This window comes from Pseudonaja textilis, chromosome 1 (genome assembly GCF_049901715.1).
Source record: "Pseudonaja textilis isolate UNSWEBS1 chromosome 1, rPseTex1.2, whole genome shotgun sequence".
In the NCBI taxonomy this organism is placed as follows: Eukaryota; Metazoa; Chordata; class Lepidosauria; order Squamata; family Elapidae; genus Pseudonaja; species Pseudonaja textilis.
The window spans coordinates 4,888,363-5,002,670 of record NC_141990.1 but is presented as its reverse complement, the minus strand read 5'-3'; the positions used below and the strand labels follow the sequence as shown (position 1 = coordinate 5,002,670).

The 114,308-nt window shown below is 45.8% G+C and overlaps 2 protein-coding genes and 3 non-coding genes across 5 annotated transcripts in view; 4 read left to right on the top strand and 1 right to left on the bottom strand.

Moving 5' to 3' along the window:
• The first annotated feature begins 3,368 nt into the window (after nt 1–3,368).
• Nucleotides 3,369–86,064, top strand: TEX14 (testis expressed 14, intercellular bridge forming factor). The gene is made up of 29 exons (XM_087923399.1): nt 3,369–3,498; nt 12,965–13,079; nt 15,779–15,944; nt 17,480–17,616; nt 19,032–19,113; nt 19,980–20,110; nt 20,419–20,532; nt 22,029–22,152; nt 24,308–24,486; nt 25,943–26,094; nt 26,709–26,899; nt 28,161–28,308; nt 31,892–32,053; nt 32,102–32,940; nt 35,894–35,985; nt 38,225–38,307; nt 42,158–42,483; nt 44,170–44,535; nt 46,826–46,948; nt 52,389–52,521; nt 54,869–54,950; nt 57,513–57,575; nt 59,403–59,524; nt 60,799–60,995; nt 75,888–75,975; nt 81,559–81,685; nt 83,306–83,398; nt 84,638–84,698; nt 85,916–86,064. Exons 1-29 carry the CDS (start codon nt 3,369–3,371, stop codon nt 86,021–86,023), a joined length of 4,734 nt encoding a protein of 1,577 aa, XP_087779525.1. The 3' UTR covers nt 86,024–86,064.
• Nucleotides 4,692–4,908, top strand: LOC113442626 (small nucleolar RNA U3). Its single transcript, XR_003375006.2, has one exon. It is a non-coding gene; the product is annotated as a small nucleolar RNA U3 (small nucleolar RNA).
• LOC113454206 (small nucleolar RNA U3) lies at nt 6,243–6,459 on the top strand. Its single transcript, XR_003376376.2, has one exon. It is a non-coding gene; the product is annotated as a small nucleolar RNA U3 (small nucleolar RNA).
• LOC113442624 (small nucleolar RNA U3) lies at nt 10,035–10,251 on the top strand. The gene has a single exon (XR_003375005.1). It is a non-coding gene; the product is annotated as a small nucleolar RNA U3 (small nucleolar RNA).
• Nucleotides 86,065–108,969: 22,905 nt separating the features above from the next.
• The window catches only part of DOC2B (double C2 domain beta), a 138,335-nt gene continuing 132,996 nt past the window's right edge, over nt 108,970–114,308 (bottom strand). Inside the window, exons 9-10 of the mRNA XM_087924972.1 lie at nt 111,009–111,105; nt 108,970–109,464 (exon numbers count right to left, since the gene is read on the bottom strand). Coding sequence (XP_087781098.1) covers nt 109,328–109,464; nt 111,009–111,105 — 234 coding nt within the window. The 3' untranslated portion in view covers nt 108,970–109,327. The remainder of the gene's footprint in view (nt 109,465–111,008; nt 111,106–114,308) is intronic.

The window sequence follows — 114,308 nt, the reverse complement described above, 5'->3', positions numbered from 1 at the left end:
AGACGTTGGCTAGCAAGATTAGCGTACAGACTTTATAAAAATGTGATAATTGATTATCGAACTATTCTCATCGGGTCCTTTTTTTATTATTTTATTGTTCAAAGGTTTCACCTCATTTTTCTATTCAAAAAATTAAAACTCCAAAATCCAAAGGTGAAAAAAAAATCATATTTTTTCTTTCTTTTTCATGTTCTTGGCTAATTTCATTCCTATTATTTTTACTTCCATTTTGTTTTGTCTATGAGATTCTTTTTTCAAAAGGCAACTGGACTTCCTTGGTTTTTCTTTTGAAGACGTTTCCCTTCTCAATCCGAGAAGCTTCATCGGCTCTGACTGGATTCCTCACCCTCCAGCTAGAGCTGAAGAAGCTTCTGGGATGAGGGAAGGGAAACGTCTTCAAAAGAAAAAAACCAAGAAAGTCCAGTTGCCTTTTGTAAAAAAATAAAATAAAAAGAGCATCTTTGGGACTTTTCCGTTTACGTTCTCATTTTCCTTCTTTTTTTAATGATTGTCAGCCTCCTAGAGTAGTCCCGGGGCGTGACAGGCGGCGAATAAATTTAACAATTCATGAATTAATAAAATATTTTTCTTAAAGAATCCCCCAAATCGTGGAAACAGGTAGGGCTTCCTAATGCAACCGGCTTCTAGACGGTTTTGCAAAAAAAGCCTCCTCCCGCCTTGCGCATTTTAGTGCAACGCCCCCCAAAAAAAAACCCGCTTTCCCCGTGCAAACGCAACCCGGGCGCGTCCCGGGGATGCGATCTTTGCACACACCCTACGGAGGGTGTGTGGGGGGGGTGCGCGTGGAAGCGCCCCCTCCCCGATTTTGCACTCTTCCTTCCACTTTCCCGCCTCACCTTCTTCCCCCCGCTGCAAGCTACGCAAGTGGGGAAGAACGCGGTGACGGCATCCGCCGGCCTCAACTGAATTCCTCGGCAGTTGAAAAAGCAAAAGTCGGCCGCCGAGGTGAGTCGGGCGACCGTGAGAAGGGAGGAGCGGGGCGAATGGAGGTTTCTTTTTGCGGGAAGGGATGGCGTGGAGAGGGGGGGCGGGGGCGGGCGGCGCAGACAGAGAATAGAATAAGAGTTGGAAGGGACCTTGGAGGTCTTCTAGTCCAACCCCACCCCGCTTAGGCAGGAAACCCGGAGATCGGAGATCTAAGGTGGGCTGCCTGGGGCGAGGGGAAGGAGAGAGAGGGCGGTGACTTTCAGCCCAAGCCTTTAACCAAAGTCGGAGAAGTGAACAGCCTTAGAGAAGGAAAAACCCGAAATTATGAAGTTGGGGAAGGGAGCGACAATCCCTTCATAAACTTCCCAAATAGAACTTTTTTCGCGGGATAACTGGGGCCAGAGTCGTTTTGGATAGTGAGATGGGCGGATATAAACGTGATCGGTTGATTAATTGATTGGGAAAGGAGGGGGGATAGATAGATAGAGATGATAGATAGATATAGATAGATAGGATAGATTAGATAGATAGATTAGATAGGTAGGTAGGTAGGTAGGTAGATATATAGGTAGATAGATATAGAGATGATAGGTAGGTAGGTATAGAGATGATAGATCGATATAGAGATGATAGACAGACAGACAGATATATAGATATAGATAACTATAGATACCGTAGATATGTAAGTAGGTAGATAGATGATAGATACCATAGATAGACAGATGATATCTCTACATCCACATCTCTATCATCTATCTATCTACTGTATCTATCTACCTACCTCTCTGTCATCTGTCTATGATGTCTGTCTGTCTGTCTGTCTGTCTATCTATCTATCTATCTATCTATCTATCTATCTATCTATCTATCTATCTATCTATCTAGATACTGTAGACAGATGACAGAGAGGTAGGTAGGTAGATACTGTAGATAGATGATAAGAGATGTGGATGGAGAGATATAGAGATGAGAGATGGAGAAATGGAGAGATTTGGGTGATAGAAGATAATCATGGAGATATGAGGATGGTGAGATGGATAAAGATATGTGGATGGATAGATAGATGGATGTAAGACATGGAGAAATGGCAAGAGATGTGGATGGAGAGATGGAGAGAGAGACACGGATGAATTGATATGGAGAGATAAATGACATATAAACAGTTGTGATGAGATTGGATGGATAGATAGAATTCTTTATTGGCCAAGTGTGATTGGACGCACAAGGAATTTGTCTTGGTGTAAATACTCTCAGTATACACAAAAGAAAAGATAACATTTGTCAAGAATCATCAAGCACAACACTTAATTGTAGTCATAGGGTACAATAAGCAATCAAATATACTAGGAAACAGTCAGTATAAATAGTAAGGATACGAGTGGGAGGGGATGGATGATAAGGAGTGAAGAGAAGATTAATAGTAGTTGCAGTAGTGCAGACTTTGTAGATGATAAACATATTTGTAGTGAGAGAGATGTGGATGAAGAGAGATGTGATAGATGTAGGCATGATTGGAGATATAGATGTAATATACCTATCTTTTATCAAAAGGCTAAATGTTCCTAATTTATTAAATTGCATGCTGTTATTAAAAGAGGTAAGATCTTTTCATGAAGTAGATGTCAGCTGTCACTCTGGATGTTTTATAAGGATGTACTGGGATATAATCTCATTCATCCAGCGATTGCATATCAAACCCCTCATTTTAGGCTGCATTCTAGCAATTCATTTTATTAGAATTCTTTTATTGGCCAAGTGTGGTTGGACACACAAGGAATTTGTCTTGGTGCAAATGCTCTCAGTGTACCTAAAAGAAAAGATACAAGTCAAGAGTCAAGAACCATAAGGTACAACATTTAATGATAGTCATAGGATACAATAAGCAATCAAATCATACTAGGAGTCAATGATTTAAGAAGTTTATGATTTAAGAAGAGACTGGACAGCCACTTGTCTGTAATGGTATAAGTTCTCCTGATTGAGCAGGGGGCTGGACTAGAAGACCTCTAAGGTCCCTTCCAACTCTATTCTGATTGATTTGACTTCTGCTCATTTACTTTCTCGGTCTTTGAGAAGGATAGCTTGAGTCCCTCCCCCCCAGCCCCCTTTTCCCTTTGTGCGTCTACACGTGTTAAAGCCTTCCCGAGGAAACACCGGTGCATCCAAACGACACGAGAGACCCCGACACGTCCCGGGAAACTCCCCACTCTTGAGGTTCCCCCTCAATTTAAGGTCTGAACGGGTGGTCGCGCGTGTGTGCAGACACGGGTTAGGTGGGTTCACACGATCCAGAGGTCCGTGGCACCGTGGGAGCTTGCCAAAGGGATGGTCTCGTCTCCCCGCAGGGCCGTGGGGAGGAGTCGGGGGTGGGGTGGGGGAGAAACCCCTTCTGAACGTCTCTTTCCCCACCACCAGGAAGCATGGCCCATACCCTTCCCGTTCCCTGCCCGGTCAAACTCGGGACGGTGAAACTCGAGAGCCCCGAGGCTCGTCTGCATGACTACGTCAAGCAAGGCAACTACGTCAAAGTGAAGAAGCTGCTGAAGAAAGGTAATTCGAGGGTGGGTGTGAGCGGGAGAGGCGGGTGTGTCTCGGCGCTGTTTCTTTTGCTTTCGTGTTGCAAACACGGGTCTGTTTCTTCCAAAGGCGTTTTGTCTAGCAAAAGATGCGTGCAATGCACTTTTAGATACGGGTGCCTCGTTGTTGCTCCCCCTCCCATCCCGGGCTCGTGCAAGCGAAGAGGGCCTTGCACGCGGAGCTTGCACGCTTTTGCGCTGCAAAATTGCAAAGTGGGATTTCGGCAGAGCTTTTCGGCTCGGGCTTGATTCGGGGCCGGTGCAAACATTTTGCACGAGTGCGTCGTTTCCCCTTTCCCACCTGCCAAATCCGGTGCTGGATGCACCCTCCTGCCCTCCTATCCTCCGCCTTTGCCCGGGGCCCCAAATAGAATCTTTGCTGGAGCATTTTTCATTTCATTTCATTTTATTTGCATTTTGCACGCGTGTGATCCCGAGTTACGTTGGACGGGTAGAAGAAAAAAGCGTACAGGAGGATTGTTTTTAAGGACGTGGAATAATCCGCAGACTTGTAAAACGGGCACCGTCCTGGGCCGAGGTTTACACACGCGTCGTCGGTTCATCTAGGATGCACCCCAGGGGCGATCAAACGTGTGAACGAAGGGTGGCGAAATGTCGATAGCGTCCAACTATAATTTGTGATGCTATACTTTGCTATATTTTTTTCCTTTTTAATATGTGGGGATAGTTACCCAACTGAGATCAGAAGTATGAATTTTGTGTGAATCCAGGTGCAATAAAAGATGTTAGGAAAGGTTGGCTTCCCTGATCCCAATGCAAATCCGAATTGCACCAAATTCGGCCCGTTTGAGTGCAAAACTTTGCAAATAGCTATACAATTTCGAGGCGTTCGTTGCAATAGACGCGCACATGGGCGGAATGAAGCGAGCAACGAAGCTCCACCTCTAGGTGGAACCTGATTGGTTGTCCCGGTTTCCCGATGCAAATCAAATCTAAATCCAGCGGGCTTATGGGTTCCCTTGTTTGGCCTAAAATATACGCTCTGGAAAAAGTATTTTCGTAAATAAATTAATCGTGATCGAAGTTTATTCCTGGCTGTGGAGGGAACGAAGACCACGAGGCCGTATTTGTGGTTAGGGAGGCGGTCGCTATGACCTGAAGAGCGGTGGCTGAGGGTGAGGTCATGGAAGCGCAGTAAAATTCGTTAAGACTATACTTTCAGGGATCATTTCTATAGTATCCAACTAGAGAAATGCACTCGAAAGTGATCGGCTGAGCAAACCACGAGGAGGAGGCGTAGTGTTCTCTCCTGAGCGCGAAGCCGGCAGGCGGTGCTACTTCGTGTGGCTGCCGCCTGCCTTTGATGACCGTTCCGCTTTCTCTTTACGGGGAGGTTGGAGGGAGAGAACGCAGTCTGAGTGGTTTGTTCTCCACCCCACCCATTTTCTTTGCTTAGTGAAACGAAAGGAGAATGTTTTGTAGTTAGTATTCTTGCGCAGGGTTATTCTGCGTAAGCGGCGTTCCCACGCTCTTCGAGTTCCCTTGTTCTGAATGAAATCAAGTGGTTGCAAGAGTTCCTTGGCTTCTCTGCGCAGATTACCGTGGCTTCTTAAGTGCTAAAAATGGTGAGGTGGCGCTCTCGCCTCACAATCGGGTTGCTGTCAGTTTGATCCTATTGCAGTACTTCTCTGGCCACAATGAGAATGTTATCTGCTGAACAAAACTCGGCATTGGGACAGGAAGGGCATCCGGCCATTAAACACACTGCTAGCTCCATTCAGTTGCTCAGACTCCACCCCACGAGGGAGTATGGAGTCATTTTATTGTATTAAACCTGCACAGACCTGTGTAATCCTTCAGGAGAAACTCACTTTTTCAACGGGATATTTTTAACCTCTGCAATTTTTAAGACGTCAGGACTTCCATATCTGGTATGCTGACTTAGAGGATTCTGGGAGTTGAAGTCCACGAAGCCCGAGAAACTTACCTGTCCTTCCAGGTTCTGCTAATGGGTACCTCAATCCCATATTCATTGTCCAGGTCTTAAGAATTTTAAGAATTCTTAAAATGATTTAAGAATTTAATTCACGGTCCAGGACTAAGAAAGATTTAAGAATTTACATTTCTAAAGAATTTTCTATGAGGATCATCGTTCCTTTTCTCTTTCAAGCAATTCTTTTATTTTATTGTGTAAATCCGCACAGACCAGTGCATTCATTCAGTGGAAGCAAAGTTTCGTAGGAGATTTTGAACCTCTGCAACTTTGAAGATATTGGAACTTCCACTCCCAGAATTCCTTGGCCCCAGGATGCTGACTGAGTTCTGGGAGTTGAAGTCCACAGCTTCATTAAGGTCTGATGTGCCCTTCACACATTCACAGTACAGGTCAGCAACAGATTCAAATCACCTACACACAGTGTTTGACATCCATCATATTGGTTCTTTATATCAAGCAGCTGTCCTGTTCCCTGATGCAAATTGAAGGACATCACAGGGGCTTATTAAAAATGGGTATTTCGTGTCTGGCAAAACCCTAACCAACCACTATTATATAGTCTCTGTTTGAAAGCTGTCTGTTCCCTGATGCAAATGTGGCAACCATATTGCTCTGAGGATTTTTCACAAAATTCCAAATTTATTCCGGGCTGTGGAGGAAATGAAGGCCTTGAAAGCAGAATTTGTGGTTAGGGAAGCGGTCGCTGTGACTTGGAGAGCAGTGGTTGTGGTTCTGGCTGTGGAGGTGAGATATGATCTGTTAAGACTATACTTTCAGGGATCATTTCTATAGTATCCAACTAGAGAAATGCACTCGAAAGTGATCGGCTGAGCAAACCACCAGGAGGAGGTGTAGTGTTCTCTCCTGAGCATGAAGCCGGCAGGCGGTGCTACTTCGTGTGGCTGCCATCTGCCTTTGATGACCGTTCCACCTTCTCTTTACGGGGAGGCTGGAGGGAGAGGACGCAGTCTGAGTGGTTTGCTTGCTTCCACAACCCATTTTTTAATCATAGTGAAGTGAGAGAAAGTTTGTTTTTTATTTTCTTGGGTGCTTGAAGAATTGTGTGGTGTTTGTCATTCCTTTTTTTTAAAAAAAACAATACCTTGTTTTTATTTACTCTATCTAGCACAGGAGTGTCCAAGAATTCTGCTTTTCAGCCATTTTCTGCCCATTTTTTGCCCCGTTTTGAGTATGTTTTTCAGCCATTTTGGGCCCATTTTCGTCTGTTTTGGGCCCATTTTTCTACCCGTTTTGACCTGGTTTTTTGGCTTCTTTTTGGCCTGTTTTTTGGTCATTTTTGGCCTATTTTTGTCCTTTGTTTTGAGCCCATTTTTGTCCTGTTTTGGGCCCGTTTTTCAACCCATTTTTGACCCTTTTTTGGCCGCTTTTTCACTGTTTTCAACCCATTTTGGGCCTGTTTTTCAACCTATTTTGAGCCAGTTTATGACCCATTTTTTGGCTTTTTGGCCAAGTTTTTTGGCCATTTTCGGCCTGTTTTGGGCCCACTTTTTGGTTTGTTTTGGGCCCACTTTTTGGTTTGTTTTGGGGCCATTTTTCAACCCATTTTTACTTGCTTTTTTGGGTTTTTTTGGCTTGTTTTGGACCTGTTTTTCAGCCCATTTTTGACCCATTTTCCGGCTTCTTTTTGGCTTGTTTTGGGCTCATTTTTCAGCCCGGTTTCACACTGTGGCAGGAGGCCATGGTGGGTGAAAATGAGGCGTGGTGGGAGCGCACACATTTTAGTCGTCAGAGGCACCACGGGCTGTTCCTTTGATATTTCCAGGCCGACCCTGCGGGCCGGATTTAAGCACCCCGCAGGCTGTATGCAGCCTGAAGGCTTTGAGTTTGATACCCCTTATCTAGCAGCTGGTTTAGTCCAACAGAAAGGGCCCTGCCTTTTAATACTGGTAGTCCTTGACTATGACCACAATTGAGTCCAAAATTTCTGTAGCTAAGCAAGACAGTTAAGTGAGTTTTTTCCCCATTTAATGACCTTTCCTGCAGCAGTTTTTAAGGGAATCACTGCCGTTGTTAAGTTAGTAACCCTGTTGTTAAGTGAATCTGGCTTCCCCATCCATTTTGCTGGTCAGAAGGTCACAAAAGTTGATTATGTAAACCTGGGAAAGTGCAACCACCATAAATACAAGCCCCTTGCCAAGAATTTTGATCCTGTGACCATGGGGACGCTGCAATGGCCGTAAGGGTGAAAAACGGTCACAAGTCATATTGTTAAGTGCTGTTGTAATCCCCCCCCCCCACAAGTTTATTTTATTGCATATAAAACTTCCATTTCTAAGTAAACTGTTGTCTGGGTGCAAATCATTTTAAGAAATAATAACCATAATGTTTACAATAATATTCATTACATTAACTTTGCAATAATAATATAATAATAATAATAATAAATCAGCTTGGGAAGTGTTCGACTAGTGATTTGTGATATGAAACGCAGCATAGTTATCTCGGCTGTGTACACTCGTTTTTTGTGTATAATAGTAATAATCATAGCAGCATATCTATTTTAACAACCCTTCTTTATAGCAGTAGTTCTCCCCATATTTCCATGTTTCTAACTTCTGTTTTTGTTGCTAAACCACTGATAAAATGAATCCCATGTTAGAAAAATATTCAGTTTCTCCCTTTTCCTTGGTTTTAGGTTATATAATCCATCCATTTCTGCACGTTCTAATATTTTTTAAATCCAATTTTCATCTGTGGGGATCTCGTCACTTTCCCATTGTTGTGCAAATGCAATTCTAGTGCTGTTGTAATTTCAAATGGTCCCTTAACAAAATGGTTGTAAGTTGAGGTCTACTTGTGGTATTTGTTAGCTGGAGAAAGTGCTACAAGATTCTTGATTATTATTTTTTTGCTGCAAGAAACCTGCGCAGACCTATGCATTAATTCATCAGGAGTCCGATTCCATAGGGTCGCTAGCTCCATTTTCGCAATCAAGGCAACATCACTCTTAAGATGTATAGACTTCAGTCCTCGCTGGCTGGGGAATTCTGGGAATTGAAGGCCACATGTCTTAAAGTTGTGGAGATTGACAAACTGTGGTAGATGGGCAGCTGTATATTAGCGAATGGTCGTGATGTGGAAGTAATATGGTGTCCTTAAAAAAAAAATCTCTGCACCTTTTTTGGAGTCTTATTGGACAACCAATTAAATATGAGCCAACGGTGTGCAGCGGCAGCGAAAAAAGCCAATGCAATCCTAAATTGCATTAACAGAGGGATACAATCAAGATCAAGTGAGGTACTAATACCACTCTATAAAGCCTTAGTAAGGCCACACCTAGAGTACTGCATCCAGTTTTGGTCACCACAGTATAAAAAAAGATGTTGAGACTCTAGAAAAAGTGCAGAGAGGAGCAACAAAGATTATTTTAGGGGTCTGAAACATATGAAGAATGGATGCAGGAACTGGGCATGGCTGGTCTAGAGAAGAGAAGGACCAGGGGAGACAGGATAGCAGTGCTCCAATATTTGAGGGGCTGCCACAGAGAGGAGGAAGGGGTCAAGCTATTTTCCAAAGCCCCCAACGACCCACACAAGGAATAATGGGTGGAAACTGAACATGGAGATAATTCAACTTGGAAATAAGGAGAAATTTTCTGACAGTAGAATAGTTCCCTTCAGAAGTTGTGGGAGTTTCATCACTAGAAGCTTTGACTGGACTGCCATCTGTTTGAAATGATGTAGGGTCTCCTGCTGGGCGGGGGGGTTGGACTAGATGACCTACAAGGTCCCTTCCAACTCTGTTATTCTGATTTGAAGAAGCCACAATTAGCACATTAAGCTACACACTATTTACAATCCATGATGTTGAAGATCAAATCCGGTGAGGGTTTTAAGCAGTTTAGGAATTAAAATGTAGTATGTTTGCAAAAACAGTTGGCTTTGCAATCATAAGATACACATCGATTTACTTATTAAATGTACAAACACAGCCCATCTCACTATCCAACAATTCTTACAATATAAAAGAAAATGATAGATTTAAAAAAAATTAACACAACTTAGATCGAAATTGTACCACGTTCTTCCCTCTTTCCAGTGGTTGGAAGCGGTTTGCAGCCCTGGGTCACAAGTTAAGGAGCATTTATTCCAAAAAACACGTGAACATTTAGCAACTCAAACTGCAGTCAAATTTGAAAGAAATTATCTTGTCACCAGCAGCTCTTCGGCAGTGAAATAGTTAACGCAGCGCTAGTTTCAAGAGATTGATGCTTGCAGGACCCGCCTCTTCCGGTCCCTGTATCTTTAAGCCTTCCCAGTTTTTTAAAAAAAAAACTAAGTGAAGTGTGATTGGTTGTCCCATTCCCCGATGCAAATCGAAAACCAGGGGGCTTATGGGTTCCCTCGTTTGGCTTAAAATATACGCTCTGGAAAAAAACTATTTTCGTAAATAAATTAATCGCGATCGAAGTTCATTCCTGGCTGTGGAGGGAACGAAGACAGCGAATCCATATTTGTGGTTAGGGAGGCGGTCGCTATGACCTGAAGAGCGGTGTTTGAGGGTGAGGTCGTGGAAGCGCGTGAGAATCCGTTAAGACTATACTTTCAGGGATCATTTCTATAGTATCCAACTAGAGAAATGCACTCGAAAGTGATCGGCTGAGCAAACCACGAGGAGGAGGCGTAGTGTTCTCTCCTGAGCGCGAAGCCGGCAGGCGGTGCTACTTCGTGTGGCTGCCGCCTGCCTTTGATGACCGTTCCGCTTTCTCTTTACGGGGAGGCTGGAGGGAGAGGACGCAGTCTGAGTGGTTTGTTCTCCACCCCACCCATTTTTAATGAGTTAAATGATGGAGAGTCACTTAAACTCTATGTTGTAACTAATGGGTAATCTATTTACCTCGGTGATTCTTGTCTGAGTCTCTTGAGTAACTTTGGGCCAATCACCGGGACTTTGTACTGTAAGTTTTACTCCTGGTTTGTCTGTGTAATGAGCTGATTGGACCATCACCAGGAGATACAATACTTCTAGTCCCTCCTTCCCCATGAAAGCTGTTTGATGATTTTGAGCCAATCAGCAGCAGATTGGTTTTAAGGTCAGCTGGGTAACTGAGCCAATCACCAGGAGTCTGTGAGTTCTAATCCCTCCTAGACATGAAACGCAACTGGGTGACTTTGGGCCAATCACTAGGGAGACTGAGTTCTAATTCTGCCTTAGACATGAAAGACAGCTGGATAATTTTGGCCCAATCACTAGGAGACTGAGTTGTTAGTCCCTCCTTAGGCATGAAAGCCTATTGGGTTACTCGGGGGCCAGTTCCTCCTCCTCAGCCCAACCCACCTCACAGGGTTGTTGTGTTGGGTATATTCTTGAGTTATTTATAAACAATAATAAATTGCAGGATGGAAATAAATTCAGCCCAGCATGTTGTATTCACAGAATGCTGAGCTTCGAGTAGGGTTAGATTTGTGTTCTTTGTTGTTCTTGCAAAGTGTTCGGCTGTAATTTATTATTTTAATAATAAATTATAGCAAATTTATTATTTCTCCCTTGTGAAATGCCAATTCTGACCAACTACCGGTAAGCTATATTTCTAATTCCTAATTTTGGGCCTGGTTTCTTGATTGCTTTCCTCCTATTGTTTGGCTTAGTTCATTGGAAAGGATGCAGATTAGCTTATTTCCATTCCTGGGGGCTTCAATCTATTTGTTTTATTTATTAAATTATTCACCCTGTCACAGACACGCTCCAGAAGACAACTATCCAAGGTGTCTTGGCTATTGTAGTTGACTTTTCAATTCCTTTTCTTTGTAACTCATAAGAGAGATCTCATCTCCAGGGTGGGTAGATGAGTCTGCCTACTGAGATGAAGTGGACCAACGGTTGCTTTCGTGGTGTGGAGACAATAACTTGGTCCTCAACACCAATAAGACCAGGGAGCTTACAGTGGACTATGGAAGGAACTGATCGGACATCCAGCCCTTGCTTATCAATGGGGAGACTGAGGGGAGCAAGTGGCCAGTTTTAAGTTTCTGGGTGTTACCCTAAAAGAGGACCTGACCTGGGGTGCTCACATTGCAGCCCTGGTCAAAAGGGCCCAGCAGAGATTAGACTACCTGAGGCTTCTCAGAAAACAACAACTGGATGGAAAACTGCTGGTGACCTTCTACCGCTGCACCATAGAGAGTATTTTAACTTCCTGCACCTCTGTATGGTTTGCCATTTGCACCGAGGCAGATAGGACAGCCCTCCAGAGGGTTAATGCCATTGCCCAGAGGATCCTGGGTTGCCCTCTCCCCTCTTTGGGAGAGCTTTAGAGCTCCTGCTGCCTTAAGAAAGTTCAAAACATTCTCAAAGATCCATCTCACCCTGGGCACGCCCTTTTTTTTTTTTGAACTATTACCATCTGGCAGACAGTACAGGATAATAATAAAAAACAAGGACAAATAGGCTGAAAAACAGCTTCTATCCCAGGGCAGCAACTCTGTCGAATTCTACTGTGTATGGCAATATTAATGCAATATCAGGGGTTTTCCATTCTATGTGCAGAATGTGAAGGATGTGTGTTTGTGTTTATTTTCATAGCCATGATGTGCACTGAAGATGGTGTTTGATTTCATGGTACGAGGTGCAATGACAATGAACTAAACTAAAAACTAAACTAAACACTAAAGTAAAAATGAAACTAAACTGAACTAAAAGCTAAATTAAACTAAAAACTAAACTGAACTAAAAACTAAATTAAGGACTAGAACTCACAGTCTCCTGATGATTGGCCCAAAGGCCCCTAGCTGGCTTCCATGCCTAAGACGGAACTGGAACTCACGGTCTTGGCTTTCTAGCTTGGTTCCTTAACCCCAGAGCTGGATCAAACTGGATCAGATGTATAAGAGGGTAAAAAAAAATACATCAGACGCATAATAAATCATGTTCCCATGAGCGCAGGATGGCCTTAGATGCTGAGCACTCCAAATGAAATTATGCGACCATGGGAGAGGGATGCTGGCTGGATCCTAAATACAAGTCTGGATCCTAAATACATTTTTTGTGGGATCTTTCAGAACTTTGGTCACTAAACAAGTTGCCGTAAGTCAGGGAATAACCTGTATACTTCCCTTGGTATTCCCATCCGGGAGAGACATGAATGGCTGGGTGGCTAGTGGGTTATGGAGAGACGAAGACCAAAGGTTTATTAGAAAATCTTGATGAAAGGGTACAGGTTTTCCTGCTTAATTGGGGTCGGACTAGAGGACCTTCAAGGTCCCTCCCAACTCTTTTATTTTTCTTTTATTTTTCTTATATGTACTCATTTCATGTATTCATAATTATGTATACACTTTTACTTATTATCTCGTAAACAATTGACAAATAAATAAAATAAAATAAATAAATAAAATAAATATTCTGCATTTCCCTAGCAAGACTCGGAGATGCCCGTCTCCCTTTGTAAAGAAGACGGGAAGCAGAACCTTTAATGAACAAATAAAATAAATAAGTCGAAGTTTTCCCTCTCCTCGTTCTGTAGGAATCTCCACCCAGTCGGTCAACTCCTTAGGACAAACTCCGCTCTTCACCGCCGCCTTGCTCGGACTGGGGAAACTGGTGGACATCCTCCTGGATTATGGGTCGGACCCAAACCAGTAAGTGCGAGGCATAAATGGGCGAGAAGCAGGATTCAGATCAAGTTAGGTTTATTTGATTTCTTTTTGAACAAAACTATTTTGCTGTTCTGAGGAAGGCGTGAGGAAAACCCCCTCTTTGCTCCTCCGTCGGGGCTCATGGGAACCAGAGGGGGGGGGGCATCTCCAAAAGGAGAATTTGCAGTATCCCAAGGGGGGGGTCCCCGCTGCGGGATCGGAGCCCTGACAAGTCAGCAGGTGCTGATGCGCTCATGGCCGCCCCCTCCAGATTTTCAAAAATTAATTATGTTTTGCTAAACGTATTTATAAGGCTGCCCAACTCACACATGATTGGCTGTGTGTGGCTTATCACATTTAAAAATCTACTGCATAATAAAAAAAACCCTACCCCATTCTTGTTAACTTCCTTCTGAAGATTCTTCCAGCTTTTGTTTTTTACTTTTATTTTTACTTCTACTTTTACTTCTATTACTTTGACTTCTGTTACTACTACTATTTTTATTTTTACTTCTACTTTTACCTCTACTACTACTATTACTTTTACTCTTACTTCTACTTCTACTTTTACTTCTATTATTTTTACTTTTACTTCTACTATTACTGCTATTTTTACTTTTACTTCTACTACTATTACTTTTCTACTATTTTTACTTTTACTTCTATTTCTACTACTTTTCTATTTTTACTTTTACTTCTACTACTTTTACTTCTACTTCTACTGTTATTTTTACTTTTACTTCTACTACTATTACTTTTACTTCTACTACTATTATTTTTACTTTTACTTCTACTACTACTGTTATTTTTACTTTTACTTTTACTTCTACTATTACTTTTACTTCTATTATTTTTACTTTTACTTCTATTTCTACTACTTTTACTTCTATTATTTTTACTTTTACTTTTACTTCTACTACTTTTACTTCTACTACTACTGGTATTTTTACTTTTACTTCTACTACTATTACTCTTACTTCTACTACTATTATTTTTATTTTTACTTTTACTTCTACTTTTACTTCTATTATTTTTACTTTTACTTTTACTTCTACTATTTTTACTTCTACTTCTACTATTATTTTTACTTTACTACTACTACTATTACATTTACTTCTACTATTATTTTTACTTTTACTTCTATTTCTACTACTTTTACTTTTATTATTTTTACTTTTGCTTTTACTTCTACTACTATTACTACTGTTATTTTTACTTTTACTTCTACTACTATTTTACTTCTACTATTTTTATTTTTACTTTTATTTCTACTACTACTTTTACTTCTATTATTTTTACTTTTACTTCTACTACTTCTACTACTTCTACTTCTGCTACTTTTACTTCTATTATTTTTACTTTTACTTCTACTGTTATTTTTACTTTTACTTCTACTACTACTTCTACTTTTACTTCTACTACTACCTCTATTTTTACTACTACTTTTATTTGTACTATTTCTATTTCAGTTACTTCTATTTCAACGTCTACTATTTCTACTTCTACTACTTCTACTTTTATTCACTTGTAAGTCGCAACTTACAAATAAAGACACTTTGCAACTGACTCATATTTATGACGGTTGCAGAATCCCGGGCTCACATGATCCCCTTTTGCAACCTCCCGTCAACTAAGGTCCAAAGGGACGCTGGAATCACTTTAAAACCATGTCTCTAGCTTAACAACTGCGGTGATTCACTTAACAACCGTGGCCAGAAAGGTCATAAAATACAGCATAAAAGTCACGTAACAGTGAGTCTTAGCAATGGAAATATTGGGGGTCGATGGTGGTCGTAAGTCGAGGGCTATCTCTAAAAGAATTCGCTTTAGAGAGTTAGAGGAAGTAGCGAAATCATGCGTGAAGCAGTGGTGGGATTCTACTGATTCATCCTGGCTCAGGCGAGCTGGAAGTAAAAAATGCTACTGTTCAGCTGAACCAGTAGTAAAAAAAAACAGCTACCGGTTGGGCCAAATTGGTATTTCTTTTTTTCCCCTCCCGACGATCAGCTGTTCTGATGATCAGCTGTTCCGGCATCCTCCTTGCTGTCTTACTGCTTTGCCCAGGAGGCAAAAAAAATGGAGCTGGGGGGGTAAGGGGCTGCAGACACAAAAAAGCCACGCCCACCAGTCACATGGCACGCCCACCTAGCCACGCCCACGGTTGTAAAAATATTTGCATCCCACCCCTGGCGTGAAGGTCATGGCTCTGTTGTTCTTTTTATTTCTATTTATTTATTTATGTCCAGATAATAGGTATAAGTAAAAAACATAGTTATGAATACATGGATACATATAAGAAAAATAAAAGAAACAATAGGACAGGGATGGTAGGCACGTTGGTGCGCTTATGCACGCCCGCTGCAGACCTCTTAAGAAAGGGGTGAGGTCAATAGTAGACAGTCTAAGGTTAAAGTTGCTGGGGTTTGGGGAAGAAACCCCAGAGTCAGGTAGAGTATTCCAGACATTGACCATTCTGTTACTGAAGTCGTATTTCCTGCAATCAAGTTTAGTGTGGTTAACCTTGAGTTTGTATCCATTGTGTGCTCTTGTGTTGTTGTGGTTGAAGCTGAACTATTCATTGACAGGTAAGTCATTGCAATGTATGATTTTATATACCATATACTTAGATCGGACGGAAGGCGGCGTAGTTCTAGGTTTTCTAGGTCTAGAATGTCGTTTCAGTCGCTTCATTGTCATTTCAGCCGCTGTTACGACGGGAGCACCCCTGTCCACGCAGCGGCCTTCTCAGGAAGCCAGGTCATCCTTAGCAGACTGCTGGACGCAGGCGGGGACCTGCGACTCCACGACAAGGATGGGAGGACGCCGCAAAGCTGGGCTGTGACCGCAGGGAAGGAAAGCAGCGCGCAGGTGTGTGGTGGCGGGCGTTTAGCCATGTTGCTCTCGGGAAGCTTGTGGGTGACGTTTTGTGGCACCTGGAAGGAAGTGAGCAAACATGGAGACCCAGTCGGGTATGGTGGTTTGAAAAACCCCTCCAATTGGTTAGAAACTGGGAGATGGATATTTGGGTAGCCTTGTTTTCCTCTTCCCTCCTCAGCCCTTTATTCCTTTCGTGTTATGCCATTTCGCTCCCCCGCCCCCATGCCATCCCTCTGCTAAACAACTAATTCCCTCAACATTATCAAACTATTTATAGTAAGGCAGCATTACTATTCTTCTTCTCATCCTTCTTATTTCCTATCTCCTTTTCTACTTAATGGCTATCACGTTGCTGCTTATATCTTTAGTTTATATTGTTTTATTTAGTTTCCTAGTATGACTTATGTTGATTGCTTACTTAATATCCCATGACTATCACTAAGTGTTGTATCTTACTATTTATGATTAATGTATTTTTATGAGGACTGTGATTATGATTTATCACTTACAGCTTTTATGCACACTGAGAGCTTATGCACTGAAGACAAATTCCTTGTGTGTCCAATCACACTTGGCCAATAAAGAATTCTATATTCTATTCTATTCTATTCTATTCTATTCTATTCTATTCTATTCTATTCTATTCTATTCTATTCCTATTCTATTCCTTTCTATTCTATTCCATTCCATTCTATTCTATTCTATTCTATTCCTTTCTTATTCTATTCTTTTCTATTCTATTCTATTCCATTCCATTCCATTCCATTCCATTCCATTCCATCCATTCTCCCTAATTACCTGTTTAAAGACCATTCGCTATATTATTTATGTTGTATTGCATTTTTGTTATGGATAGCATCAGCAGGAGCAAAAATCAATTCCATTGTATATATGTACAATGTCGATAAAGGTTGTTATTATTCCATTCTTTTTTTTAATAAGTTTTCATTCATAAACTTTTTTGAATAACAGTGCATTGAAAGAGCATTATTTAAAAATAGAACATGACCAACATATGTTTGTGATAAATCTCAACATACAAACTATTAGCAATAGTAAAGGTATAATAATACTAATAATATAACCAGAAATGTTCTGTTCTTAATTGCTATTCTATTCTGTTCTATTCTTTATTCTATTCCATTCCATTCTTATTTCTATTCTATCCCATTTCATTCTTTATTCTATTTTATTCTGTTTTTTAGTTTTAAGAAACCTGACACAGACAATTTTTATTAATAATTTAGGCGCTCTGCGAACTCTCTAGCTAATCAGCAGTGCGCCAAATATTTTGAGTTTATGCTGGCTGGGGAATTCTGGGAGTTGAAGTCCCCAACTCTTAAAAGTTACCAAGCTTGGATATCCTTGCTTTAAAACAATTCCACCACACAGAGCGTTCCACCCCCTTTCCATGGTTTTCAAATGGGATCTTTCCCTCCTGCCCGCTTTTCCCTGGGAAAAATTAATTTCGGCTTTGTACAGAACCTTCCAAGCGTGACCTGTTGGGCCGCGGGTTTGCTTTTCAGATGCTTGAGTTTATCCAGCGCTGCACCACTCACATGCAGGTCGTCCTGCAGAATCAGTCCTTGGATTTATTGAGGAAAGTGGACTCCCCCCGGGCCCTGGTCCACAGCCCTTCCAAGTTCGGTGGGTTTACTCAAGGGTAAGTCAAAGGAACTTTGCGCTTTCGCTATCCCACAGCAAGCCAGCAGTCCTGGGGGAAGAAGATTTCCAAGGCAAGGCTCAGCCTTCCTGTAGACTGCTCCTCTGGCAGGGGAAAATGCCAACAAATGCTCATGCAGACTGGGGGATTCTGGGAATGGAAGCCCACCCTTCTTAAAGGATGCTGGATGGGGGATTCTGGGAGTGGAAGCCCACCCCTCTTAAAGGATGCTCACTGGGGGATTCTGGGAGTGGAAGTCCACCCATCTTAAAGGAAGCCAGCTGGGGAATTCTGGGAGTAGAAGTCCCTCATCTTAAAGGATGCTGGCTGGGGGATTCTGGGAGTGGAAGTCCACCCATCTTAAAGAATGATGGATGAGGAATTCTGGGAGTGGAAGTCCACCCTCTTAAAGCAGGCTGGCTGGGAATTCTGCGAGTGGAAGTCCTCCTCTAAAGGATGCTGGCTGGGAGTGGAAGCCCTCCCTCTTAAAGGATGCTGGCTGGGGGATTCTGGGAGTGGAAGTCCACCCCTCTTAAAGCATCCTGGCTGGGGGATTCTGGGAGTGGAAGTCCACCCATCTTAAAGGATCCCTGGCTGGGGGATCCTGGGAGTGGAAGTCCACCCACCTTAAAGCACGATGGATGGGGGATTCTGGGAGTGGAAGTCCACCCTCTTAAAGGATGCTGGCTGGGGATTCTGGGGTGGAAGTCCACCCTCTTAAAGGATGCTGGATGGGGATTCTGGGAGTGGAAGTCCACCCTCTTAAAGGATGCTGGATGGGGATTCTGGGAGTGGAAGTCCACCCTCTTAAAGGATGCTGGCTGGGGATTCTGGGAGTGAAGCCCTCCTCTTAAAGCATGCCGGCTGGGGATTCTGGGAGTGGAAGTCCACCCCTCTTAAAGGATGTTGGCTGGGGATTCTGGGGTGGAAGCCCACCCTCTTAAAGGATGCCGGCTGGGGATTCTGGGAGTGGAAGTCCACCCTCTTAAAGCATGCCGCCTGGGGGATTCTGGGAGTGGAAGTCCACCCTCTTAAAGCATGCCGGCTGGGGATTGTGGGAGTTGAAGTCCACCCATCTTAAAGAATGATGGATGAGGAATTCTGGGAGTGGAAGTCCACCCCTCTTAAAGGAGGCTGGCTGGGGGATTCTGGGAGTTGAAGTCCACCCATCTTAAAGAATGATGGATGAGGAATTCTGGGAGTGGAAGTCCATCTTAGAATGGGTCTAGACATAGATGTTAGCGTAGATACAGCGTAAGATATCGTAGGGTTAGTAATGAGTAGGAAATAGATATGTTTGTCGGTTTTAAAAAATAATAAGCTTTGCTAGGGAAACACAAAACGGTCTTGTTTGTTGCTGCTCCATCTCATTTCCCAAAATCCCCCCCCTCACAGTTCTCCCCCTTGTGCCTCAGGGGAGCCGACAGCCCTCTTGGGAGGTTCATGAAACGTGCGAGCAGCATATCGCAAAGCATCTTCTCTTTCGGCTTTGGGAAGGTAAGAGGACGCATGCACAGGGTCAGGGGTCCCACGAAGGGCCCAGGACGGTGTGAAAAATCCAAGGAAGTGGGTTTTAGTGGCCCTCAAAGAGAATCTTCTGAAATTGAGAGCGGTGGAACAGACTGCCCCATGATGTGAAGCAGCACTTTTGGGTTTTGGAGGTCTTCAAAGAGAGGCTATCGGATGGCATCGTGGGATGTTGCCAGTTCTTCTCAATTCTTCCTTCCTTCTCTCCTTCCTTTCCTTTTCTTTCCTTCCTTCCTTCTCTCCCTCCCTTAACTTGGCTTCCTTCTCTCATTTTCTTTCTTTCCTTCTTCTTTCTTTCTTTCTTTCTCGCTCTTTCTCTCTCATCTTCCATGTTCTGTCCCTCTCTCATCCCTCCCTTTTCTCTCTCCTTCCTCCCCTCTGTTTTTTTCCTTTCTTTCCTTCCTTTCACCCCTCAACCCTCCTTCCTACCTTTCTCCATTCTCCTTCCTTTTTGTTTGCTTCATTCGTTCATTCTTCCTTTCCTTCCTTCCCTCCCTCTTTTATCCTTTTTCTCTTTTCCCCCTTTCTCCTTCCTTCCCCCTCTCTCCCTTCTTTTTGCTTTCCTTTCTCCTCCATTTCCCTCCCCTCTCCTTTCCCTTCTCTACCTTTTCCTCTCCCCCTCCTCCCCGTTTTCCTTCCCTTCCCTTTTCCTCCCCTCCCTTTTTCCTTTGCTCCCTTCCCCTCTTCCTCCCTCTTTTATCCGTTTTCCCCCTCTTCTCCTCTTCCTTTCTTTCTCCCCTTTTTTTGCCTTCCTTCCCTTCCCTCCCATTCCACCTCTCCTCTCCCCTCCCTTCCTCACCCTCTTTTCTCACCCTTCCTCCTCTCCCTCGCTCCAGTTTTTTCTCACCAGCAAGAGGCAGCTCGGTTACCTGGCATCGCTTCCCATCATCGCGGACAAGGAAGTGGTTCAGGCGGATGATGAGCCCACCTTCTCTTTCTCCACAGGGCCCTACATGAACATGACCAAGTAAGTGTCCCCATAAGGCCTGCGACGCCAAGGCAGGCCCTGGCACGAACCCAGCCTCCGCTCCCTGTCCGACCCACCTGTCAGGTGACCCTTTAAGGTTCCCTTTTAATGCCTCCAACCTGGCTCCGGCGAACCTGCCTTCCAGGGTGGTCGTCATGCTAAACGCCCCACGCCCCCACCCTAATCCAACCCGGTTCCTTCCACCTTCCGCCCGCTCTCACCTTTTCCCTCCTGCAAGGCACCTGTGTGTGGCAGGTGAGGCAAAAAAACCGACCCTCCCCTCTTTTTTTCCTCCCCCCCCCCGACAGCCTGATGTGGGGAGGCAGCCGCGTGACCGTGAAGGAGCTGAACATACAGCCTCACCAACACTGCAGCAAGCTGCGCCTCTCCGACCTCCTCTTGGCTGAGCAGGAGTACAGCAGGTGCGTTCGAAAATCAAAAGCCACACCTTTAGAACCTCAAAACAGGCTTTTTATGTACAGTTTCATCTCGTCACCCAAGTTTCCTCCTCCTTGAGTCTCATTCCCTCCTGTTGAGGTAATTCCCCGTTAGGAGAATGAGCGCATACAGGGAGACGTATTTGCGAGGAGTGTTTGAATAATACACATACAGCACACAGATACACTGTACAGTAAATGTAGGTTTTTACTTCCAGAAACGTTAAGCAAAGTCCAAAAGAAGGCAGTCCAAAAGTCATTCACAGGTAAATCAGTCAGTTTTCATCCAGGGATAATCCAAATATCAAATTTCAGTGTCAAAAAAACTGTTCAGTATCAGACTTACATTAAATCCAGTTATATCAGTCAATTAGAAGAAATGGAGGAAACGCAATACTTTCCAACAGAAGGAAACAGAGATACTCACTCAGACACACTCTCTTCTGAGACTAAGACTAAACAACCCAGGTTTCTGGCTCCATCTTATGGCCATTTGAGAAACCACACCCAATTGCATGCTCTTGCATTTTCTTAAAGATACAGTTTTAAAATGTTTATCCTGGTTTATATATTTCTAACCCAAATAGCTGTTAGGTGACTCATATTCCTAATACCTCCCAAATTCAAGCTCATTGGATTTACCCTCAGGTGTTGCAAGCTAATCCCAGGATGTCTCCAGGGAGAATTTCCACCTTTCGTTACGTTCTCCTCCTCCGTAGCCCTCCGTACCTCTTACCTGGGCTGCCCACGTGCCATCTTTCCCTAGCGTTAAAGAATGCAGCATCCCCTCATCAGGGCCTCTTTCTAAGCTCTATCATATACTACCACTTTCCCAAAGAGATTATAACAACACACACCTACCCCAAACATCATCATAATATAAAAGGCATATACATAAGATGAAAATATCAAAAGGCTTAACAATGGAACACGTCAAATGTATAAAAGCAAAATAGGTGCGTACAAGGAAATATATTTCATTTGATAACAGATTAACAGAATTGGAAGGCACACCGGAAGGTCATCTAGTCCAACCCCCATTTGTGAAACCTTTTAAGCGTCTTACATGCCATTTTGTTTTTTGAATTCACTGATTTCTAACGCGCGTGTGTGTGTTTGCGTAAAGCCACAAAGCTTTTCGTGCATGGCCTTCTGCAATCATCTTCATCCTTTTAACAACCCTATAATCCCTTGCGGGGTAGGATCTGGGCAGCCGAATGGGAGCGGAGTGTTCACTGGCCGGATGCCCTTCCTGTCACCAGTGCGGAGTTACATGTAGCAGATATATTCTCGTTGTGCCCAGAGAGAGAGAGAGAGGAATATCTGCCTCTGACCTAGGATCGACTCACGGCCTCCTGATTGTGAGGCGGGATCTCTACCTCTGGGCCACGCGCACCACTCCTGCACGAAAGGGAGAAAGGGGCTTTCGGTCGTAGGCTGTCTTCTCCGCCAATGGGGTCCTCTCTTCCCCCGCTTTGCAGCCAGCTCCACCACCCTCACCTGCTGCTTCTGATGGCCGTCTGTCTGTCCAGCGACTTGGAGAAGACGCGTCTGGTGTTCGAGCGGGTGAATTTTGGGTCTCTCTACAGCATCCTTCACGAGAGGGTAAACCTTGCGCCTTCCTAAAAGCTGTTTGTGGGGTGTCTCTTGTCGATTGATTGATGGATGGATGGATAGATTATATTATGGCTCCTGAGATGTGAATGCCTGTCTCTCTTGTCTGTCCTTGAACAACTCTGCAAGGTAGGACAGTGTGCTGAATGGATTTAAAGGGGTGGTGCTACCTGAATCCAGCTTCAGGGAGGACAACTATGGCCGCTTTAAGACCTGTGGACTTCAACTCCCAGAATTCCTGAGCCAGCATGGCTGGCTCAGGAATTCTGGGAGAATCCACAGGTCTTAAAAGAACCATGGTTTCTCGCCCCCAATCCGGCCTACAAATTTAGTGCTTCTTTAGCAACTATCTCCTCTTGCCTGTATTGTCCATACGACCTGTGGCCTCCTGACTGGGGAATTCTGGGAATTGAAGTCCATCCTCCTGAACGTATGCCATAGCTGGGGAATTCTGGGAGTGGAAGTCCGTCCATCTTAAAAGCATAATGGCTGAGGAATTCTAGGAGTGAGAACAGTACCCTCTCCTGGCCACATGAGAAACTGCAGGCCCAGTTCTATCTGCAGAAGAGAGTCCCTTAGGTAGTTTTAAGAGATTGATAAGAGTTTGAAGGCACCTTGTAGGTCATCTAGTCCAACCTCCGCACAAGCAGGATACCCTACATCATTTCTCACAATGAAGCTCCCACAACTTCCAGAAATGAAGCTCCCACAACTTCCGAAAGCAACTTCTATTCCATGGGTTGATTGTTCTCACTGTCAGAAAATTCCTCCTTATTTCCAGGTTGAATCTTTCTCCTTGTTCAGTTTTTGTCCATTGTTCCTTGTCTGGCCTTTGGGTGCTTTGGGAAATAGCTTGACCCCCTCCTCCTCTCTGTGGCAGCCCCTCAAATATTGGAAGACTGCTATCATGTCACCCCATCTCTCTTTTCCTTAAACTAGACATATCTTCTGTCCATCCATGGTTTGCTCAGATGTCTTTCTTTCTTTCTTTCTTTCTTTCTTTCTTTCTTTCTTTCTTTCTTTCTTTCTTTCTTTCTTTCTTTCTTTCTTTCTTTTCCTTTCTTTCTTTCTTTCTTTCTTTCTTTCTTTCTTTCTTTCTTTCTTTCTTTCTTTCTTTCTTTCTTTCTTTCTTTCTCTCTCTCTCTCTCTCTTTCTTTCTCTCTCTCTCTCTCTCTCTCTCTCTCTCTCTCTCTCTCTCTCTCTCTCTCTCTTGTCTTTCTGTCTCTCTCATCCTTCCTTCTTCCTTTTCTTTCTTTTTCTTTGGAGGATAGCTTGACCCCGTCCTTTCTGGGGCAGCCCCTCAAATATTGGAAGACTGCTATCATGTCACCCCTGGTCCTTCTCTTTCTTAGACTAGCCAGGCCCAATTACTATTGTTGTTATTCTTTAAAGTTATTATCCATGCACCTTACCACAGGGTACCGCTGGGACAGCTTACAACAGTGGTGGCTAACCTTTTTGGGCTCCTGTGCCAAAAACTCTGCGTGCGCTTGCATGCTGACGCTCACGTGCCAGCACCCAGAAGGCAATGTCTGCCCCACCCATGCCCCTATGCATGCACGCGCAATACCCACCCACCCCCGATGCCCCCTTACCTGCACTGTGCCTCACAGCTGATTTTTGGGCGGGTTTGAGGCCTTTTTCGGCCTCCCAGAGGCTTGAGGAAGGCTTCTGCAGGCTTTGCAGGCCGAAAACTAGGCCCGTTTCGCCACTTCCGGTATTTTCGGAAAGAAACAGGACGTAACAAAACGGGGTTAGTTTTCGGCCTGCAGAAGCCTTCCTCCGGGAGGCTGAAAAAGCCTCAAACCTGCCGAAAATCAGCTGTAAGGCGCGCACATGCGCAGTGAGGTAAGTTTGCCTGCAGTTCATGTGCCGGCCCAAATGGCTCTGCGTGCCGCTTGTGGCACACGGGCCATAGGTTCACCATGACGGGCTTGCAATATCCAAAATTATATGAATATTACAAAAATGGTGTTTTTTTTAAAAAAAAAACAAACATTTTATATTAATTTACCTGTGCACTTGCAATATTTCTGCACAGCCCACCTCCCCTGGACTTTTAGGGGATTCAAACTCTCGTAGGCAACGTTTCTTTTCTTTTTCCCTTCCTCCTTCTCGCCCCTTCCCATCGGCCCGCTCCCTCCAGCGCTCCGAGTTCCCGGTGCTGCACATGGAAACGATTGTGCACCTGCTGATCCAGGTGAGCGATGCCCTCCGCTACCTGCACCTGCGCGGCTTCATCCACCGGACCCTCAGCTCCTACGCCGTGGTGATTGTGCTGACTGGGGAAGCGAAGCTGACCAACCTGGAGCACATGATTGAAAGGTGAGCCCACGCCGCTTCCCCCCCCCCCCCGCCCTTTTCTCTTCCGGTATCCTTTCCCTCCCTTTTCCTTTCCTTTCCTCCCCCAAGAAGGAAGAGACTGGACAGGCGTTTGTCTGAAGTGGTATAGATTCTCCTGCTTGGGCAGGGGGTTGCACTAGATGACCTCCATGGTCCCTTCCAACTCTTTTATGCTGTGTTCTGTGTTCCTTCAGTTTGCATCCCTTTCCCTTCCCACATTCCTCTTTTCTCTCTTCCCTTTTCCTTCCCTCTTCCTTTCCCTTCCCTCCACCTTTTCTTTCCTCACCTTTTTCTTCCCTTCCTTCTTCCCTCCACTTTTCCTTTCCTTCCCTCCCCTCCTCCTTTCCCTTCCTTTCCTCCTCTCTTCCTTCCCTTCCCCTTCTTTCCTTTCCTTTCCTCCCCTTTTCCTTTCCTCCCCTTTTCCTTTCCTCCCCTCTTCCTTCTCTTCCCTTCCCTCTTCCTCCCCTCCTCCTTTCATTTCCTTTTCTCCCTTCTTCCTTCCCTCCACTTTTCCTTCCCTTCCCTCTTCCTTCCCTCTTCCTTTCCTTCCCTCTTCCTTTTCTTCCCTTCCCTCCTCTTTTCCTTTCCTTCCTTTCCTCCTCTTTCCCTTCTCTTCCCCTTCTTTCCTTTCCTTTCCTTTCTTCCCCTTTTCCTTTCCTCACCTCTTCCTTCTCTTCCCTTCCCTCTTCCTCCCCTCTCCTTCTTTCATTTCCTTTCCTCCCCTCTTCCTTCCCTCCACTTTTCCTTTCCTCCCCTCTTCCTTCCCTCCTCCTTTCATTTCCACTTCCTTCCCTTCCCTTCTCCTTTCCTCCCCCTTCCTTCCCTCTCCTTCCTTTCTTTTCCTTCCCTTCCCTTTGTTTTCCTTTCCTCCCCTCTTCCTTTCCTTTCCTTTCCTTTCCTTTCCTTTCCTTCCTTCCCTTCCTTTCCTTCCCTTTCCTTTCCTTTTCCCTTCCCTTCCCTTCCCTTCCCTTCCTTTCCTTTCCTTTCCTTTCCTTTCCTCCCCTCTTCCTTTCCTCTCCTCTCCTCTTCCTTCCCCAACCCATCCCAGATTCTCACAATATAGCTTTGCAATAAACTAGAATTCTCCCATTGGGGTGACAATTCCAATCTGGTTTACTTGGCGCAGCCAGCCTCAGTCTTGTAAGTCTGAATCTACGGCCCTCCCTTCCTCCCTCCCGCCTCCTTTACTCCCCGAAAAGCTAGGGAGGGTCCCTTCCAAGTCTCTTTCTTTGCCCCTTACGCAGCAGGGGGCTAAGCCACCTCTTATCCGATCGTTCTCTTTGCCTCTGTCTCCCAAGGTCTTTCCCTCACACCGTGGTCTTCCATTCCCCACCTCCAGGATGTGAGAGATCTCCAAAGGATGGTGGTCTTGGCCCCCCACCCCAGAGGGGCTACCTGTTCTTCCCCAACCCTGAGCATCATCTTCCCTTGTCAGCAGCAAAGACGGAGGGGAGCACAGCGACCTGACCCGGGTGCCGATCCCTCCCCAGCTGTACAAGTGGTGCGCCCCAGAGGTGATCTTGGAGAGGACGGCAACTTTCAAGTCGGACGTTTACAGTTTCTGTGCCGTCATGCAGGAGGCGTTTACAGGTGCAGCAAAGAATGAAACACTCATTTTTGTTTGCTTTTCCTTCTTGGTTTTGTACTTAAAAAAAAATTAATCGGTGTTTTTCCTCTTTGAGGCTAAAGATTGTCTAAGGTAAAGGTTCCCTTTAATGCCTCCAACTTGGCCCCCAAGGTCCAGTTATCCTCGGCGGGAGATCAGACTGTTCCAAAAACAGTCTACGAAGAGCAGAAATGCAGTCCGAACCCAAAGTAAAGATAATTAGAAATTTTAAAAAACCCAACACAAACCACACTGAAGTAATTAACACGGCAGGCCAGGATGATAAATTGCAGGCTTCCGACAGATAACGCAGCACCCACAGTTGGGAGGATGCCAAAACCCAGATAAGCCTCGACAAAGATAATGCACGCTTTGCTTCCAGCAAGGAGCTGTGTGCAAACCGCCCCACTTATATCCTGTTCTCCCAGCTGCAACTAATGAAAGGGATCAGGGCCTTTTTCTCTCCCGGAAGCCACGTTGCTCCTTTCTCCGTTCCTCCCTGCTGCATTGCTCTTTTAAACTCCTTCCCCACCCCCATGGCAACTATAAACTGGGCATAGAAGATGTTTTTATGAGTTGACGGTGTTTTTTTTTCCAGACACCATTCCCTGGGAGGGGTTCGACGGTCCATCCATCAAAGATCGCATCACCTCCGGCCAGTGGTTGGAAGCTGACGCTAGGCTCCCCAAACCTTATTATGACATGGTGAAGACGGGCCTGGAATCCAGGCCCAAGCAGCGCACGATGAACCTGCAAGATATTCGCTACGTTCTAAAGAACGACTTGAAAGTAAAAAGTGGAGGGATTTTAATTTTAATTTAATTTGTCTTAAAAGTTGCTAAGTTTGGAGAGCCCTGAATTTAAAGGTTTCCATCACGTTCCCCATTTCCCTTCTTATCTGTTCCGTGGGGTACCGCAAGGTTCCGTCTTAGGCCCAGGACTCTTCAATATCTTCACGCGTGACAGATGAGGGAATAGAAGGGAAACTTAGCAAATTTGCAGGTGATACTAAGCTGGCAGGAATAGCCAACATCCAAGAAGATAGGCTCAAGATCCAGATGGATCTCGACAGACTTACAACACTTGGGCCGTATTTAACCAAATGAAATTCAACGTAGAGAAAAGGAAAGTCCTACACTTAGGCAAGAAAAACCAAAAGTACACATATAGACTGGGTGAAACCAGGTTTAACAGCAGTAACTGTGAGAGGGATCTCGGAGTCTTAATGGACAACCAGCTAAATAATGAGCCAGCAGTGTGCTGCAGCAGTCCATTGTGTTTGCCAGTACAACAAAAAGGTTTGCCATCACCATCCTATTATATATATGTCTATTTTTATTTCTTCTATTTTTTTTCTATATTAAAAAATGGTGTGTGTGTGTGTGTGTGTGTGTGTGTGTGTGTTCCAGTATAACACTGGAATGCCTCAAGCAATTTCAACCAAATTTGGTACACAGACAGCTTACTCTCTGGAAATAAATACTGTGGGGGTAGGACACCCCTAACATCCCTCAGAGTGTATGTTCTTAAGATGCAGCCTGTTGTGCCTGCAAATGGCTTCTACCGTACTGCCTTAAAATGGCTTCTACTGTACAGTGCTGTGGAGTTGCCATGGTAATGGCTTCACAGTACTCTACAAGGGGGCTGTCTCTGGTAATGGAGAAGCTCCAACATTACGTTTGTTCTGGGTCGCCAAAATAAGGGCTGCTTCTGTCTAAAACAGGATTAGGATAAATAAATACCCAGGCAATGCCGGGTTATTGGCTAGTATAATATAAAGTAAGACAGGATACTCCCAACACCGGAAGTTTTTAAGAAGAGATTGGATAACCATTTGTCTGAAGTGGTGTAGGGCTTCCTGCCTAAGAAGGGGGTTGGACTAGAAGACCTCCAAGGTCCCTTCCAACTCTGTTATTCTATTCTATTAACAGAAAAAAACTACGTCCATCAAATTTAAATGTAAAAAATGAATAATGGACCACTATCTGGACAAAGGGTTCTGCTAACCGATTCTTTGTTTTCCTTTCTCATTTTTTTAAAAATTTTGCAGGAGTTACTAGAATCTCGCAAACACCGTCCCGGGCAGGAACCAGAATCTCCCAAGCCTGAAATTCACTCCAATATCAACATCTGCTTGCCTTCCGCCTCGGCTTTCGAGGTGAAGAAGCCAAGATTGCAAGACGAAAAGGCTCACATTGGTCAGTGTCCTCTTCGGGGGTTGAGAGGCTGTGCATAAGGGAAAAGGGGGTAAGATCTCTGCTTGGTGAGCTTTCCCCCACTGCCCAGGAATTCTGAAACGGAGGGGTAAATTTGGGGAGGGGGAGAGAGAGCAGAGGTTAGTAGGTGCAGTAGGCTATTTGGGCCGGAAATTGGCGTCAATTTGCAAAGTCTGGCAACTTTAAGCAACTCAAATATTGTTACGTCGGATGAATCAAGTCACCTGTTAATTTCTTTTTTCTTTTTTTATAAACTTTATTAAAGTTTTACAGTTTTAAAAACAAATCATATTTAAAAACTTTTGCAATACATTGTGACATCAGCTTTTCCGTATTAATTCATTCATATATAAAATATATATACACACATACACGTACACATATGCATATACATATATATATATATATGTGTGTGTGTGTGTTCTTACATTTTCGTGGGTACTTACATGTATGGTATTCAGCTTTGTTCGGGTATTTTCCCACGTCATTATAGTTGTGCTTTTAAAGTTGTAGCAACGCTTCGGCAGAATCTCATCTGCCATCATCAGGCTTCTGTATTGGGTTCGTCTGTGAGTCAGACTTTCACAGCCGTTTCAGTTCAAACAGAAACGGCTTTTTTAATTTAACAAAATTAAATGCCACCTTCAATGAACATTATGACTATGAAAATAAAACACAAACAGACATCCTTCACGTTCTATACACTGAATTGAAAACCCCTGATATTGCATTAATATTGCACTACACAGTAGAATTCAAAAGAGCTACAGCCCTGGGATAGAAGCTGTTTTTCAGCCTATTTGTCCTTGTTTTTATTATTATTGTCCTGTACCGTCTGCCAGATGGTAATAGTTCAAAAAAAGGGTTCCCAGGATGACATGGATCTTTGAGGATGTTTTGAACTTTCTTAAGGCAGCGGAAGATATAAAGCTCTTACAAAGAGGGGAGAGGGCAACCCATGATTCTCTGGGCAATGACATTAACCCTCTGGAGCGCTGCCCTGTCTGCCCCTGTGCAGTTGGCAAACCTTACACAGGTGCAATAAGTTAAAGTCCTTCTCCACTCCGCAAACCCCACTCCCTTCTACCACTGATGATGTTCCCTAGTTTGGCAGTGAACTGTCTGCAGGAGAATTGCCAGCTCAGAGGACACCAGCAACCCCCACCAGTCATTCTTCTCCTCTTCCTCCCACAAGATTTATATACCAATATTAGCTGGGTACCCGCGCTTCGCTGCAAAACTATGTGATCAGGCAAGTTTTTGGGGAGGAAAATAAGGAGAAGAAATTGTGCCTCTGCCTACCAGCATCCATCGGTATTCATCTGGCTAGTGTCCTGTCAGAGTGTGTGAAGAGTTGAGGGCTGTTTGGAAACTGAAAGAGTATTTGCTGTGTGAGCAAGGAGACAGCAAGGAGCCTGGGCGTGGCTTAGCTCAACTGTTCTGTACTAAAGCTGCTTGGTGTTGTGAAACTGAAACTCCTCTGCTTGTGTTTTGCATTTGGAAGAGATTTCTTTCCAGGTGGGGAGGGGGAGTAGAACTCCTTAGCATCGGAGCGTGTTAATAATAATAATATAGGAAATACTAATAGCTCTGATGGTCATTTTGAAAAATCCTTTCTTAGTGAGCCCCTAGAAGCCAAGAGGAACATATGCGCCAAACTTCAAGTTTGTAGGCTTTACGGTTCTGGAGATTTTGTGATGATGTGCGAGTGATACCTTGCTTTTATATATATAGATACTTACCCTGAGAGTGTTCGTGAGAATGTTGTTTTCTTCTTGGTGATTAAAAAGAAAGCAAATCCCACTCTGTTCTAGCACTGATGATGCTACCCAGTTGGGTGATTAAACATCTGCAAAAAAACAACAAGGCTCAGAGAACGCTGAGGACCTGATACAAATTTTGGCACACAGCTCCTTTTAAAGGACCACGTCGAAATAAGACAGATCTCACTGGGCTTGTTGAATAAACGCATTTGCTGTGGGATTTGTGCCATCAGGGCTCACAGATGGATAGTCCTCAACTTACGGCTATAAATTCCCTAGTTTGCATGATGATGTTCTGTGCATAATGTCAGTTGCCCCGTTCTACCCTGCAGCCACCCCTGCGTGAATCAACCTCTTGTCTCCAGCCAGCCAGCCACACAAAAACCTGTTATAGTCATTGACTTTGCCAGTGAGATTGAATGGTTAAAGCGCCAGACTAGAAAGTGTGAGACTGGGAGTTCTAGTCCTGCTTTGGGCATGAAACCCAGTTGGAGGACTTCGGGCCAATCACCAGCAGACTCTGAGTTCTAGTCCCACCTCAGCTATGAAAGCCAGCTGTCTGACTTTAGGCCAATCACTAGGAGACTGGGAGTTCTAGTCTCCTTAGCCATGAAAACCAGCTGAGTGGTTTTGGGCCAATCACTAGGAGAGTGTGAGTTCTAGTCCCACCTTGGATTTGAAAGCCAGCTAGACGACTTTGGGCCAAGCATCAGAAGTCTCGTGAGTTCTAGTCTCGCCTCAGCTATGAAAGCCAGCTGGTTTGACTTTAGGCCAATTACCAGGAGATGGTGAGTTCTAGTCTTACCTTAGGTTTGAAAGCCAGCTAGGTGACTGGGCCAATCATCAGAAGTCTCGTGAGTTCTAGTCTCGCCTCAGCTATGAAAGCCAGCTGGCTGACTTTAGGCCGGCCACCAGGAGACGGTGAGTTCTAGTCTCACGTTAGGTATGAAAGCCAGCTAGGTGACTGAGCCAATCACCGGGAGACTGTGAGTTCTAGTCCCACCTTAGGTTTGAAAGCCAGCTGGGCGACTTTGGGCCAATCACCAGAAGTCTCTGAGTTCTAGTCTCGCCTCAGCTATGAAAGCCAGCTGTCTGACTTTAGGCCAATCACTAGGAGACTGGGAGTTCTAGTCTCCTTAGCCATGAAAACCAGCTGAGTGACTTTGGGCCAATCACCAGGAAATGGTGAATTCTAGTCTCGCCTCAGCTATGAAAGCCAGCTGTCTGACTTCAGGCCAATCACCAGGAGATTGTGAATTCTAGTCCAGCCCTAAGCATGGTGGCTGGCTGGATGACATTCGGCTCAATCACCAGGAGATGGTGGCTGCAGAGTAAAGGGAACGGAGCAAGTTGACATTACGCAAAGAATATATTATCATGCAAACTAGGGAATTTATGGCCATAAGTTGAGGACTATCCATCTGTGAATCCCACAGCAAATGCATTTATTCAACAAGCCCAGTGAGACGGCCTTACCCATGAAAGTCAACGTGTGGTGACTTTGGGCCAATCACCTGGAGACGGCGAGTTCTAGTTCCACCCTAGCTACGAAAGCCAGTTGGGTGACTTGGACCCAGTCCCTCTCTCTCAACCCAAACCACCTCACAGGGTTGTTGTTATGGGGAAAATAGGAGGAGGAACGCATGTCGGATATGTTCACCGCCTCGAGTTATTTATAAAAAAATAATAAAGGCAGGGTATAAGCGAATAAAATTAAAAGAGAAATCGTTAGCAGGTTTGAAATTGGATTGAAATCCCCTTGACGCGCTTCCTCCCACCGCCATTCTCGCTTTGTTCCTCAGCCAGAAGTTTCACCGTGACCAGATGCGCTGTTTCCTCGCCGGAGATCAAACCTGTTGTCGTCCAGGTGTCAGAGCCAGTTCTCCGCACGGCGCAATCCGGCCCTTTCTTCGAGAGTCATTTGAATGACCTCGTCCAGGTCCCCGAGCCAGTTCTCCGCTGCGGCGCAATCCGGCCTTTTCTTCGAGAGTCATTTGAATGACCTCGTCCAGGTCCCGAACCAGTTCTCCGCACGGCGCAATCCAGGCCGTTCTTCGAGGGGCATTTGAAAGACGCGGAAGAGGACAGCAACGCCAACCTGAGCTTGTCCAGCGTGCAAATCAACGAGATATACACTTGTTACCCAGAGCTGGGGGACGAGACGGAGGGGGACGAGATGTCGAGAACCGAGCAGGACCCCGATTCTCAACGAGAATCAACGAGTTCTACCGGCGATATGACCGACCTCTCTTCCCCTCAGCTGGCCGAGATCCAGGATCACGAGGCGAGCCTATCCTTGGACGAGGACCCGAACGGCGCCTCGGTGATGAACGAGGTACTCCGAAGCACCCGCGGCAAAAACGGGAACGTCCGGTCCCAGTTTGAGCACCAGTTCGGCAAGTGCGTTCTCGATCTCAAGATTTGCCAGACTTTGCTCCAGCAAGCGACGGATTCCCTCTGCCGCACCGAAACCAAACTGGGTGCGCTGGAGAGTTTTGACAAACCTCGGCAGCTCTTTTGGGGCACCCAGGCAAAGGAGCAACTCCCCGTCGGGATTCCCGCCCAGGGTTGCCATGAGAAGCTGGAGAACATCTTGAGAAGCATTCAGCCTCCCTTAAATGGCGACTGCGCCCTGCAGTGGAAGACGGTGGCTCCTCCGACAGAGGGCTACGTGCCACCGCCCTTCCGGGTTCCGGGAGCCTACAGATCCCTGGTGGTCCAGTCTTACCAAATGGCTGAAAACAGGCCCAAGAATGTCAACCAAAGCCAGGATACCACCTACTGGAGCGATTTTGGACCGGAAACACCCAGAAGTCCCCTAAATCCAAAAGGAACAGAGCCAAACTATCAGGTAAAGCGGGACAGAGAGTGGAAGCTCATTTGCAACCTGTCGCGGGCTTGGTTGGCAGCGATTACGTTGCTTTTTCATGGGGAAGGTTTTTAAGATCATGGAAGATCCAATGTAGAACCAAGGAGAATGTGATGCCCCCGTTGGAATCTGATTCCAAGGGGGAGGTCGAACAGCTGACAAGGAATGGGAGTGTGGCTCTGGTGGCTTTGGAGAAACTGGGGAAGGTCACAATCCAGCTGGGCATTCAGAAGAAGACCCAGGCCCTCACCCCCCTCTTCATCCTAGGGCACGCAGCGAGAAACGGAAAAGGGAGCAACCTGGCTTATGGGGGAGGAAAGGGCCCTGATCCCCTTCATTAGTTGCAGCTGGGAGAACAGGATATAAAGTGTGTTTGTGCACAGCACCTTGCTGGAAGCAAAGCATGCATTATCTTTGTTTGTCACGTCTTATATGGGTTCTGGCATCCTCCAACTGTGTGTGTTTCGTTATCTTTTGAAGTCTGCAATTCCTTATCCTGCCCTGTCTCGTTAATCACTGGAGTGTGGTTTGTGTTGGTTTTTATTTATAATTTAGATGTACTTTGGGTTCCGATGGAATTTCTTCCCTTTCAAAACTGTTTTTGGGAGTTTTTTTTCTCCAGCCGATGATATCTGGACTTTGGGGGCCAAGTTGGAGGAATTGTAGGGGCTTTACCTACTTCTGTGACTTTGTTGCTTTTGCGCCATGCCCCTTTGGGTTGTCACAGAGAAATTTCCTGAAAGAACGATTACGGACAGTCCTCGACATACAACTTTTTGTTTAGTGACTGTTTAAAGTTACAACGGCATCGAAAAAGGGACATGATTGTTTTTCACACTTGTACAACCCTGGCAGCCTCCCCTTGAGGTCACGTGATTGAAATTCAGATGCTTGGCAACTGACTCGTACTTACGATGGTCTCCGGTGTCCCGGGGTCACGTGATCCCCTTTTGCGACCAGATTCACTTAACCGTGCTGTTAAGTTAACAACTGCCGTGAATCACTTAATAACTGTGGCAAGAAATGTCGCGAAAAGGGGCCAAATTCACTCTCAATAAATGTCTCACTTAACAACATGAGTTTTTGGGCTCAGTTGAGGTCATAAGTCGAGGACTAGCTCTCATCACAGTGTCCCGAGGTCACATAATCGCCGTTTGTGGACTTCCCAACAGGCTTTGGATAAGCAAAGCTCAATGTTGGAAGCCAGATTTGCTTAACGACTGCAAAACTCGCTTAACAACTGCAGCGATTTGCTTAATGACTGACATGTTGTAAAATTGGAGGTGACTCGCTTAACATCCATCTTCATTATCAGCAGGAAGTCCTGGTCTCGATTCTGGTCGTAAAACGAGAACTCCCGGTAATTCATGTGCCAAAATCTTTTTCCTTCTCCAGAGGCTGCATTGACAGTAGAATATATTTGTGCACCTGATGGAGATTGTATTGCAAAGTGGCAGATGGTTAATTCGAACTCCCCTCCCAGCTCCAGGTAGTCTTCGACTTATGACCACCAGGGAGCGTCCACTTTTCCATCGCTAAGCGAGACCGTCGTCGAGCGAGCTTAGCTCTATTTTACGAGCTGTCTCTCCCCAGCGGTAAAGGGAACCCCTTCAGTTGTTAAAACTAGCAATGGTGGTCATTAAGCGAATCCGGCTTCCCCATTAACTTCATTCGTTGGAAGGTCGCAAAGGGGGACCCCGGGACACTGTGACAGTCATAAGTATGAGTCAGTGGCCGAGCATCGGAATTTTGACTATGCGAGCATAGAGATGGTACAACGCTAAATAAGGGCTAAATAAGAGTCACTTTTTTTCAGTGCCCTTCAAACGGTCACTAAATGAACGGTTGTAAATCGAGGTGTCAGGGTTCCGGCAATTGCCCTAATTAAATCATGAGCCTTGAGCCAAGTTTCCAAAAAAGTCAAAGGATTTATTAGGAGCAACATGCCGGCATTAACCTATGATAACCCAAAGGGGCGTGGCACAAAAGCAACAAAGTCACAAAAGTAGGTAAAGTCCCTTTAATTCCTCCAACTTGGCCCTCAAGGTCCAGTTATCATCGGCTGGAGAAAAAACTCTCCCAAGAACAGTTTTTAAAGGGAAGAAATTCAGTCCGAACCCAAAGTACATAAAAAATAATAAATAAAAAGCAACATAAACCACGCTGCAGCCATTATCGAGACAGGGCAGCAGTTGGGAGGACGCCAGAACCCAGATAAGACTTGACAAAGATAATCCAAGCTTTGCTTCCAGCAAGGTGCTGTGCGCAAACGCCCTTTTTAAATTCTGTTTTCCCAGCTGCAGCTAATGAAGGGGATCAGGGCCCTTTCCTCCCCCCTAAGCCACGTTGCTCCCTTATCTGTTTCTCCCTGCATGCCCTAGGATGAAGAGTGAGGGGTGAGAGCCTGGGTCTTCCTCTGAATGCCCAGCCGGACTGTGCCCTTCCCCAGTTTCCTCCACAGCCACTGGAGCCACGCTTCCACTCCCTGTCAGCTGTTCGACACCCCACCCCACCCCACCCCCAAATCAGATTCCAACAGGGGCATGACATAACCTAAATGAAGCCAACTGTGGCACATGTAATTTACAGCCACCTCTGACCCTGCCTTTCCCCCCACCCCCCTGGGTGTGTCATAAATCACACTCTCCAACAGAAGCAGGTTCACGCGCTGGGTGTCATCCATCATGTTCTCCAATGGAGGATTTTCCCCAGGTGGAAGGTGAAGATGGTAGCCTAGGCTACAATCTTTGAAAGGTAAGGGTGGAATGTACTTTTGATTTTAAACTGCCTTGCTATTTCTTCAGGTTTTTCTCCCCCCCGCTTTGCAACTTTGAAAACAGGCATAGGAACTACCTGCACAGAAATTGTCATGTGCCCTCCCCTCCCCGCTGCCCCTCCCGGCCCAGATCGCCTCCTTATCAGTGTGGGTTTTTAGCTCTTATCCCCAGGGGTGACCTTCAGGAGGAAGAAGAGCTGCCAGCTACGCCGAGGAAGCTCCATGTTGGATGGGATCAAAGCATCAGACGGGTGAGTCCTCTTCCCTAAAATCCCCGGTTTGTAGCACAAGAGAAATAGGGATGTAGAGGGCAGAGGAAAAGCGCAGCATCCGGTGTACGTCGCGCCTACCAAGAAATCGGTGGGGCGGGGGAACAGTCTGAATTCTTTCCACCAAGAGAAAAACCGTAAAGTAATCGTTCATTGACACCTACAAGGATCTCGACTGACTGGAATATTGGTGTCGTGCCCCTGTTGGAGACTGACTCTGAGGAAGAGGAGGAACAGCCAGCAGGGAGTGGAAGGGTGGCTCCAGAGGTGGTGGAGGAGGCTGGGGAAGGGCAGAGGCCGACTGAGCAGGCAGAGGAGAACCCAGGCCCATCCCCTCTGCATCCTAGAACACGCAGAGAGGAACGGAGAAAGAAACAACTTGGCTTATGAGAGAGGAAGTGGCCATGATCTTCTTCAGGGGCTGCAGCTGTGACAACTGAAGAAGAGGACGGACATGCGTATGGGCAAACGCTGGAAACAAAGCGTGTTTTATTCCTGGATGGAGGTTTATCTTGGTTGGCGTTCTTCCAACAGACCATACCTGGTTATCTTCTTGAAGTTTGTAATTAATTATCCTGGTCTGTCGTGGAACTTTCTTCAGTGCGGTTTGTTTTTGGTTTTTTTTATCGCTTCGTTATCTGCTCTTTGAGTTGGACCGTATTTCGTTTGGAATGTTATGTTGGAAAGAAGGATTGCGACTCCAACTGTGAACAGTTGAACAGTGAAGCCAAGTGGGAGGCATTAAAGAACATTTATTTACGTTTTGGTTTTTGTTATGTTTGTGGGACACTCCAGGTCATCACAGTTGGGCACTATCTAATAAAATTAGTGGACCAGAGGAATTGTGTCGATATAATTTACTTGGACTTCAGTAAAGCATTTGATAAAGTAGACCATAATCTACTACTAGATAAAGGAGTGGGTTAGGCAGCATCACCACCAGATGGATTCGTAACTGGCTGACCAACTGCACTCAACGTGTAGTCCTCAATGGAACTGCATCTCCATGGCAGGAAGTATGCAGTGGGGTACGTACCCCAAGGCTCTGTCTTAGGCCCAATACTCTTCAACATCTTCATCAATGATTTGGATTTGGGGATAGATAGGGAACTCATCAAATTTGCAGACACCAAGCTGGCAGGAATAGCCAAACTGTGATGACCCCAGGGTGGGATACAAAATAAACACAGTCACAAAAACAGGTGGAAGCCCCTTTTATTCCTTCACTTTGCTTCCAAGCTCCGGATATCCTTGACTGGAGACAAAAGACTCCCCCACAAACAGTTACAAGAAGGAGGAAATGCCGTTTAAATTGTAAAGAATAAAAAACAACACAAACCAGGCAAGATAAAGGGCTGGAGGACGTCCACAGATAACGTAACACACCCTGGGAAGGACGCCAAACTCAGAGAGGAACCATAAACTAGAGATATTTCCATGCTTTGTTTCCAGCACTGGCCCGTATGCATGTCCGTCCTCTTATCCAGTTGTCACAGCTGCAGCCCATGAAGAGGATCAAGGACCTCTCCTCCCAAGTAGACCACATCTCTCCCTTATCCCTGTCCTCCCTGCATGCCCTAGGACGGATAAGGGATGGGCCTGGGTCCTCCTCTGACTGCTCAGCTGGCCTCTGCCCTTCCCCAGCCTTCTCGACAACCTCCGGAGCCGCACTCCCACTCCCTGTCGGCTGTTCCTCCTCTCCCTCGGAGTCAGTCTCCACCAGGGGCGTGACACAAACTCTCCAGAAGATAAAGGCTTAGGATACAGAAGGATCTTGACAGATTTGAACATTGGGTGCTATCTAACAAAACGAAATTCAGTGGTGAAAAAAAGGAAGGTCCGACATTTAGGCAAGTAAAACCAAACGCACAGGTATAGTGTAGACGGTACCTGGCTCAATAGTAGTAACTGGGAGAGGGATCTTGGAGTCCTACTCGACAGTCGCTTGAATGGGAGCCAGCCGTGTGCTGCAGCTGCCCAAAAAGTCAACGGAGTTCTAGGATGCATAAACAGAGGGAGAGAATCAAGATCACGTCAAGCGTTAACACCACTTTATAAGGCCTTGATAAGGCCACACTTGTAATTCTGTTATTTAAATTAAGAGGGTGGAAAAGGCAAAAAAAAACCCAACCCTCTAGGATGTTTAGAGGTAACCTAGATAAAGTGGGGTCTAACTATATCTAGGGTCAGTAAAAACGATGCCATCAACCTGGTTTTGCAGGTCCTTCAAAAAAACAGCTCCTGAAATCTACGAAGCGAATTTGAGAAGCGAGGAGAGGAGAATGGCCCAGTCCGAATGGACATGTGAGTTTGGGGGTTTTCCAGTCCACAGAAATTGGGGAGGGGGAGGCATTTAAGTGAGCTTGGGGCTACGACACCCAGCATTCTCAGCCCTACAGTTAGGAGATCAACCCTGTTGGATCAGGTGAGGATGCTAACCTAGCCTTTGGGATCCGCTAGATGTTCTTTGGGGGCTCAACAAATGGAGACGTGGCTTTCTCTTTCTCCCCCTTTCTTTCCTCCCTGCCACAACTGGGATTTAGCAATGGTGCCCTCAGCTTGGTGGCATCATGAGGTCATCAAGATGGGTAACCCTTGATAGACCTTTGTTGAGGTAATTGAGACGGAGTAATGTTGAATAACACACGACCAGCACACAGATACACTGAATAGTAAAATGTAGGTTTTTACTTCCAGTAAACGGTTAAGCAAAGTCCAACAAGCAGTCCAAGTCATACATGGTTAAAGCAGTCAGTTTTTTAGGGTTAATCCAAATAACAAAGTCCAGTATCATAAACAGTTCAGTAAATAGACTCACAGCAATCCAAGGAGAACGACGATCGGCAACAGTCAATAGGAAAAATGTAGGAACCAAAACTAGCGAACATCAGAACATCTAGCACCAAACAACTCACAGCAACAACAGAACAGAACAACCCAGGTTTCTGGCTCCATCTTATGGCCGTTTGAGGAACCACACCCAATTATAATTTTAGCATTCCCTTAAAGAGACAGTATTAAATGTCTATCCTGGTTTATATATTTCCAACCCAACTGCTAGGTGACTATCAATTCCTAACATCTAGTCCCCTTTTAAGATCATCCAAAGTTTGGGGCAGTTAGTTACACAGATTAGTAATTGACTTTGGGCTGGTTCATTTCTGCCCATTAAGAATTCCTCATGCTGGCTGGGGAATTCTGGGAGTTGACATCTTGACTTCTTAAAGCCAATGCATTAACAGAGGGATAGAATCAAGATCGCACGAAGTGTGAAGGCCACTTTGTAAGGCCGCACTAGAATGCTTGCATCCACTTTTGGTCTCCACGATGTAAAAAAACGACGTTGAGACTAGAAAGAGCGCAGAGAAGAGCCACAAAGAGGATTAGGGGACTGGAGGCTAAAACATACGAAGAACGTTGCTGGAATTGGCTACGTTTAGTTTAATGGAAAGAAGGACTAGGGGTGACATGATAGCAGTCTTCCAATATTTGAGGGTCTGCCCCAAAGAAGAGGGGGTCAACCTATTCTCCAAAGCAAGGGTCGCCAGCCTTTTGGACCTCAGGGACCACCAAACTATTTTAAATCCCGTGGATCACCAATATGAATTTTGACTTACAGTGGCTTGCTGACATTCTCCCAGGGTCTCTGCAGAAAGCAGCAGAGACCCTGGGAAAATACCCCCCAAAAGTCTGCAGGAAAATTCCCCACCCCATTTTCCTACCGATCGATTGTTGTTTATTTGGGATCGCAGGATACAATCTCCAGCTCCGTTCTCAATGGGAGAGAGAGAGAGAGAGAGAGAGTGGGAGAGAGAGAGAGACTTTTGGCTACATGCAAGGAAAATAGCAGAAGCAGCAGAAGTCTTTCTTTCTCTCCCCCAAACTCCGCCAGAAATGAGTCTTCGTGAGACCTGTTGCGCCGGCACAGCCTCTTGGAGCAGGAGGCCTTGCAGGGTCCCAAAGACTCATTTCTGCCGGAGTTTGGGGGAGAGAAAGAAAGACTTTTGCTGCTTTCCTTGAGTGCAGCCAAAAGCAGAAGAAGAAAGAAGCGGAAAGAAGCAGCCCGGTGGCCAGGCCAGGCGCGTGGGGCGCGTGGGGCAAGTTCCCCCCTTCCTCTCTTTCCCCCTTCCCCTCACTACCTCATGTTGTTCACAATGCAAGCAACGCAAGCCTTGTGTTCCCACGGGCCAGGTGGGCGGGGCAGCCTTGTGTTCCCGCACAGCCTGGAATAATTGCTTTGGGGGTGACCTTTCTCTGCGGAGCACCAACATTTTCTCGCGGACCCCTAGCGGTCCCCCGGCCCACCAGTTGGTGACCACTGCTTCAAAGCACCTGAGAGCAGGACAGGAAGCAACGGATGGAAACTCATCAAGGAGAGAAGCAACTTAGAACTAAGGAGGAATTTCCTGACAGTGAGAACAATTAATCGGTGGAGCATCTCGCCTCCAGAAGTTGTGGGTGCTTCATTACTGCTTCATTACATATTTGTCTAGAAATGGTGTAGAGCTTCCTGCTTGAGCAAGGGGGTGGACTAGAAGACCTCTAAGGTCCCTTCCAACTCTTGTTATTCTGTGTTCTGTAAAGTTGCCAAAAGTTTTAAGAAGCATTGCTCTTTGGATAGTATAGTTGAAGTAGGGACAATCGGAACTTGTGCCTCGAGGGAGACCCTCAGAGAGCACTAGAACTCCCAGTCTCACACTTTCTACTCCTATCGCCTTGCCCACTGCGCCAAACTGGCCACCGGTGAGTAGAATACGGTGACATAGACAACAACCTCCCAATATCGGCTGCGGAAAAAGGAACCCCGTTGTTTCCTTTCTGCCCACTAGATGGCAGTAGAAGTCAGAGTAAAGGATTTATTTTTTATTTTTTTCTGTGGAAAACTTTTGTCAATCTTATTTATTTATACTCATTTATTAAATTCATATGCGGCCCATCTCACTTGATGCAGTGACTTTGGGAAGGCAATAAAAGATCGTTTGTCTAAAGACCGGTTGTGACAGTGCTGAAAAAAGTATTGACAGTCGATCCTCGTACTTGCGACCATCGTAGATTCCCAAAATTTGGGTTCTTGGCATTTACCATGGTTACAGCACCCTGGGGTCATGAGGTCATCATTTGCACCTATCTACTTCCAACAAAGCTTGCTGGTGGCAAGCGGTTCCACTGGTTAATTGTCCTCACTGTTAGATAATTTCTCCTTAGTTCCAGGTTGCTTCTCTCCTTGATTAATTTCCGTCTGTTGTTTCCAGAACGTCAGTGGGAAAGTATAACCGTGTTTCTAACTGAACAACCGCAGTGATCCGTTTCACAACGGTGTCAAGAAAGGCCATAAAATGAGGCAAAACTCTCTTCACAGCTGTCTCACTCAAGTGACCTAAAGATTGGGCTCAGTTGTGGGGCTGTAAGTCGAAGACTAGCTGTAGAGGTATTCCTCGGCTTGCGACCCAACAGTTGAGCCCAAAATTTATGTTGCTAAATGAGAAATGTGTTAAGTGAGTTTTCCCCCCATTTGACACCGCTGCTAAGCGAATAAACTGCCTTTGTTAAAATCAGTCACACGGTCGTTAAGCGAATGCGGCTGCCCCTTTGACTTTGCTTGTCAGGAGGTCGCAAAAGGGGATCATGTGACCCTGTGGCTGTCATAAATGTGAGTCAGTTGTCAGAACGCCTGCATTTGGATCACGCAACCACGGGGATGCCACAACGGTCATAAGAGTGAAAAACGAACATGTCACTTTTTCTCTGTGCCATTGCAACTTCGAACGGTCACTGAACAAACCATTGTAAGTTGAGGACTACCTGTATTTAATCCTGTGGAGCTTTCCTTACTGTAGGAGCTGAAGTGGTCAAGTCCCACTAAAACCAGTCCAAAGTTTTAATTTTAATTTTTGTCAGGATTCCGGCAGTTACCCCAGATAAATATTTTATGAGTTGACAAATTTAATTTAATTTAATTTAATTTTAGTTAATTTAATTTAATTTTAGTTAATTTAATTTTAGTTAATTTATTTTAATTTTAGTTAATTTAATTTTAGTTAATTTAATTTTAGTTAATTTAATTTTAGTTAATTTGTTTTATTTATTTATTTTAATTCATTTATTTATTTATTTAATCCAACCGGCACGTCCTTCTGTCGTGGTTTCCCTCCAGCCGAAGTGAAACAGATGGCCAAGCAGGCGGCCTCAGGCCAGCTTCATTTACCGACCCAGCAGCACCCTGCCAACCGATGGATGTTGCAGAGCGAGGTGCAGGGCGTCCAGACCGTTTTCCCGAGCCCCACCATCTGCGAGCGGGTCCGATTCTACCAGGAGAACAGCGAGGCGGGAAGGGGGCAGCGCAGCAGGGCCATCGGCGACCACAAGGCGCTTGGTGAAGACGAAAACCAGAAAACCCCAGATGGGCTCTTAGGAAGAGTCCCAGGCCTGGAGAAGGAAGGTAAGGAGGGTTTGAGTGACAGTTTCTCCACCTTAACCACTTGAAGATGTGTGGACTACAACTCCCAGAATTCCCCAGGCAGCACAGCTCGGTTCAGTGGCCTTTACTTCCTCATAAAAACAGACACTCCCCGAAAATAGCCAAAATTCATACATTTCACTGCCCCAGCGATGCAGATATAAGCTTCAATCTTGCCATGGTGGTTTGGTCCAGAAAGCAGTAGGCTCGAAATTGGGAGACGGTGAGTTCTAGTCCTGCCTTCGTCATGAAAGCCAGCTAGGTGACTTTCAGCCAATCACCTTGGAGAGGGTGAGTTCTAGTCCCGCCTTAGGCATGAAAGCCCACTAAATGACTTTAGGCCAATCACCAGGAGGCAGTAAATTCTAGTCCTGTCTTAGGTATGAAAGCCAGTTGAGTGACTTTAGGCCAATCACCAGGAGGCAGTAAATTCTAGTCCCGTCTTAGGTATGAAAGCCAGTTGAGTGACTTTAGGCCAATCACCAGGAGACGGTGAGTTCTAGTCCCACGTTAGGCATTAAAGCCCGTTGAGTGACTTTAGGGCAGTCACCAGGAGGCAGTGAATTATAATCCTGCCTTAGGCATGAAAGCCAGTTGAGTGACTTTAGGCCAGTCACCAGGAGATGGTGAGTTCTAGTCCTGCCTTCGGCATGAAAGCCAGCTAGGTGATTTTGGGCCAATCACCAGGAGGCAGTAAATTCTTGTCCTGCCTTCGGCATGAAAGCCGGTTGAGTGACTTTAGGCCAATCACCAGGAGGCAGTAAATTCTAGTCCTGCCTTCGGCATGAAAGCCGGTTGAGTGACTTTAGGCCAATCACCAGGAGACAGTGAGTTCTAGTCCTGCCTTAGGCATGAAAGCCAGTTGAGTGCTTTGGGCCAATTACCAGGAGATGGTGAGTTCTAGTACCACCTGAGGCATTAAAGCTACTGGGTGAATTTAGGCCAATGACCAGGAGGCGGTGAATTCTAGTCCTGTCTTTGGCAGGAAAGCCAGCTAGATGGCTTTAAGCCAATCTCCAGGACAGGGTGAGTTCTAGTCTCACCTTAGGCATGAGAGCCCACTAAATGTGACTTTAGGCCGATCACCAGGAGACAGTGAGTTCTAGTCCCACCTTAGTTATGAAAAGCAGCTAGGTGACTGAACCACTCATCAGGAGAGAGTGAATTCTAGTCCTGCCTTCGGCATGAAAGCCAGCTGGGTAACTTTGGGCCTGTCTCTCAGCCCAGCCTACCTCGCTGGGTTGTTGTGGTGGGGGAAAAGAGGAAGGAAAGAAGATTAGTTCCGTTCGCCGCCTTGCGTTATTCGTCAAAACTATTAAGATGGGTTAAAAAAAAAATTAAGTGAATAACCCCCTGCATCTTAATTCTTTTTTTGTTTTTAAACCCTACCCCTACAATGTACCATTGGAACGAGAAGCAGCGCATTGCAGGTATTGTGGCTGTGAATTTCCCAACCCCTTGCCTGGGTAGAAGCCCCTTCCCCAAATTAAAATGGCCAAGGAGCAGGAACGCAAATCGATTTGTGACATAATTGGTGTGCAACAGAGAGAGGCCGTCTGTAGCCATTTTTAACGTTCTGGGTACGTTCCCGTTTCCCTGACGGTTCTGACGCTGTCGGTCGCGAGCAGATTTGCCGGTCTCTGGCTCCCAGGAGAACCCCAAAAAGGGATGGATTTTTCCGAGTACCGTTTTCTTTTTAAATGCGTTTAATTGGCGGGGTGCTTTTTCCTTCTTCTCTAAAGGATAGTTTATTTTATTTTATTTTATTTTATTTTTTGGCTCTGGGGATTAGCTGTTTCATGGCTATTATCCTCCCCCGTCAAATCAGCCTCTGTTGGCCTTTTTCTGAATTATTTCTTTCTCCAGCCTGCCTGTCCTTCGTCCAAGAAACCGAGTTTTTCCTCTGCATGCTAATTCCGAATCCCACCCTCCCTCGTTTCCCTGGGTGGGGATGTTGCATTTCATCTCGTCTTAATTTATTCTTAGGCAAAAGCGGTCCGGCTCCAGCCTGCAAGAGTGGCGCAGCTCCACGCAAGCCCACGGGCCTTTCTGCCCCTTCAGAATATTCTCGACGGGTACGTATTTTGGGGGGCTCCTTCGTCCGCTGAATAATTAAACAATCATTCTTGGTCCAATCCCGATCCAGATCATTGAGCCAAAATAAAGACCAGAACCCCCATGACGTTAAACCATTCCAGAGATAATATTTTTTAAAAAGATCGCAAAAGGTGGTCACGAATCCTGCTTCGAGAGGGGGGAAGACCTCTCTAATAAAGGTTAGCGAGCGTATAGAATCCTTCAGTGCTCTTTGAGCTGGGTGCTTTGCTTGCAGACGTTTCGTGACCCAGCTAGGTAACATGATCAGCAGAAGGGAGTAGGGTTTGGGCTGTTTTATTTACCACACTTGCCCTGTCAGTGTGGGTGGGAGTTTTCTTGGTGGTTTCTTGATCAAGCTGTGGTTTACAGAGATGGATGGATGGGTGGATAGATGATAGATCGATACAGACACAGAGACACAGAGACAGAGAAGACACAGAAAGACAGAGAGAAAGAGATAGAAAAAGATAACAGATAATCAGAGTTGGACCTTGTAGGTCATCTAGTCCAACCCCTCTGCCCAAGTGGGAGACCCTACACCATTTCTGACAAATGGCAGTCCAGTCTCTTCTTGAAGGTCTCAAGTGATGGCGCTCCCACAACTTCTGAAGGCAACTTCTGTTCCATCGGTTGATTGTTCTCACTGTCAGAAAGTTTCTCCTTATTTCCAAATTAAATCTTTCCTTGTTCAGTTTCCATCCATTATTTCTCGTCTGGTGTACAGGCACTTTAGAAAATAGCTTGACCCCTTCCTCCTCCCTGTGGCAGCCCCTCAAATATTGGAAGACTGCTATCATGAGACACAGAGAGAGATAGAGAAAAAGAGAAAGGCACAGACACAGAAGACAGAGAGAAACAGAAAGACACACAGACACAGAGAGAGAGAGAGAGAGAGAGAGACGTAGAAGACACAGAAAGACAGAGAGAAAGAATCACAGCGAGCGAGACAGACACAGAAGAGAGAGAGAGAGAGATTAGATAGATGGATGTCCTTGGTTGCTTTCTGGGAAATATTTATTCACCCAACTAGGCAACATCATCAGTGCTAGAAGAGAGTGAGGTTTACAAAGAGGATGGAGGGAGGAAAGGAAGGAAGGAAAGGAAGGAAGGAAGGAAGGACAGAAGGACGGAAAGGAAGGAAGGAAGGAAAGAAGGAAAGGAAGGAAGGAAGGATGGAAAGGAAGGAAAGAAGGAAGGAAGGAAAGGAAGGAAAGAAGGAAGGAAGGAAGGACGGGTAGGAAGGAAGGGAAGGAAGGAAGGACAGGAAGGAAGGAAAGAAGGAAGGCCGGAAAGGAAAGGAAAGGAAAGAAGGAAGACAGGCAAGGACTGTGGGATCCTTGGTGCTCTCTGAGCTTGTTTTCTTGCAGACGTTTCATCACCCAACTAGGTAACATCATCAGTAGGGCATACTCTCAATTCATATACAAATGGGCTTGCCCTTTCAGTATTATTGGGTGTATTCTAAGAATGCCGTTTGTTTGACATAGTTTACAGATTGTTTGCTTGAGCTGGTAGTTCCTGGATATTGCAGTGACATCTCTGCTATGAGAAATCAGCAGAGAGCTACCTCCACAGCAGTCCTCGACTTAACGACGATTCGCTGAGCCAACCCTTCATAGTTAGAACAGCACTGAAAAAAAGGGACTTGTGGCCAGTCCTCACGCTTACAATGTTTGCAGCATCCCCAGTCACAAGATCAGAATTTGGAGGCTTGGCAACTGGCATGTACTTATGACGGTTGCAGCGTGCCTGGGCCATGGGATCACTACTTGTGATCATCCCAGTTGGTTTTAGACAAGCAAAGGCAAGAGGGGAGGGTTTCACTTAACAGCCACACATTTCGTTTAGCAGCTGCAGTTAATTCCCTTAATGACCATTTCCCCCCAAAATGGTCGTAAAAACAAGGTGTAACTCACTCAACGACCGCCTCCCTTAACAATGGAAGTTTTAGGCTTCTGACAAGCAAGTTCAATTGGTACGGTGGGTGGGAAGATGGATTTTCTTAACCAGGTACCGCATGATTCATTTAACGGCGGCGATTTGCTTAACAAAAAAGTTGTAACTTTGGTCGTGACCCACTTAACGACCGTCTCGCTTAGCAACCAAACTCCTGATCTGGTGGTAAGTGTAGGACTGCCTTGCAGTCTCAAAGGAAAGGCGGAGTACTCACTAAACAGATATGGGGCAAGTAACAAAAATAAATGTTTTCCTGCTTGCTCTCATGTTCTTGATTAAAAAATACCATTTTAATTTCTGTCTCTCTCGCAGGAGCCGCTGGAAGAGGTGATCCACTCGCCGTCTTCGTCCCTTAACGTGTCAGAAGAGTTTTTAACTCCGGACCCCGACTATTTTTTGAGCAGTTCCGCTCCTCACGAGCCTTCAGAATTGGAAGTAAGAGGAAAAGTTGAATAGAATAGGAATACAGCATAGAACAGAACAGAATGAATAATAGAATACAATAGAGAATAGAATAGAATAGACTCAAGAATAGAGTAGAATAAAGAATGGAATAGAATTGAATTGAATTCTTTATTGGGCAAGTGTGATTGGACACACAAGGAATTTGTCTTGGTCCAAATAGAATAGAATAGCGTTAGAATAGAATAGAATAGAATAGAATAGAATAGAATAGAATAGAATAGAATAGAATAGAATAGAATAGAATAGAATAGAATAGAATAGAATAGAATTCTTTATTGGGCAAGTGTGATTGGACACACAAGGAATTTGTCTTGGTGCAAATAGAATAGAATAGCGTTAGAATAGAGTTAGAATAGAATAGACTAATAGAATAGAATAGAGTTAGAATAGAATAGAATAGAACAGAACAGAGTTAGAATAGAATAGAATAGAATAGAGTTAGAATAGAATAGAATAGAATAGAATAGAATTCTTTATTGGGCAAGTGTGATTGGACACACAAGGAATTTGTCTTGGTGCAAATAGAATAGAATAAAGTAGAATAGAGTTAGAATAGAATAAAATAGAGTTAGAATAGAATAGAATAGAATAGAATAGAATTAGAATAGAGTAGAGTTAGAATAGAATAGAATAGAATAGAATAGAATAGAATAGAATAGAATAGAATAGAATAGAATAGAATAGAATTCTTTATTGGCCAAGTGTGATTGGACACACACAAGGAATTTGTCTTGGTGCCCCTCAGTGTACATAAAAGAAAAGAGACATTAATCAAGAATCATAAGGCACAACACTTAGTAAGGCCCAGACTGACTCCCCTTCAGACAGTAAGAATGAACTTTGGAAAACTGGGTATTTCCAAAAAGGAATTCTTTATTGAAAAGGAAGATACCCAGGCGGTGTTCAAAGCCGCGAGTCTGATAGGCCTCCAGGCGTGCAGCTTCGATAAAGGCAGTTAGAACCCCTCCCCTTTGTCCGGTGTGGATTTCGTCAATAGAAAGAAGCAACACGTTAATTCTCCCCACCCTTTCTTTTTCCCCCCCTTGGGAAAGCAGTTGAGAAGAGCTTCCCAGGAAGTCGCCTTTGGAATTTCTGGAAATTTTATGGCCCCATCTTCTCTTCTTGCTCTCTCTCCAAGAGGTGACAATTTTCCAAAGCATCTGGGCTCCAGTCCCCAGTTGTATCTCACGCGCAAGTTAATACAGACTCAATACAAGAATTAAGATAAGTCAAGTTACATCAAAAAGGATGACTTGTATCAACCCCCCCCCCTCCCTTTCTCCTCCCATTGAAGAATGGCAGATACACTTGGCAGATACATCAGTGCTTTTTCGCCCCCACTTCTTTTTCACTTCTGCATTTTTCTGTCTTCCCCTTTTCCTCTCCTCTCCCTTTTTCATTTTTCTTTATATTCTTTTACGTTACGTTTTGATAAATGAACCAAATTTTGAACCTATTTAAAAAAGAACAAATAAGAGAAAGGTGGAAAGAGAGAGAGACACACACACACACACAGAGGACCCCTTGATAAAGATTATCCTTGGGTGGGGGGCAGAAGGGGAGGGAAGTTTTGGTTTTCAGGCCAGATGTCAAGAAGCTAACGCAGGCAATCCTCGAGATACAACCATAAAACAAACTGTATGCCGGTGGTCAGTAGGTGAAATGTCTCACTTAATGTTTGCTCTCTCCAATGAATCATTCAATGAACGTGTGGGTTGTTAAGTGGCTCAGGTCTGGGGGAGACCTTTGGAGGTCTAAGACAGGCCCAGATCTACCTGTCCAAGGCCGCCCCCATAATATGCCTTGTGCGTCACTTCCTGCCTTAGGGGTCCCCAGAGACCTTTTAACCATTCCTACTGGGAGCGGGACGCCCCCTCCCCAAGCCTTAGGTCTGATTCCCACCCTACCCACCAGGCCAAACACCTTCCTCCTCTGCCTCACTTACCTTTGGAAGAGCTCTGCAGCCTTCTAGAGCAAGAATGGGCAACTAGGACCAGTTAAGGACCTGTGGACTTCAACAACTCCCAGAATTCCTGAGCCAACCAGCTTCTGACAAGCAAAATCAACAAGGGATGCCTTATTCACTTAATAAACACGTGATCCACTTAACAGCTGCAGTGATTCACTTAACAGCCATGACAAAAAGGGGGCAGCTCACTCAACAATTGACTTGCTTAGCAACAAAAATTGTAGTCATATGTCAAAGCACTACGCAATCTAAAACCATCTCTATCTATTGGACCGGACGGAATATGTGCCTACTTCTTAAAAAAGCCACCCACTGCCATAGCTGAACCTCTAAGCATAATCTTCGAAAAATCTTTCAGGACCAGCTCCTCCAACTATGGTCACAAGCCACGGTCATCCCCATCTTCAAAAAGGGAGACCCCAGCCTAGTTGAAAATTACAGACCAAACTCTTTATGCTGTGTCACCTGTAAAGTCACGGAATCAATTATTAACCAATCCATTATTCTCCACTTAGAGACAAACAACCTACTCTCTAATAAACAATTTTGTTTCAGAAAAAACTATCCTGCAACCTGCAACTCTTACACTGCAAAAACATAGGGACTACACAACTCGATCAGGGAAAAGCAATAGACGCAATCTACATAGACTTCTGTAAAGCCTTTGATTCAGTGGTACACGACAAACTACTCCTAAAATTAAAATCTTATGGTATCTCTGGACACCTGCATAACTGGATAGAAGCATTCCTGTCAAACAGACAACAAATGGTCAAAATTGGGAGCATCCTATCAAATTCTGTACCTGTCAACAGTGGTGTCCCCCAAGGCAGTGTTGTAGGACCAACTCTCTTCATACTCTACATAAATGACCTCTGGTCATATTAAGAGCAAGTGCGTCCTCTTCGCTGATGATGTAAAGCTATTCAACACCACAGACAATACTGCTACCCTTCAAAAAGGGTAGTCAAACAAATGGCAACTTCAAATCTCAACAAATAAATGCTCTGTCTTACATATTAGCAAAAAAAATATCAGAAAATAAAATACAAGCTGAATAGTCAAGATCTTGTTGATGATCACAAGCTCTGTAAAAGATCTTGGAGCACGCATCTCTAATGATCTAAGTGCTAGAGCCCACTGTAACTACATAGCCAAAAAGGCATTAAGAGTTGTTAACCTAATCCTACGTAGCTTTTTCTCTGGTAACATCACACTACTAACTAGAGCATACAAAACATTTGCTAGACCAATACTCGAATACAGCTCATCAGTCTGGAACCCACATTACGTATCTGATACTAACACAGGTGAGAAAGTCCAGAAATATTTCACAAAAAGAGTTCTCCACTCCTCTACTCGTTGCAGAATACCTTATGCCACCAGACTCAAAATTCCAGACCTAGAAAACCTTCCGTCTGATCTAAGTATGGTATATAAAATCATACATTGCAATGACTTACCTGTCAATGAATACTTCAGCTTCAACCATAACAACACAAGAGCACACAATAGGTACAAACTCAAGGTTAACCGCACCAAACTTGATTGCAGGAACTTCAGCAACAGAGCGGTCAATGTATGGAATACTCTACCTGACTCTGGTTTCTTCCCCAAACCCCAAAAACTTTAACCTTAGACTGTCTACTATTGACCTCACCCCTTTCTTAAGAGGTCTGTAGGGGGCGTGCATAAGCGCACCAACGTCCCTACCATCCCTGTCCTATTGTTTCTTTTATTTTTCTTATCGGTACCCATTTCATGTATTCATAACTATGTATATACTTATACCTATTATCTTGTAAGCGATTGACAAATCAAATAAATAAATGTCAGGGAGTACCTATTGCATGTCCTTGTGTTCAGGACCCTGGAGAGTTCCAGGCAAGAAAAGGAAAGGGCGGGTTATTCTTTGCCAGGAAACCGGTCACCTTCAGGACCTTGGAGAGCTCCAGAGGAGAAGCTGAAGTGTTGAGTTACCTCTGGTGGCCCCAGCCAATTAATTGGTTTTCCCAGTCGAGGGGATCCTTCATTTGCACCCTACTTGATAGCTGCTCTTTTTCCTCAGATTCCTTTCTGGGTTAATGTAGGTGAGTCTTTGAATCTGAATGTGCAGTTTTATTTTCCTTCCTTCCTTCCTTGGCTCCCTCCCTTCTTTCTTTCTCTTCCCTCCCTTCTTTCTCCTTCCTCCTCTGTCTCTGTTACTCCTTCCCTCATTTCCTCACCTTCCTTCCCTCCCTCCTCTCTTCTTTCCCCTCCTTCCTTCCTTTCTCTCTTTCCTCCCTCCCTTACCTCTCCTTTTTCTCCTTCCTTTCCTTTCTCCCAGTTTCCCTTCCTTACTGCCTCCCTTCATTCTCCCCCTCCCTCCCTCCCTCCTTCCTTCCTTCCTTCCTTCCTTCCTTCCTTCTTTCTTTCCTCCCTTTCTTTTACAAATAACTCAAGCTAGTGAACATAAGCAATACTCTTTCTTCCACCCATTTTTTCCTCCAACCACAATCCTGTAAGGTGACTTGGATTGAGATTTCTATGAGGGATTTCAATGAAGTTATTTGATGTTATAATCTGTAGTTCAATGTCTCCTGAAGCCTTTTGGGGTTCTTTCAACTCCTGATTTGGAGGACAAATGAACTGGCGAATGGAGAACACTAGGTTGAGGTATTGATGGATCGATCGATCGATTGATTGATTATCTGCCATCAAGGCATTCCCAACTCCTAACAACACATAGTTGGATCGTTCTCCATGACAATCCATCTCTAACTTGTCCTTCCTGGACAAAATAGGTTGAGTTATTGGATAGAGCTCATTGTGCCAGACAGTAAATAATGAAGTTCACGTTGATAGAATAGAATAGAACACAACACAACATAACACAACAACAGAGCAGAATTCTTTATTGGCCAAGTGTGATTGGACATCCAAGGAAATTGTCTTTGGTGCATATTCCTCTCATAAAGGAATATAAAATATATTCATCAAGAATCTTAAGATACAACACTTAGTGATAGTCATAGGTTACTAATAAGCAATCAAATCATACTAGGAAACAAAACAGTATAAATTGTAAAGATACAGGCAACAGGGTTATAGTCATAAGTGGGAAGAGATCGGTACTAGGAAGGATGAGAGGAATAATAGCAGACTTAGTAAATAGTTGCAAAGTGTTGAGGGAATTATTTGTTTAGCAGAGTGATGGCGTTAGGGAAAAAACTGTCCTTATGTCTAGTTGTTCTGGTGTGCGGTGCCCTACAGTGTCGTTTTGAGGGTAGGAGTTGAAACAATTTATAATAATCCTTTCAAATGATAAAATAAGATCATAAAATATTTAAAAAATTAAGAATAAATACACGAACAATAAGTCATCTTGTGTTCCAGGATTGAAGCTTAGCTGAGACAACTCCGTTCTTTCCCTGTTGAGAAATTCTTGATTTATCCTTTTAGTATTCAACGGCCGAGGAAGAGGAGGGAGGTAATATTCTAGGAAGAACAGAAGAAATTTTTGGGCAGAAGGAAAAGTTGAGAAAACCTCCAGGAATCTGGGCTCAGAAAGAACATCCCATCAATTCAGGGCAGAGTAAGGATTTTTTTTTGTACGTGTGTGAGTGCAATATTAACTCATCCTGCCTTAATTGCAGGTAGTCCTCAATTTACGACCTTTTGTTTAGCAACCACTTGAAATTACAACAGCGCTGAAAAAAAAGTGGCTGAAGTCCATTTTTCACACTCGACGACCATTGCCGCATCCACAAGGTCACGTGATCAAAAATCATCCACTTGGCAACTGGCCCATATTTACGACGGTCGCAGCGTCATCTGATCCCCGTTTTGCGACTTTCTGATCAGCAAAGTCCGCGGGGAAGCCCGATTCGCTTAAAAACCATGTTTCTAACCGAACGCCTGTGGTGATTCACTTAACAACAGTGGCCAGAAAGGTCCACAGACTTTTAAGGAGCAGAACTCCCTTAACAATTGTCTCGCTTAGCAAAGGAAATAACGGCTCAATTATGGTCGTAAGTTGAGCGCTACCTGGGCTTAGAAAAATTCAGGTCACTTCCGTGAGTGATGGAGGATTTTTTTTAAAAAAAAAAAAACAATCTAAGATTCTCCAAAAATAAGTTTAATCGCTTGGTTTTTCTGGTGTAGCATTGATGACCGTAGGGGGGAAAGTGGAATTTGGAGTCCTTGCCGCTCTCTGAGCTTGGCTGCTTTCTTGCAGATGTTTCATTACCAAGCTAGGTCACATCATCAGTGGTAGAAGGGAGTTGTCAGGGTTCCGACAGATGCCCCAATTAAACCATGAGCCTGGAGCCGAGTTTCTAAAAAACCCAGTTATTTATTAGGAGCAACGTGTCAGGCACAGACCCAAATGAAGTCAGCTCTGCCTCACGTAATTTACGATCCACTTATGACCCTGTTTTTCCCTCCCCCCCACCCCAGGTTATGTCCTAAATCATATTCTCCAACGGAGCACTTTCAAAGTGCTGTAGAAATCACGCCTCTCCAGTTGGTCCCGGTAGCCTGGGATACAGCCTTGAAGAAGGTATGCGTGGAATGTGCATCTGGTTGTGGCTGCTGGGTTGTTCCATCAGTTTCCTCCCCCCTTCCACTTTCCTATGGCAACTCAAGACCAGGCCAGGAATGCTTTACGAGTTGTCAGGAGAAGGGTTTGAGTAGAGGAGGAGGAGGAGGAGATGGACTGAAGAAAAAGGATTGTGGGGTCCTTGGATCACTTTGAGCTTGGTGGTTTTCTTGCCGGCGTTTCATTACCAAGTTAGGTAATATCATCAGTGCTAGAAGGGAGAAGAGTTTGAGAGGAGGAAGAACTGTGGGTTCTTTGGTTCCAACAGTCGTCGTCCTCCTCTTCCTCTCTTCAACCCCCTCTTCCTTTTAGCACTGATAATATTTGTTAGGAATAACAAGGTCACCTAACGTAGTTTGGGTAAAATAATATATATAAACTATCATTGTAAGTTTAAGTGTGTGTCACTTTAAAACTGCAAAGCATGTAATTTTGGGTGTGGTGTGAAACCACCATAAAAGGGAGCAAGAGACGCTGACGGTTTGCTGGCAATTACTGACAATTACTGGATTGGATTATGTTGATGGTTTGTTAGCTGCGTCTTTCCCCTACTGAAGAATTGCTGAAGGAAGAGAGGAGTTTTTTGAGTTCTTCATATATCTTTCTACTGCGAGGAGATATATCACCGGACTGATATTTGTAAGTGTACTGACCTCTCTTTTTCGACCTGGAATTTGCAACTGAATAATCCCTGGACGGACTGAACTAAGTGAATGATATATGGACTGTTTTGACTATGCTTTAACTCTTGCTGGAATAAAACTATTTCATTAGCACTACGTATCTGTTTTACTGAGTGTAAGCTACAAAAACATTCATCTCACATATATTTTGCCTGCCTGCCTGACTGCCCTGCAGATCCTGCTAGGGTGTATCCCTAATATTGCCTAACTGGGTCATGAAACGTCTGCAAGAAAACAACCAAGGTCAGAGCACCACACAATCCTCCTCTTCCTCTCCTCCTCCTCCTCTCCACAAACCCCATTCCCTTCTAGCACTGATGATGATTTCTAGTTGGGTCATGAAAAGTCTGCAAAAAAACAACCACCAAAGATCCCCTTTGTCAACCCTGAGCTACAAATATTCTCCTTTATTAGAGAGACAATGTAGGCTCAGGTATCTAACATGGCATTAATATTCACGGTCGCTCATAAGTATTTCAGCATCCTTGGGGACTTCTGAATGCAATTATTAAAGGGGGGAGGAACCCCGCTCTCTTTAAAAAGATCGTGCGGAAGACGGAGAGGCCTCTTAGAAATAAAATAAATGCCTTTTTTTCCCCTTTTTTTGGAAGTGTCTTTATTTCAAGTTCTCTGAGCATGTTCCTACTTATATTCCGTAGGACGAGAGTGTTCCTTTGGGACAGGCACGCAATATATCCATGACAACCTGCCAAGGAGAGATCTATTTACTTCTCTAAACGGGTAGGAATTTTTTATTTAATGTTTAGGGAGCCCTTCGGATGAAATCACTCTTTTTAATATGGACTGGGGTTATTTTAACAGCTTGTTTCGCTTCTGTTTTTTTTTTTTTTGTCTTCGGTTACCAAAGCTTTTGTTTGTTGCAGAATTATTTCACAGTCACTTTGGGTACCGTTTCATGAAGACAGAGAGCATCAATGTTCTGAATAAAAAAAGTCTTCCTAGCAATAAATAAATAGATGAAATTCCAAACAGTATTACTAACAGCGTCTTCCTAACACTAAATAAATAGATGAAATTCCAATGTCTTCCCGTAATCCCTTGAATAGGGGCAACTGAATGGGGTTGAGCTGAGTATTTACTGGCCAGATGCCTTTCCTGTCACCGCTGTGGAGTTTTGTTCAGCAAATATATTCCCATCGTGCCCAGAGAGAGAAATATCTGCCTCTATCTAGGCTCGAACCCACAGCCTCCTGGTTGTGAAGCGAGAGCTCCAGCTCTAGGCTACCACACCATTCTCTGTGTAACTAACTCTCTGTGTAACTAACTCTCTGTGTTACTAACTCTCTGTGTTAACCGTGTTACTGACAGTGCCTCTGAATTACTTCTTTCCCACGTCAGCAGCATATATTTTTGAAAACCAAAATGGAAATAGCCCTCAACTTAACAACCATTAGTTTAGTGACCGTTCGAAGTTCCAAAAGAATGTGATTTAGGGAAGTTTTTTCACATTTATGACCATGGCAGCATCTCTGTGGTCAAGTGATTTACATTTGGATGATGACTGACTGAGTGGGGAGGGGAGGGGTGGGTGGAGAGGGGCGGGGCCGGCCAGGGGCACGATTTGCCAGTTCTCCGAACTGCGCAGAATCATAACAACCAGTTCTATACAACCAGTACGAACCGGTAGAATCTCCACCCCTGGAAAGGGCTGTCAATTGTAGACTGTAGATTAAATGGACCTGGGGTCGCCAACCCATTGGATCTCAGGGACCACCAAACTCATACTTTTAAATCGTGGGGACCACTAATGTGAATTTTGACTGATGGTGGTTTGCTGCTGTTGGTGGGAGAGAGAGAAAGATCTGATTTAACCTCCCTCTCTCCCTCTCTCTCTCTCTTTCATACACACACGCGCGCACACACACACACACACACACACACAGGCAGGGGTGGGATTCAGATTTCTTGGGCGTGGCCTAATTTGTGTGTGTGGCTTGGTCATGTGACTGGCTGGGCATGGTTTGTATGTAAATATTATAAATATTTATGTAAATATTGAATTTTTTTTTTTAATAAAAAAGAGCAACTTTTACCCAAAATCAGGCAAAGGCAGGCAGGCAGATTGAGTTGCTCACAGAATCACAGGTTCACTTAGAGATCTGTGTTTCTGCCATCAGCTATCTGAGTCTGCAACTGAACAATAGAACCTAAGGGACGGAAGGTAGATAGTTCAGCTGGGTATATGTGAAATTATCCAAATGTGAATTTCACTGTGCCCAGCTGGACTACCTACCCTCTCAGGGGAGGGGATTGAAATGGACCCGAAAAAAGGTGAAAGCCATATTGGACTGGCAAACCCCTGCAATGCACGAACAGCTACAGAGTTTTGGGGGGTTTGAGTTTTGGGGGGTTTGCTGAGACTGCATTTACGGCCATGTGCATCGTCTCACCTTCTGATTGTGAGTCATGCCCCTGTTGGAATCTGATTCTGAGGGGGAGATTGAGCAGTTAACAGGGAGTGGGAGTACGGCTCCGGTGGCTGTGGAGGAAACTGGGGAAGGGCACTGTCCGGCTGAGCATTCAGAGGAAGACCCAGGGCCACCCCCTCTTCATCCTAGGGCACGCAGGGAGAAATGGAGAAGGGAGCAACATGGTTTATGGGGGAGGAAAGGGCCCTGATCCCCTTCATGGGCTGCAGCTGGGAAGACTGTTTAAAAGGGCAAACTGCACATGGCCAAGTTGTTGGAAGCAAAGCGTGCATTATCTTTGTCAAGGCTTATCTGGGTTTTGGCATCCTCCCAACTGTGTGTGCCTCATTATCTTTTGGAAGTCTGCAAGTTAAAATTATCCTGGTTTGTTGTGCTAATTCCTTCAGCGTGGTTTGAGTTGGGTTTTTTTTATTTCTACTTTATTTGTATTTTGGGTTTGGACTGCATTTCTTCCCTTTGTAGACTGTTTTTGGAAGGGTTTGATCTCCCGACGAGGATAACTGAATATTATGGGCCAAGTTGGGCGCATTAAAGGGAATTTATTTACTTTCGTAACTTCGTTATTTTTGTGCCATGCTCCGGATCATCACACCATGACTTACAACATTTTCTTTGGGAGAGGGGGCTTGGAACCTAATGTGGTTTCTAGCAAAAACCGCTCTTGTGGGTAAGGGATCCACGGAACGACGGCGGCGTTCACTTCACAACTGCAGCAAAGAAAAGGCCGTAACGTTGGGCGCAGTTGCGTGGTGACCCACCAAACAACCGGCCCGTAATTCTGGGCTCCATTACAGTCATAATTGAATTTTGGGCTACCTGTATAGATGCTTGTGTTGTGTTTATTCCCCTGCAGCCCCGGGGCAGCGCAACACGGAAGTCTCGGTGAGCCTCCAAGAGAATTCGGAGCAGAAGAAACGTAAGGACCCGTGGTGGGATTCAACCAGTGTAAACAACCGGTTTGGGGAGCGTGCGCTTTGCACGCAGCATTTCAAAACCGCTCGTTTTCAGCTCTAATACTTATAGCCCCAGTGAGTAAAACAGCTGAGGCGTGGCCATCCGCCGTGCTGCCCGAATCCGCTGAGCTGAAAACATGGAAATAAAGGACAGACTAGGTGGGTGGTGCCAAATGATCACCAGAACAACGGGTTCTCCCATACCGATTCGAACCGGTAGAATCCCCCCTGTGGTAAGGACTGTTTCATTGCACCGGAGCTGAGCTGGTTTCAGTGGGTGGAAGGGGGAGACAACAGGAAGCGCAGTTGTGACAAGCCACTCATTTAGGAAAAGGGGGATTTTGGCCGGCCTGGGGAATCCGGTTTTAACTCAATTTCGCAGCGATGAATGCAGTTGTTCTCCGGAGTTCTGCACCTTTATTTTATTGCTTGTATGATTGTCCGCCTTTCTTCTACTTCACCCTCTTTCCTCCTCGTGTTTTGCCCGCAACAACAACCTTGTGAGGTGGCTTAGGCTGAGAGAGAGAGAAAGAGAGAGAGACTGGCCCAAAGTCACTCAGCTGGCTTTCACAATTAAGGCGGGATTAGAATTCATCATCTCCTGGTGATTGGCCCAAAGTTACTAACCTGGCTTTCATGCCTAAAGGAGGACTACAACTCACAGTCTCCTGGTGATTGGGCCAAAGTCACCCAGTTGACTTTCGTTTCTAAGGCAGAACTAGAACTCAGAGTCACCTGATGCTTGGCTCATAGTCACCCAGCAGGCTCTTATGACTAGGTGGGACTAGAACTCACAGTCACCTGGTGATTGGGCCAAAGTCACCCAGTTGACTTTCGTGTCTAAGGCAGAACTAGAACTCAGAGTCACCTGATGCTTGGCTCATAGTCACCCAGCAGGCTCTTATGACTAGGTGGGACTAGAACTCACAGTCACCTGGTGATTGGCCCAAAGTCCTCCAGCTGGCTTTTTTTGCCTAAGACGGGACTAGAACTCAACATCTCCTGGTGATTGGCTCATAGTCACCCAGCCGGCTTTCATGCCTAAATCCGGACTAGAATTCACAGTCGCCTGGTGATTGGCCCAAAGTCATCCAGCTGGCTTCCATGTCTAAGATAGGAGTAGAATTCAGTATCACCTGCCTGTTGGCCTGAGCTCTCACCCACTTGACTTTCATACGTGAGATTAGAACTCGCCATTTCCTGGGGATTGGCCCAAAGTCCCCCAACCGGCTTTCATATCTAAGGCGGGACTCGAACTCAGCATCTCCTAGTTTCCACCCCGGTGCCTTAAATCAAATCCATCCTCAAGCTTCAAATTAAACCACTCCCAAGTTATTTTTTTTTTAAAACCCCACTCTTGTCATCCTAGCTTTTCTTTTAACTAGGATCTCGAGAGTTATATTTTGATCGATGTTTCAAGATGTTCCATCCCTTGGTTTAACGCAGGGGTGTCAAATTCAATTTGATCGAGGGGTCGCATCAGGGCTCCGGTTGACCTCGGGTGTGGGGGGGCGTGGCCGATTGGGTGGGTGTGGCCAGCTTGACGCCATTCCCCAAACTGTGTCATGTTTCCTCTTTATGTTGGTTAGACCAGGACGGCCAGCAAAAAAAACGGGGTAAGTTGGGGTCCATATCCTCACTTGTGTTTGGAGAGAGGATTGAGTTGTTTTTGGAAGAAGAAGGCTCAAAAAGATAAATAAATAAAAGATTGCTGGAGTCCAGCATTTCTGAACAGATGATGAGAAACCAACACTGATGTCTTCTTATCCATTTTGTTCTGTTTTGGCCAGATCCCTTGGAGATATTCAAGAAATATCTAGCATCATCTGCAAGGATCCGGCGAAGACGTCAGCTGTGAAAACTCCCAGAAATTCTAATTCCCCCATTAAGACCAGCACCCCGCTCAGCCCCGGTTAGTCAAGGCTCTGTGGAAGTAGCAAGAGTATATAGCTGATAATTCTTGGGGGTATTGGGGGAGAAAGCAGTCTTCGAAGCTGGGAGAATTGGGGCTCAGCTTCAGCCTTGGCCGTTTCTGCGGTCTGAAGCTCTGGAAACGGCAGAAAAATAATGTTGTGTAAAGAGAGGCATGTTACAATACAACAAAGGTCTTCAGACTGGTTCACTTTAAGGGGTATGGACTTCAACTCCCAGAATTCCCCAGCCAGCCTGCTTTGAAATGGGTGGGCTTCCCTTCCCAGAATTCCCCAACCAGCCTGCTTTGAGTTGGGTGAAACTGGGCTTGGCTAGTCTAGGGAAGAGAAGGACCAGGGGAGACAGGATAGCATCTTCCAATATTTGAGGGGCTGCCACAGAGAGGAGGAAGGGGTCAAGCTATTCTCCAAGGCACCCGAAGGCCAGACAGGGAACAATGGATGGAAATTGAACAAGGAGAGAGATTCAACCTAGAAATAAGGAGAAACTTTCTGACACTGAGAACCATCAACCCATGGAACAGAAGTTACCCTCGGAAGTTGTGGGAGCGCCATCAGTTGAGATTTTCAAGAAGAGATTGGACTGCCATTTGTCAGAAATGGTGTAGGGTCTCCCGCTTGGGCGGGGGGTTGGACTAGATGACCTACAAGGTCCCTTCCAACTCTGATTATCTGTTAAACTCCCAGAATTCCCCAGCCAGACTATACATGACCAGTTCCTGTAAGCATTCTTCATATGTTTTAGTCTCCAGTCCCCTAAAATCACCCTTCTCTGCACTTTTTCTATACTCTCAACGTCCTTTTTTTATAGTGTGGTGACCAAAACTGGGTGCAGTACTCTAGGTGTGGCCTTACTAAGGCTTTATAGAGTGGGATTAGTACCTCCTTTGATCTCGATTGTATCCCTTTGCTAATGCAATTTAGGATTGCATTGGCTTTTTTGGCTGCTACCGCACGCGGCTGGCTCATATAGACTCCAAGATCCCCCTCCCAGTTCCTGCTATTGAGCCTGGTTTCACCCAGTCTACATGTGTCCTTTTGGGTTTTTCTTGCCTAATTGTAAGACTTTATTTTTTCTCTGAATTTCAATGAATGTTCTCTGTCTGAACATCTGGCAGTAATTTATATCCCCTCCAAAGGTGAACCGAAACGAGCTATTTAGAACTCGTTTGAATAAATTGTGCGTGGGAGAAAGAAAACGACGGATTAAAAACCTTCCTCTCTCTCCCCCTTTTTCTTTTCTTTCTTTTCCCAGTGGATCCACCACCAAAATTTTCCTCCACCGTCACAAAATACAAGGATTATTGTGTGATGACCATAGATACGTCCTGTTGGGCTACGCACGACGTCTCCTTGTTGGGAGTCACTACGTTTCCTGTACCCTGTGCCACAGGGGTGAGGATAGAAGAGCTACCTGCCATCCCACCTCCGTCGGCTGGGTTTGTGCAACCTGTAAGTGGATTCAGGAAATCACACACCTGTGGGTTTGGGGTATGTCTGTGTGTTTCTTCGGTTTTGTTCACGGCTGGCCGGTGCCTGATCTGATTCTTGCAGCTTTCTTGGCAAGGTTTTTCCGAAGTGGTTTGCCGTTGCTGCACTCCAAGGACTGGCTGGCTTTCCTTCCTAAGGAGGGACTAGAACTCACTGTCCCCTGGTGATTGGCCCAAAGTCACCCAGCCAGCTTTCATGTCCAAGGTGGGACTAGAACTCGCCGTCTCCTGGTGATTGGCCTAAAGTCTTGCAGCTGGCTTTTGCGCCTAAGGCGGGACTAGAACTCACAGTCTCCTAATGATTGGCCCAAAGTCACCCAGCCGGCTTTCATGTCCAAAGTGGGACTAGAACTCGCCGTCTCCTGGTGATTGGCCTAAAGTCTCGCACCTGGCTTTTGCGCCTAAGGCGGGACTAGAACTCACCATCTCTTGGTGATTGGCCCAAGGTCACCCAGACAGTTTGGGGGACTAGAACTTAGTCTCCTGGTGATTGGCCCAAAGTCATCAAAGTCAACTTTCATGCCTAGGACAGAATTAGATTTCCCCCACTCAGCCGTGTGACTTTTGGCCAATTTCCAGGTTACAGTGAGTTCCAGCACTGCCTTTCGTGCCTAAGGCTGGACTAGAACTCACCCTCTCCCGGTGACTGGCCCAAAGTCTCCCAGTTGGCTTTTGTGCCTATGACAGAACTAGAATTCCCTGACTCCCAAGTGATTGACCTCAAGCCAGCTACGTGACTTTGGGCCAATTACCAGGAGACAGTGAATTCTAGCACTGCCTTAGGTACGAAAGCCAACTGGGTGATTTTGAGCCAGTCCTTCTCTTTCAGCCCTAAGAAGCAAGCAACCCCAAACCAGTACACAAGAACGCCCAGTTTGCACCTTAATACAAAAAAAAAAACCACAGCACAAGCCGGCTTTCGTGCCTAAGGCTGTACTAGAACTCACCCTTTTCCGGTGACTGGCCGAAAGTCTCCCAGTTGGCTTTTGTGCCGATGAGAGAACTAGAATTCCCTGACTCCCAAGTGATTGACCTCAAGCCAGCTACGTGACTTTGGGCCAATTACCAGGAGACAGTGAATTCCAGCACGGCCTTAGGTACGAAAGCCAGCTGGGTGATTTTGAGCCAGTCCTTCCCTCTCGGCCCTAGGAAGCAGGCAATGGCGAAGGGAGGCACTCAGAACGCAGTCAGCCTGTGCAGGAAGATGGTCCCCAGGGACACCAGGCCCCCCACACACTTGCTGCCTTCTGTTTGGATACAGATCTATCAGGTACAGATAATCAGAGTTGGAAGGGACCTTGTAGGTCATCTAGTCCAACCCCCCCTACCCAAGCGGGAGACCCTACACCATTTCTGACAAATGGCAGTTCAATCTCTTCTTGAAAGCCTCCGGTGATGAAGCTCCCACAACTTCCGAAGGCAACTTCTGTTCCATGGGTTGATTGTTCTCCCTGTCAGAAAATTTCTCCTTATTTCCAGGTTGAAAATCTCCTTGGTCAGTTTCCATCCATTATTCCTTGTCTGGCCTACAGGAGCTTTAGAAAATAGCTTGACCCCTTCCTCCTCTCTGTGGCAGCCCCTCAAATATTGGAAGATGCTCTCCTGTCTCCCCTGGTTCTTCTCTTTACTAGACTAGCCAAGCCCAGTTCCTGCAACCGTTCATCGTAAGTTTTAGCCTCCAGTCCCCTAATCATCCTGGTTGCTCTTCTCTACACTTTTTCTAGAGCCTCAACCTCTTTTTTATAATGTGGTGACCAAAACTGGATGCAGTACTCTAGGTGTGGACTTACTAAGGCTTTATAGAGCGGTATTAGTCCTTTCCCTTGATCTTGACTGTGTCCCTCTGTTAATACAACTGTCAGCTGGTGCTCCGTTTAAAGTCCAAGAAAGAAATACTTAGACTCTTGTAATTAGAGAAAAGATATCTTTTTACTGGAAATCAGTGGTAGCAACGAGAAAATTCTGAATCTGGGGAAATAGGCACGTACATCACATATATCAATGTTCCCACCCCCAACAGTTCAAACGGTTCTTCCAATTAAAAGTTGTGAACTTCATCGTGCGGACATCTCCAGGTGGTGATGATTAGTCGACCTTGGCTTACTCAGATAAAGGGTTGCAGTTGCGCAGAGAAGAGAAAGCTAAGCAGGAATTAGAAACCCTCTCCAGTTTATACAGCATCAGTTGGTAACGCTTTCAGCTCACGTCCCATACATTTCCCACTTCCACACACACTCCCGTTACTCATAACAGCCAGAAAGAAGCAAAGGAAAGGAGGAAGATCTTGAAGGCTGACAACAACTTAGAATTGCATTAGCTAGTTTGGTGTCTGCTGCACATGGCTAGCTCCTATTTAGCTGGTTGTCCACTAAGACTCCGAGATCCCTCTCCCAGTTCCTGCTATTGAGCCTGGTTTCACCCAGTTTATATGTGTACTTTTGGTTTTTCTTGCCTGTGTAGGACTTTACTTTTCTCTACGTTGAATTTCATTTTGTTGGATACGGCCCAGGGTTCTGGTCTGTCGAGATCCATCTGGATCTTGAGCCTATCTTCTTGGGTGTTAGCTATTCCTGCCAGCTTAGTATCACCTGCAAATTTGGTAAGTTCCCCTTCTATTCCCTCATCTAAGTCGTTCATGAAGATATTGAAGAGTCCTGGGCCCTAAGACGGAACCTTGTGGCACCCCACTGCTTACTTCCCTCCATGTCGACTTAGATAGGTTTGTGCACCTAGGGGACGGGGCGGCCCGTCACTGGCCCCAGAGTGGCCCCACAGATCTAAGGATGAATGTGTTTTTCCGCAGATGGCCACCGCTGGGTTGTAGATCAGTGCCTCGTCGGCCTGGACCAGGCCAAAGCACCATGGGCCAGTCCTTCGCTGTTTCCAGGGCGGTTCCGCGGGGCCAATCTAACCACATTGCGGACCAAATCCGCCCCCTCGGGCTTGGAGTTTGACACCCCTGCCCTATACCATTTCAGACAAACGGTTGTCCAATGTCTTCTTGAAAACCTCCAGTGTTGGAGCGCCCACAGTTTGTTGTGGCCTGCCAACTGCCAGTGGAGCTGGCGGTCAGACTTGGACGATGAGGAGGCTGGGGAGGAAGGGAAGGCTCTGATGGAGGCTCTGCATCAGACGCAGAGAAAGAGCCCAGGGCCGCCTGACATTTCCCAGCCACCGGAGAGGCAGCTGCCTTTGGAGGTTGAGATGAGTGGGGAGGAAGAGCGGTTGGAGCCTGTTCCGGACATGCATATGCGCAGAGCTGCTAGGAGAGGGGAACAGCGGAGGTCAAGGAGTCGACTCGGGAAGCGAAGCACATTGGGATGCTGAATGGCCCCCTCCCTGGCCAGGGAATAAATAGAAGGAAAGGGGAGTGGTGGTTGTAGGAGTCAACAGTTCATCTTTCTGAAGATTTGGCTCACCGTGCTTCGTGCCTCAGAGACTGTTTGCCAGAATTTAATTTGCAGCTTTACCGCTGGGAGCTCATGGCCTGGCAATTATCTTTGGGAACTGATAAAGTCTATTATTTCATTTAACTCTTTGAAGGGCTACTGTCTGGACTTTTCGGTGTGCGAATACCATTCACAGGAGATAAATAAAGCGAAGTTTTCGGAGGAAGGGGTCTGTTTCTTGTTTCTGCTAAGGCTGAGTCAGAACAGAATTTCTGAAGGCAAGCCATTCCACTAGTTCTCACCATTAGGAAATTTCTCGTTTGTTCTGGGTTGCTTCTCTCCGTGGTTAGTTTCTCTCAGGCCTCTGTCAGAGTCCGAATCCAAGGAGGAAGATGAACAGCTGACAGGAAGTGGGACTGTGGCTCCCTTGGCTTTGGAGGAAACTGGGGAAGGGCAAAGTCCACCTGAGCAGAACAGGGGGAGGTAGAACAAGGGAGAGGGGCGTTCAGAGGAAGACCCAGGCCACCCCGTCTTCATCCTAGGGCCACATAGGGAGGAATGGAGAAGAGAGCAATGTAGATTGTGTGGCTTACGGGGCAGGAAAGGGCCCTGATTCCCTTCATTAACTGCAGCTGGGAAGAGAGTTTATAAGAAAGGCAGGTTGGCTTTATTTTGTGTTGACTTTGCTTATCTGTGTTCCTGGCGTCGTCCCAACCATGTTGAGTTTTGCCTTGCTTTCAAGTCTGAAATTCTTGCTCCTGCCCTGCCAAACTAATTGCTTCAGTTTGGCTTATTTGGACTTTAAGTTACAGTTTGTGTTGACCTTGTTTTGGACTTAATTTTCTGCAGTCAAAGGCAGTTCCTGGAAGAGTTTTTCTTCAGCCAGAAGCCAACCTGGACAATGGGGGCAAAGTTGGAGATAATAAAGGGACTCTTATTGCTTATCTGACTGTGTTGCCTTTGTGCCACGCCCCTTTGGGTCATCACAGTTTCCACCCATTGCTTCTTGTCCTGCCTTCAGATGCTTTGGAGAATAGCTTGACTCCTTTCTCTTTTTGGCAACCACTGAGATACCAGAACACTCCTACCATGTCACCCCTCATCCTTCTTTTCACTAAACTAGACACACCCAATTCCTGCAATCATTAAACTGTTGTTACAGGCTTATAACATGGCTTATTTAGTATCTGATGACTATCGCTGAATATATTATTTGCGATGGTTGTACTTTATGATTAGTATCATGATAGGGACTCTAGGTGGCCGAATAGTGGAACTCTTGCCTCCCAATCAGGAAGCTGTGAGTTCGATCCTGGGCAGAGGAAGAAGATATTTCTCTGAGCACAATGAGAATAGATCTGCTGGAGAAAAAAAACACCGCACTGGTGATGGGAAAGGTATCCGGCCAGTAAACACTCGGCTCCATTCCGTTGCCCAGACTCCGCCCCTCAAGGGATTACGGGGCCGTTAAAAGAGGATGATCATGATATATCTATCCCTCGTTGCTTGTATTATAGACATGGAGAGCTGCCGCCCCGGAGACAAATCCCTCGTGCGTCCAAACACGCTTGGCCCATAAAAGAATATTCTTCTCTTATTCTTTGCCATCTCTGCTTCACTTTGGAAGGGAGGAGGAGGAGTTAGAGGAATTGTACCTCAAGGAAGGAGACGGGTCAGCCGCTGCCCGTGATCCCGCCAACTTCCTTTCCTTTTTTGGATTTGACAGCTCAGCCCAGCAGTCCTTAATCAGCTCATTAGGAGCTGCAGTTTCCTCTGGCCTGCCCTGGCCTCTTCCGAGCAGGGGAAACAGCTCCGTTAGAAAGGAAGGATCAATGATGGAAAAGGTTTTTTGCTTCTTAAGAGTGTCTTCCTTTCCCCCAAGAAAGAGGGTGGACGCATTTGCCTGAGATCCAGACAAAGTCCCGGGAGAAATTGTAAAAGAACATAGAATGACAGAGTTGGAAGGAACCTTGGAGGTCTTCTAGTCCAACCCCCTGCCTAGGCAGGAAACCCTACACCACTTTAGACAAATGGTTATCCAACATCTTTTTTTAAAAACTTCCAGTGTTGGAGCATTCACAACTTCTAGAGGCAAGTCCTTCCATGGATTAATTGTTCTCACTGTCAGGGAATTTCTCCTTAATTCCAAATTGCTTCTCTTCTGGATTAGTTTCCGTCCGTTGCTTCTTCTTTTTTTTTTTAAATTGGTTTTTAAAACAAACATAAACAAACAAAACATAAAAACATCAAGTCATCTTCCATATATGTACATACAGTGTGCCGGTTGGTTTACAAAATTGTTTCGTGCTTCCATTTCATAGTCTTCCATTATAAGTAGATTGTATATAATCTCGTATTTTCAATCAAATATTAAATACGTTAATGTCATTATTAATCAATCATTTGACTATAGTTTTATTCATTCATGTTTTACAAAATGATCACATTTTACTTAATTTGTTTTATGACAATTCATATGATCATCCCAGACCTATCCTAGAATCATTTTGTTAGATGTAATAAGAAAAGAATACATCTTTATATATTTACTATTTTCTAAAAGTCTACATATTTCATTACTATATTTTATTGTCTCACCATTGATAGAATAGATCCCAAATTTTATAACATTGTTTATCGTCTTGTTCTCTAATTTCAAATGTCAATCTACCCATTTCAGCATATTCCAAGATTTTCTTAATGATTTCCTCCTGTGATGGTATTTTTCCTAATTTTTTTTCTCATCCATTGCTTCTTGTCCTGTTTTGGAGAATAGCTTGACTCCCTCTTCTTTGGGGCAGCCCCTCAAATACTGGAACACTGCTATCATGTCACCCCTAGTCCTTCTTTTCATTAAACTAGACATCATACCCAGTTCCTGCAACCATTCTTCATATGTTTCCACTTCCAGTCCCCTAATCCTCTTTATTGCTCTTCTCTGCACCCTTTCCAGAGTCTCAACATCTTTTTTTTACATCGTGGTGACCAAAACTGGATCTATTGTTCCGAGTGTGGTCAAACCAAGGTATTATAAAAAGGTAAAGATTCCCCTCGCACATCCGTGCTAGTCGCTTCTGGCTCTAGGGGGCAGTGTGCTCATCTCCTTTACAAAGCCGAAGAAGAGCCAGCGCTGTCCGAAGACGTCTCCGTGGTCGTGTGGCCAGCATGACTAAACGCCTCCGAAGGCGCACGGAACGCCTGTTCCCTTCCCACCAAAGCGGTCCCTATTTTTCTACTTACATTTTTTACATGCTTTCGAACTGCTAGGTTGGCAGAAGCTGGGACCAGTTACGGGAGCTCACTCCGTAAACTCGGCGCTGGGGATTCGAACCGCCGAACTGCCGACCTTTCTGATCGACAAGCTGAGCATCTTAGCCAATGAGCCACCGCGTCCCCCACAAGGCATTATAGGGTGGTATTAATACTTCACGTGGTCTTGATTCTGCCCTTCTGTTAATACCTCTGAATCCAGATAACTTCCCTGGGATAAATTGCAGAATAACATAGAATAGCGGAATTGGAAGGGTCCTTGGAGGTCTTCCAGTCCAACCACCTGCTCAAGCAGTACCGTGATGGCGAACCTATGGCACGCCTGCCACAGGTGGCACGCAGAGCCGTTTGTGCAGGCACGTGACCCTCAGCCAAACTTACCTGCCTTGTACATGTGTGCGCCTCACAGCTGATTTTCGGCCCGTTTGAGGTTCTTTTCCCCCTTCCGGAGGCTTGAGGGAAACTTCTGCAGCCTCGGGAGGCCGAAAAACGGGCCTTCCGGAAGTGCCAAAACGGGCCCATTTTTTCGGCCTCCTGGGGCTGCCAGGGGCTTTCCTCAAGCCTCCGGGAGGGCGAAAATGGCCTCAAACAGGCCGAAAATCAGCTGGGAGGTGCGTGCATGTGCAGTGCAGGTAAGAAGGAGGGGTGGGGGTGTTGCACGCGCATGCACAGAGGCGGGCTGCATTGCCTTGTGGGCGCCGGCGCATGCGCCCTTTCGGCGCCCCACAACAGAAAGGTTCGCCGTCACCGCTATAGTACCATTCTAGACAAGTGACTCTCTGGCTTCTCCTTAAAAGCCCCTTCCCTCCTGGTAGTATCCATCTATACGGAGCACCACCTCTGCCAGAAATTTGAGGGTGGGTGTGGGAAAGAAGGGGGAAGGGTTGAGTAAAGTATGTGCGTAGCAAAGACGGTGTCCCAAAGACTTGCCAAGAGACGGCTGGGAAACCCGAGTTATTCCTGCCAGGGATCAGTCGGAGAGGCTGGGCGCCCTTAAGATCTGCGTCTTCAGGATGGCCGTGAAATTGATAGATTTCATTTCAGCCTCTGCACATAACGGTCTCCTTCAAAGTGTTCCGTCGGGCCATCTTACGCTGGCTGCTCTCTGGTAGAATTTAATTGAAGATTAACTCCAGTGTTGTGTCGTTAAATTCTAGGTGTTTTTTTAAAAAAATGTGTTTCAGTCCTCAGAATCAGTAGGAATTCGGTACCGATCAGAATAACCGACTTGGAAAGGACCCGTGAGGTCTTCTAGTCCAGCCCCCTTGCTTCATGCAGGAGACCCTATACTAGTTCATGCAAATGACTGTCCAGTCTCTTCTTAAAAACCTCCGATGACGGAGCCCCCACGATTTCCGGTGGCAAGCTGTTCCACTGGTTAATTTTCACCACTGTTAGGAAGTTTCTCCTTAGTTCCACGTTGCTTCTCTCCTTAATTAAGTTTCCATCCGTTGCTTCTTCTCCTGCCTTCTGGTGCTTTGGAGAATAGCTTGACTCCCTCTTCTTTGGGGCAGCCCCTCAACTATTGGAAGAAATGGTGTAGGTTTGCCTGCTTGGGCGGGAAGGGGGGGTTAGACTAGATGACCTACAAGATCCCTTCCAACGCTGTTAATCTGTTTAAAAGACTGCTATCCTGTCACCCCTAGTACTATTAGATAAAATAGGACTATTTTCATCTTAAGTAAGATAAAATAGGACTAGGGGTGACATGATAGCAGTCTTTTTAACCGATTAACTTGTCATTTTGGCACTTTAATCCAGTAGCTGCTTGTACTGATGTCTCTTTCTATCTCTCTACATTTGGGTCTCCGTTACAGGTAGTTCTCGACATGCAACCCCAATCGATCCCCAAATTCCTGTCGCTAAGTGAGAGAGATCAGTGAATTTGGTCCCCATTGTTTAACTGAATCTCCCCCAGCCCTCGTTACGTTGGTAAACACGGTTGATGAACGGATCCTGGTTCCCCCATTGACTTTGTCGGAAGGTCCATCCCCTGACCCCACCCCCAGGAAAACCGCAGCCGTCGCAAGTACATGCCAGTTGCCAAGCATGTGAATTTTGATCCCAGGGATTGCCGCGACGACGGGGCGAAAAAAGTCACAAGTCACTTATTTCGGCGCCGTTGCGACTTCGAGCGGCCACCAGACAAACAACCGTTGTAAGTCGAGGGCTACCTGTATTCAGGCAAACTGAGCAGTGAAGCTAGCAGGCGACCAACTTGTCCAAAAGAAGAGCCAAAAGGATTATTATTATTATTTTTGAAAATCGTTTTTAAAGGTTGCAAAATTTCCCATAGGATACAACAACAAAACTGTGTGATCGGGCTTAGTTTTTTGGAGGGATGAAAACAAGGGGGAAAATCCTGCCTCTGTCGACCAGCATCCATCGGTATTCATCTGGCTAGGGTTCCTGTCAGTGTGTGAGAGAGTTGAGGGCTGTTTGGAAACCGAAAAAGTATTTGCTGTGTGAGCAAGAAGGAGACAGCAAGGAGCCTGGGCATGGCTTAGCTCAACTGTTCTGTGCTAAAGTTGCTTGGTGCTGTGAAACTAAAGCTCCTCTCTTCTGTTTGTGTTTTGCATTCGGAAGAGATTTCTTTTTAGGTGGGGAGGGGGAGTAGGACTCCTTAGCATCAGAGCGTGTTAATAATAACAATATACAAAATACTAATAGCTCTGATGGTCGTTTGGAAAAATCCTTTCTTAGTGAGCCCCTAGAAGCCAAGAGGAACATATGTACCAGATTTCAAGTTTGCAGGCTTTACGGTTCTGGAGATTTTGTGATGATGCGTGAGTGGCATTTCGCTTTTATATATATAAAGATAGATAAATGGTAGAGATAGATAGATAGATAGATAGATAGATAGATAGATAGATAGATAGATAGATAGATAGATAGATAGATAGATAGATAGACGGACAGATAGACAGACAGACAGACAGATAGGCAGGGAGGGATAGATAGATAGATAGATAGATAGATAGATAGATAGATAGATAGATAGATAGATAGATAGACAGACAGATAGATGGATAGAGAGATAGATAGATAGATAGATAGATAGATAGATAGATAGATAGATAGATAGATAGATAGATAGATAGATAGATAGGAGCTTGTCTTGGCAAACAGCCTTCGGTTAAATAATACAGTCTGAGGCACTCAGCTACCCCACAGGGGATAAAAAAGTTAATTTGTACAATAGTCTTTCCATTAGTAGCTATTTTACCCGTTACTAGGCACTTAGCGCTTTAACAACCGCAAGCAAAATACACTCTGGTGAAAGAACAAGATTGAACCTGCCAGATTTGGGCTTTTTTTTTTTTTTTAAGCTCAAGGAAATAAAAGTTACAACCATGCAATTGCAAACAGAGCGTTGGCTCTGTAATTTTCCCCTGGCAAGGATGATTTTCGAAGGAGAAGCAATTTGCCGAGAGGGCAAAGTTCGTTCTCAATTGCAGGTAATTGTGTTGGTCTGGGCAGACACGGGGCGCACAAACACACACATGCACACACTTCCCCGGTGAAGTTACATTTGAGGGGTGTGTGACCTCAATCCAGAGTCTCTATCTAAGACAAGCTAAAGACAACTGAAGTTTTCCCAGGTAGAAAAAGGGCATTTAAGGTGGGAAATAGACAGAATTTCTGGTTGTGGTTTGGGTGGAGGTCAGTAACCAGGAAGGCTCCATTGGCCTCCTGCAGAATTCTCCTCCTCCTCCTCCTCCTCTCCTTCTCTTCTTTTCCTTCTATATCTCCTCCTCCGTATTCTTCTCTTTTTCTTCTCCTTTCCTCCTCCTCCCTTTCCTCTTCTCCCCCTCCTTCTCTTCTTCCTCTTCAAGTGCCTCCTTTTTCTCTTGCCGCTCCCTTTTTTCTTCTCTTTTTCTTCTCTCCTCTTCTTCCTGTTCTCCTTTTATCTCTCCCTTCTCCTTTTTTTCTCCTTCCTTTTTCTCTTCCTGTTCTTCATCTCCTTCTCTCCTCCTCCTCCTCTTTTCCTCCTCCTCCTCCTCCATCTCATTTCCCTATTCCCCTTTATCTCCTCCTTTTTCCTTCTCTTCCTGTTCTCTCCATTTTCTCCTCCTTTTCCTCTCCTCTCTTCCGCCTCCTGCTTCTCCTCTTTTCCTCCTATTCTTCCTCCTGCTCATCCTGCTTCCTTCTTCTCCTGCTCCTCTTCCTCTACTCTTCCACCTCCTGCTCTTCTCCTTCCCCTCCATCTCATTTCCCTATTCCCCTTCTCTCCCCTTTCTCCTTCCTTTTCTCCTCTCCCTTTTCCTCCTTTTCCTCTCCTCTCTTCTTCCTCTTCTCCCCTTCCTTCTCTTCCTCCTCTTGTGCTTCTTCTCCTTCTCCTCCTCCTCCTCCTTCTTCCCCTCCTCCATCTCATTTCCCTATTCCCCTTCTTTCCCCTTTCTTTTCTCCTCTCCTTTTTTCCTCCTTTTCCTCTCCTCTCTTCTTCCTCTTCTCTTCCCCTTCCTCCTCCTCCTCCATCTCATTTCCCTATTCCCCTTCTCTCCCCTTTCTCCTTCCTTTTCTCCTCTCCTTTTTCCTCCTTTTCCTCTCCTCTCTTCTTCCTCTTCTTCTTTCTCTTCCCCTTCCTCCTCCTCCTCCTCTTGTGCTTCTTCTTCTCTTCCTCCTCCTCCTCCTCCTCCTCCTCCTCCTCCTCCTCCATCTCATTTCCCTATTCCCCTTCTTTCTCCTTCCTTTTCTCCTCTCCTTTTTTCCTCCTTTCCCTCTCCTCTCTTCTTCCTCTTCTCTTCCCCTTCCTCCTCCTCCTCTTGTGCTTCTTCTCCTCCTCCTCCTCCTCCTCCTCCCCCTCCTCCATCTCATTTCCCTATTCCCCTTCTGTCCCCTTTCTCCTTCCTTTTCTCCTCTCCTTTTTTCCTCCTTTCCCTCTCCTCTCCTCTTCCTCCTGCTCTTCTTCCTCTTCTCTTCCTCCTCCTCTTTCTCTTGTGCTCCTCCTCCTACTCCTCCTTCTTCCCCTCCTCCATCTCATTTCCCTATTCCCCTTCTGTCCCCTTTCTCCTTCCTTTTCTCCTCTCCTTTTTTCCTCCTTTCCCTCTCCTCTCCTCTTCCTCCTGCTCTTCTTCCTCTTCCCCTTCCTTCTCTTCCTCCTCTTGTGCTTCTTCTCCTCCTCCTACTCCTCCTTCTTCCCCTCCTCCATCTCATTTCCCTATTCCCCTTCTGTCCCCTTTCTCCTTCCTTTTCTCCTCTCCTTTTTCCTCCTTTCCTCTCCTCTCTTCTTCCTCTCTTCTTCCTTTCTCTTCCCCCTCCTCTTTCTCTTGTGTCTCCTCCTCCTCCTCCTCCTCCTCCTTCCCTCCTCCATCTCATTTCCCTATTCCCTTCTGTCCCCTCCTTCCTTTCTCCTCTCCTTTTTTCCCTTTCCTCTCCTCTTCTTCCTCTTCTCTTCCCCTTCCTTCTCTTCCTCCTCTTGTGCTTCTTCTCCTCCTCCTCTTCCTCCTCCTTCCCTCCTCCATCTCATTTCCCTATTCCCCTTCTGTCCCCTTTCTCCTTCCTTTTCTCCTCTCCTTTTTCCTCCTTTCCCTCTCCTCTCCTCTTCCTCCTTCTCTTCCTCCTCCTCCTTCCCCTCCTCCATCTCATTTCCCTATTCCCCTTCTTTTTCCTTCCTTTTCTCCTCTCCTTTTTTCCTCCTTTCCCTCTCCTCTCCTCTTCCTCTTCTCTTCCCCTTCCTTCTCTTCCTCCTCTTGTGCTTCTTCTTCTCCTCCTCCTCCTCCTCCTTCCCCTCCTCCATCTCATTTCCCTATTCCCCTTCTGTCCCCTTTCTCCTTCCTTTTCTCCTCTCCTTTTTTCCTCCTTTTCCTCTCTTCTTCCTCCTGCTCTTCTTCCTCTTCTCTTCCCTCTCCTCTTTCTCTTGTGCTTCTTCTCCTCCTCCTCCTTCCCCTCCTCCATCTCATTTCCCTATTCCCCTTCTGTCCCCTTTCTCCTTCCTTTTCTCCTCTCCTTTTTTCCTCCTTTCCCTCTCCTCTCCTCTTCCTCCTGCTCTTCTTCCTCTTCTCTTCCTCCTCCTCTTTCTCTTGTGCTCCTCCTCCTACTCCTCCTTCTTCCCCTCCTCCATCTCATTTCCCTATTCCCCTTCTGTCCCCTTTCTCCTTCCTTTTCTCCTCTCCTTTTTTCCTCCTTTTCCTCTCCTCTTCCTCCTGCTCTTCTTCCTCTTCTCTTCCTCCTCCTCTTTCTCTTGTGCTTCTTCTCCTCCTCCTACTCCTTCCCCTCCTCCATCTCATTTCCCTATTCCCCTTCTGTCCCCTTTCTCCTTCCTTTTCTCCTCTCCTTTTTTCCTCCTTTCCCTCCTCTCCTCTTCCTCCTGCTCTTCTTCCTCTTCTCTTCCTCCTCCTCTTTCTCTTGTGCTCCTCCTCCTACTCCTCCTTCTTCCCCTCCTCCATCTCATTTCCCTATTCCCCTTCTGTCCCCTCTCCTTCCTTTTCTCCTCTCCTCTTCCTCCTGCTCTTCTTCCTCTTCTCTTCCCCCTCCTCTTTCTCTTGTGCTCCTCCTCCTCCTCCTTCTTCCCCTCCTCCATCTCATTTCCCTATTCCCCTTCTGTCCCCTTTCTCCTTCCTTTTCTCCTCTCCTTTTTTCCTCCTTTCCCTCTCCTCTCCTCTTCCTCCTTCTCTTCCCCCTCCTCTTTCTCTTGTGCTCCTCCTCCTCCTCCTTCCCCTCCTCCATCTCATTTCCCTATTCCCCTTCTGTCCCCTTTCTCCTTCCTTTTCTCCTCTCCTTTTTTCCTCCTTTTCCTCTCTTCTTCCTCCTGCTCTTCTTCCTCTTCTCTTCCCCCTCCTCTTTCTCTTGTGCTCCTCCTTCCCCTCCTCCATCTCATTTCCCTATTCCCCTTCTGTCCCCTTTCTCCTTCCTTTTCTCCTCTCCTTTTTTCCTCCTTTCCCTCTCCTCTCCTCTTCCTCCTGCTCTTCTTCCTCTTCTCTTCCTCCTCCTCTTTCTCTTGTGCTCCTCCTCCTACTCCTCCTTCTTCCTCTCCTCCATCTCATTTCCCTATTCCCCTTCTGTCCCCTTTCTCCGTCCTTTTCTCCTCTCCTTTTTTCCTCCTTTTCCTCTCCTCTTCCTCCTGCTCTTCTTCCTCTTCTCTTCCCCCTCCTCTTTCTCTTGTGCTCCTCCTCCTCCTCCTTCCCCTCCTCCATCTCATTTCCCTATTCCCCTTCTGTCCCCTTTCTCCTTCCTTTTCTCCTCTCCTTTTTTTCCTCCTTTTCCTCTCTTCTTCCTCCTGCTCTTCTTCCTCTTCTCTTCCCCCTCCTCTTTCTCTTGTGCTCCTCCTCCTCCTCCTCCTTCCCCTCCTTCATCTCATTTCCCTATTCCCCTTCTGTCCCCTTTCTCCTTCCTTTTCTCCTCTCCTTTTTTCCTCCTTTCCCTCTCCTCTCCTCTCCCTCCTGCTCTTCTTCCTCTTCTCTTCCTCCTCCTCCTCCTCTTGTGCTTCTTCTCTTCCTCCTCCTTCTTCTTCCCCTCCTCCATCTCATTTCCCTATTCCCCTTCTTTCTCCTTCCTTTTCTCCTCTCCTTTTTTCCTCCTTTTCCTCTCTTCTTCCTCCTGCTCTTCTTCCTCTTCTCTTCCCCCTCCTCTTTCTCTTGTGCTCCTCCTCCTCCTCCTCCTCCTTCCCCTCCTCCATCTCATTTCCCTATTCCCCTTCTGTCCCCTTTCTCCTTCCTTTTCTCCTCTCCCTTTTCTTCCTTTTCCTCTCCTCTCTTCTTCCTCCTCTTCTTATTCCTCTTCCTCCTCCTCTTGTGCTCCTCCTCCTCCTCCTCCTCTTCCTTCCCCTCCTCCATCTCATTTCCCTATTCCCCTTCTGTCCCCTTTCTCCTTCCTTTTCTCCTCTCCTTTTTTCCTCCTTTCCCTCTCCTCTCTTCTTCCTCTTCTCTTCCCCTTCCTTCTCTTCCTCCTCTTGTGCTTCTTCTTCTCCTCCTCCTCCTCCTCCTTCCCCTCCTCCATCTCATTTCCCTATTCCCCTTCTGTCCCCTTTCTCCTTCCTTTTCTCCTCTCCTTTTTTCCTCCTTTCCCTCTCTTCTTCTTCCTGCTCTTCTTACTCTTCTCTTCCCCCTCCTCCTCCTCCCTAGCCAATGCCAGTCTTTAAAAAGGCTGCTACCCACAAGGGAGATTTACAATCCATCGTGTCAGGCGTCCGTCCCCACTTCCCAACCTCCCAGCTCACCTCAAACTTTTAATTCTCCGCTTTTTATGTTTTTCAGGACGGTCACCTCTGGCTGCCCATCGCAAGGAACCTGGCGGAATTAGGAAGGGCGATCCCTTCTGCTCAGCAAAACCCACCCCGGAGAGGTAGGTTGAAGGTCCTGCAAACGTGTCCCAGTGCATACGACATACCTACAGCTAGTCCCAGATTTCTATCGTGAAGCGAGACATTTGTTGAGTGAGTTTCGCCCCCATTTTACCACCTTTCCTGCTGCAGTTGTTAAGTGAATCTCTGAGGGCCTTAAGTGAGTCACACGGTTGTTAAGGTGAATCTGGCTTCCCCCAGTGGCTTTCCTTGTCAGAACGTCGCAAAAGGGAATCATGTGACCATAGGACACCGCAACAGTTATGAGTACATGCCAGTTGCCAAGCATTTGACTTTTGTTCACGTGACCACGGGGATGCTGCAACGGTCATAAGTGTGAAAGCCGGTCATAAGTCACTTTTTTCCAGTGCCGTTGTAACGTCAAACGGTCACTAAATGAATCGTCGTAAGCAAGGGTGGGATTCAACCGGTGTTACTACCGGTTCAGTGATTCCGTCCAAACCCAAAGTACATACAAATTATAAATAAAAACCCAACACAAACCAGGCTGCAGCAATTAACAAGACAGGGCAGGATAAGGAATTGCAGAACTCAAAAGATAACGAAACACACACAGCTGGAAGGACGCCAGGACCCATATAAGACCCGACAAACAAAGATAATGCAAGCTTTGCTTCCAGCAAGGAGCTGTACGCAAACGCCCGTTGTAAATCCTGCTTCCCCAACTGCAGCCCACGAAGGGGATCAGGGCCCTTTCCTCCCCCGTAAACCATGCAACTCACGTTGCTCCCTTATCCATTCCTGCATGCCCTGGGATGAGGAGGGAGTGGGCCTGGGTCTTCCTCCGAATGCCCAGCTGGACTGTGCCCTTCCCCAGTTTCTTCCACAGCCACCGGAGCCACGCTCTTCCCCCCTCAGGATCAGATTCCAACAGGGGCATGACGAGAATGCTATTATGGCTAACAACATACACTCCAAGAAATTCCCCCCTCCTATTCTCCCATGCGTCAGCCTGGGAGCATCTGGTCTCAGTATGGCTTCCTAAGCTGGCAGGTATTGTAACTTCGAACGGTCGCTAAACGAATGGCTATATAAGTTGAGGACTTGCCTGTACTATGAAATTTCAGGATCTTTTGTCTGCCTTTCGAAAGTTCCATACAGGTTTTGCAGCCTGAATCTGTCAGCAGATATCACTGCATTAAGGGGTGTGTGTGTGTGTGTGTGTGTGTGTGTGTGTGTGGAGAGACTGTGTTTTAGTTTGTATTCTGCCATTTACATTTTAATTATGTCTGATATAGGATGAGGAATAAATAATTAACCAGAAGCAGTTCCAATCTTTTTATGTACACGGAGTTGCAGTTTAATTTTTAATCGTTTCGTTAGGATGTCATTTTGCCTCTTTGTGGGGTTCTGTTTTTAACTTCATGCCACAGAAAATCGGTCTTAACTTTAAAAACTCCTCTGTACAGGTAGTCCTCGATCTATCACCGCAGTTGATCCCCAAATCGCCACAGCTAAGCAAGACCGTTAATTAGAGTTTTGCCCCATTTTACAACCTTGCCACCGTTGTTAAGTGAATCATTGCAGTCGTTAAGTTAGCAACTTCATTACAACCATCATTATATTATTGTTATTAATAATAATAATAATATCAATATTATCAATATTATTATCATTATTATTATTTTAATTTCTAAAAATTATCTGTAGTGTGATTGTGATGTGGTGTTTGGAGCACTGTGCTGGAGTAGCTTTCAAACTTCATTGTATTCATGGAATGCAATGGCAATAAAGGCATTCTATAAATATGAGTCAGTAACTCAGTGGCCGAATTTTGATCACGTGATCACAGACACTGCAAGGGACATAAGAGTGAAAAGCGGTGCTAAGTCACTTTGTCAGGATTCCGTCAGTTACCCGCCCCCCACCAACTAGATCGTGAGTCTTGAACCAAACTTCCAAAACTTCAAAAGGATTTATTTGGGAGTTAACATGTCCGGCACTGCCTGGGTGTAGCCGACTCTGAGACACATAATTCATTGTCACTCTTGACCCTGGTTTTCCCTCCACCCCCCGGGTGTATCGTAATTCATATTCTCCAATGGGACACCTCCATAGCCCAGAGTCATCAATCATGCTCTCCAGTTAGATATTTGCCCGGCAGAAACTTCAGTCACCTAGTTACTATCTTTGAAAACTATTTATGGAATGCGCTTTCGATTTCCAAGCTGCCGCACTGCTCTTTTCAAACCCCCTTTACCCCCTCCCTTTCTGTTGGCAACTCTAAAAACGACCATAGAAATGTTTTATGAGCTGAGCACACTTTTTCAGCAGCGTTGTATGTTTGAACGGTCGCTAAACGGACGGTTGTAAGCCGAGGAGTAATCCGTATTGTTAACTTTCAGGACTTTTTCCAAAGTTTTGTACGGTTTGCAACTCCCCGACTCCACCAGCAGAGAACAGATGCAGTGGGAGTGGAAATCGTATTTAGTTTCTATTTTACCCTTTGCGTTTTAATTGTGTCTGACGGATGAGGATGAATAAATAATAAACCGGGAGCCGTTCCAAATCTTTTTATGTACACCAAAGGATTGCAATTTAATTTTAATTGTTTTGTTATTAGATCGTTTCGTCTTGGGTTCTATTTTTACTTCCTACTGCAGAGTCTCACTTTTAATATTAAAAACCCCTGAGTAATCGCTCTAGTATTTTAAACGCACCCCCGGGACGCTCTTACACGAGCTGGTAGGTTTTATGTGCAGGTAAGGCTTCGAGTTATGACCCACAATTGGGCCCGGAATTTAAAGTTGTTTAAGCGAAACACATCGGTTGAGCGAGCTTGCCTTTATTTTACGATTTTTTCTGGCATCGCTGCAGTTGTTAAGTGAGTCACACGGTTGTTAAGTGGATCGGGCTTTCCCACTTGGCTTGCCAGGAGTTCACAAAACGGAACGTACAAGTGACTTGCACTGTCAACGTTGGTGGGAATGTTCTTGATGGTACTTCTTGGATCTTAGTAGTAAACAACAGCCTAATCGGATTAGACTAATCTTGACAGGGGGAGCTGTTTGTATAGCAACAGAGAGCAAACACACACACACACACACACACACCACTTGTAGCACTGATGGTGTTACCTAGCTGGGTAATGAAACGTCTGCAAGAAAATGACCAAGCTCAGAGAGCATCAAGGACTCCACAATCGTCATTCCCCTCCTCCTCCCTCCCTCCTCCTCTCTTCCTCCTCTTCCTCCCTTCCTCTTCCTTCTCCTCCTCTTTTCCTCCCTTCCTCCTCCCTTTTTGCTCTTCCTCCTCCTCTCTCCAACCCCCTCTCTCTTCTAGCACTGATGATGTTACTTAGTTGGGTCACGAAACGTCTGCAAGAAAACAACAAGGATACACTCAAGATCAAGTGAGGTAGTAATACCACTCTACAAAGCCTTAGTAAGACCACGCCTGGAATACTGCATTCATTTTTGGTCACCGCGCTATAAAAAAAGATGTTGAGACTCTAGAAAAAGTACAGAGAAGAGCAACCAGGATGATTAGGGGATTGGAGGATAAAACATACCATGAACGGTTGCAGGAACTGGGTCTGGCTAGTCCAGGGAAGAGAAGGACCAGGGAGACAGGAGAGCATCTTCCAATATTTGAGGGGCTGCCACAGAGAGGAGGAAGGGGTCAAGCTATTCTCTAAAGGGCCTGTAGGCCAGACAAGGAATAATAAAGGCCTAAAGACGCACTTCAGTGGGGTTACCCGATCATCCAGCCTACTCAGGGTTGGCTTCCCACTACAGGACCCATCTTCCACTGAGCCCTCATGAAGTGAGGATAAGTTTAACATCTGACACCTGCTGACTGTTAATCCAGTGATCATTGAATCCACTCAAATCTTGTTATGCATTGACTCTTCTGGGAATAGGTTAATTTTTTTTGTCTTGATTGGCCCAATTAAAAAATCATTATAGTAGCTATCAGAGCAAGAAATAATTGTCCAAAGCTTGACTTCCTCTGTTTTCCTTTCCTGTAGCGTCCTACAGACCACATTAAATTAAATATCTCCCCTTTTTCTGTAAAATAGACGGCGGGGGAGGTTAATTCCACAAAGAACCAGGTTGGACTTTGGTGATATGAAGCCCTAATGCCATGATGGTGAACCTATGGCACGCAGAGCCATTTATGCAGGCATGCGAGCCCCAGTCAAACTTAACCTGCATTTGCATGTGTGCGCCTCCCAGCTGCTTTTCGGCCCGTTTGAGGCCTTTTTCGCCCTCCCAGAGGCTTGAGGGGAGCCTCTGTAGCCTTTGCAGGCCGAAAAACAGGCCTTCCGGAAATACCGGAAGTGCCAAAACGGGCCCTGTTTTCAGCCTCCTGAGGCTGCAGAGGCTTTCCCTTGAGAATCCTTTGGGAGGCCGAAAAAGGCCTCAAAACGGGCTGAAAATTCAGCTGGGAGAGGCGCGCATGCACAGTGCAGGGAAGGGGACAGGGCGGGGGTGTTGTGCACGCATGCACGGGGGGGGCGGGGAGCATTTAAAAAGGGTCATCATCACTGCCCTGATGGATGAGGTGGGACAGCTGTTCAGGAGTCTTGTTCCCCTCCGAGGCAGTTTGGTCTGGTGATTTAGGTACCAATCTATAAAACGGGAGATTGGGAGTTCTAGTTTTGCTTTAGTTCTAGTGTGAGTTCTGGTAATTTCCTCCTAAGGCCTGAAAGCTGCCGGAATAACTTTTGGCCAATCGCCTGGAGACTGAGAGTTCTAGTCCCACCCTAGCCGTGAAAGCCAGCTGGGTGACTTTGGGCCAGTCACTAGGAGAAAGTGAGTTCTAGTCCCACCTTAGGCGGGAAAGGCAGCTGGGTGACTGGGCCAATCACCAAGAGTCGGTGAGTTCTAGTCCCACCCTAGCTGTGAAAGCCAGCTGGGTGACTTTGGGCCAATCACCAGGAGATGGTGAGTTCTAGTCCCACCTTAGGCATGAAAACCAGCTGGGTGACTTTCATCCAATCACCAGGAGATGGTGAGTTCTAATCCCGCCTTAGGCATGAAAACCGGCTGGGTGACTTTCATCCAATCACCAGGAGACGGTGAGTTCTAGTCCTGCCTTAGGCAGAAAAGCCAGCTGGGTGACTTTGGGCCAATCACCAAGAGTCGGTGAGTTCTAGTCCCACCCTAGCTGTGAAAGCCAGCTGGGTGACTTTGGGCCAATCACCAGGAGATGGTGAGTTCTAGTCCCACCTTAGGCATGAAAACCAGCTGGGTGACTTTCATCCAATCACCAGAAGACGCTGAGTTCTAGTCCTGCCTTAGCTGGCTGGATGACTTTCGGCCAATCTCTCTCTCCCTCCCTCCCCCCTCCTCCTTTCTCCCCTAGCCCACCTCACCTCACCAGGTTGTTGTAGGCAGATTAGTAGGAGGAAGATCTGTTGAATAAGTGTGTCACTTTTGAGTTGTTTGTAAAAATAACAATAAAGGCAGGATAGGAAGGAAGGAAGAAGGAAGGAAAAAAGGATGGAAGGAGAGGGAGGGAGAGGAAGAAGGATGGGAGGGAGGGAAGGAATGAAGGACTAAAACAAAAAATGAGCCACAACGTGTTTCTACATGGACTCCTGCTCCTTGTTTTGTCAGGAGATCCTGATCCACTGGATTCCCAAAAACCAGGGAAGCCGGAAGAAAAGGAAGCGCCCAACGCGAACAAAACCAACGAGAGCCTCTGGTTGAAGGAGAGCGTCTGTCTGGGAGAAGAGACGGAGAGGTAAGAGAGCTACTCTCTTGAACCAGGTGGAGAAGAACAGGGGATCGTATTCTTCTATGGGTCCTACGAGCGGGTGTCCCCCCACCAAATATCAAAATTGATCGATTTTATTTTATTTCAGAGTCGGAATAGAAGCTGGAAGGGACCTTGGGGGGTCTTCTAGACCAACCCGCTGCCTAATCAGGAGACCCTATACCATTTCAGACCTCCAGGGATGGAGCCACCCACAGCTCCCACTGATGCACTGGTTAATTGGTTAATGACTTAATAGAACAAGGGTAGGAAGGGACCTTGGAGATAATTTAGTCCAACCCCCCCCCTGCTCAAGCAGGAAGCTATAGATACCCGTGATGGGTGAACCTGTGACACGCGTGCTGGAAGTGGCACACAGAGCCATTTCCCACGGCACACGAGAGCTCGCCTGGAAGAGCCCCAGTGCCGCCCGACCCGTTGCCTTCTGGGTACCGGCACGCGAGCGCACAGTTATCGGCACGGGAGCCGAAAAAGGTTTGCCACTACCGCGAAAAAGGTTTGCACCACAAGTGGCTGCCCAGCCTCTTCTTAAAAGATACATCTCTGTTGATGCATTTGTTAAGATTATACAGGCATAATCCTCGCCTTACAGCTATTCCTTTAGCGACCGGTCAGGATTGCAACTGTGATGAGGAAAGGGACTTACGGCCGACCTTCACGCTTGTGACCACCGCAGAAGTGACTAATAACCGTTTTCCACACTTCACGGCCGTTGGCAGCCTTCCCCGTGGTCGCGTGGCCCAAATTCAGACCCTTGGCCACCGGCTTGTCATTACCTCGGTCGCCGAGTCCCGGGGATCCCCTTTTGCGACCACCTGACAAGCAAAGTCAGCGCCGGAGGGGGGGAGGGCAGATTCACTTAACAGCCGTGTGACTCACGTAACAACTGCAGGGATTCACTTAACAATGATGGCCTGGAAGGTCGTAGAACGGGGCAAACCCTTTGCTTAACAGAGGGTCTCGCTTAGCAACGGAAACATTGGACTCCCTCGTGGCCATAAATCCGGGACACACTTTAGCAACAGGGTCACTTAGCAGCAGAAATTTCGGCTTGGTTTTTGTCATAGGTTGAGGACTACCTGTATTGAATCTGGAGCCCAGCTATCCCAAACTAAATCCCACAAGACCCCCCAATCCCTAAGAAAGTATTTTGCCTCCAGAAGTTGTGGGTGCTGCCTCACTGGAGTTTTTTTTTAAAGAGAGATTAGACGGCCCCTTCTCTGAAATAATGTAGGGGCTCCTGCCTGAGCAGGGGGCTGGACTAGAAGACCTCCAGGGTCCCTTCCAACTCTTGTTATCCTATGTTCATCTTTTGGGTGCAGCCGGGCCTTGTAGAAAAAAAAAACTCTTCCCTGCGAGGCACAATCTGTCCTTGCTGCCCATTTAGATTAAGCATATATAAATGGGCAGGTTAGCAAATGGCGCTGGAAGGGTTTAGGTAGGGCGATCAGCTGCAAATGACAACAACACAAGTACCAGTTGTCTCTCTCTGTCTCTCTCTCTGTCTCTGTCTCTCTTTGCCGGTCAGTCCAACAGCTGTTGTCCTTGTTCATGGTTCTTCCTTTCCTTTCTATTTATTTTTTGCAGAGCTGACTCAAGCCTTGACAAAGTGTTGGAGTTTCTTTGCCCAACTGCCGACAGCCATGACGTCAATAAGGGCCTGCCAGATGCCATCCAGAGGTAAGAGTCAGGGTTATGCATCCATGTCTCCTCAAATGCTTGCGCGGGTAGGAAATGCCTCGGTCAGGTTTTGTCAAGTTTAAGGGAGTTGAAGGTGGTTAGGCTTCCACTCCCAGAATCCCCCAGCCAGAATGCTTTTAAGAGGGATGGGCTTCCAGAATCCCCCAGCCCCCAGCCAGGATGCTTTAAGAGGGGAGGACTTCCACTCCCAGAATCCCCCAGCCAGCCCATTTTAAGAAGGGTGGCCTTCCACTCCCAGAATCCTCCGGTCGGCATGCTTTAAGATGGGTGGACTTCATTTCCCAGAATTCCCCAGCCAGCATGCCTTTTAAGACCGGTCCAGCAAGCTGGCTGGGGAATTCTGGGAGTTGAAGTCCACAAGTCTTAAAAACATGCTGGGTGGGGAATTCTGGGAGTGGAAGTTCACCCCTCTTAAAAACATGCTGGCTGGGGGATTCTGGGAGTTGAAGTCCGCAAGTCTTTAAAGTCGTCAACTTTGGCGATCCCTCCATTACACTGTGAGAATTAACCATACATTCCTTGCAAACAGAACCTCACAAGTCTGAAATATTACGCCTGTTCTCCTTTTCTCTTACTCTCGAGAAACTAGGCAGGGTCCTTCCGAAACACTTCACACATCCCCTGCCCTTGCTATGGACTGAGATAGTTTTCCATCACAGTTGCCTTGTCCGTGACTCGTCCTTCCGTCTCCCAAGGCCATTTTCCGTACACTGTAGCCTTACAATAACCCACCAATTGATAGCAGCTGTTAATATTGAGCGGGGAAGCAAATTGGTGTGATCCTTGCTGTTCACACAGGCTTAAAAAACTCGGGGGTGCCAACTGTTCAGAGTTTTGCAGCATTAATTCAGCGCCAGAAAAATAAACCCAGATGGCTGAGGCTTCGTTTCAAATCTTTAGAAACGTAATAAGTAAATTTTACAAACCAGTTGTTGGATGTCTCCAACATGGAGCAAACTCAGACAGGAATAGACTTGTTGCAAGTGAGTTCAGCAGACACGAGAGAAACGGGCATCGGTTTCAACTTTAGTTCAGCAAGCCAGCAGAGAAGAGAAACAGTTTCGTTTTCAGTAGACGGACTCAGAGCTCAACATAGCTGCGGAGTTGCAGAGCTTAATACAGAGCCACGCCTAGGCTACTTCTAGTTTCAGTTTCCAAACAGTCCTCATTGGCCGGCTTAGTTGCTATGCCTATTCATTGTCTGACCTTGTTACCAAGCTCTGTTCCACTTCATGAATGTACTCCTGACACCAAGGCCGACATGTTCAATAGAAGCTGGGTGGGATGGGAAAAAAAAATTTTTACGATGCCCCCAGGAGTGATCAAATAAAAATGTTTTGTACTGAACTTCCACCGTTAGACCTACTTGCACTGTCCAGGAAGAGCAAAGCACAAAGAGCAACGAAGATTTATTAGGGGACCGGAGGCTAAAACATACGAAGAACAGCTGCAGGAATTGGGAATGTCTAATCTTCCCTGCCCCGAGCAGGGGGCTGGGCTAGACGACCTCTAAGGTCCCTCCCAACTATGATTCTATTCTATTCTTCTCTGGTTGCTTTCAGAAGTTGAAGGAACTTCATCCCTTGGAGGCTTTCAAGAAGAGGCTGGACTGCCCTCTGTCAGAAATGGTGTAGGGTCTCCCGCTTGGGCAGGGGGTTGGACTAGATGACCTATAAGGTCCCTTCCCACTCTGTTAATCTGTTTGTTAAAGACTAGAATAGGAATAGAACAGAATGGAATGGAATAGAATAGAATAGAATAGAATAGAATAGAATAGAATAGAATAGAATAGAATAGAATAGAATAGAATAGAATAGAATAGGACAGGAATAGAAGTGAAGTGAAATGAAGTGAAGTGAAGTGAAGTGAAGTGAAGTTGTGGGAGCTTCATCCCTGGAGGCTTTCAAGAAGAGACTGGACTGCCCTCTGTCAGAAATGGTGTAAGGTCTCCCGCTTGGGAAGAGGGTTGGACTAGATGACCCACAAGGTCCCTTCCCACTGTTAATCTGTTTGTTAAAGACTAGAATAGGAATAGAACAGAATAGAATAGGAATAGAATAGAATAGAATAGGACAGGACAGGACAGGACAGGACAGGAATAGAATAAGAATAGAATAGAATAGAATAGAATAGAATAGAATAGAATAGAATAGAATAGAATAGAATAGAATAGAATAGAATAGAATAGAAGTTGTGGGAGCTTCATCACTGGAGGCTTTCAAAGAGAGACTGGACTGCCCTCTGTCAGAAACGGTGTAGGATCTCCCGCTTGGGCGTGGGGGTTGGACTGGATGACCTACGGGGCCCCTTCCCACTCGGTTCATGTCATCTGACCTACAGTCCCTGTATTCCGTGTCCTCTAGTTGTTCTTCCTTGGACCCAAGGACCAGCAATTAGTTGTATCCCGACGCTTTGATCAATTACGCCTGCCAGTGTTTCCTTCGTCCTCCTCCTTGCCAAAGGTGCCTCTGACGGGGTGTTTTTCTCTCCTTGAAGGGGGAGCTGAGCTGCGCCCATCACGGGAACATCGAGGTGAAAGGGGGAGCGGAAGAAAGTTTCAGCGAGTCCGAAGGTTCCATCGAAAACATCGAAGGGCTTTCTTGAGACCCCAAAAGATTAAAACGGACACTCGGCTGGCTAAATTGCGTGACTCCCGTTTCTTTCCTTTATTCTATTCCCCCACCCACCCCCGTGTGTGGTTGGAAAGAGTTTTGAAAAGGGAGAAGGGGGCAGGATTCCTTCCAATGGCCCTCAGTGGCTAGAAGAACCCGAGTTTGCAATAAACCCGTGTTTTTCAGTCTTGGCGATTTTAATGTGGGTGGACATCAATTACCAGCAGGTTTTGAAGATAAGCAGGCTTCAACTCCCAGAATCCCCCAGCCAGCAGGCTTTAAGAGGAGGGCTTCCACTCCCAGAATCCCCCAGCCAGCCTGCTTTAAGAGGGAGGGCTTCCACTCCCAGAATCCCCCAGCTCAGCCTGCTTTAAGAGAGGAGGACTTCCACTCCCAGAATCCCCCAGCCAGCCTGCTTTAAGAGGGAGGACTTCCATTCCCAGAATCCCCATCCAGCATCCCTTAAGAGGGAGGACTTCCACTCCCAGAATCCCCAGCCAGCCTGCTTTAAGAGGGAGAACTTCCACTCCCAGAATCCCCCAGCCAGGATGCTTTAAGAGGAGGACTTCCATTCCCAGAATCCCCATCCAGCCTGCTTTAAGAGGGGAGGGCTTCCACTCCCAGAATCCCCAGCCAGGATGCTTTAAGAGGGGTGGACTTCCACTCCCAGAATCCCCAGCCAGGATGCTTTAAGAGGGGAGGACTTCCACTCCCAGAATCCCCCAGCCAGCCTGCTTTAAGAGGGGAGGGCTTCCACTCCCAGAATCCCCCAGCTCAGCCTGCTTTAAGAGAGGAGGACTTCCACTCCCAGAATCCCCCAGCCAGCCTGCTTTAAGATGGGTGGACTTCCATTCCCAGAATCCCCCATCCAGCATCCCTTAAGAGGGGAGGACTTCCACTCCCAGAATCCCCCAGCCAGCCTGCTTTAAGAGGGGAGAACTTCCACTCCCAGAATCCCCAGCCAGGATGCTTTAAGATGGGTGGACTTCCATTCCCAGAATCCCCCATCCAGCATCCCTTAAGAGGGGAGGACTTCCACTCCCAGAATCCCCCAGCCAGCCTGCTTTAAGAGGGGAGGACTTCCACTCCCAGAATCCCCCAGCCAGCCTGCTTTAAGAGGGGAGAACTTCCACTCCCAGAATCCCCCAGCCAGCAGGCTTTAAGAGGGGAGGACCCACTCCCAGAATCCCCCAGCCAGCAGCCTTTAAGAGAGATGCGTCACATATATTTTCGACTCTTGCAGTGTCTTGTTGTGTTATCATTACCTTCTTCCCGGGTTCCAAGCAAAGTCAATAGGGGATGTTTGATTCGCTTAACGACTGCAGCAATGATAACTTCATGACTGCCTTGCTGAGCAGTAGAATTTCCAATCCTAATTGTAGTCACGTTAAGACAAGGACTTCCTGCAATTTTGTATCTGAGTTAAGATTTAACCATGGAATTAAATTTGTCTGTTCCAAGGTTCGCTCTTAAGAGCTGGACTCTCCTCAAGGCTAATGTCAAAAGGCAGGGAAGATACAGGAAGTCCTCAACTTACGACCACAATTGGGACCAGAATTTCCACGGCTAAGCAAGGAAGTCGTTACCTGAATCACACCCAATTTTTCAACTTTTTTTTTTTTTTTTGCCACGGTTGTTAAGCAAATCACTGCTAGTTATTAAGCGAAGCAGCTGGTCATTAATAAAGCGGGCATTTCCCATGCTTGTCAGAAGCCCCCTTGGAAAGTCACAAAAGGATCATATGTCCCCGGGACACTGCAACGGTCATAAGTGCCCGTTGCCAAGCGCCCTGATTTTGATCACATGCCCCTTTGGGTATGCCATGATAGCCACAAGTGTGAGTACTGGACATAAGTAATTTTTTCAGTGCTGTGTTAACAGAACGGCCACTCAATCATCACCATTTAACGACCCCATCATCCCTTTGCGGGGTGGAGTCTGAGCAACTGAGTGGAGCTAGCTGAGTGTTTACTGGCCGGATGCTCTTCCTGTCACCAGTACGGAGTTTTGTTAGGCAGTTATCATTCCCAGAGAGAAAAAAAAATACCTGCCTCTACTCAGCATCCAAACTCACGGCCTCTGGATTGTGAGGTGAGAAATCAACCTCTAGGCCAGGGGTCTCCAACCTTGGCAGCTTGAAGCCTGGAGGACTTCAATTTTGGGGTTTCTTCCCCAAACCCCCAAAATCTTCAACCTTAGACTGTCTATTCTTGACCTCACCCCTTTCCTAAGAGGTCTGTAGGGGGCGTGCATAAGCGCACCAACGTGCCCACCGTCCCTGTCCTATTGTTTCTTTTATTTTTCTTATATGTATCCATGTATTCATAACTATGTTTTCACTTATACCTATTATCTTGTAAGCAATTGACATACATACATACATAAACAAACAAACATATAAATAAATACATACATACATAGCTAAGTAAACAAACAAACATAAATAAATACATACATACATACATACTCCCAGAATTCTGGCTGGGGAATTCTGGGAGTTAAGTCCTCCAGGCTTAGTTGCCAAGGTTGGAGACCCCCTGCTCTTAAGCCACCGTACCACTCTACGGTATGGTCACTAAATGAGTGATTAAAAGTCAGGGACTACCAGTTGCTGCACGTGTAATTCCAAAAGAACAACAACAACAAAACAACAACCCCAAACCTTTTCTTTAAGTGAAAAGCCCTGGGATATTTAAAAACAAAATACAGAAACCATATGGTAGAAAGAGAAGTGAATGAACACTGTTATATTTCCTCCAGGAATGTGTGAAAGCGACATATTGATGCCAGCTGGAGCAGATTTCAAGCAAGCTGTATGTTTCTGGAGGCCAAGGTGATGGGGGGCACTTCAGAGACTTAATGCCAGGCGCTGGGATCTCTAGTTCGGGTGCACAGGAGAAAAAAAACACCGAGGAATATAAATTCCTTTGGTAGGATTAAAAAGGACAAACCAGTTTTGGAAATTCCAGTTATGTGAGAATGTACATGTTAAAGCAGGGGAGTCAAATTCGATCTCATGGAGGACCACATCAGGGTCCTGGGAGCGGGCGTGGCGTGGCATGGCGTGGCCAGGAGGTGTGGCTAGCTGGACTTCACTCATGTCGGGGGGTGGGGGGCACCTGTGGCACTAGTGTACTGCCAGAGAAAACGGACTCCCGAGCTCTGTTTTCGGCTGCAATGGCCTCCTGCAACCCTCTGCCAGTGAAAATGGTCACCCTCAGGGGTGGGATTCAAATTTTTTAACAACCGGTTCTGTGGGCATGGCTTAGTTGGTGGGCGTGGCTTGGTGGCCATGTGACTGGCTGGGCGTGGCCAACTCAACATCACTCACATCGAGGCACGCATCTCCTCGCCTGGCCTCTCATGACTGGGGATGTTGCAACAGTCGTAAGTGTGAAAAACGGTCATAAGTCACTTTGTTCAGTGCCATTCTAACTTTGAATGGTCACTCCACACAAGCAAAGTACCAGCAAAGGAGGGAAAAATAACTCCAGAAAAGTTCCTGAGACAGGAAGTCTAGTCCTGCCAAGAATGTAATAAGGGTTAAGGGAGAGGCAGTTTCTGTAAGCAACCCCAGAATGTTTCCTTCCTGCCTTCCTTGCAGGATTAGGCCAGTAATTTCTTCTAACAACCGATTCTCCGAACTGCTTAGAATGTTAACCAGTTCTAGCGAATAGGTGCGAACTGGTAGAATCCCACCCCTCCCAAGCTCCGTTTCCACTGGCAGAGTCATCGTGGACCCGTCCTTCCCTGTTTCCAGGGTGATCTAACAACCCCGCAGGCCGGATCAATTTATTCTCCGAAGCACCAGAAGGTAAGACAAGAAACAATGGATAGAAACTAATCAAGGAATAGAAAGAGTAGAGTAGAATAGAAAAGAAAATAGAACAGAAAATCGAATAGAACAGGGGTCGCCAACCTTTTGGACCTCAGGGACCACCAAACTCATACTTTTAAATCCCGCGAATCACTAATATGAATTTTGACTGATGGCTTGCTAATGTTGGTGGGAAAGTTGGTCCTATATTCCAGAGCTGCAGTAGTCACAGGACTGGCCCTTTGGTCATCCTGGAGTAGCTGCTCCTCCACCCGGGTGCACCGGCCTGCCATGGACTGGAGCAGCTGCTCCGGGGTGACCAAAGGGCCAGTCCTGTGACTCCTGCGGCTCTGGAACATGGGACCGACTTTCCCACCAACGTCAACAAGCCACCCCGGGGAGGATTTCCCTCCCCTGCCGTTGGTCTTACCTTCCAGTTCCAGCTCACGTGGCTCTACTCAAGGTTTGCAAGGGAAGGCTGGGGGCCAGCAGGTGGGCAGGCCATGTGTGTGGTGCAGACTTGTGTTCCTGAGCAGCCTGGATTAATCGGTTTGTGTGGGGGGGGGGGACATTTCTCTGCGGACCACCAACATTTTCTCATGGTCCCTGGCCCACTGGTTGGCGACCACTGGAATAGAGAACAGAAGAGAAGAGAAAAGAAAACAATTGGAATGGAATGAATGACCACAACACCTAGAGTACTGCATCCAGTTTTGGTCACCACATTATAAAAAAAGATGTTGAGACTCTAGAAAAAGTGCAGAGAAGAGCAACCAGCATGATTAGGGAATCGGAGGCTAAAGCATACGATGACCGGTTGCAGGAACTGGGCCTGGCTAGTCTAGTGAAGAGAAGGACCAGGGGAGACATGATCGCAGTCTTCCAATAGTTGAGGGGCTGCCACAGAGAGGAGGAAGGGGTCAAGCTATTTTTTAAAGCACCCGAAGGCCAGACAAGGAATAATGGATGGAAAGTGATCCAGGAGAGATTCAACCTGGAAATAAGGAGAAACTTTCTGAGAGTGAGAACAATCAACCCATGGAACAGAAGTTGCCTTTGGAAGTTGTGTGAGTGCCATCACTTGAGACCTTCAAGAAGAGATCGGACTCCCAGTTGTCAGAAATGGTGTAGGGTCTCCCGCTTGGGCAGGGGGGTTGGGCTAGATGACCTACAAGGTCTCTTCCAACTCTGATTAGCTGTTACCTGTTATCTGAATAGAGGAGAATAGACTGGAATGGAATGGAACAGGCTAGAACATAGAGGAGAATAGAATGGAATAAAATAAAGAATAGAATAGAATAAAGAGTGGAATGGAATGGAGTGGAGTGGAGTAGAGATAGAATAGAATAGAATAGAATAGAATAGAATAGAATAGAATAGAATAGAATAGAATAAAGAATGGAATAGAATAGAATGGAATGGAATGGAATGGAATGGAATGGAATAGAATAGAATAGAATAGAGTAGAATAGAAATAGAGTAGAATAGAAATAGAAGAGAATAAAGAATAGAAATAGAATAGCGCAGTGATGGCAAACCTTTTCGTCCTTGGGTGCCAAAAGCGTGTGCGCATGTGTGCCATCATCCTTAATGCAATGCACGCACAACCCCCTGCGCGCACTGCATGTCTGCGCATGTGCACGTGACACCCACACACATGTGCACTGCACGTTTCTGCGCAGGCATGAGCGTCTCCTGTGCTCGTCCCTCCCCCCCCCCCGCATATGCGCAGCAGCTACCCGACGGTTGTCAGGCTTGTATTGCACGTGCCTGTGCAATGGACCTGCTCCGGGGCGACGGCTCGTGTGACGGCAGAGGTGGCTCCGCGTGTCACTTCTCGCACACGCCCCATAGGTTTGCCCTCATGGGAATAGAGGAATGGAGTGGAACAGTGTAGAATAAGAATGGAGTAGAAATAGAATTAGAAGGGATGGGATGGAGGGGAGAACGGAGGAAATAAATAACCTGGAATTAAGGAGAAAGTTCCTCACCGTGAGGACAACCAGCGGAACTGCTTGCCACCAGAAATCATATGACCACATCGCTGGAAGCTTTTAAGAAGAGGCCAGATCCTGAAGAAGAAACTCCAAAGACTTTGGCCACCTCATGAGAAGGAAGGACTCCCTGGAGAAGAGCCGAGTGCTGGGAACGACGGAGGGCAAAGAAGAAGAAGGAGGGGGCTTCATGGAGACACTGAAGCAGTCGGCGTGAGCTTAAATGGACTCCGGAGGATGGTAGAAGACAGGAAGGCCTGGAGGAACGTTGTCCATGGGGGTCACAATGGGCTGGACACGGCTTCACAACTAACAACAACAAAAAGGGCAACCCTTTGTCTCAAATCGATATAGGATCTCTCCTGCTTGAGCAAGGGGGTTGGACTAGAAGACCTCCAAGGTCCCTTCCAGCCCTATTCGGATTGGTTGAATGCATCCAGGGAGGGAGAGAAAAAAAAATATCCAGCATTAACGCCACGAGAGTAATCATATTCGCTCTAATTAGCTACAATTAATGTCCGTTAAATTTAAGAACATTTAATTTTCATCTCGGCTCTGCTCAGCTCATTTGCACTGATTAAGTCTGCTTTATGACTGACACAAACATATGCGCAGCACATAAACTCACCCACACACGCACAAAGACACTCGTCAGGCTAAATGCTCAAAGGCTGAAATCGTTTGCAAGTAGGAAGGCTTTTTCCCGTCTTCCGCCTTAAACCAATTACAGGTAGTCCGCGACTTACGGCCACAATCTTAGGCCAATGCTTCCGTTGCTAAGCAAGGCTGTTGTGAAGGGAGTTTCGCCCCCATTTCACAAACTTTTTCTTGCTGCGGTTGTGAAGCACATTGCTGCAGTCACTAAGTGAGTTGTGCAGTCGTTAAGCAAATCCGGCTTCGCGTTCCCACCGTTTCTCGGAAGCCGCATTGGAAAGGATAGAAATAGGGATCACACGATTCCCGGGACATTGCAACCGTCATAAATATGAGTCAGTTGCCAAGCGTCCGTATTTTGATCACATGACTGTGGGCATGCTGCTGCAGTCATAGGTGTGAACCCTGGTCATTAAGTCCCTGTTTTCAGTGCTGTTGTAACTTCGAACGGTCACTAAACAAATGTAAGTCAAAGACTAACGCTGATGGGACACATCCCCCAGTTTTTCCAATACAGATAGTCTTCAACTTATGACCACAATTAAGCCTAACATTTCTTTTGTTAAGCAAGACAGTTGTTAAATCATTTTGCCCAATTTTTACGACTTTTCTTACTCTGGTCGTTAAGTGAGTCCGTTGTAATATAGTTGTTAACTGAATCCAGCTTCTCCCCTGACTTTGCTTGTCAGAAGGTCGCAAAAGGGGTTCACGTCACCGCCGGGACACTGCAACCGTCATAAATACGAGTCAGTTGCCAAATGCCTGAATTTTGATCACGTGACCACAGATGCTACAATGGTCGTAAGTGTGAAAAACAGACAGAAGGCACTATTTTCCGTGCCATTGTAACTTTGCATGGTCCCTAAATGAACTGCCGTAAATCGAGAACTACCTGCAATGGTTGTATGTTATTACCAGTGGGTGGCACCCACTGTACAGGTCGTCCTCGACATAATGGTTCATTTAGTGACTGTTTGAAATTACAATGTGATTTCAAAAAAGGGACTTAGGACCGTTTTTCACACTTACGACCTTCGCAGTATTCCCCCATGGTTATGTGATCAAAATTCAGACACTGGGCAACTGACTCGTATTTATGACGGTTGCAATGTCCGGGGGTCACGTGATTCCTTTTGCAACCTCCTGACAAACCAAGTTCGCGGGAAGCCAGTTTCACTGAACAACCAGGGTGTTCTGACATCATCTCCGCCTCCTGCCTTTTATCCCCAGAGTTAGGGTTGGGCTTCGCTAGCAGCGGTGGCTCTTCCGTCCCAAGGTCCAGCCCATAGATTTCCACTGCTCTCCTCTGCCTTCTGGGCACCCACGCGTCGGGCACCGGACCCAGCTGTTCCTCCTCTTCCTCATCAGCCACCTCCAGACCTGGGGGGCTGTTGACTCTCCACCTGAGGGCTGACGGACGGCCCAGACTCCACCTCTCTCTTCCTCTCCGCCAGTTCTATTCCCTCTTCCCCAGGGGTAGAATTCTACCAGTTCGGACCGGTTTCGACAAACCGGCTGTTAAATTTACACAGGGGTTCGCCAAACCGGCAGTTAAACCAACCGGCTGGCCCCACTCGCCCTCCTCCGCTCCTCCCAGGAGTCTCCCAGGGTATATGGATACACCAACTAGGTTTGGGTGAATAAATGTATAAACCTAGGTTTAAGTGTTTGTAGCTTTAAGCACAAAACTGCAATGTAATTAGATAATTAAGGGTGCGGTTGCAAGCTGCAATAAAAGGCAGTAAAGAGAAACGTAACTCCCTGCTGGTCCCTGGTCTCTCTGATCTCTGCTGCCTGCTGTTTACTCCTGTTTGAGACGTCTGCTTGTTAATGCTTGTTGGCTACTGTGCTCGATACCGTTTCTACTGAACAAAAGGACTGTTTACTTGGTGAGCTGATATCCTGTGCATACTCAGCGTTGTCTTCGAGAGAAAGGTATCGGAAGGAGAAGATAAAGACATTGTACTGACTAGTTAATGGACTAGGTAACTGGATGGATATATTTGTGTATGACATATGGACTGATTGACAATGCTTAAACTCTAAATGTATTAAATAACTATTTAAAACTACAAACAGTGTTTTTGTCTCCAGTGTGTGTATACTCTTGGGCCCAGCCTCTCTCTCATTTGGCTGCCTGGCCTGACTGCTGCTGTGCACTCTGCTTGGGGGTTTGTCCCCAAACACTAACATTGGTTATGGGCCCAGTGAGCACAGTCTAACTAACCAGGATATAGCAGTGAGAGTTTTGGGGTGAGTTGCACATTACTGTAAAAACAAACTGTTTGTTGAATAGTTATTTATCTGAAGAGCAATGGCACAAGTAAATTTGCCAAGTCTGTCCATGATATCCAGACTAGATGGAACAAACTATGTTTCATGGTCAATGAAATGTAGTTTACTTCTACGAAGAGAAGGTTTGTGGGACATAATAACAAACCCACCAGATGTATCTAACTTAGATCCTACTGTTGAGGAGGATGCCAAAAAGATACAAGACTATAAATGAAAGAATGAGCAGGCTTTATGCATCATAGGACTGTCTCTCTCTGACCAGCAACTCATTCATATCCGTGGAGAAGAAAATGCTGCAAACTGCTGGGAGAGTCTCAGGAAGATTTATGTTCGAGACAGTGTAGGAGCTCATATCAATCTTACACGGAAGCTGTTTAGAACACATCTTCAGAGGAATGGAGACATGTTAACTCATTTAAACTGTATGAAAAGCATTTTTCAGGAATTACAAGAAAAAGAGCTTATATTTAATGAGTTGCAACAAGTATACATCATACTGTCTTCTTTGGATCGAAGCTATGATGATTTTGTGACTGCTTTAGAAGTATTGCCAAAAGACAGTTTATCAGTAACCGAGATTACCGGCAGGCTATTAGAAGAAGCCAGAAGAAGGTGTGAACGTGACCAGCTGAGAGAAGAAGAGAAATTATCTTCAAAGCTTGAAAGAAACCAGCTATGTAAAGTAAAGCACCCGGAAGAAGAGAATTTATCTTCGACGGCATACACAATTAAAAAGTGTTTTAATTGTGGAGGCAGAGGACATTTGGCAAGATTCTGCAGAAAAGGAAAAAGTCAGAATGTAAAAAAGCCAAAGAAATCCTTTGAACTAGCCACGTTTAGCAACTGTGATGTGAAGAATGATTTATGGGTGGTGGACAGTGGTGCATCCCACTGCATCACGAGAGATAAGACAAAGTTTATAAAAATGTCTACAAGCTCTCAACACATATCACTCGCGAATGGCTGGCACCTCAAGGCCAAGGGTGAAGGTATTGCATACTGTCCATGCTTAAACCAGAATATAAAAATGTTGTATGTACCACAGTTAAAGATGAACTTACTTTCTGTAAGAGTATTAGATAAACTAGGTTATGTAATTACATTTAAGGATAATAAGTGCATACTTGAAAAAGATAACAAAAGGGTAACTGCAGCTTTAAATGGAGCATTATATGTATTACATGATAGTAAGAAAGGGGAGGCACAGACTGTATTTAACAATATCAAGCCTCATAATGAATGTATCCATTTATTGCATAGGTGTTTGGGGCATGTAAATTTTAAAATGCTAAAACGTACAGTAGAGTTATCTGATGGAATAAGGTTAAAACCCTGTGATAAATATTTGCGTTGTAATGTCTGCTGTGAAGATAAGAGTAAAATATTGCCTGCAAATAGGCTAAATGGTTTCAAAACTAAGGAACCTTTAGAAGTAGTATTTGCAGACATTATAGGTCCAAAAACCCAGTATGGGGGTGCTCGGTATATACTGAGCATTATGGACCATTACTCTAGATATGGGTTTTGCTACTTAATGAAAAGCAAAACTGAAACATATCAACATTTCTTCAACTGGTTAAAGTTTGCAGAAAGAAAGACTAAACGGCAACTGATAACCTTGGTGACAGATAATGGTACGGAATTTGTTAACAGCAAATTCCAGAATAGATTAAAGGCAGCTGGAATAGAGCACAAGAAATCTGCACCATTCAGACCACAACACAACGCATTTATAGAGAGAAGAGGCCAAACACTACAGGCAATGGTTAGAACAATGTTAACTGATTCTGGATTACCTGATTCTGTGTGTGGGGAGGCTGCAATGTGTGCTAATAACACATTGAACAACGTTGTTAACTCAACTACTGGTGAAATACCATTCACCATGTGGCATGGCAGGAAGCCTGATCTGAGTTACCTGCACACATTTGGTGCACCAGCATGGGTGCATATCCCTACACAACTCAGGCGTAAAGGGCAACACAGAGCTAAACAATTTTTCTTCGTTGGTTACCAAGCTAACCATAGGGCATATAGATTTTGGGAGAAAGGCACATCTAAGGTGTTATGTAGTGCTAATGCCCAATTTCTAGAGCACGTAGGATGGGATAAGTTAGAACAGGATAACAATAAAGAAGTGATTATTGAATCCTATAGAAATCCCATTAATTATCCCTGTAACTTTAAAAATAAAGTGAAGAGAGAAATACAGGAAGAAATTGTGCCCATACAGGAAGAAATAGCTGAGCAAGCTGAGGAACATGAACAGGTAGTAATTCAAAAAAGTCCTCATACAAGCCCTGTAATTCCCAGAAGAACTACACGAATATCTAGACCGCCTGATAGATACCAGGCCAACACAGTGTGCCAGGTAAATAGAGTTCCATATACTGTGGATGAAATAAAAAGGTATCCTTCTAAAGATAAGGAAAGTTGGTATGCAGCAATGAATAAGGAATTGAAATCCTTGAAGGATATGAAAGTATATGAAAATGCGAGATTACCTGTTGATATAAAACCCATTGGCTGCAAATGGATTTTTAAGATAAAAACTGACAAAGATGGAAATATAATCCATAAGGCACGATTAGTAGCCCAAGGTTTTAGACAAAGTGCCAATGACTATGATGAGGTATTTGCACCTAGTCTTAAAGCAGCAACATTAAGGGCAGCTTTAGTGTGGGCAGCAAGCAAAAAATATATAGTTAACCATTTAGATGTGGAAACTGCTTACTTTCACGCTCCACTATGACATACTGTATATATGAAAAAGCCTATTGGATTGAAAGGTGAAAATAATAATGATTGTTGGTTGTTAAAAAAGAGCCTCTATGGTCTTAAACAATCAGGCTATGAATGGAACCAGTATATTGTAAAGGAACTGAACAATATAGGGTTTAAAGCTGGTTTAGCCGATCCATGTCTGTTTAAAAGGGAGACAAATGGGAAAATATCATTATTATTATTATTCACTGATGATATTGCCTTGATTACTGAGACTGATGAAGCAAATAAAATTATAGCATCATTAGCTAAGAAAATAAAAATCAAGCAATTAGGGGAGATAAAGAAATATCTAGGTTTGAATATACTGAAAACACAGAAAGGTTTTAAGATATCTCAGGAAGATAAGATATCTAAATTGCTAATAGATTATAAGATGGAACTTTGTAAGCCTGCAAAGACTCCAATGAGTCAGGATATTTGCAAAATGGATGCTCAAAGTCCCAAGTTTGATAAGGCAATATATCAATCTTTGATTGGTAGCTTATCATACATTAGCAATTGGTCAAGACCAGATATAGCTTATGGTATTAATTAGCTGGCACGACATAATAATGATCCACTTCAATGTCATTGGATAGCATTGAAGAGAATTTTAAGATATCTTAAAGGAACATTACACCATGCACTGTATCTAGAACCAAAAGGTGATCTCATACTGAGTGCTTATGCAGATGCTAGTTTTGCATCAGAAAGAGACACAAGAAAGTCGACTTCAGGAACAGCCATAATGCTGGGTAAGACATTAATAGGTTGGAAGTCAATAAGACAACAGCATATAAGTTTGTCTACTATGGAAGCAGAATTCTCCTGTTTATCGCTATTATGTACTGAATTAATTATGTATAAACAAATGATGAATGATATGGGTATAACTGTAAATTATCCTATAATTGTACATGAAGATAATCAGGCAGCAATTCAAATGGCCACAAATATTGCAGTAAAAACTAGGAGCAAGCATACAGATTTAAGGTATCTAAACGTTAGACAATCTGTAAGAGTAAAATGATACAGCTGGAGTACTGCATGTCGGAGGACAATATAGCTGATAATTTTACTAAAGCCCAAGGTGCCATTAAGCACCAAGAGAGTTGTGAAAAGTATGGGTTTAAATTGTAAGGGTATTATATATTTATATCACCCAAAAGGGAGAATGTTGGGTATATGGATACACCAACTAGGTTTGGGTGAATAAATGTATAAACCTAGGTTTAAGTGTTTGTAGCTTTAAGCACAAAACTGCAATGTAATTAGATAATTAAGAGGTGCGGTTGCAAGCTGCAATAAAGGCAGTAAAGAGAAACGTAACTCCCTGCTGGTCCCTGGTCTCTCTGATCTCTGCTGCCTGCTGTTTACTCCTGTTTGAGACGTCTGCTTGTTAATGCTTGTTGGCTACTGTGCTCGATACCGTTTCTACTGAACAAAAGGACTGTTTACTTGGTGAGCTGATATCCTGTGCATACTCAGCATTGTCTTCGAGAGAAAGGTATCGGAAGGAGAAGATAAAGACATTGTACTGACTAGTTAATGGACTAGGTAACTGGATGGATATATTTGTGTATGACATATGGACTGATTGACAATGCTTAAACTCTAAATGTATTAAATAACTATTTAAAACTACAAACAGTGTTTTTGTCTCCAGTGTGTGTATACTCTTGGGCCCAGCCTCTCTCTCATTTGGCTGCCTGGCCTGACTGCTGCTGTGCACTCTGCTTGGGGGTTTGTCCCCAAACACTAACAGGGTTCGCCAAACCGGCAGTTAAACCAACCGGCTGGCCCCACTCGCCCTCCTCCGCTCCTCCCAGGAGTCTCCGCACACAGCCCGTTTGGGATGCAGGTAAGTCCAGAATCCGCATGGAGAATCTGGGAGGGCGAAAAACGGACCAAACCGGAAGTCCGGAAACGGGCCAGTTTCCAGGTTCTGGAGGCCGGGGGGGAGGCCGTTTTCACCCTCCCAGAGGCCCAAGGGAAGCCTCCGGACCGTGGGGAAGGTGAAAAACAGCCGAACAGGTAGGCCACGCCCACTTGGCCACGCCCACCCAGCAACCGGTTTTGGAATTTCCCCCCTGTTCTTTTCCCCCCTCCCAGCTTGCTCTGACGCTAACCTTACCTCGCACGCCTCCTCCTCCTCCGATTTGACTTCTGGAGGGGCCGGCGGCCGACCGATCTCAACACGGGGTTCCTAACAACAACCGCGGGGCAAAACATTGCTTCACCAATGTTTCACCCTGCAACAGGAATTTGGGGCTTAATTTTGGGGGGGTCGTAAGTTGACCTGTTATTTCAACGCCGGATGGAGCGGATGGGGCATCGTTTTGTGGTGCCGCCGATTTTCAGCCATTTTGTCCACCCATCAAGGCCCTCAGCCCTCCTCCCATCCAAAACTTCGATGAGCTCGCAAATCACATAAAAAAATGTCAACCTGTGGGGTTTGTTGTTTCGTGTGTTGGTGTGCGTGTGTGTATGTGTGTGTGCAAAGCTGCTATGCGATTTCGATGTTCTTTGGGATCAGCAAAATCTTGCCAGCGGCGGGATGGGCTTTGGAATTTAAATTAAAAATAAAAATAAAACCGACAAGGATTAGAGGAGCTACTGGATGTGGCTGCAGAACCCAGGCAAAATCCTGTGAATATTGGATTGCCAACTTCTGAGTTTAATTAAAGAGGGCGGGGGGAAGACGCAAAAAAAATATGGTTTGTTATGCTGCAAATCCTTTTTTTTTTTTTAGCAGGTTTAAAAGCTGGTGTGCTAGTGGGATTAATGGGCAGGCCAAGGATGAATCCCTTCCTTGGGGACATTTAAATCTGGATTAGGGGGGGCTTGTGTGGGACAGGGTGAAATTGTGTAGATGCTGCAGCCGGGCAAGTCAAAGCCTCATCTGTTTTCTGTTTTCTTTTGTTTCTTTTATTTATTTATTATTTTATTTTATTCACTGATTTCCGTAGAGATTCTCCGTCATCCAGGTCATGGTTGTCCCAAAGGTGTTTTTTGTTTTTTTTTCAGGAGGCAACTGGACTTTCTGGTTTTTTGTTTTTTTTTTCTTTCGAAGGCATTTCGCTTTTCCTCCAAGAAGCTTCTTCAGTTCTGATCGGACGGTGGGGAAAGGAAGGATTTATATTCCTTGCAGACAGCTGGTCATTTGCATCCTTTTTTTAGAGGGTCGTTGAGGCCACTTGGAGGTTTAGCTGTGTCCTCAGGGTCACCTGAGTGGTGCAAATGGTTCCTGTAGTCTGCATTTTTTTTCCTCTGGAAATCCATTCCTACTATGACAGAGGGAAAAAAATTGCAGAGACTACAGGAACCATTTGCACCACTGAGGTGACCATCCTGTTCCTCCACCCTCCTCTTCTTCTCTGCAATCCCCACTCTCTTCTAACACCGATAGTGTTACCTAGCTGGGTCATGAAACATCTGCAAAAAAACAACTAGGGTTTTAGAGCACCAAGGACTCCGCAGCCTTCCTCCTCTCCTCCTCCCTGCAAGGCGCTCTCGCTTATAGCACTGATGATGTTACCTGGTTGGGTCATGAAACATTTGCCAGAAAAACAAGTCAGCTCAGAGAGCACCAAGGACCCCTCATGTCAACCCTGAGCTACAAATTTCCTTCCTTCCTTCCTTCCTTCCTTCCTTCCTTCCTTCCTTCCTTCCTTCCTTCCTTCCTTCCTTCTTCCTTCCTTCCTTCCTCCCTTTCCTTCCTTCCTTCCTTCCTTCCTTTCCTTCTTTCCTTCCTTCCCTTTCTTCTTTCCTTCCTTTCCTTTCTTCCTCCCTCCCTCCCTTTCCTCCCTTCCTTTCCTTTCTTCCTTTCCTTCCTTCTTTTCTTCCTTCCTTCCTTCCTTCCTCCCTCCCTCCCTTTCCTTCCTTCCTTCCTTTCCTTCCTTCCTTCCCTTCCCTTCCTTTCCTTCTTTCCTTCCTTCCTTCCTTCCTTCTTTCCTTCCTTCCTTCCTTCCTTCCTTCCTTCCTTTCCTTCCTTCTTTTCTTCCTTCCTTCCTTCCTTTCCTTCCTTCCTTCCTTCCTTCCTTCCTTCCTTCCTTCCCTTCCTTCTTTTCTTCCTTCCTTTCCTTTCCTTCCTTCCTTCCTTCCTTCCTTCCTTCCTTCCTTCCTTCCTTCCCTTCCTTCTTTCCTTCCTTCCTTCCTTCCTTTCCTTCCTTCCTTTCCTTCCTTCCTTCTTTTCTTCCTTCCTTCCTTCCTTTCCTTTCCTTTCCTTTCCTTCCTTCCTTCCTTCCTTCCTTCCTTCCTTCCTTCCTTCCTTCCTTCCTTCCTTCCTTCCTTCCTTCCTTCCTTCCCTTCCTTCCTTCCTTCCTTCTTTTCTTCCTTCCTTCCTTTCCTTTCCTTCCTTCCTTCCTTTCCTTCCTTCCTTCCTTCCTTCCTTCCTTCCTTCCTTCCTTCCTTCCTTCCTTCCTTCCTTCCTTTCCTTCCTTCTTTCTTCCTTCCTTCCTTTCCTTTCCTTTCCTTCCTTCCTTCCTTCCTTTCCTTCCTTCCTTCTCTTCCTTCCTTCCTTCCTTCCTTCCTTCCTTCCTTCCTTCCTTCCTTCCTTCCCTCCTTCTTTCCTTCCTAACTTCTCTTTGGTCCTAGCACTGATGATATTACCTAGGTTGGGTCATGAAACGTCTGCAAGAAAACAAGCTGAGAAGGCACCAAGGACCTTAGAAACTTCTTGACTGAAAAAAAAATGAAAACCGGGTTACAGCAAAACCTGCGGAAATTGCTGAAGGCTTTTCGTTCCGCCAGTCTGGTGGTTGGCAATAAAAGTGTTTTTCCAGTGTTCCAAATTAGGTGTTTACACCTTCAGTTCGGTTTCCCAAGAATTATTCATGGAATAAATACTGAGCATGCGGCACCTGCGAAGTTGTGTGACAAAAATCTGCAAGAGGATATGTGTGTGTGTGAAGGGGGGTTGTACACGCCTTTTGTGTACACACGTGCGACTTCTCGTGCTTTTAAATATTTCTAAAATCGAAATTTGAGAATTATCAAATCAGGCTCACAGCTGTCACCTTCGGGGGAGCCATGAAGAAGGTACAGTATTTTCATAAATAGCGTACTATATGGGTACTCTTTGACTTACAACTGTTGGAAGAAATAGCCACCTGGTTCAGTTCCAATCCAGAAGAACCGGAGACAAAATGGAGGCTGATTGGAAAGATGGTTTAATGACGAACAGGACCACATATCTGGTGTAACCGACCACATGGAGCGGAGAGCGTGAGGGGTATTTATGCCTGCTCTTCCATTGGCAGGTCTTCCATTGGCTGTTGTCAGACTCCCATAGGGGTCATGTAGGGGTTATATTTGGCTCTATAGGCAAAGTCCAAATCCTAGGTGTTTTGTCTGAGCTGCGTTTGGTTGAAGTTTTTGAGGGTAATGCAATGTCTGAAAATATACCCTTAGGAGATTGTGCAAATGTAGTGAGCTCTGTGTCTTCTGCTAAAATGGTAGTGGGATAATCCTGTTGTGTCCTGAAAGATCGTATCCTGTTCTTCTTTATTCCATCCTCCTGGAGCTGATAGGCTGGTCCAGTCTTCCTTAATGGGCACAAAATATCTGCTGGGGATGCGGGCCTAGACTGAGTCTGCTTTCTGCCTTTAAAAAAACATGTTTTGCCATTTCTCATTTAGGGAACTATTAATATTCTGCCTTTTTAACATATTCCTTAAAATATTTCACCCTTCTAGGAGGGGGTATGTGGCTTTCGACACAACTATTTCTTTAATGACTGTTCAAATTTACAGCACTAAAAAGAGTGACCTGACTGGTCCTCGCACTTACGACTGCGCAGCATCGGCAATGGTCATGTGACCAAAATTTGGCTGCTTGGAAACTGGCAGGTACTTAATGAAGGATGCAAAGTCTCGAAATCACAATAATTGCCATTTGCAAGCTTCCCAGCCGGCTTGTCACAACCAAAGTCCAATAAGGGAAGCCAGATTCACTTAACATCTGCAGGATTCACTTAACAACTGCAGCAATTCACGTGATCCAATTCAGGCACTTGGCAACTGACTCATAGATAGTGGCCCGGGGGGATGTCCCCTTTTGTGACCTATTCACTTAGCAATCATGTTACTAATATAACAACGGCAGTGATCCATTTAACGACTGCAGCAAGCAAGGTCATTAAACTGGGTCAAAATTCAACACCTAACCGCTGTCTCACTTAGCAACAGACATTTTGGGGTTGCATTGTGGTTGTAAGTCGAGGACTACCTGTCCTACACTACCTTCTATCAATTGTGGCAAAAAAAAGTTGCAAAAGGGGGCGCGACTCGCTTAACGACCATCTTGCTTAGCAATGGACATGGTGGTCATAAGTTGAGGACTAGTTAGACATTCGCCCCTGAGGATGCCATGTTGGGACCACCAATCTGCAAAATGTTGTGTTTTTTTTTTAAAAAAATTCAGCTTCGTAAGATTAAACCAATCTGACAAACAAACAAATAAGTAGACACATCGAAACGATAGTGGAATACAAAATTTATGTCCGAAGTTGTAGTCAGGTCTGTCTTCAGCAGTGACCATGTTGTAGCAAAACATTTGGTATCAAACATTTAACAAGTCAGTTGCATGACAACCACCCACTGGCATGCGATAATAAGGTATTTATTCCGTTTAAATAGGCCCGTTATTTATATATTTATATGCTGTATAAGGGTATCTATGTATAGGTCGGTTTGTACAGAGTTTTCCGGTGCGGGAAATGGGAAGGATTTCATACAAAATGAAAGCGTCCACAACAGATCACAGGGTGTGTGTGTGTGTGTGTGAGTAAAAACCAGAAGAGGAGGGGATTTACACAATGTGCAAAGGAAGGATAGGATGTGAAGAAGGCGTGTGTTCTGTACAGACATTTGCATACTCGAAATCCGGCAGCCCGGATTGGCCTAAGCGCACGGCCACCGGATTGGCTGAGTGCGCGGCACTGATTGGTCGTTCGGAATCGACCGCGATTGGCTGAGCCGATCGCGGGCGATTCAAACGACCCCGATTGGCCGCAGCGCTCGGCGAAAAATGCTTTTAAGCCGCGCTTCTTCCCCACTGACCCCACTTGTGTTTCTCCCGAATAAATGAGCTGAACCAAGTCACTGCCTCGCGTCCTTGTCCGTATGAGAGATACGACAGCGTGGCCCTGCTGGATCGAGATGGATCGGGGCCCGCCTGTTTCCACTTCCAACCAGAACTAACGGGCTTTCTTTGATCGTTTGCAAAGTTTAAAATGTCGATTCTACGTCGGTAAAAGTTTAGAAGGGGAAACAGAATTTGTCTTTTGTTCTGTATTGAAATAGGATTTAGAGATTGTGTTTCTTCAAACTTATGCTTCTCAAAGCTTTGTTAGCTTTCAGAGGGGAGGACTTCCACTCCCAGAATTCCCCAGCCAGCCTGCTTTAAGAGGGCAGGACTTCAACTCCCAGAATCCCCCAGCCAGCCTGCTTTAAGACTTGCGGACTTCCACTCCCAGAGTCCCCCAGCCAGGATGCTTTAAGATGGGTGGACGCAAACTCCCAGAATTCCCCTACCAGCCATGTTTTTAAGACGGCAAATGTTTATGGATATTTGCAATCATCCAGGACCTTGTTGCCTCTAAAGGTGTGTTTTTTTTTCTCAAAAGGCAACTGGACTTTCATTGTTTGTCGTTGAAGAAGTTTCGCTTCTCCTCCAAGGAGCTTCTTCGGTTCTTAAGAAGCTTCTTGGGGGAGAAGCTAAACGTTTTCAAAGAAAAAAATCAAGGAAGTCCAGTTGCCTTTTGGAAAAGCACCTTCGGATTAAGATGGGGGCAGGGGGGACTTCCACTCCCAGAATCCCCCAGCCGGCATGCTTTAAGAGGGCCGCACTTCCACTCCCCAAGACTATTCTATTCTTCTCTAGTTGCCTAGAGGGGGTTGTGGGAGCTTCATCCCTGGAAGCTTTCAAGAAGAGATTGAAATGCCATCTGTCAGAAATGGTGTAGGGTTTCCTGTTTGGGCAGGGGGTTGGACTAGATGACCTACAAGGTCCCTTCCAGATCTGTTTTTCTAATCTAATCCCCCAGGCAGTATGCTTTGAATGCATGGACTTCAAATCTCAGAATTCCCCAACCAGCCATGTTGGCTTGGGAATTCTGGGAATTGAAGTCCATACACCTTAAAGCTCTGAACGTGGAAATCATTGGTCCAAACACACGTGGATCCTGGAATCTCCCTTTGGAGTGGATCAACCAAGTGAAAGATTAAAGAGATGGGCTTTAATTCTGCTGCTGGAGTTGCCATCTTGCTTTCTTCGACCCATGAATTGGTGCTCCTAACTGGGTATAAGACATAACAGTTCATTTAGCGACCGTTCTAAGTTTAAAACACTGAAAAAAAGTGACCTTTATCCATTTTTGACACGACTATTGCAACATCCCCAACATTCAGATTTTTGGCGATTTTCTCATATTTGTGACGGTGGCAGTGTCCTGGGCGTATGTATGTCGTATGATCCCCTTTAGCATAACAGAGTTGGAAGAGACCTTGGAGGTCTTCTAGTCCAACCCCTTGCTTAGGCAGGAGACCCTACACTGCTTCAGACAAACGGTTACCCAATCTCTTCTTAAAAACCTCCAGTGCTGCCACACCTACAACTTCAGGTGGCAAGTAGTTCCACTGGTTAATTGTTCTCACTGTCTCCTTAGTTCTAGGTTGCTCCGCTCCTGGATTAGTTTTTATGACCTTCTGACATGCCAAGTCGATGGGCAAGCCCGATTCACTTTAACAGCCAGGGTTCCTAACTTACCAACTGCAGCGATTCACTTACCAACGGCGGCAAGGAAGGTCGTAAAGCGAGGCCTACCCGTATTAACGTATGAAGAGTGAGAATCGCATCTCCCAGGCTATTGTGCTCTGGGCCCAATGAAAAAGATCTTTTCAGGCTTCACATCTGAAAGCACGGAGGGGGCTTCAGAAATCCAAGCGGTCCCCGGGTTAAGACCGAGTTCTGATCTGAAATCTGCCCTTAAATTCGAATTTCTACGTAAATCAGAACTTGTGCAGGTAGTCCTCAACGTACAACTGTTCGTTTAGTCACCAAAGTTCCAACAGCACTAAAAAAAAGAAAGGGACTTAGAAATGTTTTTCGCAATTACAACCTTTTAGATGAACAAGAGTTGGAAGGGACCTTGTAGGTCATCTAGTCCAACCCCCTGCCCAAGCAGGAGACTCTACAACCCGTGATGGCGAACCTATGGCACACGGCCCACAGGTGGCATGCAGAGCCATTTGTGCCGGCACACGAGCTGCAGGCAAAACTTACCTCACTGCACGTATGCGCGCCTCACAGCTAATTTTCGGTCAGTTTGAGGCCTTTTTGGGCCTCCCAGAGGCTTGAGGAAGGCTTCTGCAGGCCAAAAACTAGGCCTGTTTCACCACTTCCTGTTTTTCTGAAAATACCAGAAGTGACAAAACGGGCCTAGTTTTCGGCCTGCAGAAGCCTTCCTCAAGCCTCTGGGAGGCCCCAAAAGGCCTCAAACCAGCCGAAAATCAGCAGTGCAGATAAGAGTGTGAAGGGGTGGGGTGGGGTGGGTGGAGATTGTGCGTGCACGCATTGCCTTCTGGGTGCTGGCACGCGAGCGTGAGTGTGCAATTGCATGCACAGTTTTTGGCACAGGAGCCCAAAAGAGTTAGCCACCACTGCTCTACACCATTTCTGACAGACGGCAGTCCCATCTCTTCTTAACACCTTTGCAGCGTTCCACTAGTCACATGACCCAAATTCAAATGTTTGGCAACCGACTCATAATTATGACGGCTGCAGCATACCTGTGTCTTTCCCTTTTGCGACCTCCTTCTCACAAGCAAAGTCAGTGGGGGGAAAACCCGATTCACTTAACGACCGGGTGACTCACTTAACAACGGCAGCCATCTCCTTAACCGCCGTGGCAAGGAAGGGCGTTAAAATGGGCCAAATCGCGCTTGAACAACTGTCTCACTTAGCAACGGGGAAATGTTGGTGGGGTGGGTGGGCTCAGTTGTGGTCGTAAGCCGAGGAGTGCCGTATTTTGAAGGAATGAGAACTTCTGAGCTGCTCTTTTAAGAGTTTTGCATTGTTTTTTTTTTGTAACTTAAGAGGAAAAGCCGAAGAAACACAGAAAAACGTTATTGGGGGAAAATGTACAATGAGTAAATTAGTTACACAGCCCTTTGTCGTTTTGTACAGATTGTCAGGAAGGGCAGCTAAAACACTAGGGACGCCAAAAGTACATCGCACTCTCATTGCACAACCAGACACACATGTATATGTGCACACACACGCACGCACACACACACACAGGCACACTAACCAAGAACTAAAATCACTGTAAACATTAAACGCAAGAAAAGACCCTGCCCCAAATTATCCAGCCGGCCAAAATGGAATCCAGAGTGTTTTCTATTGGAGTAGGAAGTATCCAACCTTGGCAACTTTGAAGACCCTGTGGACTTCAACTCCCAGAATGCCCCAGCCAGCCATGCACGGGGATTCTGGGAGTTGAAGTCCACAGGGTCTTTAAAAGTTGCAAAGTTTGTACGTCGCAGTTTTAGAGAGTTAGTAAACCTGTTGAAAGGTATTTAGAGGCTGACCTTTCAAGCCTGAAATTCGGAATATTCATATAAATCACCACTGTAATGCATGCAAGGGTTTACTTTTTCCCCAATCGCGCGCACACATTCACACACATCCACACAAACACAGAGGTCAAGGCATCCCAGACCCTCCCCCCAAAAAAAACCCCAACCCTCTAGCACAGATTTGCCAAACCACCAAGAAACCAAACCGCTTCGGATTGGAGTCTCCGGGAAATGAGCCTTGCCCCCAAGAGGTGCGATTCCAAAATCGCAGCAACCGCTTCGCTGCCTGGTTGATGGGTGGGCGTGGCCATGGTGGGTGTAGCCTATCGGAACTTCCGGGAGGGCCTGTTTTTTCACCTTCCCAGAGTCCGGAGGCTTCCTCGGGACTCTGGGAGAGCAAAACGGCCTCCTTTGGAGGCTCTCCGAATCCGAAACAGGCCTATTTCCGGACTTCCGGAAGGCCCGTTTCACCCTCCCCAGAGTCCGAAGGCTTCCTCGGGACTCTGGGAGGGCAAAAATGGAGGCCATTTTTGGAGGCCTTTGAGGCCCTCCGGAATCCGGAAACAGGCCCATTTCCGGACTTCCGGAAGGCCCGTTTTCACCCTCCCCAGAGTCCGAAGGCTTCCTCGGACTCTGGGAGGGCAAAAATGGAGGCCATTTTTGGAGGCCTTTGAGGCCCTCCGGAATCTGAAACAGGCCCATTTCCGGACTTCCGGAAGGCCCGTTTTCACCCTCCCCAGAGTCCGAAGGCTTCCTCGGGACTCTGGGAGGGCAAAAATGGAGGCCATTTTTGGAGGCCTTTGGAGGCCCTCCGGAATCCGGAAACAGGCCCATTTCCGGACTTCCGGAAGGCCCGTTTTTCGCCCTCCCCAGAGCCTCTGCACTTGAAAATGGGCCACGCGGAGACTTCTGAGAGGGGAGGGGCGGGCAGGGCCCGTCGGTCGGTTGAAATAACCGGTTCGGCAAACCAGATGCAAACTTAACATCCGGTTCCCTCAAACCTGTCTGAACCAATAGAATCCCAACCCCTGCATGCCCTCCCCTGCCCAGTCCAGTCAGTTTCTCCCCTTTGCCCCAGGAAGCCCTGAAGGAATCGTGTGCGGTCAAAAAAAACAACAACACCCCACAATCCACAGCCAGCGGTCTCCCTGACGGTTGGCGGGTGAGGTCCTGGGTTTGAGGTCTGACAGTCAGTCACTGAGGAGAGCTCCCGGTAATTCGTTGGTAAGCGTGTGCCACCGTTCGATTTTCTTATCCTTGTTTTTTAAGCAGTCGAACCAGTGCTTCAGACGTTCCCCTTTGGCGTTGATGCCCAGAACCACGCCACCTGGATGCACAAAGCGACGGAAGAGATGGAAACAAGTCACCAGGATGATCAAGGAAAGCCGGTTTGGCCTGGTCTAGTGGTTTAAGGCACCAGGCTAGAGACCAGGAGTTCTAGTTCTGCCTTACCTAAGAAAGCCAGCTGGAAGATTTGGGGCCATTCACCAGGAGACCATGAGTTCTAGTCCCATCTTATGCATGAAAGCCAGCCGGGTGGCTTTGAGCCAAGTACCAGGAGATGGTGAGTTCTAGTCTTGCTTTAGCCATGAAAAAGCCAGTTGGAGGACTTTGGGCCAGGGGTGTCAAACTGGTTTTCTTGAAGGACCGGATCAGTATTATAATTGTTCGCAGGCCAGCAGGGGAGGGCGGGGGGAAATGGCTCTGCAGCACCCTGCTAGCCAAAATAGGGCGTGGGGGGACCACGCCCACCACCCCGTACCTCGTTTCCACACCCGCTTGGCCTCCTGCAGTACTCTGCTGGCCTTTTTCTGGGCTTGTTTTCGGCCTGTTTTTGGCCCTTTTTAGGGCAGGTTTTGGGGCTGGTTCCGGCCAGTTTTATGGGCTCCTTTTCAGGTGGTTTCTTGGGCCATTTTCAGGCCTATTTTCAAGCCATTTTGGGGTGGGTTTTTGGGCCCATTAAGATGGTTTTGGGGGCCTTTTTCGACCCATTTTTGGACTGTTTTCGGCCCTGTTTTCAGCTCATTTTTAGGGCTGTTTTGGGAGGGGGGAAAATGAAGCGCAAGGGAGCCCACATGCAGTCTATTTTAGCCACTAGTGGCACTGCCGGCCGGTCCCTTGATATTTCCAGGCCGGCTCCAGGGGTCGGATTTAAGCACCCCGCGGGCTGGTTGGGGCCTGTCGGCATTGAGTTTGACACTCCTGCATTGGGCCAATCAACAGGAGACAGTGAGTTCTAGTTGGCTTCTGGTTAGAAAGCCAGCTGGGTGATTTTGGGCCCATAACCAGGAGACCAGGATTTCTAGTCCTGGCAGGAAAGCTGGCTGGGTGATTTTGGGCCAGTCTCTCTCTCTCTCTCTCTCTCAGCCTAATCTACCTCGCAGGGTTCTTGAACGAAAATAGGAGGAGGAAGGTGTACTGGATATGTTTGGTTGCCTTGAGTTGTTTGTAAAAATATTAAAGGCAGGATATAAACAAGTAAATAAATAAATAAAATGAGAGTTCCACAATCTCATAGGATCCCATACATCTTAAGGGATGCTGGCTGAAGAATTCTGGGAGTTGAAGTCCACCCACCTCAAAGCATGATGGATGGGGAAATCTGGGAGTTGAAGTCCCACCCATCTTCAAGCATGCTGGCCAGGGAATTATGGGAGTTGAAGTCCACCAACCTTAAAGTGACCAAGTTTGGGAAACTCTGGCCTAACTGAATCAGAAGTGCTATAATTAGGTGGACTTAACATGACTGAGAGTGTGTGAATGACGACAGAATCACAACCAGTGAGAATTTGTGTGATCCATTGCAAATTAGCACTGTGGGAGCCCAGCGTTCCAATCTTCAGCCACCTCCCATCCAATACCCAGATTTACCAATAAAATCGTTGGATTTGCCAATGTCATAATCCCAGACTGTAACTTCCAAGGTCTTCTTGGCTAAATCGCCATGCTTTATCTCGTACAAAAATTCCTGCAAAAAAAGGAGGAAAATTATTCAGTCCATATAATTAAACAGTACACCTATACTAGATATAAGCAAGTCTTCTAAGGTTTCTAAACGACAGTGCGAGCTTTTGATCATCCACAATCAAAATACAGGACAACTGAGTTGGCAGGGACCTTAGAGGTCTTCTAGTCCAACTCCCTGCTCAAGCAGGAGACACTATGCCCGTGATGGCGAACCTATGGCACGTGTGCCACAGGTGGCACGCAGAGCCATTTGTGCTGGCACGCGAGCCACAGGCGAACTTGCCTCACTGCGCATGCGTGCGCTTCACAGCTGATTTTCGGCTGGTTTGAGGCCTTTTTTGGCTTCCCAAAGACTTGAAAAAAGGCTCTGCAGGCTTTGCAGGCTGAATATAGGCCCGTTTCATCACTTCCTGTAATACCGGAAGTGACAAAACGGGTCTATTATTCGTCCTGCAAAGCCTGCAGAGGCTTTTTTCAAGCCTCTGGGAGGCCGAAAAAGGCCTCAAACCAGTGAAAAATCAGCTGTAAGGCGCAGTGCAGGTAAGGCGGCAGTGTGAGGGGGGGCGCAGGGGAAGATTGTGCGCGCATGCACAGGGGGCATGGGGAAGGGTGCACACACCACTGCACTATACCATTCCAGACAAATGGCTGTCCAATCTTTTCTTCAAAATCTCCAGGGATGAAGCACCCACAATTTCTGGAAGCAAGTTTATTGTTCTAATTGGCAGGAAATAATTGTGTCTTCCTTTTCTTTGATGGTAATACAAAGGCTAAGTAGTACAGATCATCCTCAACTTACAACAGTTCATTTAGCGGCCGTTCAAAGTTACAGAGGCACCGACAAAAAGTGGCTTTTGACCGTTTTTCACACTTACAACCGTTGCAGCACTCACATGATCAAAATTTGGAGGCTTGGCAATTGACTCGTATTTATGACAGTCGAAGTGTCCCAGGAGTCATGTGATCGATCCCCTTTTGGGACCTTCTGACAAGCAAAGTCAATGGGGAAGCCGGATTCACTTCACAACCATGTTACTTACTGAATAAGTGCATTGATTTACTTATCAGTTGTAGCAAGAAAGGTTGCAAAATGGAGCTAAATTCACTTAAGAACTGTCTGGCTTGGCAACAGAAATTTTGGGCTCAGTTGTAGTCGTAAGTCCAGGACTACCTTCACTACATTTTATTTAAGTCCGTTTTGGCTATTGGCTGCAGAAAACTGCTGGAATACATTTTCGTTGGAATGTATTTTTATGCAACAATTACAGTAGTAATCAGCCAGTAGGTGGCAGTGTTTACAACTTTGGATGCATGGTATATATGTTCTTTTGTACTAAGTAGACTTTCCTGTTTCCCCTTACAGTTAAGCAGTAAAGCACATGGTGACTGTACTCTTTGTTTGGGTCTGTGCTGCTATATACTGTATAAAACAGAATTTCTAACAAAAGCATAGGATGGTTTGGGGATGCAAGAGTCCAAGCATGCTTAGTTCGAAGGTCCTCATTAAATAAACACAAACTTAATTTGTTGAAAAATAGTTTAGCCACACTTTGACAATTTAAAAGCATCACTCCCTTCCAGGAACATCTCGAAGTAAGACTATTTTAGCTCATTAGGATTAGGGAATTGTTGCCCAATTGTGGTAACTTTAAGATGCGTGGACTTCAACTCCCATAATTCCCTAGTCAGCATGGCTGGCTGGGGAATTCTGGGAGTTGAAATTCTACCCATCTTAAAAGTTGTCACGGTTGGAAAACACTGCATTAGAGATCACCAAGGAATGTATCATAAGTATCCTTAGTAATGAAACTCAGAATTGCATCTACTGGTGTGTGTTTGTGTATTCGTGTCCTATCTTCTTGCCTGCTTGAACTCACAACCTGACATTGCTGACGCCTTCACACTTAACTGTGTCTACAACGTATGTCAACAATTTAAAAAAAAACAACGAAACACAGATCTATGAAAGCTAATCTGTTTCAATCGAGATGTGTTTAAAACGCTGCACGATTTGTCTGAGTTTTTATAATAGTTGCCAATGAGATGGCACGCCAAGTTGCCTCACAGACAGGCATCCTTCACATGGATTTTTATACAGATCATTTTAATCATCCCTTTCGCGGGTGTTTCTCTTTTCGCAGCTCCTTCCCCCCCCACCCCCCCGAATAAATGCTGTTTCAATTAGCACGCGACACTCCAAAATTTGGAAGTCTGCATTTTGGAAAAGGAGCTTTGCTTAAAAATGCGATTGGCTTGAAAGTGTGAAATGAGATTAAGGGGCATTTTAAATGTGAACGAAAGCAAGAAAAAAAAATCAATCTTTTGCTGGGTTTGAGGTTCTGGAAGGTACTAATATGAGCGAGGAGGCGATTCCAGGCAAAAGCCTGTTCCGTTCCTTTGCAAAATTGATTTTTTAGAAGGGCTGGATCCACATTTCAATGTTTGTGTCTGAGCTTCAATTAGGAACTGTAGCCTGGCGTTAAAATGACTTGGAGTTAAAAAGGGAAGACACCCAAGAGAATATCTGTGTTCTGACCCGGCTCCCAAACATGACAAACCCTCTGATATGAACTCAAAAGATTCCTTTAATTAGGAGTGCCGGCAGCCCCAATAAAAAGTTTCTTACTCACCACAGTCTAACATCCAGCCGGCTGGGAGGTGAATAGTTGTCTGCCACATCTATTCATCTCCGCCCCCTGCCCTTTACCCCCAGAGCTTGAGTAGGGGCTTCGCTAGCAGCGGTGGCTCTTCCGTCCCAAGGACCGGCCCATAGATTTCCACTGCTCTCCTCTCCTCTGCCTTCTGCGCATCTGCATATCAGGCACTGGACCCGGCTGTTCCTCCTCTTCCTCATCAGCCACCTCCAGACTTGGGGGCTGTTGACTCTCCATCTGAGGGCTGACGGAAGGCCCAGGCTCTCTCTCTCTCTCTCTCTCTCTCTACCCCCCCCTTTTCTCTCTCTCTCTCTCTCTCTCTCTTCCTCTCTCTGACAGCTCCATTCCCTCTTCCCGCTTGGAGCTCTCAGATTGCCTTGATGCTAATCCTGACTCCCACACCAGTTCCTCATGAGATTTGACTACTGGAGGAGCACACTGCCGCACACTACCCTCCCAGGTCCCATTTGCAGCCACGCTGGCTTTCTGCAGCCCTCTTGCAGCAAAAACAAACAACTCCTGGCCGAAAACGGGGCCCTGGAGGGGCTTG

Excerpts from the sequence above, each read along its gene's own strand:
- TEX14 (XM_087923399.1), top strand. The coding sequence starts at position 3,369 with ATGGCCCATACCCTTCCCGTTCCCTGCCCGGTCAAACTCGGGACGGTG. Across the intron at positions 15,945-17,479 it reads GGAAGGAAAGCAGCGCGCAG|ATGCTTGAGTTTATCCAGCG; the intron begins GTGTGTGGTGGC and ends TTTGCTTTTCAG. Across the intron at positions 32,941-35,893 it reads GAACAGAGCCAAACTATCAG|CTCTTATCCCCAGGGGTGAC; the intron begins GTAAAGCGGGAC and ends GTGGGTTTTTAG.